Source organism: Sphaeramia orbicularis, chromosome 16, assembly GCF_902148855.1.
Source record: "Sphaeramia orbicularis chromosome 16, fSphaOr1.1, whole genome shotgun sequence".
In the NCBI taxonomy this organism is placed as follows: domain Eukaryota; kingdom Metazoa; phylum Chordata; class Actinopteri; order Kurtiformes; family Apogonidae; genus Sphaeramia; species Sphaeramia orbicularis.
This window is the reverse complement of record NC_043972.1, coordinates 49,947,595-50,069,490: the sequence shown is the minus strand read 5'-3', so window position 1 is coordinate 50,069,490 and position 121,896 is coordinate 49,947,595. Positions and strand designations below refer to the sequence as shown.

The 121,896-nt window shown below is 37.5% G+C and overlaps 3 protein-coding genes across 4 annotated transcripts; all 3 read right to left on the bottom strand.

The window, feature by feature from the left end:
* Positions 1-1,785: 1,785 nt before the first annotated feature.
* On the bottom strand, positions 1,786-8,827 carry nr1d2a (nuclear receptor subfamily 1, group D, member 2a). The gene is made up of 8 exons (XM_030157762.1): positions 8,457-8,827; positions 5,789-6,019; positions 5,596-5,684; positions 5,334-5,478; positions 4,168-4,847; positions 3,898-4,083; positions 3,099-3,309; positions 1,786-3,015 (listed from the first exon to the last, which is right to left on the bottom strand). Exons 1-8 carry the CDS (start codon positions 8,485-8,487, stop codon positions 2,816-2,818), a joined length of 1,773 nt encoding a protein of 590 aa, XP_030013622.1. The 5' UTR covers positions 8,488-8,827; the 3' UTR covers positions 1,786-2,815.
* A 13,287-nt stretch (positions 8,828-22,114) lies between these two features.
* LOC115436101 (ubiquitin-conjugating enzyme E2 E1-like) lies at positions 22,115-45,068 on the bottom strand. Its single transcript, XM_030158830.1, has 6 exons — positions 44,945-45,068; positions 40,859-41,042; positions 38,297-38,347; positions 28,026-28,158; positions 24,731-24,878; positions 22,115-22,401 (listed from the first exon to the last, which is right to left on the bottom strand). Exons 2-6 carry the CDS (start codon positions 41,011-41,013, stop codon positions 22,304-22,306), a joined length of 585 nt encoding a protein of 194 aa, XP_030014690.1. The 5' UTR covers positions 41,014-41,042; positions 44,945-45,068; the 3' UTR covers positions 22,115-22,303.
* Positions 45,069-53,683: 8,615 nt separating this feature from the next.
* On the bottom strand, positions 53,684-108,857 carry ube2e2 (ubiquitin-conjugating enzyme E2E 2). Of its 2 annotated transcripts, none has more exons than XM_030158783.1 (6): positions 108,719-108,857; positions 106,135-106,318; positions 103,517-103,567; positions 68,021-68,153; positions 56,793-56,940; positions 53,684-54,508 (listed from the first exon to the last, which is right to left on the bottom strand). In XM_030158783.1, the coding sequence occupies exons 2-6, from the start codon at positions 106,308-106,310 to the stop codon at positions 54,411-54,413; spliced, it is 606 nt and encodes a 201-aa protein (XP_030014643.1). In that variant the 5' UTR covers positions 106,311-106,318; positions 108,719-108,857; the 3' UTR covers positions 53,684-54,410. The 2 variants fall into 2 exon arrangements, with proteins under 2 accessions (XP_030014643.1, XP_030014645.1); XM_030158785.1 differs by having other exon boundaries at positions 108,672-108,847.
* Positions 108,858-121,896: the final 13,039 nt, after the last annotated feature.

Here is a 121,896-nt window from a genome sequence, read left to right as displayed (position 1 = left end):
TGGCCTTGCACTAGTGATGTGGGGCTTTTTGAGTTTTTTTTTTTTTTTTCAACCTACGTTTGTGGAATTATTTGACCCACCCTGCAAATAAAGTGACATTTTATGGACCCCCACCAACGTGACCGGGGTCCACTGATCCACGCATCACTACCTTGCGCTCCATGTTTTCATGCAGAAAGATGAGAGTATCGACATGCGCTGAATGAAAGCTCACATGCTGTCATGTGATGGAAGGGAGAGAGAGAATAACACACGACTAGTCGACTTTTCCAAAGTAATGTCGACTTGTGCCACAGACATCGACATGTCTGTTAATGCCATAGTACACAGGGAGGTCACACTAAATACATTCATAGAAGCTGTTTTTAAACTGAAACTGCAGTTTTTCCTGCTGTTCATACTTCACATAAATGTGTGGACGTTAGAACTTTAATAAACCAATAAACCTAATGTTTTCCTAGTAACTCTGCACAGTGCTCTGTGTGTGTGTGTGTGTGTGTGTGTGTGTGTGTGTGTGTGTGTGTCTGTCTGTCTGTCTGTCTGTACTGTAGCCTCTTGTGTTTGGTCCTGATATAGCATTAGTGTGTCTGGACAATGATTGGCCTAGAGCCTCCCACCCATATACCCATCCCATCTTTGCAGACACCCGATTGGTCAGTCAGTGTGTGGAAGTGTACAATTGGTTGTTCCCTTGCTCTTATCTTTTCCATGTTTTTTTGTTTTAATACATCTGGTTCTGTATTGTCTGACAACCCTGATGAAATACATTGGTCTAGCTTTAAAACAACTGCTCCATACAAGAAGTGTTGTCAGAGTTCTTGGCTGCAACAATTTGCACCAATAAATATCTCTGAAATGTATATAAAATAAATAATGCAATAACGACGCCTTTAATTACTCCTTTTTTACTGACAATACTGATGTGGTTTTGTTAACCCATAAAGACCCTGTGCTACTTTTGTGGCAGTTCCCAGATGATTTTTTCTCTCTATTTAACCTTTCTTGTGTGATTTATCATCATTTATTGTAATATTATTTTCTGTATTTTGTGTTGTTTCAGTGAAAATCTGGTATTTAGAAATATTTAATTTACTGTTCATGTAGATGTTCATAAAAACTCAGATTAAATCAGATTAAAATTGAGGGTTATTATATGAGAAACAGAGAAGATTGAGAAAAATGTGACTTTTTCACCAAAGATATCATTAACTGAACATAAACCAATTGTATCCATTCACTGTCATTGATCCAACTCCATGGGTTTTACTGGTGAATCAAAGTTGTAGAAGATGACAGTGTTTCCACGTTCACTACGAAGCCTCTGAACGTCCAAATGAGTTGTATCTGATGACCATGCAAAGATGACAAACTGCATTTTACACCAATTATTTACATGGATTGATAGGATTAGTGGATCAACAGGTATTAAATGTTTACATCAGTAGATGGTTTTGGTCAGTGGTGGATGTTTGGGTCTGTATGGCTTAATAACAGTAATGCTCAAAGCTGATTCAGACTGCACTGAAACCATGACTCGGAAAGATAAACGGTACCATCTAGTGGTAGGACTCAGTCAGTACAACTGACATTACTCAGCAGCTTCATTCAAAAAATACTGAAAATACATCATATAGTAAAAAACACACAAACACGGGATTATTCTTCACTTGCATTTATTCATACTATATCATTCATATTTCTATATATTTATATATATATATGTATATATTTATATAGTATTTACATATGGCAGTGTTGCCAGTAAAAGAAAGATATTTCAAAAAAAAAAAAAAAAGACAAAACCAAGTTTCAAATTCAGTGCTATGCAGAAAGCACAAAAAGTTGGATTTTTTTTTTTTTTTTTTTTAAGAGCGAGTATCCCACTGTGTCATGAAAACCGTAAAGTAGCCAAGACAGCAAAAATACTTGTGACAAGTGCGATTACATTTCACATGTAGCCTATACATGAAGTTGTGTCACACTTATTTGTGAATCGTGTGTTACTTGGGTTTTTATACTACGGCTCCAGAGCTTGTGCAAATGTAGTGTTGCTGAAAATGTCATAAACTTCCTGGAAATATCACCAGGCAGTGTACAGGCAGTTGACAATAACAGGTAAAAAACATTTTAAATTAAAAGAGGAGAACAGATCACTTTACACACAAATGACAATGAACTGATGCTCTCAGAGGCAAATGGGGATTAGATCCACGTAATAGTTGTTCGCATTAAGTACAGCCATGCATTAGCAGCGATCGTCACACATTCCTCTATTACATTTTTCTGATAGCTTGCCTTTCTCACATGTCTCTGTCAAAATATTGGACCAAATGAACATGTGGTATGTAAGGTATACATTGTCTCTCACATTCACCTGCTCATCAGAGAATACACTTTGGAATTAAATGGCTTTTGGAGGAAACATAAATGCAACATAAAATCAAAACTAATAGACTTCTGTCCTCTGTTATGTCATAAAGCCAGAAACTAGAAAACAGATAGGTGCCTCCAACTCTGCAAAACTAGAAACCTCTAACACATGTGTACTCACATGTGTTTGTGTGCAACGAAGCGTAAGCCATCTCTTCTATAAATACAGTACATCTCATATTTTTCTTTCTCGTCAGACCTAACACAGTCTTCTTAACAAAAATAGAATAAAAAATAGCATTTAATACATTCTACAAACACACAACAGGGTTGTTGGTCAAATACAGAGAGTGATGGGGGACAGAGGCAGGTTCTGGTACAGAGGTGGAGGTGTGTGTGGTGGAGGAGTCGGAGAGTGTATCCCCACAGGAAGCTTTTTGATGTCTTAAGGGTGCACTTTGAATGAGAGCAGTTCCTCTGAGTGCATGTTGTTGAGTGAACGCAACTCGGGGAGTTTGAGCAGGAGTTTGGTGAAGGTGGTGGCTGCCTCTTCGCCGTGGTTCTGCATGACCAGGTTTCGCAGAGCACGGATCAGTTTGTCCTGCAAGGCCTCCACTGAGTTTAAGTCTTGGATGCCGGAGCGATCTGAGCAAAACAAAACCAGACACAATTAGACGTGTGCTTGTAGGTGAGTATCAACAGTAAAACTCTTTCTACCCATCTCTTACCGGCTGAAACCAGCACCACAGCGGTGAAGAGGCTCATTTCGTCTGAGTCCAGACGTAACGCCGCCAGCTTCTCGCTGAATTCACACATGGAGTTGAGCAGTTCTCCGGCGCCGAGTGACCGTAGTGTGTCCAGGCTATAACGCTTTCCGCTCAGGAATGTCACTGTGCGTTCGGCCACATTGAACAGAGAAGCAAATCTAACCATCAGCACCTACGAATGAAGAAAGAGAGGATATTAGGTTTTGGTGTTTCAGTTTAAAGGTTTGTTCTGCTTTATCTTCTTTTTAACTTTCAAGGTTCTAAGATTCTAATTTTGTATCAGTATCAGCAGATGCTTGGTCTTATGGTTAATTTTGGGCTGCTCATATGGAATTTCTAAGTAATAGTTAAAAAATTATAACTTACTCTTAACTAGACTGGTGACTATGATGGCCACTGATCTAGATTTATTCAACTAACACTTTCTACCTGCTCCGAACTACCAGCCTTTAAAAATTCGCAATCAATTGACTTCTATCAGCACAAACATGCCAACCTGCAAATTTTCCTAAAAACTATGTACAGTTGCTCTCTATGAAAGCAGACCCATAGAGACTTTGTGAAGTCTCTTTCACTTGAATCTCAACTGTTATCAGAGCAAATATTAGTCAGCACACAGCTGACGGTCTGTTCTGTTTGGGAAAAGTCACAGTGGATCCTGTATTCTCAGCATTTGTAGGGTCTGTCTGTTTCACTTCAAAGTGAGCACAAAATAACATGGCAGTGTTTACTGTGTTTTCTTTTTTGCTCCCCCCCTTACCTCGAAAGTTCCAGCTTTCAGCAGGCTGACTTGGTCACGCTCAGAGAGCTCGCGGAAGCCTGGGATCCGCTTGGCGAACTCCACGACTTCCCGCACAGCAGGGGTGAAGCTCATGGAGAACTCCTCCCAGATCTCCTGGCTTGGCTTGCTGGGGTCCACATAGGGCGAAGTGTTCATGGGACAGACCTGGAAACACAAAAACAGAAAAGGGTTAGGATGGCTGACCAAAACCCAGCTACTGCAGAAAATATGAAAAAAAGTAATACTCACCAAGTGTGCTCTGCTGCTTGGTCCAGTTTGAGCGTATAGCTGGTGCTGTCTTTGGCTGTCTACTGAAGCTTCACAGCGGGGGGCGCTGTTGTGCTGCTGCTGGTACACTGCCTGCTCCTCCCTGTATGCAGTGTTGGCGACATGTTGGCTGTTACTGTAAGCGCTCTGCTGGTATCCCGCCCTGACCACGTTATTCCAGCAGTTCCAGCTCTCCTGCTGCTCCTCCATGCGGCTGTCACATCCAGTCTCCAAGGCAACGTCCAGTGACGTCTGGCCCTGTCTCGGCGACCTCTGCTGGCTGTACGTAAAGGCATCTTGGTGCTGCCTGTTCACGGAGACGACTTCGTCCTCGCCACTGTCTGAACCGCAGGAAGACGCAGAGCTGGAGTTGGTGTCCATGGAAACCACAGATTCTGAGTCAGGAGGGCACTGTGGGGAGGAGGGGTTGGAGCAGGACGGGGACTCGGAAGCAGAGGAGGAAGAAGAAGAAGAAGAGGAGGTGGAGGAGGGTGAGGGGCTACTGTCACTGGTCATGGCCTCCATGGGCAGTGGCGGGCTCTGGTGGCCATGCAGCATGCTATGCAGCTGGCTGTTGTTGTTCATCATGTTATTCATGGCATTCTGCATCTCCAGCAGCATCCTCTGCTTCTCCCGTTTTGGGATGCGGCCAAATCGCACAGCTGAGAGAGAAAAAGGATAGCCTTTAGCCTAAAAATTTACACTGCACTGCACTATATTTACAGGAAACAACCACTGTGGAAATATCCTACAGATGCAATCCCACTGACGGCCACTAGATGCTGACACCCAATCACAAACCAGCTCTAGGAAACTCATACTCATAGTACATGATGTTTTTTCCAGGAATTATGATGGTATTATGATGGTTTGTCTGAACCCTGCAATAAGTGCAATTCTTCTGGATACCAGGCCTAATTAGGGACAGAGATTTGACTGACCTGTTTAGTTGGGCTGTCTGAGGTTCTTTTTATTAAAAACAAGCTGAACAACTACTTTGCTTCTTTCAGTTGGTTTAAAGTCTTACGGTAAATTACTCATCATGAAACTCCTGAGTAAGTCACTCTACTTCCCTGAGTTGTCAATTCAGGTTTTAAGATTAACTGTACCAATAGTTTTTGTGTGTGTTGTGTTTAATATCTACTCACCATCTCTAGACATGCCCACCGCCAGACACTTCTTGAAGCGGCACTGCTGGCACCGATTTCTGTTGATCCTCATGATGGTGCAGTTTTCCATCTTAAGACACTTCTTGTATTGGATATTCTGCTGGATGCTTCTTCTGAAGAAGCCCTAGAAAGGATTTCCAAGAAAAAGTCCATGAGCCAGCAGTCAACATTGTACAGAGTGAGACTATGGATTAGACTAGAAGAGATGAACTCCATTATTTGATCATTTAGCATTTCTCACCTTGCAGCCCTCACAAGCGTGGACTCCATAGTGGAAGCCTGAGGCCACATCACCGCATACTTTGCACAGCAGTACCATACCATTGATTTCTGCAAAGACAAATGTATGTTATAACTCATGTGCATCATGTGCGATTTGTAATTCATTTTAGTCTCCTAGTAGGTTAAATTCTTCCAAATGTTTATGTTCTTACTAGTGATGCTGCTCTTTGTAGATATAGAGGAGCGGCCAGTCTTCTCCATGCTACGTGGGTGCCCGTTCTTGACTGGTGGGGCAACGTCCACCACCATACCAACAGCCCTGCTAGGTAGTGAGGGCCGAGACAGGGTGGGCGACGTTGACAGGAAGCCGCTGGTGGGGCTGGTGCTCAAACAGGACTCTGGGCTGGAAGCGGAGCCGGAGGAGATGTAGGCTATGACTCCTCCTGTGGAAAATAACACCAACATCATATTAAAACAAGTACATGTATTCAAGCTCATCTAGATATTGTTTGGTTATGTGCATGTTGTCTGACATACAAATGTCCAGAAATGGTCATCTAAGACATTCATTGTGGAAAGAGGTAGACTCAACTATTAGGGCTGAAACATTGATGAATAGTAAATTATTTGCCAATTTAAGCTTCTAAAAAAAATTGCTTCAAATAATGAAAGTGCATAATGTGTAGGCTTAGTGTCTCATGAAGCATCCAATATAAGTAAAAATAATCATTCTCTACTATTACAAAACTTTGTGGAAAAAGAGCTAATTCTGTTTTTTTCCCCCAAGTAAAAACAAAAATGTTAAAGGGCTGTTGGATTTAAGAACTGTCAGATTCACCTGTATTGACTATAGTTATTGTACTTTTTCCTACTGTTGTTCTGCTATAAAATATAATGAATGCATGGAGCAAAAACACAATGCAACCTTTGTTACTTCAAATCAAGGCACCTTGTTTGCATTTATTTGCTTCTGAGCAAAACACTTAGAGCCCTGCCTCCAATAAACTCGCAAAATTAAATGTTTTTATTAGGTCTACTATACATCAAGCCTGCCAAGGTTGAGTGGAAGTCAGGTATGATAACAGAGGTTAAATTGTAACCTGCATTAATGAGAGAGAGAGAAAAAAAAAAAAAAAAACACTTGTATGCCAAATATACAAGTGTCAGGTGGCGCAGTAAGCACATACTGGTATGCCTGTGACACACCTAAACAGTAGAGCTTTACTATGTATGTGTGTTTCCTGGTTGGTCTGTTCACTGCTGCTGTAATTGACCTGCTTTATCACCTCCAGTGCTTGCTGGTTGGATAACACCGTTACATAACATGCCTCAGTGTGTATGGTATGGGAGCGTGCTCTGCTGATGTGATATAGGCAGACTGAGAGCCTTGCAGACAGGTCAGTGAAGCACTGGAGCAGCAGAGCATTCGTGGGATAAAGTAAGCCACAGTGAAAAGATTTGGCAGGAGGTTATGTAATGACAGGGACCTCATTTCCAGTTGCAAACTTGTAACTGGTCTGCATTACAAGTTTGACTGGAGATTAGTATTCTGCAATTTACAGTTAATAAGTATTCAACATATAAATTGTGAATGACTTCCAATCAATGAACATAAATGAACCAGCCTCAACCTGAGTGTTTGTCCATAAAACTCAATTGACATATATTTTGCTTATTATCCCTGAGAGCAGGAGGTAACCCATTTAAAGTGACACCCACAAATATTTTTGGCTTCTGCATGTTAAATGAAAACAGTGGTTGTTTATCATCCACTCTATCAGCTGAAGTTGAATAAAGTGCTCCAGTGACTGAATTAAAGCCCGTTTGTTAAAGTAGGCCAGTGAGATTTAAATAGCAAACCTGCTGAGTCGAAGGCTGCTCTAAAAATTGAGGTTCTGTGTGCGATTATTGGAATATTTGTGAAAAGAAAAACTTTAAAGTGTTTTTCTTCCTTAACACCTAAATTTAGGGACTAGAGCAGATGATTACCTAACCTCAACCGTGACTGTTCCCTTTCACGTCCCACCCACACGTGGACTTGTCATGAATTTCTGTGAAAAGCGAACAGGGAGGAAGAGGCTGTGAATCTAGGTCAGCCGCTGCCGTCTCTCCCGTCTCACGTGTATCTTGCAGTCCAGCCTCGCGCCGGGAATGCTGTGTGCGGAGTGAATTATGCAACGTCCTGCGTCACGGGCTCCGCTGCGGCCAATCAGGGCGTGCTTTCTCTAAAACGTGTCTGCAAACGGGAACGCCCCTCGACCAATCAGAGGAGTGTTCCCGAAAGCGTGTACACAGAGGCACATGGCTAGGCTACGATGTCCATGTGAGCACGGCCGGGGAAGTGGAACACTGTTGTTGTGTCAAACGTAACCGATGCAGCGCCGCACTGGCACTCCTAACCCCGTTGTAAAACACAGAAAAACGTCCTCTAAGAATGTCCACTTCACATTTAGACATCAAAATATGACTAATTGTATGTGTTCTAACCGGGCTTTAGCACTTTAAATCCTCCTGTTTATTATTCTGATGACTGTTAGCAAGAAATATGTCTGGAAGCTGGAAAACGTCATTCCTCTCAAAACAGAAGTATGACATTGTAGTTTAGCTCCGTTTGGTTTTTATTCATTTAAGTCACTATTATTATACTTTGTTACATATGGTTGTCGAACTCTCGGTACTAAATCAATGTCACAGGGGTTCCCTTCAGTTTACGTGCCAAATGACTCTTATATTTTAGTATCTTCGGAGTTAGCATTAAGGACATATGAGAGCTCCACAGAGGACACACCATCTTCTTTACAACTAAGTTCTTGCGCTGTGCATGCAATGAAAACATTCCAGTCTCACTTCCTACATGCCAGTAATAAATGTTGCTCTTACCAGGCTTGGCTGTTCCGATGTCCTCAGGCATCTCGGATAGAGGAAAAGCAAAAAAGCGACTAAAATAAACTCGACTTTCGTATCGACTTCTGCTGCTGTCACGGAAAACGACCAGACTACACTCAGCGTTGTGTTGCAAATAGTACGCCTGCAGAGATTCTACTGAAGTTCATTCTATTTTTGGGAGAATAATCTGCAGTTCCAACTCGGTGACTCATGAAAGGGAGAGAGAGAAGCAACCCGTCCGGCGTTCACCTCCGACAACTGACGACTAAGTGCGAGTAATGTAGCGGTCTGAACACAACCGGATCAGAGGAACTCCCCCCGCGTCTTGTTGTGTGTGAGACTGACTGAGAACTAAATGTTCTCACTAGTGGTGGTCGCCCATGTGACCCTTTTTTCGGCCACGCCCCTCCCTCTTTAACCCAGTGACACACTTTTAGGACAAGGGAAGGGGCGGAGCCAAGCGTCCTGGCGACGTAAGAGAGGAATGGTAACAAGGCGGTCACGTTGCAGAGCACAACGTGAAGAGAGTGGCCTGTACAGTAGACTCGTGTTGTGGACATGCCCCACGCCTCTGCAGGCTGTGAAATCAGTCGAGTTTTACCTCGAAAGGACCTCATTCGCCCTCGGTAGTCACATTTAAACAACAGGCAACAGCACGCTGTACTTTGTGTTCTGAAGAACACATGTGTGCAAGTATTTTAACCACATGCAACTTTCTACTTCCTGCAAACATTAGTTATTTTTTGTGTTGAAATACATTTTGCATTCAAATGTCTACCCTAAACGTGTGATTTATTCTAAAATTGCAAGACTACAGTATGAAACTGCACATTAACAACACCAGTAGTACAATATAACATAAAACATCATTTAATGTTATATATAATCATGTAAACAGTTAGATCTGTAACCCTTTCATGAATGACATTACTGTAGTCGGTGGTAATGCAGTCTTTAATTAAAGCTACTTCATTTGCAGAAAGGATTCCAACTTTGAATTGTGCCATTGCATTTTCTAATATTTCTTAGGTTCACTTTACTGTAAATGCTGCTGTGACACTTGAATTTCCCCACTGTGGGATAGTCTTGTCCTTATAGACTGTTTAATGAATCCAAAAGATGTGGTTACAAAGAAATTATCTGATAATCTATAGTTAAGGCAATATTTTGGTCACAGATTAATCCTCATGTTTTTTTTTTTTTTTGTCATTTTGTGTCAGTGACTGGTTTGCCAGGATATAATCACTGATTCATTTTACACTGAAATAATGTTTTCTTGAATATGGGATATATTCTCTGTGTGGGAAGAGCTTCACGGATGTGTGTATGCTCCACAAATAAACACTGTTGATGCATGGAATGGATGTTTTATGTCAAAAATGCCACTAGTTTATACAAAATTCATGCATGAAAGGGGTATTGTCGGACTCAAATGAATATAACAGTGGAGAGAAGGATCTAAATGCAAAGTATTGTGTTTTCTTCAACTAAAGCACAGAACTTTCTCCAGTTTTTCTGTAAACCAAGAAGCTTTGACTATTCTGTAGATGTGAAGACGTGGCAGATTGACCTTTGGGATTAGATAGAGGGTGATGAAATTTAAGCCTGTCAAATGCACTTATTCTCATCAGTTATCTTGTATTTATAACTTGTTACTACACACAGATTCCACAAAACTGCTGCAACAAAGACCTCTAGGGTTTGGATGAATGAACCATACCACTACCTGATCTGTACTGGAAAACAATTTAATACACATCAGTGCAAATGAACAGTCACAGGTATTTCTATATAAAAACAATGTCACGTACTTAAATGGAAGTATGTTATATTTTGTTTAACTGAACTACACCATCTGCATGAGTTATGATTAAACAAATAGATCTGCCAGTTTTCTTGTTTTATAATTACTAATACACATATGGTGCTGATGAAATATAAGATAAACATTAACTTAGTGTCATTTCATTTCAGTCTCAGCCATGTTTAGACCTGGTATTAACATCTGTCCATACAGCATTAGACAACACTGCCACATCAGTCTCATCTGATTAGTTGTAACTTCTCCCCTATATGCAAATGAACTGGCTCATCTTTAATCTTAAAACAGTGTGTTTATGTCAAGTTGAATGGGGTGCATTTTCTTGCAGCTTCACTCTGCTGCTCACTCTGAGCCCTTTAAGGTGGACTGTTTTCTGCCTGTTACTCACTTCTTATGGTGACACTGTTAATCAGTCATTACACCTTAAATATAGATAAGCCAACTTTTTATTGGTGTTTATCGACTTCATGACATACACTTCAGTGATGATTGAAGTGTTTTAAAGGCATTCATACATTTCTCCTGGATTGTGTAAGATATGACATTCAGTTTGCTAATGGACAAATAAATTGGTGGAGGTGGAGCATCATTCACCTGACATCATGTTATACCGTACATATTTGGCATTTGTCATACATCTTTATGAGCTTTTTTGAGAATTCAAAATATTTTTAAAACACTTTAAAATGACATCTGTGATGTGCATCTCTGGATGTGTTCTGGTCAGATTACTAGGAGAACGTGGACAAATGTGTCCCAGACCCCCTCAGTCCAGAGTGATGGGATAGGAATACATTAGAAATACAGCCATCAATTATTTTTTTAATTGATTAATCTATTAGTTATTTTATTTCTATTTAGCTTAATTTAATGATTATTTGAATGGGCAAAATAGCTAAATTGTGAAACAGACATGTCTGGAAATGACAAACAATTTGTCCTTTCTTCCAGAACCAGCTGAAACAACAACCACAAAAAGTATAAAAGTAAAAGGATATATAAAGAATATCTATATAGAAATAACAACAATAACAACAACAATTCACATTTACAATAGTGTTTCATGGTAATCCTCTTTGTAAATTGGATGTAAATTATCTGTTGGACCTATTTTATTTTCAGTCTAGTTTACAAGTTAGGAGTAAGTGAGAAGACTTGGATTTGCCTTTGCTTCTGACAAGAACCAAAAAACAAATCCAACAAACAAGTATTTTTGAGCTGCAGCTATCATTTATTTTGTAATCAATTAAGCTATTGATTATTTTCTTTGATTTGATTAAACATTTGTTTGAATAGGCCAAATGACAAACAAATTGCCCTTTGATTCCGAATGAGATGAAACAACCACAAAAAGTGTAAAAGGATATATAAAAAAATATCCATATAGACATAACAACAACAGTAACAACAGAATAGAAGTACATATAAAAATATCTATAGATAGAAAACAACAAACAAGTCAAATGACATCTACAAACAATATGTGCACTGCAGTCTACAACACATTTGGATCCAACTTAGTAACAACTTAAGATGGAACTAACATACAACTGTGTGTTGATCCTGGTGTCATGTGCACCACAATAAATGTCTCTGTGAAACACAACAATGAAACCAATGTTTAGCAGCAGCAAATTTAAGGAAACGCAGCTTTGATTCAGGGAAATTGTTATCAAATAAGTTTTTTTTTTTTTTTTTTTTTTTATTGGAGTCAATTAATCGATTAATAGTTTCAGCTCTAGAATACATCCTAAGTCTGTTTAGACCTTGAATTAGAGGTGAACACATTTGATTTAATTTACTGGAATGCACACTTATAATAGTTCAGTCCTTAATATTAGCTGCTGTTATTTCACTCAATTTCCTGTTTTGCAAAAAAATATATATATAAAAAAAAGATGAATCCTCTATTTTGCATTAACTTTCTTTTTCTTAAATAGTAAATCAAAATATAGCATTGTTTGATTTAAATCTCTGAAACTGCGGTAAACTGTGTCAGAAAGCAGCTGCATTTTCATGTGTAGTGACAGCCCATTTCAGAGCTCATCAAACACTGTCAGCTGTTCCACAAACTAGCCAGAACTTGTTTTGGGGGTGGGGGTGGGGGGTTACATGGGGTTCTGATTTTTCCAGATTTAAAATGCACTGAATCCTGTAAATCCTTTAACCCAACACACATTATGCATCTTTAGCACTAAATGAATTATATATGTGTGTGTGTGTGTATATATATATATATATGTGTGTGTGTGTGTGTGTGTGTGAGAGAGAGAGAGAGAGCGATGAACCAGCCTTTACACCTGAAAACACACAGAGATACTGAAGTGGGTCAGGAGGTCTGAATGCTCAAAGCAGAATGTTGTTCTGGAGCCAAGACTGAAGAAACTGGCACCAGCTGAGTGTCTATGATATGACAAAACATGCAAGATATACAAAAATAGACAAGGTTATAATGGAGGGTGACTGGAAAAACTGCAAAAATGCAATGCTGAGGTCAGTGACCTTTAAAGGTCTCCAGAGGTCAGACAGTAATTGCCCCATGTTTGAAATAGAACCTTGAAGTATGTAAATTATATGGTGAAACGTGAATGTTTCAGTCATAAAACGAAGCCCTAAGAGGGTTAGAGCAGGTCTTACTGGGATTTTACAACAGCTCAGGGGTGTTGTTAAACACAGCACAGAGCTCAGTGCATAAAGCCCCTCATTCTGAACCTGCAGAGGAAACAAACTGAAAGGGATCTGGGTTAATGTAAGGGTTTTCATGGAAGGGTCTGCTAAACGTACAGGCTGGTATCATGGTTGTAGACATCTGAGACAGGTGGGTAACGAATCTCACCACAAAACACCCCAACACAAACTTCACAAAAGCAAACATGCATCTTCCATCCTGAATTTGTAATGTATGGATGAAGGTGGAAACGTCTCAATAAGTCAATAATAAGAGGAAATAAGATTCTGTTTGTATGGGTGACTGGGATATCACTAATACTGAAACCTAAACTAATATCACTGATCAAAGCCACAAGTACGTTTTGTCATCACAGATCTACTTCACAACATTATTTTCCAGCAAATTTTCCTTCAGTTGCTGAAAATGGAAACAATAAGTAAGTTGAATAAGACCTCAGATGAACTTAATGTTGTCCATCTGGATTTAATGTTCAGAGCAGACAACATAAGCCTTTAGCCAACAAAATGAGGACACATGATGAAAGCTGTACAAAATAACTAACAAAATCAACAAAATAAGCATGTTATCAATTGTAAATGCTTTGTTTTACTTAAAATTCATGTTCATTGATGTCAGATAGATTCATTATACAGGAGTAAGTGACATTATGTTGACTACATTGAAGGGTCCAATCAAGTGAAAGTGAACATCATCAAGAAAAAGTACATTTGCACACATCATTTATCAATTGGGCTCATTTTTTAGCAAAAGATATTTATTTTATGAAACTGTTATCCTTTTTAAAATACCACTTGTAGAAAAAAGTTACAACCAATTTTATTGATTGTACTTTTTACACCATAGCCATAGCTCGAATTTGACGCTAAAAATTACATCTAAAATATTTGAAAATTTATTAAATCTGTTGATTATATAGATGATTGTTAGGTTTCAAGTATTAGATTTATTTATTTATTTTTTTTCAAAAGTCCATTGAAATTTGCAATTGTATTCATGTCAAAATGAAAGTGTATGTGGTCACATTGGGTCCATATGTGGGTCCAGATACTGGGCAGACCCTCACTCTAACACCAATGTATGACTAGAATTAAGAACAGTGTGATAGATAAAACATGTCTTTAGATTTGGATATGTATCTTTGTCAGTTCAAGACAAAGGCTTTGCTTTGTCCTGTGTACAGCTGCAGCCATTGATTATTTTTGTAATCGATTAATCTATCGATAATGGTCTTTGATTCGATTAAATGATTGATTAAATGAATGATTGAAAACATAAAAGTATATATAAAATGTCTATCTGTCTCTTTGGCCCAACCCCTCCCCCAGCCCTCCCCCTTAACCCTACCCCTTGGCCCTTGCACTTGACACTACCCCTTGAAATGGAGCTGCAAAGGGTAGGGGTTGAAACATTCTCCTATGAAGTGGGACAACCCTTCGCGACCTGTTACGTCGTCAGCAGTCATTGATTTAAATATTTTTTTTAATCATTTAAAAAAATAAATAAAACTGGAGACATGGTGCTAATTCTAAAACACCACCCTACCAAGGCCCCTGGACTCGATCTGGTACCGTCGTACATGTGGTTGTGTTGTATAGTTGTGTACTTTCACTGTCAAGCAGAACTCTAAAATGCAAAGCTTGTACTGAAATTTGTTCTGTGCTGTTTTATTGCTATTTTTACTGAGCTTAACTCACTGTTAAGTTATATTGCACTAATGTTTCCTCTTATGTTCTGTGTTTTTCCAAATGGCCTACATAAACATGACTCAAACTCAGCATGAGTGAGTGATACAATGATCCAACTTTCAGCTCCGTGCATCTTAAATTCAGCTGCTAAGTTTAGATTCAGATTACTCACCTTTTACGAGCACTCATTTATTCCGCTGACGTGACTTGAGAGGACGACAACACAGTTAGTGGATGTCCACTGATATACTGAACCCGAAAGAGCTAAATCAGAGTGAAATGAAGTCTGCAAAACCCCCAGGTGTGCACAGATCTGTGGAGGTCTACTGCAGATATGAACAAACATACGTGAGTTAAGGTTTTTACAGCCTCAGTGTTTCAGAGTTTTCAGGTTTTTGTACTTGAAATATCCCATTTTAACACAAGTATGTGTGCTTTCTACTATTTAACCTTTTAAACTGGATTAATACTTTAGCGTTAATGCATTTGAGGGAGATTTTGCATTATTATGATTTTGCACCTCCGTACCCCTTCCTAACTGAACTCACTCTGGCGTCGTTCATTCATTCATGAGGAATATCACACCATGCAATATTCAATCAGTGTTATGTTTACATTCCAGTCATTTCTCCTCTTCCTCCATGTTCATCTACAGTCACAGAAAAAATTACTAGACCATCAAAAGTCATCAAAAACAATGGTTATGCAACTAACGCCTGTGTGTATCATGTGACTAAAAGAGAAGGAAAAGAAAACATGGAATGCCTAAAAGCACTGTTTTTGTCAGTACAATGCCATAGCTATTGATGTAAGAACTGAGGTGATTTTGGTTATTATCAAGAAAACCATGGAAAATGGATAGATATCAGCTCTGAAATTAAACTCTTATGAGCTATTTTTGTTGTTATCATTATATTTGTCCAAACAGATGTACCTTTAGTTGTACCAGGCATTAAAATGAACAAGAAATAGAAGAAAACAAGTGGCGATCTAATAACTTTTTCTGCAACTGTATATTATAAAATCTAAGTGGCCTGTGTGTGTGTGTGTCTCAGAAATCACACAAAATCTGACATGAGGTGACTGCTGCAGTTTGACATACTTACAAATGTTTGGTCAAGTAAAACAGCAGCGAAAACGGCAAGTTGATAGGACCAGTATTTTGGGAGATATTAGTAATTTTGGAATACAATAGCCTTTCAATCATGTTGGTATACCCAGAATGCTTTGGTGGTGACTGCTGGACAAAAGCGGTACAGCATGCACAAATATACAACAGCATAAAAACTACCACATCTAGAACCCGTGGATCCCCGTGGGTCAATGCGCTAGTTATTTATAAATATAGTATCTGCACGTTACTTTTATTGTTTTTCCATTTTAAATGTGTAGGGTTTTTTTGTTTTTTGTTTGTTTTTACATTTTAGCTTCACTGTCGATCCTATGGGTCATAATTGCGTTCTTCATGTCACATGTTGAATGACAATAAAGGATCTTGAATCTTAACATTAACACTGATTTCAACCTAAAAGGATGGGAAAAGACTATTTGTTAATATAGATAGATTCTCATGTACAAAAGTAATGGGTTCTAATTGTAATGGGTAAAAATATAACATGACGAAGTCATGAAAAAGATGAAAATTAATAAAAATAAAAAATGAAGTAAAATACACAATATGGAAATGAAATAAAAAGGTAACAATAAAATAAAATAAAAAAAACTGCTTGAAAGACATAAAACATTAAAGATTAAAATGACCCATAAGATTTGACAAAAGTCACATAGGTAAAACACCACATTAAATGAAAATAGCATAAAACAGAAGACAAAAGCAGTGTAAGACAGTTGGAGATAAAATAGACATGAAAGGGTGAAAAGAACCTTAGACATAAAAACAAAATGTACTCATTACACATCCCTTGTAATTCTTATACTAAAGCTGAGGTGACTTTTATAGCAACGACTGCATCATGTGTAAAAGTGCACATTTACAGCTGTAACGCTTAAATAAAGCTGGCAGGAAAAAAGTGATATAAAATGGGGGAAACGTTTAAGTACAGTGTTTATAATGGTAGCCTTTTAAATGATCACTATGAATATGTTTTTACACATAATAAGCCTCCAGAAACTAACACAAGAACACATTCATGTTCCTGCAATAAAGAGCACATTTAATACTGAGAATCTCATTATGGCATTGGAGCAAAGGGTCAATGAATCAACTGTGATGTGTGAATTAAAGCAGCATGAAGCTCAGACATGGAAAAAAAAGCCTTCAGAGCATTTGTCAGTTCATAAATGGAGCAGATTTCGTAAATAATAAGTAAATAATAATAAATACAATGCATAAGAACTAATTAAGATAGAAGAAGTATTAAATAAATGTTGGCCTTCACAAAGCTGTGCGTTTGTTAAAAGACAAAACAGTTGTAAGATAAAAGTTACAGAAAAGGTGCAGCAATATGAAAACAGCAAAAAAGACAAAAAAAAAAAAAGTCATAAAAGATGTGATTAAAAACTAACATTATGTGAAACGTGCAACACTCCAGAACCCAATAAAAAGCACCATAACGATGTAAAAATGCAGAAGCAAAGGGCGTACAGTTCTGTGTAAAAGTCTTATTCCACCTTCATCTGTGTTGTTTTTTCAGGGTTGAAATGAACATACATGTTTATCTTGCATTCTTTTTCCTTCAGATACAAAAAAAAACCCCCAACAACAACAACAACAACAACAACAACAACAACAACAACAACAAAACACAGGAAAAAGGTGCACAGCCTTAAAAGATACACAAAGAAATGTAAAAAATGAACTAAATGTGTTGTAAAGGTTAAAGTCATGATTTAGCATGACCTCTGACCCCATGAGAAGAAGCAGCAGAAAAAATTAGAAACATCTGATGTGTTGAATGAAACATAAAACACCAGAAAATGAATGCTGTGAATGTCATATTGTCTGAACCAAAAGGGTGAAAATGCAAACAGACCTCACACTAAATACGACCTTTTTAGTTTATAGAATCTGTTTTAACCTGAAACTGTGGTTTTTACTGCATTCACTACCTCTGCACAGTGCACTAGATTTATCCACTTGTGTCCTGAGGAGACACATTTATCTTTTGTGTCTCAAGCAAAAAAAAAAAAAAAAAAGGCGTCCTCTGCTCTGTGGAATATGGTCAGTTTCATTCTTTCACTGAAACACCGCAGTCAGTCCTTTATAAACTCATTCATTTTTAGTCTGAGAGGTTAAAGGGACTAATACCACAATGGACTTCTACCAAATCAGACCAATTGGACGTATTGTATTCCACCTCATCTATTTTGAGTGTCGGGGCAGATAGAACACAGTGTCCCTGACATTTACCGTCTTGATTACTGGTAATAAACTCAAGCCTGTTGTATTTAAAAGACCGTAAATGTCTCCAGCTCCAGGATATCACTGATCTAAAGTGGACGCTGTACATTAAATATACATGATTGATATAAACGTCAATGATTAACATTTACAACTGCTGACTGTGGAAGGATTTAGGGTTTGTTATTCCACGTGTAAAATATCAGCAGGTGTGTCCTGAGAAAATTAGTAAACCTTTAACGTGAGCTGCTGGTTGAGTTCTAAAAAGTACGTCGGGTCCTTGGCAAAGAGCCACTCTTTCATGGATGGACACCGTTAAAGGGACAGAGGGCTGCTTAAAACCCCACTACTGTCCACTGTCCTCTGTCCATTGTCCACTGTCAACTATCCTCTGTCCATTGTCCTCTGTCCACTATCATCTGTCTACTGTCCTCTGTGCACTATATCTGTCCACTATCCTCTGTCCAGTATCCTCTGTTCATTGTCCTCTGTCCAGTATCCTCTGTCCAGTATCCTCTGTCCATTGTCCTCTGTCCAGTATCCTCTGTCCACTGTCCTCTGTCCAGTATCCTCTGTCCATTGTCCTCTGTCCAGTATCCTCTGTCCATTGTCCTCTGTCCACTATCCTCTGTCCATTGTCCTCTGTCCAGTATCCTCTGTCCAGTATCCTCTGTCCACTATCCTCTGTCCAGTATCATCTGTCCACTGTCCTCTGTCCAGTATCCTCTGTCCACTATCCTCTGTCCAGTATCATCTGTCCATTGTCCTCTGTCCAGTATCCTCTGTCCACTATCCTCTGTCCATTGTCCTCTGTCCACTATCCTCTGTCCACTATCCTCTGTCCAGTATCATCTGTCCACTGTCCTCTGTCCACTATCCTCTGTCCAGTATCCTCTGTCCACTATCCTCTGTCCATTGTCCTCTGTCCAGTATCCTCTGTCCACTATCCTCTGTCCAGTATCCTCTGTCCATTGTCCTCTGTCCAGTATCCTCTGTCCACTATCCTCTGTCCAGTATCCTCTGTCCATTGTCCTCTGTCCACAACACATGAAATAAAGAATGCAGACCTGTGTCAATATTTACAGATTCAACATTAGATTTTATGATTTAGATTTTTCACATAAATTAAGCTTATAATAATAATAATAATAATAATAATAATAATAATAATGATAATAATAATAATAATAATAATAATAATAATAATAATAATAATATACCTTTACACATCAGGAAAGTCGACTCAGATTCCGTTTTTAAATCCGCTCTTAAAAAGTATTTTTTCTCTCTGGCTTTCAACTCAGTGTGAGAGGTTGGCTTTTACTGTTTTAATGTATAATTACTTTCATTGTTTTTATTCATTCTTTTATGTGTTTTATTTGTTTTTATGTCTGTGTACAGCACTTTGGCCAACTGTGTTGCTTTTAAAGTGCTTTACAAATAAAGTTGACTTAACTTTATTTATACAGTACTTTTGTGTCTAAAACATACAAATCAAACCAACTCAGTGCAGAGTCCTTACTGCTGATCCAGGTTTGAATTAAAATGACATGGTAATTTGTGTCGAGGGCTGAACTTAAGTCTTAATGAATTAAAACCACACAGACCCCATCAGCTTCCAAAAGGTCAGTAGTCACCTTCAGATATTTAAGAAGCAGTTTCTGTACAGTATAAAGATCTAAAAACCAAATTTCTCAAATATATAATTTTGACATAAAAGCTGGACAGAAACCACTTACTCTAAAACCTTTGATAAATATGTGAGTTTAGAGATTGGTCTACAATGGCTAAGAACTGATGGATCAAGACGGGGTTTCTTTAAAGAGGATGGACTGACAGAGCAACTAAGAACTAATAAAATACTGTCCTAATGTAAGAAAGAAGATGGTACATGGCTGGTTTCATGTGAACAATAACATCAGATAAAAACCCAGTGAATCCAGGATTGAAGAACAGTTTTTTAATAGTTCGTCTTTACATTTTTGCAAATTTCAAGAAACATCTGCAAACCTATCTTGTTCCATTTTCACTCCTTTCTTCTGCAGTGTCATTTTTGTGTTTATCTTGTTTTTTTTATTTGTACCGTGCCGTATCTGGTAAATAAATCAACCACTGAATACAGTGTGTGTTTCTGTTCAAACATTCCACTCTGATCTTCATTGATGTTCGATCAAAGGACTTCAGTGATCATTGGTGAGCGTTATGAGGTTTACACTGCCTGGTTTACTTATTCTCTTTATGAATGCTCAGCTCTACTCGCCAATTTAACACATTTTATTATAAGTCAAAAGAGTAATCAAAAAGTAACAGTTAATTTATGAATTAGAGCTTAAATGAATAATCAGTAAAAAAAAAAAAAAAAAAAATTTGAATACAATTTTACTGAATTGAAGCTTTGTTTCCATAATTTAGCTGCTGCTAAACATTGGTTCCACTGTTGTGTTTCACGTGGACGCTTATTGTGATGCACATGACGCCAGGATCAACAAAAGTTGTATGTTAGTTCCATCTTAAGTTGTTACTAAGTTGGATCCAAATGTGTTGATGACTGAAGTGACATAGTGTTTGTAGATGTCATTGGACTTGTTTGTTGTTGTTTATATCTATAGATAATTTTATATAAACCTTTATACTGTTATTTCTGTAGAGCTTCCATTCACATAAATAACATGAGGCCTATTTTAACAGTCCAACAGCCTCATGGTTATTATGCTGAACCAGTCTGAACTATATCTTAATCCAGCTAATGTTACATTACCTACCATATCCATTATTTCTATAAAGATATTTTTATATATACTTTTATATTATTACCATTTCTATACATATTTTTATATACACTTTATTACTTCTATATACACATTTTTAGATATACTTTTATATTGTTGTCACTTCTCAACAGATATTATATATATACACACACATACACTTTTATACTGTTACTGTTATTGCTATATACATATTTTTAGACATACTTTTATATTGTGGTCATTTCTCTATAGGTATTTTACATATGCACTTTTATACTGCTATTGTTATTTCTATATACATAATTTTAGATATACTTTTATATTGTTGTCATTTCTCTCTATATTCTTTATATATACTTTTATACTGTTTCTGTATGAATTAAAAAAAAAATATACATCCTTTACTTTTATACTTTTTGTGATTGTTTCAGCTGGCTCTGGAACAAATGACAAGTATTTGTCATTTTCAGACACGTCTGTTTCACATTGTTACTATTTATTTTACCCATTTAAATAATTATTTAATCAAATTGAAGAAAATTATCAATAAAACCTACTAATTACAAAAATAATCGGTAGTTCTAGTACCTAGTAATGTGGAGCCTTGCCAACTCCATGTGCATATGGTTTTATCTGATCCAAGTGTGAAGTATTGAACACTGATGATAAACGTCTTGTGTTTTCCTCTCGTTTCCTCTGAACATCAGCAGCTGTTGCTTTGGTTTTACGGTGTCGGTGCAGATGTTCCAGTCCATTGGTTCCAACAGCAGCGTCTGCTCAGGTGACTGTTTAACTAGTCATTAACAGACCTGACATGACCTGCACAGACTTCATCCTCTGACCCTGATAAACCACTGGAGTATCTCGGACGTTGACGATCACCGGTAGCTTTATGGTCTGTACGGCTTAAATAAATACAAATACATGTTTGTACTGACTGCTGTTAATAATAACCTGCTGGTGTCTGTGCTGTTAAAACCGTCTGTACTGACTAAAACATTCCATTGGTGAATGTGACAGTTTTCTGCTGATCACTGGTCCTGCTTTCAGTTTCATTTTCTACTTCGGTTCGTGAGACGTAAATAATCAGTGTGAGGATGTCTATGAACACATATCTAAAAGGCTACAAGGTGGTAATAACTGATGTTTACACAAACAGATGTCGCAAGTGAAGCTACAACTTCAATAAAAAAAACTGTTTCAACTCTGTTTATTCTGTTTCTAAAATGCAGGTTCTGTTTTCCACGTTTACCCACAGTTCACTCAGCATGAGCTTCATTCATTCATCGCGGGCGCGGATCTGAAACCCACTCTTAAATTTAAATAGTGACGCAGACCACACTTCCTTTCCATTGTGTTCCTTTATTACCATATTTGCGCAGATAACTTAATCAGGAAGCAAAAAATATACCAGACAATAAAGTACTAAAAATCTGAGATAGAAATAACCCCCCGACACAAACCACCGGGGCCCCCACCCCTCCTCCTCCCACTGCTGCTGCTGTTCGTCCCACAGACGTCCTCTGTGGGTTTATGTGGCGTATCGCTTCGTCCACTGTTTGGCTGTTCGGTCATGTTCAGCTCTGTTGGTCGTGTACTGGGTGGCGATGCTTCCCACCAGTGGATCCGCTGAAGGAAACCAACAACACCAGACACATTTAAGTTCTGAACAAACGTCTTTTCCCCCACGGAGACAGAGTGGGGGCTGGACTATGTAAAACACAACCTAATCAGGCCATTAACATCCACAAACTGGACACATGAGTTCAACATTTCAATATTAAGACGGTCTGTAGCAAAATTACATGACAATTATAAAATGCATGAGCAAGAATTTTAAAAATGTCCTAATCACTCAATGGGACTTAATTGATGTGGGGGTTGTGTGGGTGTGGAATGCATTCCACTCATTTTCACATAATCTTACATTAATAAACTTTTACTACTTGACATGTAGTTATAACATGCATATTTATTCATTTTGTATATACTTGTTTTATTTGCATCAGAATCTCGTTTTGATGTACACTGTAAATCTGACAAATGAAGCCTGTTCATGTCCATGTCTCTACAAAGTGGTTTCCTTAAGTTTGTAGAAGACTCAAGTACATGAGTGGAGGAGCAGGGGGGTGTTCATGAAACAAAAATTAATGTTTCTGGACCATTATTGTTACTATATGTGTCCAAAACGTTTGGAAAGCTGGAGTGGTAACTAAATAAAACACCTCCTGAAATGGCTTAAAAGTACAAAAGGATTAGATCAGGACAGAGTCATGCAGTCAGACTGGCTGATCTCCATATGATTCATGTTTCATGGTACTGAAGAAATGGCCTGGGGTTTGCCTTTCCCAAAAGGTACAGAAATCCCTGAATTTGTCGACTAGTATCTGCTCTTATGAATGTCCACAACTAAAGGCAGAAGTTAATGATGAATGATACAGTAACACATTGTTGTAATATCATAAAATATTATTACTGAACTCTTAGTTTTTTGTCATAAATTTGTTAACTACATACACACATTTAGCGGAAGTAACTTTCAACACGATACCACAATACAACACACAAACAATGGACCAATAAGGAATAAACAGGAGTGGATTTAGTCCCTGGTCTTGTGGAGTTCAATGAAAAACACAGATGACTATGTGAACCATGTGGCATTCGGCCCCACACTTTCATACAAGCGGTGATATGTAGCAGTAGTACAATAGAATATACTATAAATACTGTAGAATGCAATATAAAACGAGGCTTATGCTGTCAGGGGCTGACAGAAAGGGTATAGCCCTGAAATCCCCCCCGTCCTCTGCTCCCCCAACCATTTGGAAAAAACACACCACCAGGTGTCAAAATATGACATTGTCTAAACTCAAGGTAGTGACATGAAGAAAGATAATTGACAGACAATCAATATGAACTCAGTTTAAGCTACAGCAACCTGATAGCAGCAGAATAATGATCAGAAAACCAAGTTTTCCCACAAAACTCCACCTAGTGAATGAAAATAACACCATATGAACTCTGGATGGTAGACAGAAAATGGACATTTGTAAGACGATCAATATGAACCAAATTTTATCTCAGTTGGCCTATTATTGCTTGATTAATGGCCAAAAAAACAGATTTTCAATAAAGCACCCCCATTTGGATGACGTGTAATACTCATAGAGAAGCTGAAATCGATAGGGTTCTTCCACTAGGGGTTCCCCATGTTGGTTATCAAGGGAGAAGAAATCCAACTAAATCTGTAATAGTTATCACCGGAACACAAAGGATATCCGGCAGCAGCATTCAGGGTAAAACCATTATATCTCCAAAACTCATTTCAGAGAAATAATATTAATATTTTGTCCCACTTATAATGTTTATTGTGTAAATGTGAAAGAATTAGGCAGGAACACATAAACTGTTTTCTGTCGTCCCAAGAGGAAAAAACAAAACAGCAACCAAACCAAAGCTGTGTTTTCTCTCTTAACTGTGTCGTAGATGCCATTTGACTTGTTTGCTGTCATTTATGCCTATAGATGTTATATTTCTATATAGATATGTTTAATATATCCTTTTATTTTTCTACTTTACGTGGTTGTTGTTTCATCTAGTTCTGGAATAAAGGACGAGTTGTCATCTTCAGACATGTCTGTTTCACATTTTTAGTACTTTTATTCACCTGTTCAAATAATCACTTAATTGAGTCAAAGAAAATAATTGATAGATTAATCGATTACAAAAATAATCGATAGCTGCAACTCTTAACAGAACCATATGATTGAGGATGTGCACTTTCTTGTGTCCCAATAACAGGAGGGGAATGCTGAACTCTTCTGTCACATTTCCACAGTCAGCTGTGGTGAACACAAACACTGACTGTTCTACTATGTCCAGGCTCTCGGGTAGTTTCATTGAACACTTGTTTGTGAATAAACCATACTGAGGATGTGTTGTGCAATGGCGTTACCTGGGTTACAGTCTGTGAGCAGGGAGCAGATGGACAGCAGGACCTTGGAGATGGTGAGTGCAGGGCTCCAGTTGTCTTTCAGGATGTCCAGGCAGATCACACCCTGACTGTTAATGTTGCAGTGATAGATCCTTGTACGGAACGTTACCTGCAAACACACACACATTCATTGTAGTCGGGTACATCGTGTTGCTTGTCGGCCACGTGATGTTTCCTGTTACATTGTGTGGTGGTATTTAGAAACTGGCTTGGCCTGGATTAAACATGGTGCACATGTTTTGGCTGCATGGCTCAGTGATACTGAAACTGAAAACATGCGGTTGCTGCTTGAGCTGCATTCAGCTCTGTGGTTCTTTATGATGGAGAGCCCTCTGGTGGTCACACAGAGGAACTACATATGCACAACAACCAACGGAGGACAATCAGCTCTGGGACGGTTTATCAGTAGATAAACAGAAAGACGAGGTGCATTTATTTTTATTCGCCTTTTACTAAAATATGTGTTGTAGGAAGGGGAATGAAAACAAAATACTTAAAAACTTGAGAGTACACCTGCAGAATCTGTTTTTATTAGACATTATGATCCTCCTTTGCAATGCAGAAAAAAGAAGCTGCTTTAACCTGGAAATACAGTGTAAATGTAAAATAAAATGTTTCTGGTTTTAATATGTATTTTCCATATGACATCCTATTTGTACACGGTGGCAAAAAACACAGAAACATATTCACTGTGAAAATACTACAAACACTAAATTTTACATTGTACTTGTGCAAGGTCTTTGTGGCAGCAAGTCAACTTACCATTACATTCACTGACCTGGGTATCTGCAGGTTTAGGGAAGACATGTTTGTGACTTTTGAAGACATTTTTTAAGGTGTCTTTGGTCAAATTCCTTCCATTCACATTAACATGAGGCCTATTTTAACAGTTCAACAGCCTCATGGTTATAGTGTTGAACCAGTCTGAACTATATCTTAATCCAGCTAATGTTACAATTCCATTTCTAGAAGACTAATGTTTCTGCTTCTGCTGTTCAAGCTGCTAAAGCTCCTACCTATTTCTATATAGAAATTTCTATATATACTTTTACTTTTGTACTTTCTGTGGTTGTTGTTCTGGAATAAAGGACAAGCTGTCTGTCATTTTCAGACATGTCTGTTTCACATTTTTACTTTTTCTTTCGCCTGTTTCAAGTAATAATTCAATTGAAGCAAAGAAAATAATTGATAGATTAACTGATTGCAAGAAATAATTGATAGCTGTAGCTGTAATTACAATAAAGCACTTTTCAAATAAATTACAAAGAAAAAAAAAAAACTTTAAAAAAACTTCAGTGAATTAATTTGCTACGATGTTTACTGAGACTGAGCAGAGACTTGACAACAGTGTTCAACTTCATCACCTGAGGATCATGTTTATATAATTAACTTCAACAGGTTCATCACACAAAAGCAAATATCTTCTTTAAAAATGCATTATCTTCTCTTTTGTGTTGTTAATGCCTGTGCTTGGATATGCCTTTTAATGCCCGAGGCCTATGCACATGTTTTTTTTTTTTTTTTTATATCTCAGTCAGGTCAGGGATAGTGGGGGCTGCCAGTCCCTGGCACTGTTATTTTGGGGTCACGAGTTTAAAAGTTTGCAAACCCATGACTTAGGCAATGATGCTATGAGGCTAATGATGTATGTATTTGTGTTGTTTTTAGGTTTCTTCTTAGGTTTTTTCATCCAATCATTTGAACAAAGTATGTTAAAGTCACCGTTTTCCCACTGTCATTAAGTCACCACTGGAAATAATCCTGAATGACTGTATTAAAACTTTTTTTTTTTTTTTTTTATTGTGCCATAATGATCATATCTATGTAAAGTGTCAAGTGTAAATGATTCACTGAACAAATGTAAAGAATAGAAGCACAATCCAATGGAAAAAACCTGACTCATCAGTAGTTTAAAAAAAAAAAAAAAAATAGAAAAGATAAAGATGTTGACATAATGAGTTGCTTTTTGGCAGAGTGGGTTGTGTAATGTTCCCTCATCTATGTGTAAATTCTAGATCTAGGTGAGCTTTTCTAGGAAGTGGTGTTTTTTTTTTTGCTTTGTTTTGTTTTAAGTGACATTACTGCTGTTTGTAGAGCAGTGTAATCGGACGGCTAGTGTAGCGGAGCAGGGGACACCGTGCCTCCAAAAGCTTTCTCTGAATTATTGATGCAGCTACAAGTGAATGTAACAGTTTGTTTGATTATATTCAGTGCCTCGTGTTTCTAAATGACTATGATGAACCCTTACCTGTCAACACAACTCACCCCCAAGGAGTCATAAATCTATAGTTTATTGCGAGGCTGAGCTGCTGAATTAGATTACAGTAGATTAGATAAGTGTACTTTAATAAAGCCACAGCGTGTCACACTAACAAACTGCATTTTTACAGGACATATTCACTGGCAATAAATCATATCAGTACGAGTCTGCAGCTGAGAGCAGTCAGCTAGAACGGGATGAAAACAATGTAAAAGAAAAAAGCAAGATGAAAGTAAACTTAGTAATAAAATGTAGACCAGGGGTGTCAAACTCATTTTAGTTCAGGGGCCACATTCAGCCCAATATGATCTGAAGTGGGCTGGACTAGTAAAATAATAACAGCGAAAAAAGTTAAATTACATCATGAAAATGTTTACATCTACAAAGTTTCTTTAAAAATCTGAATAACATTAACGACCTAAAATTTCTTAAGAAAAATAAGTGCCATTTTAACAATATTACACCTCATCTTACCATTTATACATACGCATTACAACGAACAGATGACAGTGGATCTACAAATCCACAAAACATTCAACAGGCAGAATACTGGTAAAATTGTGCTTATTTCTCTTAAGACATTTCAGGTTGTTCATATTTGTTCAGATTATTCACATTTTATGGAAAAGGATCATTTATAAATGTAAACATTTTCATGAGATGTTTTTTGTTTTTCACCAAATCAAAGAAAATTTGCGGTTTTCATTATTTATAGGTTATTGTGATGGTATATTTACTCGTCTTACCCACTTCAGATTGAATTGGTCTCAATTGTTAATATCTTCAGAGGAATTTTTGCATTTCACATATTCATCTCATGGCCTGGATTGGACCCTTTGGCGGGCTGGTTTTGGCTCACAAGCCATATGTTTGACACAGGATGAAAGCGATCTAAAAGCTGGACCACAGCCTGGTTTTGGCTGGAGCTATTTCCAGTCTACGCAGGTGTGTGATGGTGTGTGAACTGAACACGTGGTGTAAACTGGCCGTCCATACCTTGGGGGGTTTGAAGGGGTAGTCAGGTGTGAAGGCGATGTCCAGGAAGAAGACCCCTCCCTCATACACGGAGCCTGGTGGTCCCAGGATGGTCGACCTCCACTCATAGATATTGTCTCCTTTTGGGCCGGCACTGTACAAAAAGACAAAACAAAAAAACATATGTACACTTAGCAACTGTTTCTCGTCAACTAAATGTCAGTTTAGGAGCAACACAGAACCCAAATCCAACCAATCAGGTCAGAATAAGTTGTGGACGTTACAAAGTCAGCACAACACTATTTGATTTTCCTCAAATGCTAAAAACACTTCAATTGGTTAATATTCAACTTGGTTAATATTTGACAAAACCCATGTTGATACTTGTCCCTGTTACATAACTCTAGTATTTACAACTGTCTTATCTATAATGTGAGGTTAAATAAATAGGGATAGGGTTCAATGGGATTATTACCAACAATATTCCCAGATTGTTTTCAACATTTTAATTCCATTTTTGTACATTTACTACCTTTGTTAATAACCGTCAGTAGGTCTGTTCTATCTAGATCTATATCAACAGTGTGCAATAGAAAAACTACTTGGCTCATAGTTGTTTTTTTCCTGACACAAATCCACAAGTTTCAATGTTAATATTTGTTGCATCAAAGGTTAAACTGACATGATTTAATCAATGGATCATTTGAAGGGAAATGACCCTAAAACAGCTGAGCAGAGAGAACTAGGTCACAGGAAGAATCACAAACACATGATCTGTTGAGGTTTGTTTAGATCAGTGGTTCTCAAGTCTTTTGCTCTTGGGCCCCCTTTGGAGGATGAAAAACATCCAGGCCCTCCTCAACCCCAACAACATTGTAACAGTAGCGCAATTACAACTTTTATTGAAAGAAACATCAATATTGTAACAATACTTTTTGCATTTCCTTGAATCATTTTTTGTTCAAATTAAAAATAACTCAGATGTTTGCTTGAACAATACAAGTAACCCAACCAAACTGCTCCCTGAGACAATATTTTTCCAAATAAAAATAGGAAATGCACAATTATCTTACAACTATAAACAATAGTTACTTTTTTTCAGAACAACAAACATTTTGGTAACAAAGATGAACATTTTAACAATATTAGTGGTTGCAATGAGCCTGTTTATGTTGCACATCTCAGAACATTAAAGTGCAAACTGTGCAAAAACAGAAAAATGCACATTTTTCTTTTCCAGTAAAATACTTGTCCATTCTCCAAACTTAAACTCTTTGTATAGTCTAGTGACAGATCAACACTAAAACATTAGTTCCACCTGCTACATGTTCTAACCTGAAAAAAACAAAACAAACAAACAAAAAAACCACCCAGGAGTGATCCATGTCCCCCATGGCAAGCCTTCACGCCTCCCCTAGGAAACCTGCCCCACAGTTTTAGAAACACTGGTTTAGAGGCACAGTTATAGTTAATAAAACTTAAAATGAGCAGTACAGAGTTCATTCCAGTGTTTAATTTCAACTAAAAAGGTGAGTAGAATTGCAGGTAAAGTCAGCTTCATTTTCCCCCCAGTGTTACTGTCTTTGCACAATAGGAGACATTTAATAAATAATGACTTTATAAAATCATATTAAATACATTCTTTCATCCAACCTTTTACTATGTACTAGTACTACACAGCCTGTTAATTGCTTTTAATTCTATTTAATTCAATTACTCATTGTCAATAAGCAGAGCATATAGGTCATATACTGTAGGTGAAAACTTGTTTGACATTTTCTACTGCTTTTCATCTGTCATGTTAAACTGCTCTAATGTACAACTGTAAAATCTGGTGAAAACATGGAATAAAGGGCTGTTTTGCCCCTTGTTGTAGACAGGGTTCCTACAGGTTTCTACAAGTTAACCTCTTACTTAGACTTTTTAAGACTACTTACAACAGAATTTAATGCCCATTTCACAGCTATACTAGCAAAAATTTGATTCCTAGAATTTAGGAAAATGCATTTATTTACTCCTACGCCTAGATTCCCATTGTTCTGAGTTCAATTGATTTCTTGCACAAGGTGCAACGAGCTTCAAACACGTTCTCCTCCACTCCTGTCAACCAGGTCGAGAATGATATTTTCCCCAACCAGGCATTATTAAATGTGCATTTTCTCATGTTTACTTTTTGCTTGCGAGCCATCCCTTAAAGTTCCCAAAGTCAGCTTTCTCGGGGCGACATGCACCTGACTAATGGCTATACGTGTCTTGGGCTGAATATTCTGTGATCATTTCTCACCAGGGGCTGCAAAGTCAGCCATAACTGGTTCCTAATTTGAATATAAATGGTTGGGTTGGAATGGGTGGAACTAAGTCGACTAACATCACGTTCTTTGCAGCTTGGACATTTAACAGACACATTTAAACACAACACAGGGAACAAGTTTATGGCAACATAATGTAACACCTACTATATCAAGTTTAATACTTTTTTTTTTTTTTTTTTTAAAGGTAATACATGCAGATTTGTTAATTAAAGACTTCTAAGACTTTTTAAGACCCTGCAGAAATGCCGTCTAGGAAACATTTTTGAAACAGTGGAGATAAAGGAAAAAGCAAGACAGAGAAAACAGGATCTGAAAAGCATTCAATGACTCAAAGGCTGCAACAGAAATAATGCGATGTTTAATCTGCATTGCTTTTACATTGAAATGATTTCCCTGCTTGTTTTTGTTCTCTTCACTCATCCTCAGAGTTTGTTTTAGTGTCAATTACGTACCGAGCTTAGATTAGATGAAACTTTATTGATCCCACCACAGGGAAATTCACTGATCAAAGCAGTAACAGGAGAAAGTGCAAGAAAAATGCGCAGCATAAAGATAGCCCAAAAAGAAACAATGCAAAAATAATAATAATAGTACTAAGTAGTAAAACTAAATACGTAACTAAATGATTAAACTCTTAGTGTATCAAGATGTGACCAGTGTGAAAGAAATTCACATTCTGGAAAAATTTCCTGCAAGTTAAATTCTATTCTATCTTAAAAATAGTGAAATGATACTGTCCTGAAACACAGATTTTCAGTATGTTGATTTATTTAACAAGCAGTCTAAATGTTTTCAGTCTGCTATTATCACAAGAAAAAGAAAAGGAAAGTTTCAAGACAAACCAGGCAATGTTTATTGTTTCAACTGCAAATATAATTTGATCCATTAGTTTCTGACCACAAAAATTAATTTCTGTTTACCCATTGTCTTTAGACATGCGAGATTAAAAAAAACCCAGCAACATCATTTTTGTAGCTAAACATAATTTCTGCTACTTTCACTCATAAAATACAATGAAAATTTCATTAAATTCTGTAAAACAAACACACTTTAGCATACAACCAATTAAAGAGACAGGTTGAGTAGTTCCTCTTTTAAATGTGCAGCGATGACATGTGTTTTCCCTGGTGCATCATTCAGAAGACGCCTTGTCCTCTGTGATGTGTCTGTGCATCACTATCTGTAATCTCTATTGATTTTTCCTCAAAGCGGCGTAGCCTTGATCCCTCTTACATGCCGAACATGTGGTCGTGGACCCCTCAGGGATCGTCAGTACAAGACATAATAGTATTGATCCTCGACTCTTGTCGGGGGATGGGGGTGGGGTGCTCTGCTTTTTTTGATCGCCGTCGATGTAGCGTTTGGCAGATATTCAGTGCCAACTTGAACATTTGAAGTTGGAAAATTGATCCAGAGAGCAGAGTCTGGGCTAATTATCAGGGCGTTAAAAAAACATGGCTGGAAATTTGACTGAAGGAAAATTTCACCTGATCAAAGGATCTGACTTTTAAGAGGCTGATTTGAATGATAAGACCATGATCCTAACAAACATTATTTGCAGCTTCCCTAAAAGGATGGAAAAGCTGACAAAAAATAAATGAACGCTGACATCACATTGTGTGGAAGCAGTTTGATCTACTTCACAGAAAGACGACTCAAAAGAAAAACCAATATGAAGCGTCTATTCTACAAGTCTGAACTCCACCGGTGGGATGGAACCAGTCTTGCAGAAGACAAAGTGGTAGAGGGCGCTGTCTGGGTCGACATCTGGAGCCTCATTTATAAAACAGTTTTATATGTGAACATGACATAGGTGTACAAAAGCCATGAAGAAAAAATATGCAGTGAAAGCGAAAATGCTTTGTTTGACATCAGACTAGCTGACAAGCTAAAATGATTAATCAATAAATCGACTCAAATCAATAATAATAAGAAAAAGATTTGATTACAATTTTCCTGAATTGAAGCTTCGTTTCCTTAATTTCGCTGCCGCTAAACATTGGTTCCACTATTTTGTTTCACACGGACACTTATTGTGATGCACATGACGCCAGGATCAACACAAACAACATAAAGCGTAGATAGACGAGACAGGGACAAAAATACAGAAAATTTCTATATGTTCATTTTTCTACATCAGAACCATCACTTAATCCTTAAAACTTTGAAGCTTTCACACAAAAATTACAAATATCTGTCTGTCCTTAATTCAGTTGTTTGTTAGTTTCATCATAAGTTGGATCCAAATGTGCAGTGCACATATTATTTTTAGATGTCATTGGACTTGTTTGTTGTTTATATCTATAGATATTTTTATATATACTTTTATACTATTTTTGTTATTGTTGTTATTTCTATATAGTTATTTTTTTTTATACATCCTTTGGCTATTATACTTTTTGTGGTTGTTGTTTCAGCTGGCTCTGGAATAAAGGACAAGTTGTATGTCATTTCCAGACATGTCTGTTTCACATTCTTACTATTTTTTCACTTATTCAAATAATTATTTAATCAAATCGAAGAAAATAATCGAGAGATTATTTGACTACAAAAATAATCAATAGCTGCAGCCCTAGGTCAGACTGATCTGAGCTGACAGGAAGGCAACAGTAGCTGAAATAACCACTCACTACTTTGGGATGCGTGACATGGGACAATCACATCATGGAACATGGTCGACAACCCTATTGTGTCAATATGGACCAAAACCTCTGTGGAATGTTTCCAGCACATTATTGATTCTATGCCATGTAGAATTTTGGCACCTCTGAAGGCAAAATGAGGTCCAAGTGAGTAATAGCCAGTGTACCTAATAAAGTGGCCAGTGAGTGGTCAGTCTCTACACATATATTCAGCTTTTGCAGTGTCTCTACTGACTGACTCCTGTCTTAATGATGATTAGTAGAACTGGCAACAAAGGATTGTGAAATAAGTCTCTGCACACCTGAATGAATTACATGCACAGAAACAAGACTGTTGAACAGTGGTTCTTTGCATAAAATCATGTGTCACCAGTCTATGTTTTAAAGAAATTGGCACAAATAAGTACCGTTCACATGTTAAAGCAGAGTACAGTACAGCAGAGTAAAACCTGAATGGGAGGGTGATAGAGCTGATAAGGTCACCTCCGGCAATTATCTCAAACATAGAACTAGTATTATAAAGTTACAAATGTAAAATAGAGTAAATAAATAAAATTGACAGGCCATGTCAATTTATATGACTAATACGTTAACATTATGACACAAGAAATAAAAAACATGTTGAGCTACTGACTTTGTAGTTGGTAAATGTATAGCTATGCTTCCATCTGCTGGAAGAAGAGATCAGCATATGTGTACCATACATTTACAGCATAAGAAATTCCACCCACTAGGAACAACATTATGCTTTGTGACCGATACAGACACAGATGCACCAGCCTGAATGCATATCATGTTTTCAATCGATACAACCACTATGAGGGAAATTGGAATCAGTTTTCTCATCTGAAATGACACCATTACTTAAACATTTCAAAAATCGATATCTGTTCTATGTTACAGTAAAACATGTCACATGTCCCTGTATGACTCTCCTGGTTTCTGTGCAGTGAATAAACTGAAGCAGCAGCTTTCCTTCCGGTTACTGTTCTGAGAAAACCTGAAAACACAGTGGTTTTGTGTATAAACTGCGTGTTTTCTTCTTCAATCTGCAGCTAACATTTGTAGGATGGCCTGAGGTTAAATGACAGGGCAACATCCACTTCAGTTCCACAGACACGTCTATGTGGACAAATAATCATATGTGTAATGATGGAACCAGGGGTTTTTCTAGAAAAAATTAGTAAGAGGGAGCACAGGTAGGCGAGAGAGTGAAGTGACCAAGCGGGGGGTTCCCTTTTGAAAAACTGAGGTAAAAATGGAACATTCTGAGGCTATCTGAGACGGATATTGTAACTCTAGTGGCCCTCCTGCAATTTTTTAAAGCAACTAGGGCTGCAGCTATCGAATATTTTAGTATTCGAGTATTCTAAAGAAAATTCCTTCGATTAATCGAGTAATCGGATAAAACTTATTTTTCCTTGGTTAAAGAGCAATTATAAATACACAAGAGGAAATAAGGTATTTCACTTAATAATGAAGGACCAATTGGTTTCCTTTTTTTTATAATTAACAGTTTTATTTGTTACATTCATATTGTGCATATGCAACAAAATGTATTTTCTTGACTAGAAACATTTTCAAAGAGGCAATTGCAAATACAAATAAAAAAAATTATTTACTTTCAACCTAGTATTTCTTGTAAGTATCAAACATATAACGCATGATTAAATTGAAAAAAAGGCATAAACATTGCCTTTTTGATGTGCAACTTAGCTTTGGCAGCTGTAAGTTTCAGAATTTACAGTTTAGACAAAACAGGAATGTGTTGTGGCATAAGAGGCAAGAACATTTGAACGGGAACTTGGAGCGAGTCCATGCATGAACACTTTTACACATTTCTGCTATATTCAGGAGAATTTAAGGCAATGGCCCCCCCACCTTATCTGTCTGTCTCATAACCTATACAACACACACACACACACACACACACACACATATACACACACACACATGTGTCCAATTAATGGATGATTTGCTTCATTTTAGCAAAAAGTAGTTGGATTTTGCCAAAATTCGGCCGTGACAAGGTAAGAGAAAGCTTTCAGCAACCCGTGTACCATGTTGGCTGTGCTTTGGGAAATTAACCGTGCAAATCATGGCTTGCTGCTTAAATCTATGCTTGTGAAAATCGTAATAAATTATCCACACATTCAACAGTAGCCATAATTAATACAAACCTAGCCCTCCGCAGGGCTAACGTTATGTTAGTAAGGTATATTAACGTTAATCTCACTGATTTGCGCTATGTTAGTTTTATTTTTATCTCGGGTCCTCCGCTCCATTCTGGGTGTTTTATGAAAAGATGCTGTTGTGGTATGGAAGGGCCGTGTTACAACGGATACATGTCACAGTGTTCACCTTGCTATTCAGTCTGAAATGCTTCCACACTTTTGACATCTTCTGTCTTTTTTGTTTTGTTTTTTTTTTGTCTTTCGTCATCATTGCTGTATTCACTCGCCTGTCAATGCTTGTCTCTTCCATCTTCCCGCTGCTTCATCCAAACACTTCCGCATCCTCTGTCATCTTTCTTTGCATGAGTAACGTAGGCGTGTTGTGACACATTAAATAGTTCGTTCGAAATGACATACTTTGAGCTTTACAATTAAATAAGTGATTCCTTGAGGCAGAGAATATTCCTCGATCATTTCTTGTAATTCAAGGTACTCAAATTACTTGAGGAATTGTTTCTCCCCTAAAAGCAACCAATCGGGGAAAAAAAAAAAAAAATTCGGAATTTCGGTAAAGGGGCGCTAGCCGAAAGTATGAGGGTGCAGCGCCCCTGTTCCCCGGTTAAGAAAAACCCTTGATGGAACCATAGGCAACTGTTCATCAATGAATGTCTCAGACTGGACTAATTCAAAGATTAGTAAGAGTGTAAGAGTCAATTTTCTGAAGCATTACAGGATTGATGTTTACGATGGAGTTTAACGATTAATTAGTCAAACTGACTAAATAGAACCAGGCCCCAGACAGAAAACAGCCACCAGAGAAGAGAAGAGCAGCTGAAAGGATGATTGTGAGAAGAACCCAGGACAGAGACCTGATCTCTAATGCAGTAGAAAGTACTTAACACATCCAAGCTTTAGTTTATACAAAAACATGATCAATGAATATGTGATGTGCAACACTTGGCCTTGCACTAACCCTTCTGCTTCCAGACCTGTACGTACACTGCAATCAAGGCGGGAAAACCACCGCCATTTTCAACCAATGAAAAACCTGCATGCCCCATGTCTTAGCCCCTCCCACCTAAGACCTAGGAGCCGAGGAAACAGGCATTTACCATAATGGAACGTCCTGCTCTCAAACATGTCACTAAACTCTGCACAGACAGCCACAACAATGGAACTAGGACCATGTGCAACAATATTTATTCATTTACTTTTAAATTATCAACTCAGATATGCAAGGTTTTGTTGGTTTTTTTTCTTTTTTTTTTTACAATTTTTTAACTAACCAACTCTTAAAATCAATTGTGTTTTGTGTGTTATATGTTGTGTTATATGAATTGTTCTTAGAGTATGTTTTTGAAGATGTACCCAAATTTTGTTGTATGGAAGCCTCTTATCTTATCTAATAAATGTCAGTTAAATATGAGGGGTGGAACAGCTGCATTGTGAGTTTCTTATTTACTTAGAGTTAACGCTGTACTTGATGATCTCTCATGTGCATCTTTTATGCTACATTGTGGCATAATAGACCTGTATGCAATGTAGGGATGTGATGCTTTGTTGTTTTTATTCAACATACAACTTCGATCCTACATTTGATCATTTTATTAAATACTTAACTCCAGATTGAGGAGTCCTGTTGCTCGGTTTGGATAATCCAGACATGTGTTACATTTCTTTTACATGTCACAAGTCCGATAGATAAAAAGACAGATCCACCTGAGTATCCTCAGTCTTAGCTCAAGCTCCTCAATCCTCAAAGTGCATTTTAGGGAATTGTGACATCCTTCCAGATGGTGTACTGTAATAGATTTTTCAAGTCACGATTGAATAACAGGGGATAGAGGGGGTGATAGATAGGGAACTAAGAGGAACTGAGAAGTGCATACTGTCTCCTTTTATGACAAACTGAGAAAAATCAGGTGAGACTCAGAGGTAGAACAGGATGTATCTGTAATTGATCATCTCAAAGAGGGGATGCATGTTCTCTTTCCCTCACCAGTAAAATAAACCCAATTGATAATAAACCCAGCTATTTGTTTTAGATTCAGTGCTGAATATTACTACCACAACAACACAACCATCAACAACATGTCTATTGTTGAGAAATTTCTCAAATGTTTCAAATGTGTTCATTTTTGTAGAAATCGAAGTAAAGTCTCCAGTGAGTCACTTGTGAATCACAAGCCAGTGTTTGAGAATGAATGAGCTATATACAGGCCTTGTACTTCAGTCATTCACGGTACAGTCACTCATTTGTACAGTATTTAGACTTGATGGCTGTTTCATTACCTTATAGACGTGTGTGTGTGTATGTATAATATCAATGACAGTAGATGGCAAACTGCATATGAATAAATGAAAAAAAAACCCAAAAACATGGCTATAATAATCATCCACTTACAGTGATTAATTTCAAGGTTCTACTGTGCTATTTAAGTTGAAAAAAGTAATATGTATAGTAGAGTTATTTTTTAATCGATTAATCTATTTATTTTCTTCGATTTGATTAAATGATCATGTGAATAAGTGATATAAAACATAAAAATTTGAAAGACATGTCTGAAAATAGCAACGTGTCCTTCATTACAGAACCAGCTGAAACAACAACCACAAAAAGTCTGAAAGTAAAAGAATATATAAACAAGTGAAAAAGTAAACAGAGCTTACTAGAATCCCCCAGCCTAATCGCACAACTAACTTGCCATGTTTTCAAAAACTTGTAAAAAATTGAGAAACTGAGAGAAAGGCACATGAAAAGAACATGTGTGTGGCAATCACAATAAGCCTCCACGTGAAACACAACAGTGGAACCAATGTTTAGGTGTAGAAAAATTAAGGAAATAAAGCTTCAATTCGGGAAAATGTTAAAAAAAAATTTAATCGATTTAGTTGATTAATCGTTTATTCGTTTCAGCTCTAATGTCTAGTTACTGTCTAATGCTGCAAATGTAGGCATCTGGCATAACAGCAGTGGTGAGAATCATTGTAAACCTATAAATACACATGATGAGATTAGCTTTTGAGTACAACAAAAGGATTCTAAAACAAACTAAAAAAAAAAGCAAATGTTTGAGCCATAGGTTTCTTTAAACACGTCTGTTGTACCATTCCTGATGATTCGAGTGGATAAAAGCAGAAACTGTGAGCAGAGACTAACCCACCTGCAGTTTGGCGGAGGGTCCAGTGTGATGTCAGCCAGCTCTTTCTGAATCCTGCCAACAGAATGAGTCATAAATTATTCAATGATCAACACAGAAATGTCACAGTGTTGTTCACCCCTCTGACCCACATTTACTACCATCATCATATATATGGAACCGTTTTATTTTCCACTCTCTCCAACTCCAGTCACTGATTACATGAACCCCATTTGATTTCTAGTGTAAACACAGAGCAGTGATTGTGAAAGTCAGCTAAAATAGGACCGAGAGAGTGAGGTGTTTTGTTTTCATTCTCCAGATGAGAAAAAGAGAAGCTTTGTGCTTTTTACTCAAAACAACCTCAAAGCACATCTTGTGACTCTGTATGATGTGGTCGACTGAAACTACAGTTAGAGCGGAAATCAACGTCTCGTTGTTTCTCCCATGGGTGTTTTCTTCCAGACAAACTGTTGAATGATGAACACAGATGAAGCTGGTGCTTCTGCTATCGTTAAAATCTGACATTTGTTGTTCATTTCAACAGTAATTTTCTTTGAACCATCAACCCTCACTTTCACAGCAGGGTTATTACAGCCGACAAAAACTACAACTAAACCTTTAGGCTTGGGAAATTTAGGCTGACTGAAATGTGTTTAATGGGTCGTGGTGTAAATGTGGTGTAAGAATAAAACTGGTTTTGCATAATATGGGGCCTTTAATAAATACAACTAAACCTACTCCACAACTCAAAATGGAAATGAGAATGCTTATTAAACCAAAGAGAAAGACTGGATGAAAATAAAAAATTAATGAACATTAACAAATACAGCAACATGACTACACAGTATCGAGGTGTGAAGACTAGTTTCTTTAGTATTATTAGAAAGACAATGGGATCATTTCTGATTTACAAGTTACTTCATGTTCACATTTGGGAAAACCCAAATGACTGTGGATAAGAAAGACAGATTAAGACAGGTCCTCCTTAACCATGATCACAAATGAAAAACAAACAAACAAAAAAACAGGATAAATGGGTAAAATTTGCTTCCTTGGAAAGGAAATAAAATTATACCTGAAGATCTGTAAATAAGGAGAGGAAGGTCCATTTATATGAAATATTTGCACAACTGGTTTAGAGGGCCTTTATGGGCCTGTACTGACACTACTATCCTGATGTACTGTAAGGAAGAGAAAAAGGACTGAATCCAAAGCCAAGAGATACTGCATTATTAAAAAATACACACAAGTTTCTCATTTGAGGTGTTTGCTCTTTATCCAAATAAAAATTCCAGACTTTTTCAAAACTGCTATTTTTTTTCAGAGACCTTGACTTTATGTTCTTTTATACTTGTATTCCTACTTTTCTGGTTGACATGGTACCTGTTGTGTGTAGTAAAATAGTTCATTTTAATAAATGTATGAATGAATGAATGCATAATTCACAGTAAATTACGTTTTACTGACAAATGTTTTCAAAACATATGAAAACCACAAAGGTGCATGGATATCACACAAACAAGTATCACTAGAATCATTCCAGCACCAACTGGTTAGTGAAATCATACATTTTTTTTATACCTTTTCCTTATGTATTTCTTATCTTAAAAGACTATGTGCCTTTGGACATACTCTAAAATTCGACAATAAGACAAACTTTTTTCCTTACTTTATTAACACTTTCACACAAAATTCCAGACTTTTCACCGTATCAAAATTCTATACTTTTTAAGACCTGCACAAGCACCCTGTCAATAATTAGAGACTTGATCTTAGTAGTGTGTGGTATTTTCTCAAGGCGATTTTAAAACAATCTTTGATTCAGAATGTCTTCATTTGACTGATCCCATATATATGTGTGTGTGTGTCTGTGTATGTATGTATGCATTTTCTGCATCGCTCAATCAAAAATACAGTAGATACTGTTAGTTATCGCAAATTGCAGATCCACTACTTCTGTTGTTACCTGGTAGAAATAAAAGTTGTTCAGAGGCTCCATAGTGAACATGGAAGCACCGTCATCTTCTACAACACTGATTCACCAGTAAAACCCATGCAGTTTAATAAATGACAGTGAATGGAGACACTTGTTTTTATGCTCACCTAATGATATATTTTATTGAAAAGTCATGTTTTCTTCAGTTTTCTGTTTTGATATAATAACCTTTGCATGTACTCTGAGCTTGTATGAATGTCTACATGATCAGTGAATTAAATATAGAAAAATACATGATCTACACCAAAAATGAAAAATACGGAGGATAATAATATGATAAATGGTGATAACTCACTTGAGAGAGGCTAAATAAAGAGAAATTTTCATTTGGGAACTGCCACAACAGTATAAAAGTCAAAGGTTGACATCAGATATTTAAATAGGTTGTTGTTACTACCCTATAGGAAAATGACAAACTAGTTAAACTTAGTGACTTCTGGTATTTTTCATAACAAACTGCAACTCATCAAACTAGTTAAACACTTTTTATTCACCTCATCTGCTAATCCCTGGTTTTCATTGACCACAGTACAATATAATTACTGATTCCTTCCAGTACAGTCTGTGTGTCTGCTTGTTATTTTTACCGTTTGGCGCTGGTGGAAAGCAGCTTGGAGGTCTTGCTCATGCTGGCTTTGCTCTCCCGTTTCTTCTTGCAAGGCGTGTCCCACTGTCTGCTTTGGCTGGAGGAAGGTGGCGACGAGGAAGAGCTGGTGCTGGCACGGGAATCCTCATCCGACATACCGGTTTGGATAAGAGAAGAGCCGAACCCTGAGGCAGCAAACGGTACGACAAAAAGAACAAAAAAAAGTCACAGAAAAAACATGGTTGAATGAGGTGGAGCCGTTTCATTTCTAACCAAAGCAGATGCTAATTTGGCTGCAGTATCTGGTAATGACAAAATGCAACACACTGCTTTTTCTATTCATAAATATTCATTTGCATTTCATTTTATTTAACGCTTGTGTTGCACTGCATGTTCACAGAAAAAACCTTTTTTAAACTTCTGGTGTCTGGGTGAGCATATTATCCATACTTTGCACTTCATGTTGCAAAAAGTCATTATTTTTCACAATTAGGTTATAATTCAAAAATCGTTCATTTTTGCCTGATTTTTGAAACTCTGACCCAGCCACTAAAACCAACCCACCGTAAATAATGGAAAATCACTTCACTAGCACCCTTCTCTGAAGTAAGTAAAAAAAATGCACATTGACACATTTTAGCATTTAACATTTGACCAAGCACAAAAAGTAGGCGTTAATCAATGACATATGTCAGGCTGCCAAAAAAAAAACAAACAAAAAAAACAAAAAGAACTAATCCAAAATTTATGTAGTATTTTGAAAAAAAAAAGTTTGTGTTTTTGCATCAGAAAATATAGTTTGTTTACAAAACAAACCTGGCATTTAAAGGGTTAAAAATATGACAACTATGCTATTTGGAATTTTTGTTTATGGCTCAAGTTGATGAAACACAAAAAAATGTAGAAAGTTAAAAACAAACTGTATGAAAACCATTCTGGCATTACTAGGACGGTGCACAGATTATGCTCTTTCTGTGATTAGGAAGGGCCTCTATCTGATGGTGTCATTAACCCTCTGGTGTCCTGCCCATAGAGTGGACTTCACCGCTATAGCTCAATTTACACTGGATTTTAAAGACAGAAATGGTGCTGATTATTTTGTTTTTATTGCTCTTTGTGATCAAGATGTGTCATAATGCAGCCTCAAACATTTCTGCACATGTGAATACATGATAGATGATTCTATAAAACACACATAACCAGACATTTTGTCAGACAATATTTTAGTCTTGGTATAGACAAGAATAATAATAGTAATAGTTCACAACATGATACTGCGTAATTGTCTGTGAAGATACCCCTGTGCCTGTACAACTCATTCAGGCTTGTCAACTTCAATAAAAATATAAAAGATGGCGATAATGTGGCAACATAAGGATCAACAAATATGTATAAAATGCATTTTATGGGTAAAACAGCCCTAGTTAACACTTTCTGGTTAAAAATTTTCTTGATCCTTGAAGGAGCTGAACGCTACTCTTAACTGTACATCATGAAATGTCATAAATGAAACTGTCACCAAGTGTTTGCTCCTGGAAGATTCTGTTGGGTTTGTGTAAATTGACCTAAGAGTCTAGTTAAGATCAGCTCTAATTGTAAAGTGTCATAGGATAACTTTTGTTATAATGTGACGCTTTACAAATAAATTTGATTTGATTGAGTGACTGATTGAAATATGCAGAAAAATTGCTGCACTTTGAAGGTGAAAACCGTTCAACTTTCTGGTTAAAAATCTTTTTGAACCTTATCTAGTTGTTATTTTAGTATGGCTCTACATCATGAAATTTGCATAAAATAATCAATTTATCATCAGCCATCAGTCAGATTCTATGAAACTACATTCATTCTCCATTGAGTTGGATGGAAGCTGTTGTATTGCTCTAATCTGAACCTTCACACTGACTGACAGTGATTTTGTCTCATAAACCTGTCTTGTTTATGGGTCTGAATCTGGAATAATGTATGTACAGCAGCACGACAATGTAAGTTAGTAGAATTGCTGTTCTGTTTCTGTCACTGAAATCACTGTCATTGAAATGAGGAAAAGTGGCAAAAATATTATGAATGTAGTGTTCCAACCCTTTCAGAGCCTCACTTGGTGATTCTGTTATCCAGATGTCCCTGAACTATTCCTGTTCCACATTCAAACACCGATTCCCTCCGTCTCAACCTGTTTCAGACTTTATAGTAATTTTCAAAATATGTAGAACAGAGGTGAAATTACAATTTAAAGTGCAAATGCAGTCAGTTTTCAGTCTGTAGACTGACACAACTGCGTTTGTCATTTTGCATGCACTGAACAATAAACTGATTGACTTGATTAATGGTAATAAAAGAATAATTGAGTCGACGCTGGGAGCAATATTTCTGTAATAAATAAAGATTAAAAGAGACAAAGATAAACCTTATTAATCCTCTGGGAAATTTTAATAGCACAGCAGCACAATACACAGTAAATTAAAACATTATTTCATTTATTAATTGAGTGATAATACAAGCAGTGGGTCACGGTAGTGGGAGTAATAAGTACCATTAGGGTTACTTTCTGTGCTCTCACTGAATACAGCACAATACATCAAATAAAAACTAGGGCTGCAACGACTAGCTGACGGCAAAATTAATCGACTTGTAATTTACTAGTCGACAGGTTGTTAGTGAAGTCATGCACTTCTGTTTAAGGAAAAGTGTCCTTTTTATTGCTGATTGCAACTCTGGAGTATTTAGTTGAAAAAACATTGTTAGGTACTGGAATTGTTATGCACGTTTGTTTAAGGGGAAAAAGTATTTTATTGCTGCTGAAATATCTGTTTAATACTGAATTGAATGTTTAACACATTTTGTTCTGCATTCTGTTTTGCACCAAATGTTCTTGTTTAAGGAAAGAAAATGTAATTAGTTGCTGCTGTAACTATAAATAAGAGCCTTTTTTGCTGTTCATACTAGGACTATTCGACTAGTCTTTACAGTAGTAGATGACAAGTCGACAACTGAAACAGTCAATAGTTACAGCTCTAGTAAAAACCACAGACTGCGTCCAAAGTTGGAATTTCCGGGATTAAGTATTTAGATGCTAAAATGAATCGAAAAATCCTTTTGACTGGTGACACTTCTTAATACGCAGTAATGTGACAGAACTGTGGTCATTTGTTATTTTTATGTTGCTGTTCTAATCCCTGTTGGTGTAAAACCCACATATATCTGCGGAATAAACCTCCGACTTCAGGATCATTGAACTGCATAGATGCTGTTATACTGTGAAGTGCAGGAGGATATAATAAAGCAGGCTTATATTAACCTAACGTAGTGTCAGAGTGAACCTGTTTGTTGTTCTTCAGGGCGGTAAAGTGAGGAGGGGGCTTTTAACAAAGCTGTTAGCCCCTGTGCCGGAGCGTTTCCACGCTAGCTCCCGTTTCCGTGATGGTGAACGTAGTGAAGGAGCTGCCGTTAGCCGACAAGCTAGTGCAGTTCACACCCGCACAACTTAACCATTCCACCATGGCAGCCCACTCCAGGCACTGTTGGTACGCAACTATTAAATATCTTAACATTTAAATACCTTAACTCCATCGTGGTTCTGACCATACACATCCTGAGTTCAAGTGATCCTGCTAGCTAACACTGCAGCTCTGAACTCTCAACGCAATCAACACTCAGGCCCAACGTCTACTCCTTGGAACGGAGTCAGAGAAACCTGCTTGCTAAGCATCCTATACAACTTCACCGACAACCGGGGAACCTCAATTAATATAAAGACGTCGGCAGCCTTTTCAGTCGTACGTTCCACAGAGGGTATGCGTTTTGAAAAGGACAGCAAATCGGCGGTGTTGTTCGTCTAAACGCAAAACACACATATTAAAACGCGTCAAGGAACCTTCCCGTTCCAGCAAATAGTCGGAGCCCCTTTTCCGTGCGACCAACTAACCACGACCGTGTTGTTTGTTTGCGGGTCTTTTCTGGGGTTGAAGCCGAAAACTGACCTTCGACTTCACCTGAAAACACACCTAGACGACACGGCGACACGTCTGCTATAACCAGTGACCGAAATATTTGGCTAACCCGGGCTATTTGTGTCGCTAATGAAACTTACCCAGTCTATTGTGTCTGGACCTCCGCCACGGTCTAGGCTGGCTGGTGCCTGTCGCCCTCTGCGGAACGGAAGTAGCCTACCGCGGCTGCGATGGGCTGGACGGCACCGGTCCTACTCTGGAGACAGGACAGCCTACACCATGACACCATCCACTGTCCAGCAGCCTCCTCATTTGACTTTAGTTTTACATTTAAAGACGAGCTTCGAATGACACTTAACCTACATGGGACCCATCAAAATCAAACTTCGAGAACTTCATTTACTTAAAACCTCAAAGACCCAAAAGCATCCACTGATCTAAAATAACTCTAATCATATCAACTTTAAATAATTCAGGTAAAATGCAGTTTCTCAGCTTTTCCACAGCATCAAATGTCTTCTTCAGACGCATCCATAGTCTGTAGTGAACATGGAAACTCCATTATTTTCTGTAACATTGATTCAACAATAAAATCCATGTAGTGGGACAAATGACAGTGGTTGTAGACGCTTGTTTTTATGTAGAATTTTAGATGCATGTTGCTGAAAATGTCACATTTTCTTCAGTTTTATCTGTTTTGATCTACATTGACCATCATTAAAAACTTTAAAGTATCAAATTTGATATATTTGGATAAGTGGGGAGGATGGGTTAATACAATCTGTTTTGTTTGATCACTTGTTGTGTGACTGCTTGAGAAACTGATGAGTTGTCTCTTGGTCATGTTTCATCGCACATCTGAGGGCCTCTTTTGGAAAAGTGGACCAAATGTATTTTGAGCACTAAACAATATGAATCTGTACAGTTTGAGGAGTGGCTTGGGAGAGTCTTTATATAGGGTCTAAAAAGGCCAGCAGTGTTATTCCAGTGCATGTGTGTCATGTGAAGAACGTCTGAAGGCCTTGGAGATGGTGCAGGCTGGTCTGACCTACAGCGAGGTGGCCAGGAATATGTGCTAACACCTGAGGTGGACCCATCAGCACTGGGCTGCTGTGCTGTTCTCAGGATGATCGAGCACCTGTGCGCTCATCTTGGCAGGCAGGTTGGTGATTGGGTCCCCCTGCCTCAGAATAGGCAACAATTGGTCCAGGTACTGCAGAAGGAGTAGAGTACACGCCAGCAGATCACTGCATTAACTCTAATGGAGGTCACACTCAATACTGACTGGTGTGAAACATTTTTTTAGCAGTCACCATTTTCTTTATTTCTTTTTGTTAAGATTAAGTTATATATGTCAGTGTAATTGTCTGTTACACAAAATGTACATTTTAGATAAAATAAGAATAATTCCACCAAATGTTGCCTCAAACTTTTTAATGACTGTCAGTGTAATAACCATTGAGTTTTCTTTGCGCTCTTATGAACATCTACATGGTCAGTAAATTTAAAATGGGAAAATGCCTGATTTTCACTGCAAACATGCAAAAGATTATATTCTAACATATGGAGAAAAATTTATTTGCAAGTCACCACAAAAAATAGCTTTGGGTTTTTGTGGGTCAATAGCACTTATAAAACTGTTGTTAAATATGGACAGAAGGTAATAATACCAATCCATTACTGTGTTGTTTACTTTGCTATATTTAGAGTTGTTATTTCACTTCAGCTATGACTAAGATGCTTCACCGAAACTTAAAACCCACTTAAACTGACCACATGTTTGTGGACATGTCTCAGAATTACTCATGACTAAGGCTGTATTATTAGAAAGCAGGAGAATGCAGTTGTTTGTATGGTTTTGTTTAAAACTGCCCAGTTTTAAAGCGATAAAGTGGGAGCTACCTCCTGCATTTCCTCCAATACCTGGTATGACAACAAGATGCAGACATGCAGGGCCTGTGTTGGGCTGTAAGTTCCAGAAGTTTCTAATCTTTATGAGTTTTTCCTCTGTTTGTTTGTTGACACAAGCATTTGATTTGTTTGTGTAAATGGAAACTTATGAACTTCCACTTAAAAAAATCTCTTAACCAAGTGTTTTTAACTCATAAAGACCCAAACATCCACCACCAACCAAAACCATCTACTGAAGTAAACTGTTTAATACTTGTTGATCCACCATTACTATTAATATATGGATAAATAATTGGTGTAAAATACAGTTTGTCATCTTTTCATGGTCATCAGATATGACCTATTTGGACATTCAGCAGCTCCGTAGTGTATGTGGAAACACCGTCATCTTCTACAACATTGATTCACCAGTGAAACCCATGGAGTTTGATCAGTGACAGTGGATGGAGACACTTGTTTTTATGTTCACTTAACCCATAAAGACCCAGTGCTAGTTTGTGGCAGTTCCCAAATGAATCTTTCTCTCTATTTAACCTTTCATAAGTGATTTATCACCATTTATTATAACATTATCCTATATATTTTTCACTTTTCACTGTAAATCATGTATTTAATTTCCTATACTTAATTGAGATGCTCATTAAAACTCAGAGTAAACTTATAGGTTATTAGATCAAAACAGAGAAAAATTAAGAAAAGTGACTTTTTCAGCAAAATCCATCTTTAACTGAACATAAACCCAGTGTCCATCCACTGTCGTTGATCAAACTCCATGGGTTTTATTGGTGAATCAACGTTGTAGGAGACGTCTGTGTTTTATTGTTCACTACGGAGCCTCTGAACGTCTAAATGGGTCATATCTGATGACCATGAAAGGATGACAAACTGCATTTTACACCAATTATTTCCATGTATTTATAAGATTAGTGGACCAACAGGTATTAAACATTTTAGATCAGTAGATGGTTTGGTCTACGGTGGCTGTTTGGGTGTTTATGGGTTAATGATGTATTTTGTTGAAAAAGTCACTTTTTCCTAATTTTTAAAAAAATTTGGTCCTTTGAATTTACTCTGAGCTTTTATGAACACCTACATGATCGGTAAATTAACTATCGAAAAATACATGATTTTCACTGAAGAATGCAAAATGCAGAGGATAATATTGCAATAGTGATAAATCACTTGAGAAAAAACAAAAAGTAATTTGAAAGTTGCAAGTTTTGGGGTTAAACAGCAGATGCTCTTATATTTTCTTGTTTCACTCTTCTATGTTTCTGCCTGTCTTTGTGCACTTTGTTTTCTGTATTTTACTGCGGTAAACACTACAGTTTCTCCATAATGGGATAAAATAAGTCTTGTCTTATCTTATCTTATCTTATCTTATCTTATCTTATCTTATCTTATCTTATCTTATCTTATCTTATCTTATCTTATCTCAAACACCACTGGCTGTACTTGTCTAAGGGTGATTAACATTTACGAGACTTCGCAGAGATTAGTTTAATATTCATAATTATGTTTTCGTTAGTGCAGAACAACAGTGACTTTGCTCCCTGGAGAAAAATACCAGATTTTACAAAAGTCCACCTAAATCAGGTCCATTAATTCTAAATCTAAATAAGTATTTCTCCCACATGTCCGGACTTTGAGTTATGCACAAGTCAGTGTATAACCAGTATCAGCACACCTCATCAGCGTTTTAAGTCTGTAAATTCTAACTGATCAATATTCAGATGGCTCAAAGAAAAATGCAGTTCAGTCCAGAATGATACAAAGTTGAAAGCTGGTTGGGACAGGTTGGGATTTATTGATGCAAGTGGTGCAGAGTTTTTTGGGCACAAAAACCAAACACATCTTGATGCACTGGACCAGAACCAGCAGTTCAGCAACAACAGTCGTCCTGTCTCTGAACCCATGATGTGTTTGTGAAGAGCATATCTGTACCTCATGGCCTTTCTGTTCTGAGTAGAACCTGTCTCCATTTTTCTTGATGTTAATTCAGTTAACTGTTTGTTAATTAGTCAGAAACAGCCTGCTTTGGTTGGTAAAACCATTTGCGACTGGGCTGTAGTTGTCATATACAGCTGTGTTACGGTTTATAAAGGGTCAAAAATATGTTCTTAGGATTCTGTTGCATTTCATGTGGTCAAAATAATCTCTGAAACTTTTGCAAATGGATTTTGTGACAACCAGGTAAGAAAAAACAAGAATCATAGGTTCAGTTACACATCTACATTATTTAAGCATCACAACATGTTCATGCAGTTCTGCTGTTTAAAGGAAGTTAAGGCACAAATGGGGTTTTGTCTCAAAAACCTTGACTTCTGGCCACCATAATACACTGCCCCGCCCAAAAAAATAGTCGCACATGCAATATTTGACTACACCACCTTTGGTTTTGAATACAGGTGACATTCACTGTGACATCTTTTTTTGCCACATAATGTTTATGCAGTGTCACAATAAAGTTCATAATATTTTTTCCATCCATAGTTGCATTCATTTTTGATTATTGATGATGGGGAATTGGAACACTGCTTCAAGCCTTCATCACATCCCAAATTAGAGTCTGGACTTTATGGATGCTAATCCATGTGTGAAAATGATGTCTCATTCTCCCTGGGCAAAAAAAGTAACTGCCTGGATTTAACTAAGCAAATAGTTCAGTTCCTTCCATGGGTCAGTACTGCAGTGGTTAATAATGTTTCAGCTGGAACAGGTTATTTAACTCTAACTGAACCATATAAACCTTATTGTGACATTACATAAGCATTATGTGGCAAAAAAATATGTCACAGTGAATGTCTCCTGTAATCCAAACCAAAGGTGGTGCAGTCAAATACTGTATGTGCAACTTTTTTTTTTTTTTTGCTGGGCAGTGTATAATCATTTCATCCTTCAATTACAATTGACAATTAGTGCCAAATTTGAAGAAATTTCCTGAAAAAATAGATAAGGACACAGTAATCTTAACCCTTAACCTTTGACCTTTAACATCTTTTCAGTTCATCCTTTCGTCCCTGTGAACATTAGAGCCAAACAATTACAAAACTTTGTCCATGTGTTTGTAATTTATTGTGTTTTAAATGCAGTTTGTCATCTTTTCATGGTCATCAGATATGACCCAGCAAAAATATCATTAGGAACTGTTTTCTTGTACCATTTAACTGGAATTATGCGAGTGTAAATTCACTACAAAAGAATTCCTCTTAAAGGCACTCATGTCACTGGTTTTAAATTACATTTTTCTATTCAAATGTTAAACACTGTTGGTAACTTAAGCCATAAAGACTCAAACATTCACTGTCAACCAAAAGCATCAACTAATACTAATGCTAATAACATATTTAATCCTATCCATACATGTCAATAATTGGTGTAAAATGCAGTTTGTCATCTTTTCATGGTCATCAAGTATGATCCATTTGGACGTTCAGAGGCTCCGTAGTGAACGTTAAACCACAGACGTCTTCTACAACATTGATTCACCAGTAAAACCATAGACTTTGAAAAATGACAGTGAATGGAGACACTGGGTTTATGTTCAGTTAATGATAGATTTAGCTGAGAACTCACTTTTTCTTCAGTGTTCTTTGTTTTACCATAATAACCTCTAAATTTACTCTGAGCTTTTATCAACATCTACATGATCAGTGAATTAAATATAGGAAAAGACATACTTTATTGACTGATTGATTGATTTTTAAATCAGAATTGTACGTCTTTGTTCTTCTTACATTCACTTTTTCTCAAACATTTACTACTTTACCTTCATAATATTTTGAATTTTTCATTGAAATATTAAAATCTTACTCTGAAAGCCAATACTATGACACCATGTTAATATGGAATATATTTGGTTATGAATCTGACACTGAAAGTAAAGAAGGGGCAAGACTAGATAAGCCTTTGCTTCTTTCTGTCCCTTCTCAAACTGTGCTTATGAGTTGATTCAAGTTGTTAAATTGAAGGCATTTTGTTACTTTTTCTGTGATTAATGACCATTAATGATGGGTGCATATGTAATTAACTTCTTGCTTTTACTGTTTTTTTTTTCTCTGTTTATTTATTTATTTTTTTACTTCTAAGTTTGAGACAAATAAACGAAACGAGACGAAACGAAACAAAACTAAACTAAACTAAACTAAAGTAAATTAATGTTATATTTTCTTTCCACATTGTAACCTTTTTTTTCTTTCTGAATGTTAAGACTAAATTCTTCAAATAACAGATTTTATGTCCAAACTCTTGTGTTTATTTCACATGAACAGAAGTCAATGTCATAAGAAAAACACTGACATATTATCAGTTAATATTACAATGAAATGACAATCACTGGTGCCCTTGTGTCACATTGTCCAAAGACATAATCACAGTATTTGTAATATTTGTATTTGCTTTGCAAGTAAAAAGGCCTTTTCTGACCATCTTGGGTATAAATACCTTAACAGACATGCACAAAGATGTTCTTCATTCCCCCAGACACCAAATTAAATGCAATATACCACACAGTAGAGGGAGTGTGCACGTCTTAGCCTCTAAAATCCATGAAGCTGCTATCACACTGTAGGTTGTACAGCTGTGAGATAAAAACCAAGACCTGACCTCTATCATACAGACAATAAAACATACGTAACAGAGCAGGAGCAGTAATGTGTCTCTGCCAAAGGGGAAGTCATATCTGGACACGACCACATGACCTGAGATTACAAACACAGATGTTTCCTCCATTCAGTAAGGCAAACATCTGTGTGAAGGTTAACGACAACATGACACAGGATAGAACAACTTATACACAGCCTTCAAACTGCTGTGTTTACAGCCGCAAAAATACAAAAACTGCATCTTTTACATCAGTGGTTCACCAACTTTTCAAATCAAGACACAAAAGAGAAATATGACGACTCCTCAGGACCCAAGCCAGTCTCCTACTGTTAAAATACTGTCTTCTAAAGTCTCTTAATGTCATTTTTTAACTCAGTGTGATTTTTAAAAAAAAATCATATTATTGCTGTCCTTGCGATTCTTGTGAAATTTTAGCTTTATTCTATGATTAATGTATTTTATAATTAATTAATCAATCGCAAACACTAAGGTCTCACTTACTTCATGTGGCTACTATTTGGCAAAGGTGACTTTTTAACACCACAACATCTTAATGGTATATGATGATTAAATCCTAGTTATCAGCAAATGATTTAGAAATATTTTACAAGTAGAGTCTTACCGCTTTTTTTTTTAACCCTTAAAGACCCAAAATTATTTTTTATCACAACTTCCAAGTGATTTTTTTGTCTTTCCCAAGGGATTTATCACCATATGCCATATAATCCTCTGCATTTTTTCACTGAAAAACTGGTATTTTCCTATATTTAATTAACTGATCATGTTGATGTTCATAAAAGCTCAGAATAAACTTAAAGGTTATTAGATCAAATCAGAAAACATGAGGTACAGTGTTCTTATGACACTGACTTCTGCTCATGTAAGATACACACAAGAGTTTGGACATTACAATGAAGTATTACAGTTAAAAAAATCTGATATTTGAAGAATTTAGTCAAACATTTAGAGAAAAAAAAATGTTACATTGGAAATAAAATATGAGTGGATAATAATATTAGCTTTGAGAGTAAAATTTTAATAGTTCAATGAAAAAGTCAATGTTTTGAGGGTAAAGTAGTAAATGTTTGAGAAAAGGCAAATATAACAAGAATGAAGAAGTAGAATTGGGATCTAAAGACAAATAATTAAATAAATGTATTTTCCAATATTTAATTCACTGGTTATGTAGATGTTGATAAAAGCTCAGATTAAATTTGAAGGTTACTATAACAAAACAGAGAAAACTAAAGAAAATGACTTTTTCAGTAATATATATCATAAACTGAACATAAACCAACTGTCTCCATCCACTGTCATTTTTCAAACTCCATGGGTTTTACTGGTGAATCAATGTTGTAGAAGATGACAGTGTTTTATCATTCACTACGGAGCCTCTGGACGTCTAAATGGGTCATATCTGATGACAAACTGCATTTTATACCAATCATTGACATGTATTGATAGGATTAGATATGTTATGAGCATTAGCATTAGTTGATGCATTTGGTTTGGGTCTTAATGGGTTAAGTTACCAACGTGTTCAACATTTTAATACATAAATGTAATTTAAAACCAGTGACTCAAATGTCTTTAACCCTATAACATCAAACGTATCACATTTGATACACGAGTTCTGAAGCCCTCTACATGATCAGATATATTTTATATATAAATATATTAAAAAAAACCAAAAACCCTTATCTATACAATTAAATACATGCAATACACGGATAATCCACCAGGGGGGAGGGATTCGTTCACAGAGGCCTTTCCAGTGACACGACAAGATTGCCATCAATGAGGAAGGAGGCAGAAATTTGCCAATTTGAAAAGGAATTATCATTTTGTTAGACATGTTTGTGTTATATTGTTTTTTGTTAGTTCAGAAATAATAATATTTGAGCATTGAGACCTGATGCATCAAACATGATACAAAATTGAAACTCATACATGGAAATTGATATTTGAAAAAACGTTTTTTTGTTGTGTAGAAGGACCAATAAAGGTTCCAGTTTTAAAGAACTGGAATTTTCTGTCAATGATTTAATAGTTTAGGCTTTACAGGGTTAAGAGCAGTTCCTTTGTAATAAATTTACACTTGCATAATTCCAGCTAAATGGTACATTTCCTAATGTTATTTCTGCTTTTGAGGTTTACGCTGTATGATGACTGTGATTCATGCTTTCAGTCTGAGACATCACAGCGAGTATAAGATAAAAATCCTGGCGTCCTTCTCACAGGTAATAAATACAATCATCTGAGAGTCTAAACGCAGCTCGTATCTGATAAGAGCTTTATTTGGGCCGATGTTACTCAGTCAGGGTTGTGTGTATGTGTAGGACTGAATAAAGACGAGAGCCGTGTCACAAGCCAACCACAGTGTGTTTTATTGGGTGCTTCAGTAATACAAGTGCACAACAAAACCACTCTGCAATTGCAGAGGTGGCGGGTAGCCAGTAATTATACAAGTCCTGCCTCTTTCACAGGCAGACCTATACTTTTGTGGTCTGCCTCAAAAGCCTTTGAAAAAATACATACAGTACAAACAAAAAAAAAAAGAAGAAAAACAAAAGAAAAAAGAAAAAGAGGAAGCTTGGAAAAGCATGAAGAATCCATCGATGCAAACCTTCCTGTTCCATGCAGATAACATACTGATGACAAATACAAAACAAAAGGAGAAACTCTAAAAGCATAGAGTCTGCATGTTTGTTCCAAATGAGAATACATACTGTAGAAGCTGAAGGACAAAGCGTATGATAATTATAATATTCTGTACTTTTTTTCCAATACAATACTTCCAACATTCAGATATTGGAAAATAAAAATCCCAAATCTACTCTTTGTATAAAAAAGAAGCTTTCAAGTCAACAAGGAACAAAAAGACATTTTTGTTGGATTTTTGTTTATTTTTTTCTTTTTACACAGAAAAGGTAGATAAAATGTTAGGGAGGAGGAGGAAGAGGAGGAAGATGATGACGGAGGAGGGGGTGGCGTTGCACTTAGTGAGTGTGCTTTGACAGACTAAGGGTGACAGAGGTAGAGAGAGGTACAGTGGGGGGGTTGAGGGGGGCAGGGTCCCGGTCCTCGCGTCTATGTGGCGTATCTCTTTGTCCATTGTTTGGCTATTCTGTCATGCTCTGTTCTGTTGGTCAGGTACTGTGTGGCGATGCTTCCCACCAGAGGGTCGGCTATGGAACACAGACACACAACGTGGACACAGTTACTGAACAGAATCAGATATGAAACAATCTGGTAACTGCTTTAAAACAGCACCAACAACTGCAGTGTCCCAACATCTGCTGCAAATGTTCACTAGATATAAAGACCAACACTGTGTCCTCCCACTGTCTGTACAAATGACACCAGATTAGGCTTGGATCCTAATCTGGAATGTCACATGGAATCTTGTGATTGAAAATAGTTTTTAGAGGAGTCAATCACCCACTTTTATAACAAAAATATTACAGCTGAAACAATTAATCAACTCGCATTGATGAAAAAAATTATTCAACTACAATTTTCCTAAAGCGAAGCTTCGTTTCCTTAATTTCGCTGCTAAACACTGGTTCCACTGTTGTGTGTCACACACAACACACACACACACACACACACACATCTACACACACGCACACACTAACCCTAACACAAGTTGTATGTTAGTTCCATGTTAAGTCGATGAAACGTTAGATCCAAATGTGTTGTAGACTGCAGTGCACATATTGGTTGCAGATGTCAATTGACTTCTTTGTTGTTTATATCTATGGATATTTTTATATATACTTTTATACTGTTGCTATTGTTATTTCTATATAGATATTTTTTATATATCCTTTTACATTTATACTTTTTGTGGTTGTTTTTCAGCTGGCTCTGGAATAAAGGATTTTTTCAGACATGTCTGTAGTTTTTGGCCTATTCAAATGAGTTTATATCTATACATATTTTTATATATACTTTTATTACTGTAGTTATTTCTGTATAGATATTTTGTATATATTGTAATGAAAAATTTATATTAGTCTACATGTTAGTACCTCAACTTAGTGTTTTAGAAGTTCAACACCTTTTTGTGGTGGTTGTTTCAGCTGTTATGTCATTTTTAGAGCAGTGTTTCACATTTTTACTATTTTTTTACCTATTCAAATAATTGTTTAATCAACTATAATAAAAAATAGTCCAGTCTTTTTACATTTTTCATTATTTTACATTTTCATTGTGTATTTAAGTCAAGTCAGGACCTAAACTGGCATTTTAATGAAATCCCGCTACAGGATTTGACTTGTTGTTTATATCTCTAGATATTTTCATATATACTTTTATACTGTGGATATTGTTGTTATTTCTATACTAAGCAACTTTAAAAACGCACCTTTAAAAATTTGCTAGAATTGTCATGAGATGTACTCAGACGCTCCATACGGCTTCTCAGACACACAGTATAGTGTTGCACTGTCTGACTGTGCTTTTTCTCAAACACAGACCAGTTTATGAAAGTTGTACTCAAGCGTACAAACTGGGTAGAGGAATGAAATACTAGGATGGGCTAAAGTATTAACCAAAAATGTGTAGGCTTTGTACACATATGACCCTCCCTATAAAAACCCTGAAGTAAAAATGGGGAAAATGTCTATAGCAAAAATGCTACGCTTGAGTGCAGCCTTGTAAGAATGAATGGTATTGTTAAATTTGTACAGCCTGATTGAATAAACCACTTTCTTGATTTAAAATCTTGTGTGTGCATTTCCCAGAACGTGTGCAATAAGGATAAGAACTATAATTGGAAATATAGTTAATGAATTAAAAATAAAACATTCATGAATTTCATTGTGCATTTTTATAGTTACTTAGTGTATATAGATGTTTTTTATATACTGGTGGCATTATACCCATGGTGTCATTGTGCGACAGCACCCTCCCGTGGTGCAACAGCGGCATTGCACCCGTACGCCCTCCCAGCTGCAACATTGGGACACGCGTCGGACAAAGGGACATGCGTCGGACAAAGACAAGCCAGACACAGAACATCCATTATAGTAGGATCCTTTTACTTTTATACTTTTTGTGGTTGTTTCAGCTGGTTCTGGAATTAAGGACAAGTTATGTAATTTTTTAGACATGTCTTTTTCATGTATTTACTATTTTTTCACCTATTCGAATAATCATTTAATTGAATTGAATAAAATAATCAATAGATTAATCAATTACAAAATAATCGATAGCTGCAGCTCTAAATAGAACCCAAATGATTGAGGATCTGCATTTTCTTGTGTCCCGATAACAGGAGGGGAACGTTGAACTGAACACCTCTGTCACGTTTCCACTCCAGATAAACTGGAACAGCTGGATTTACTGCAGTCAGCTGTGGTGAACACAAACACTGACTGTTCTACTATGTCCAGGCTCTTGGGTAGTTTCACTGAACACTCATTTGTGAATAAATCAGACTGAGGATGTGTTGTGCAATGGCGTTACCTGGGTTACAGTCTGTGAGCAGGGAGCAGATGGACAGCAGGACCTTGGAGATGGTGAGTGCAGGGCTCCAGTTGTCTTTCAGGATGTCCAGGCAGATCACACCCTGACTGTTAATGTTGCAGTGATAGATCCTTGTACGGAACGTTACCTGCAAACACACACACACACATTCACTGTAGTCGGGTACAACATCACCACAGATGCAGTCAAAGTAGCAATAATGGAGGCACATAGTGTGAAGAAACTAGCTCAAACTGGGGCGGCCGTGGCTCAGGTGGCCAACCCTTCAGTAACCGAAGGGTTGGCGGTTCGAAACCTGTTCCATCCTAGTCAGTCCGTTGTGTCCTTGGGCAAGACACTTCACCCTCCTTGCCTCCAGTGCCACTCACGCTGGTGTATAAATGCGTATGAATGTTTGGTGGTGGTCTGAGGAGCCGTAGGCGCGAATTGGCAGCCACGCTTCTGTCAGTTTGCCCCAGGGCAACTGTGGCTACAGATGTAGTTTACCACCACCAGAGGGAGAATGTGAGAGCGAATGAATAAGGGATCAATAATGCAAAGCGCTTTGGGTGTCTAGAAAAGCGCTGTATAAAATCCAATCCATTATTATTATTCAATACATATTAGAGTGTTTTTTTTTTTTTCCTCACAAATGATGCACATTTTTCATGGTAGTCCATCACGAGCAGTAACTTAAAGAGCTAAACCTACAAGAACAGGGAGGAGGAAAGGAGATACACCTCATATGTTAAAGAAGTCCCCTTCAGACACACTGTGTATAGGGTTGTGTATCTCATCTACATTGTGGCAGCAGTTTTACATGTAGACACAATATACACAGGTATCTTCATTTTTATTTCTGAACTGATTAGTCCTCGAAAAGATCACACTGGACATGTCACCAGTTCATCACAGAGCTGACATACACAAACAATCATCCATTCACTCATTCATACCTACAGACCATTTAGATCGACCAATTAACCTATTAGGTGCATGCCTTTGGACAGTGGGAGGAAGCTGGAGACAATGCACACAGATACGGAAAAAACATGCACAATCCACACAGAAAAGTAAACACCGTTCAGCGCTGGGATCAAACTAATGACCGTTTTGCATCAGATAAAGTCATATATGTGGATAAGTCAGTGTATGATCTGAAGCAGATCAATCAGCACCAGCATTTACACACAGACACATGTACTGTTGTGGCAAAAATCAACATAATATAGAGCTGAAATGATTAATCAATTAATCAACTCGAGTAGATTAAAAAAAATTACTTGATTACAATTTTCATGAATCAAAGCTTTGTTTCCTTAATTTTGTTGACACTAAATATTGGTTCCACTGTTCCAGGATCAACACAAACAACATGAAGTGTAGATAGAAGAGACAAGGACAAAAAGGCAGAAATGTCTATATGTTCAATTTTCTACACTGGAAACATCGCTTACTCCTTTAAACTTTGAAGCTTTTACACAAACATTACAAGTATTTGTTTTTATTTTTTTCAGTTGTATGTTAGTTCCATCATAAGTTGTTAGCAAGTTGAATCCAAATGTGTTGAAGACTGCAGTGCACGTATTGTTTGTAGATGTCACTGGACTCTGTTGTTGTTTATATCTATAGATATAAGATATATCGAAAGATATTTTTATATATATTTTTATACTGTTGTTATTGTTATTTCTATATAGATATTTTTTATATATGCTTTTACTTTTATACTTTTTATGGGTTTTTTTCAGCTGGTTCTGGAATAAAGGACACATTGTTTGTCATTTTGAGACGTCTGTATTTTTTCACCAATCTAAATAATAATTTAACATTTAACATCATTGGACAGATTGATCAATTATTATTATTATTATCATTATTATTATTATTTGAAAGAGTACACATAAGGAAACTTGACGTGCTGTTGCTGCTCAGACTGAAGCCTCTGTGTCTGCTGTATCCAACTGTCCACAGTTTAAAGTCCAACACAAATAATGCTTTTAGAGCATTATTTGTGTTGGACTTTAAATGCTTTTAGAGCATTTGGACTTTAAACTGGGCTGGACTCATTTTTGTAATGTAGGCTGGACAGAAATATTTTGTAAAACACAAGTTGTATAAACAGAGTTTTTCTTCCTCTTCATCTGTATTAGAAAGGACAGGGTGTACCTCTTCTGATTTGGACTGAGATGAGAGAGCTGCATATGAAAGGTGTATATTTGTGTGTTCGACTCCTGCAGCTTTAATACGCCTTTAAGAGATGTAGAAGATGTATGAGCACAGAAAGCAGAGTGCTGCGAGGGAACTAAAGAGTGAATTAAGTGTAGATATACTTGGTTACAACAACAGACAGAAGTGTGATGGAGGTAGATGAGGAGGACACTAAGGCAGGAGTGGTTATGAACTGGGATGGCGGTGCTGCGTTCATGCCTCACACTGATGAGTATTCCACTTAGATTGAAGGCAGTTTGCTGTATTGACACCACCAGGTTGAGAAGCTTGTTAAAAAATGGGAGTAATAATAGGTGAGACACAGAGGACAGGTTTAAAAGCTGCTGTGGGCCTTTCACCTCCCTGTTCTCTTTTATCCACATTACACTGATGTATCAGCATCAGTAGCCGTATAATGGCCATGTCTGATGGCTCCGCCGAGGCCTGTTTAACACCATTTGTCACTGCTGTCAGATGTACTTGTGCCCATAATGCCACTAAAAGGGACTCATTTTACCAAGTCAGTCAACTGAACACATTTGGTTTTTGGTGTTATTTTACAAAGGATCAAACGCTGCATCATTTCATCCTGTGAAATGTGACTGAGTAAAACCTACCAGCAGGGGGCAGTGTGGTGTAAACCCACAGCCACACATGCAACAACAGCTTTGTTGTCACTTTGGATATTGGACGGATTCTATGACGCCCACATGTAAATTAATTCTTTTTACTTGTCACAGATGCTGAGCCAATAAACAGCCTCCTCTAAACACACACATACACATTCCCACCACCACTGAGCACATTCATATTCTTGTTTTATCTGGACGTGTAGTTCACCTTAAACAAGCAAACAACCCACTGCTGGGCTGATTATGGAGGTCACTGGACCCCAAACATTTTTTTCCTTAGGCATCAACCTACTTGTAGTGAAAGAATTTGAGACCCACGAGCCCACACACCCACAAAAACACACCAAAACAATTAAGTGATTCCAAATCTTCAATAGGGCTGTAACTAATAACTTGTCAAATTACAAACAGCAAAAAAACAAAAACAAAAAAAACAATGGCTCTTATTTATGATTATTGCAGCAATAAAATACATTTTCTTTCCTTCAACAAAAACATTTAGTAACTAGAAGCACTCGGAGAGCGCAGACCTCCGCCAAGGCTGATCAGTGGGCCCCCCCGTGGGCCCCCCCACCCCCAAAAGTTAATCATTTCTTCCTTATCCCATTTCCAACAAACCCTGAAAATTTCATCAAAATCTGTCCATAACTTTTTGAGTTATGTTGCACACTAACGGACAGACAAACAAACAAACAGACAGAAAGACAAACAAACCCTGGCAAAAACATAACCTCCTTGGCGGAGGTAACAACAGGAATGCATAACAAAGTTTGTTAAACAAATTTTAATTTCAATATTCAACAGATATTGCAGCAGCAACAATAAAATACTTTTCTCCCCTTAAATAATAGTGCATTTTGTGCAGAACAATTCCAGTGCCAGCCAACAAAGTTTGTTAAACAACTAAATAATAGGAGTTGCAATCAGCAACATTTACATTTCTCCTTAAACAAAAGTACATGACATCACTTCCGACTAATTTTACTGTCAACTATGTCATTTGGTCGACTGATTGTTGTAGCTCTAATCTTTAATTGCAAAATCAAACATAAATAGTAGTATTCTGTTTCTCTTTGGTTTGTCAAAGTTACTACTATTACACCGACTCACTGCTACAACCTTTTCCAAGTAAATGTGGAATTAATTAGGTATGTGTGTTGGACTTGAGCCACTGATCAATTGAATTTACCCTGAAAGCATTAATAAAGTCAATGAGATTCTAAATAAAGGGTAAAAAACAGTTTTAGTAACATTTGTATATGGAGAGGCATGTATATTGTATATGCATTTATGGACTACTGTCTTTACATTAATCTAGGTTTTCTCTGGGTTTCTAGGACCTGCACATGTAGTTGGGGTCATGGGGTTTGAGGGCTTTGATGCTGTTTGACTAAAAACTGCATTTTCAGGCCATATTCAGCTGTTGCTGAAATATTTATTTCAAGCTGCAGTGCTTCACAGTTAGTTTTTTTTTTTTTTTTTCATCATTCTGCAAGTAATCCATAATCGCCTTTCAACATGTTGTTGATTGGCCTCTTGTCTGAACACTACAGGTAACACATGCATCTGTTTTGCTGCAGAGGCAGTGAATGCTGCTGGATTTCCTCCTGTTATAACCCATTTTCAGAGAGTCCTGTCGACTTCTGATCACTTCTGTCTGTGAAATGTTCTCTGACTCCAAAACTCTGAAATGATGCTGGTAATTCTGTTCCCCTAGTGTGGCAGTGAGAGCAGATTCACAACAAAATTACTGAGGAATCATCTCTCAAAAGCAAAGAAATAAACCCAAATGGATATCACCTAATAGTCTAGTTCTGTCAAAACACATATTTCATATTTACCTGTTTAGACTCATTGAACACAGTGTTTTAATGTTTCTCCACTATCACTGCCGGGGAAACAGTCACTCATCTGCTTTTTGTGGTATTGTGGACATGAACAATGATGGCATGGTAATGTCTCTGGCCATGTTTTCTCTCCATACCATTAAAACCATAATCTGCATGTTATTTTGGACATGAATGCTATTGAAGTCCAGTGATTTAAGAGGGTTAAGAGGATTTAAAAGCAAAATGGAATATTCATAATTACGTTAAATTAGATACATTAGTGTATAATCACATAAAAAAAGAGCAGTTGTGTTTTCATTAGTTTGTTGATTTATGACTTCTCCTTTTTCCCGTTTTACAGCAGCTGTTATCTAGTGTTAAAGGTTGTTTAGAAGACAAAAGACTAATATAATTTGGTCTGGGTCTGGACTGGTCTTACCATCTCTCTTTGACCCATCATAACATAGTTGGGGTTTAAGACGTTTGTATTTGGTCTCAGACAAAAAACTAAAATTTTTATTTATTTATTTATTTATTTTTTTATCAAGACCAAACAAGACACAACTCCTGTAGAGGGATTTCATTAAAATGCCATTTTAGGTTCTGACTTGACTTAAATACACAATGGAAATGTAAAATAATGAAAAATTTAAAGAGACTGGACTGGATTATTTTGTATTATATTTTATCAAATTATTATTTGAATAGACAAAAAAAGGTAAAAGTGTGAAACACAAGACTAAAAATCACATAACTTAACAGCTGAAACAACAAAAAAGTGTAGTAGTTCTACAACACTGATGAAGTACTAATGGAGTATATGGAGTAATATAAATTTTCCATTACAATATAAAAAATATCCATATAGAAACAACAACAATAACAACAGTATAAAAGTATATATAAAAAATTCTAGACATATAAACTGATTTGAAAAGATGAAAAAATACAGATATGTCTGAAAAAATCCTTTATTCCAGAACCAGCTGAAAAACCACAAAAAGTATAAATGTAAAAGGATAAAGAAGACATATCTATATAAAAATAACAAAAATAGCAACAGTGTAAAAGTATATATAAAAATATCTATTGATATAAACAACAAAGAAGTCAAATAACATCTGCAAACAACATGCATGTGCACTGCAGTCTTCAACACATTTGGATCCAACTTACTAACAGCTTAAGATGGAACTAACATACAACTGTGCGTTGATCCTGGTGTCATGTGCGTCACACTACACGTCCGTGTGAAACACAACAGTGGAACCAATGTTTAGCAGCAGCGAAATTAAGGAAAAAAAGCTTTGATTTAGGAAAATTGTAATCAAATACTTATTTTAATCGATTCTTCAGCTGTAGCCTTTACTCTTTAAACTCTTGTTCTTTTCTTAATCTCAGGCGTCAGATACAGCAATAGTAGCAAACTTTTTTAAGTGATGACATTTACAGTTTTGAATAGTTTTAAATACAGACTTATGATTTGTTACTCTGCTTTTATTTAAAGTGTGTAAATCTAATTTTGACAGTCTCCTAGCTGCCTGTCAAAGACCCTTCCCCTAGTGGTCTTAGGGGACCCACTGAGGTGGTCCTGAACTCCATGTTGGGAACCATGGATGTGGGCCATCACAGCTTGGATTTGATCTTGACATGTGTTTGGTCCTGAAAGGCAACACCACTGTTTGCCTCACCAACATCTGGCCCTGCTGACCCCGACCCCCTAGAGGAAACCTCTAATGAGCCTTGGCATTCCCTAAAATCACACAGAGCAGGATGTAATAAATAACCATCCTCTTCGCTCCTACCCACCCCTACCCCTACCCCTCCGGCATTTCTGCAGACCTCCCCTGACCCGGGTACTCAAACAGAAACAGCATCCACCTGGCCAACATGTCAGATCGAGTGAGACGCTTCTTGTTCCTCTTTCAGAGACTTGGAGATTCTAAAAGCAAAGTTGGGAATGTGGATCCAAAATTCCCAACGGTGAGGTCTGAGTGCATTCAGCAACAGAGCGTTTCTATAGAGGGGGAGTGGATGGCAGGTTTTGGAGCTTGTATGTGTGTGTGCAGGGGTCTTTGGCTGCAGATCATTCAGTGTGTGTGTGTTGGTTGAGGGATGGGAGGGGGCATCGGAGGGGGGCGGAAACACTCGAGCCCCTCTGGCTACAGAAAGCTGGGCTGCAGCCTGTGGATTTGTTTGAGTCTGCTGTCAAACACCGAGCTGGTGGTTACACAGCACAAAGAGTGAGAAAAGAGGGAGAGCAAGCTTGTTAGAGAGAGAGAGAGAGTGGAGAGAGGTGGGTGGTGGGGGTGGGGGTTGGGGGGGGTGAAGGCCAAGTGAAAGGGTAATAAAGGGAGATTGGCCCTGACATACTGTGCATGTTCAATAATGACATCCACTCTTTAAAGGTGCTCTGCAGATGCAGCACATAAAAGAAAAGAGCCCTGCAGAAGCTGAGCATTGAACAGGTCAGGGTTTGGCGTTTGGCACGACTGTGCAAACCAGGGGGTAAAACAGCTGTGTCAAAAAGCACTGAAAGGACTAGGTGTGATAAAATGTGTTACGCTGTGTGTTTATTAGAGCTGCAGTGATTATCTGACTGAACTAGACTCATACTCGGACACTACAACAGTTCTAACACTCAAAATAACACATTTACTTTAACAAAACATCTGAGAAAACCAGGCTTTCCAGCATACTCAGGCAAATGCAGCAGATTTCAGATTATATTCAGGTACCAACATTTTTTACATATCTAGTCTTTGAACTTTATAGTGACAAACTCCTTCAGGTTAAGGTGCATGAACTGAACCCTAACAGCGCTGTCCAAGAATCACTACACACAGACCTCCAATATTAGGCTTGCGCTAGCCTATCGCCACATGGCCATTGGCGATGCATTTTCCTGATTGGTGAAGTTGTTTTCAACCCGTGTAACCACAGTGGCTAAGGTATTTTTCAGTAAAATCAACCAACTTACATGTCTGATTGAAAATGTCCGAGTGATAACCAAGGAAAACAACAAATGCGGTCTCCACTACTGAAGAGCGCTGCTGAGAGCGATCGTACTCACCTGAACGTTTCCGATTATTTACAAATTCACATTGCACACGTCACTTGTGGGAAGTTACCGCTCGTTCGTTTCATCATGTACAACATCTATTGAAACCAAAGGAGCTGGTGAAGCAAAGGTAAGCGAGAAGGTAAATTTATTAAAAAAAAAAAAAAATGACATTATAAAGACAGGATGTATGGTAGGGATGCACCGATTCCGATACGAGTATCGGGCATCAACTCCGATACTCAGTGTGTGTACTTGTACTCGTAAAAGTAATCCGATACAAATGCACCAATACCACTTACGGCCGTGCGACATTCACAGTTCAGTGCAGCAGGTATAAGGAGGAGGAATAATGTGTGGGGAGTGTGAAGAGTGTGGAGATTTTTTAAAATAAATGACGGTGATTAAAGTAACGCTGACAGATATGGACGAAGCGTTCTGTCTGTCCTCTGCGTACATTTCATCCGTTTTCCAGGTGATGGCGGATGCGTACCCAGACAGAGAGGGGTATGGAGCGGTGCAGACCGCCACCAGCAGAAGTGAAAACGAAACTTATGGCTCATTTCTCTTTTCTCTACCTGCTGAAGCTAAGCTTTTAAACCTTAACAGCGAAAACGCTGCAATATTAGTATCATATTAGTGTTGCCTCTGTCGTCTCCATGTTTGTTATTACTGACTTTCTTCTTCTTCTTCTCAAAAAACTTTACTCTTCTTTGTGGAATTTGTCCAGTATGGTTAATTAAGAGCGGCGCCCCCTGGTGGATTAATTGAGAAACGCTCATTCCAACACATTAAATGTCAGTAGCAGCACTTTTTTTTAGTCTACATAAAATAATTTCAAGAGTCCATATCTGTCCATATTTAATTACCAAATGACTTTATGATAAATCCTGTCTCACTGGTAAATTTATTTTATATTGAATCTCATATTGAATCTCATGAACAGTGGTCAGAATAATTGTATTTAGAAGTCTATCATTTATTGTTCATTTATTTACTGTGATAAAACTGACTACAGCCCCTTTTACACAGCACTTCTGTTACGGGAATATTTCACCTTTGTTCCGGAACAATGTCTGTGTAAACCAAATGGTAGGATGATGTGGTGCCATCTTTTTCACGGCTTTGTAATGGCTCTGGAGGTGGTAACAGAGCCATGATAAAAGTGGAATCATCATTCTGGAATGCTATGTAAAAGGAACACCTCTTGTTCCGCAACCAAGGTGTGATGTTATGATGATGTATTGCATGTCTGTGTCATTGATGCCAATTTACCACTGTTGTTGCTAGATTTAGCAACTTTTCAGAATAGTCTAGCAACTTTTTTTTTCTTTAAAAAGTACCAAGTAACAAATTTAGCTACTTCTGAAATTTGTGTGGAAATTTTTTAACAACTTTTGAAAAGTGACTCAAAAGCTAAGACACACACATTTTTCCTCTAAATGATATGAACTGACTTTCTCTGTAACTGTCACTGTCCCATGGTCTGTCTGCAGCTGTAAAAGTCAGTGTTTTCAACTTAGACACTGTTGGTATATTTAGTGATTTTTCAGACCCCTCTAAAGACTCTATCAAAAAAGCGACTACTAGTGACAAATCTATCAACTTTTTCTGGTGTTATTGGAGACTTCTGAAGAATCTGACATGAAAAAAAGTATTGTTCTTTTTCTAAAATAAATCACTGCACTGAATATAAATCAGTCCTATTGACATTGACAGTTTTCTCTATTGTCTCTTTTTGATCCATTTAGTTTGTTAATGTAGGCTGACAATGAAAAATGTTATGGTTAAAAATGTTCATGTTTTACCGTGACTTGTTGTAGGCTCCTAATGTGGGCCGTAAGGTTAAAAACCAAACCAAACTGAAGAAAACGAAAATAAAACCTAAACAAACTAATAAATAACTAACCTAAGTAACTGCTCCAGAGTGTCTCTTTTAGGTCACTTTAGTCGGTCCCCAAGCCCAGATAAAAGATAAAAAAAAAAAAAAACAAGATTTGACAGTATAGTTCATTTGTAGTTCTAAACATATTTAGGGTATTTTTAAACTCACTTTTTGTCTGTAACACAATGTTATTCCTCTCTCCTTCATCATTCATTACAATAACATTAATATTTATAATTATGCAAATTAGGTGGTGACGCCATTCAACAACTTCAAGTGACTTTTAGGACAGACAGTAGATACATTCATTATTGAGGAGCTGGAAACACGGCTCTGTGTATCCAAGACCCCTTTAATAGTAGGAAATCATGTTCTATCAGCCCAAGCTCTCTCATGGATTACTGATAGAGAGTAAATAACTCGACTTATTGCAGATTTACTGCAGATACATCACACTTTGACTGCGAAGCACAAAGAAAGTAAAAAATTTTCATGAAATTTGTGGGTTTTCCTACCATCTACTCGTTACATATCTAGTCTTAGTTTAGTTTAGTTTTATTTCGAGCACATACAATCATCAGATAACAAAGAAGCATACAACATGGTCAGACTAAATTTTTCAGTACTCGAAAAGGAGTGGGAAGAAGTATAATTTATAGACTCCTACTCCCTTTTTACAAACTAATAATTCAATTAATTCTGCTTCCTTTGCTTTGTTAACACACTTTTTACCTCCACCAAGGAACGGCGGGGGTTAAGTTTTCATCAGGGTTTGTCTGTTTGTCTGTCTGACTGTTAGCAAGATAGCTCAAAAAATTATGGATGGATTTGGATGAAATTTTCAGGAAATGTTGATGCTATCACAAGGAACAAATGATTAAATTTTGGTAGTGATTGGGTGGGGGGACTGATCTGCCTTGGTGGAGGTCTGCGCTCTCCCGAGTGCTTTTCTAGTTTCTGTATATTTTTACAATAACACAAAGCATCCACACAAACCATTCACATACACTTTTTTTTTCGTCACCTCACACACAATCAGATTTGCACAATCAACCGTTTTTTATATAAACTATAATATTTATATGCACTTTAAATATTTACTCCAAATACAATCATTAATAAATGTGATAATATCTCCTAATCATGATAGTCTGTATTAATTAATTACAACTGTATCTTATTTTATGCATTCTTCTACATTATAACTAGATCTTTGCTTATTCAGATAATGTTCTATATTTTGTTATAGTGGATTTGGACATTCTTTTAAATGTACAAATTGAAGAAGACATTCTAAAGTTCTGGTCCAGATTATCCCACAGATGTACCCTCTAACATAAATACACTGGCTTTTTAATGTTTTAATTTTCTTTGTCAAATACTTATTTCAGTCCAGCCAAAACACCCAGTATACTCTGACTATATTCAGCACACAGATGAAAGCCCAATATTTGTTCAGCATTTTTTTTTGCCTCCCCCCACTCATAACCTCACCAGATTAAGAAATGGCCCAGAAACATTTAAAGGCTGACATTCAGGCCAGTGTGGGAAGTGGAAACTTGGTCAGCTATCCAAACATGTTTCAACAGTTCTGTCTCTTGCATGCCTACCTTGGGGGGTTTGAAGGGGTAGTCTGGTGTGAAGGCAATGTCTAGGAAGAAGACCCCTCCCTCATAGACGGAGCCCGGTGGTCCTAAGATGGTCGACCTCCACTCGTAGATGTTGTCTCCCTTAGGGCCAGCGCTACAAAATGAAAAAAAAAAAAAAGACTGTGTTAATATGTTAATCAGTGTGCTGCATTGAAATTGACAGCCTGGTGTTCAAAGTGCCAGAGGGACTGATGGGAGACTTAAGGAGGGGAGAAGGCAGCTGAGGCGGTAAATGGTACGTCCTGACAACTTAATGGTGGAGATTTGGGTAAAGCTCAAGTTGTGGAGTTTTCTGGGTTTGCAGTCCAAGGCCATTTTAGAAGGAATTTAAACCGTCTATGTGAAGTCAGACTGCATTAGCGGCTACAGGGACATGACACCCACTAATAAAACAGTCCATTCAACCTGGGACTAAACCACTAACACTCTTTTTAACTGACAGCTGATGGATGTAACTGTGTTGTCGATCGATTCAGGTCCAAATCTCATCATTTTAGCTCAAAGTTTTTTTGTTCTGCATTAAGGCTGCAACGACCATCTGACAAGATGACAGTCAACAGCAAAATTAGTTGAAGAATCCTTTTTTTTTTCCTCAAAGTGGCTATTGACACAGTACTATGGCACAAAATATCAGTTTGTCTATTTCCACAGCGTCAATCAGCGCCCTCGTTATATCATGTCTAGACTGGTAACTTACATCCCGAAAAAAGTACCAAGGCATATAGCGAATAGGTCGACCTTAGACGCAGCAGACATTTAGTTCACTCGGTAACGTATCGGACTGCAAAGCGGAAGACTTGGGTTCAATTCCTGGTCAAAGTAGCATTTCTTTTTTTTCAAAAGATTTTCAAATGGAGGGGGGGGGGGGGTGTAAATCTGACATTGATATAAATCAGCCACCGGGCCAATGTTCAGAGTGGAGAATTCCACAGGACCACAGCACTGAACTGACACAGAACCGAGAAGTCACACAGCACACTGCACACATCTAACATGCAGCTCCGCCCACCTTCTCCAGCCTCCAGAGCAAAGCGCACCATAAAAACATACTGAGTATTTAGAACAATAATTCCTGTTCTATACTATATACGACCACCAATTTGTCATTTCTTCTAAGTTCATGTAACAGTATCCACGACTGGCTCTAGTACAAACGCTAACATTTGATTGGTCTGTGGAAATAGACAAACTGATATTTTGTGCCACAGTACTGTGACAGTAGCCATTGGCTTTTTTTTTTGTCTGGGAACCCCCACCAGTGACAGAAATATGAACATAAAAATCTGGGAATTGGTACCTCATACACACACCCACACAAAGTCCCTAACACTCAACATAATTGTGAACATTTACATAAATAAATACATAAACATCTACATCAGGGGTCTCAAACTCATGTTCTTTCAGGGGCCGCGTTCAGCCTGATTTGATCTCCAGTGGGCCGGACCAGTAACATAATAACAGAATAACCTATACATAATGACAACTACAAATTTTTGTCTGTGTTTTAGTGAAAAAAAACCCCCATTAAATTATGAAATACTTACTTTTATAAACTATCCAAACAAAAAAGATCTAAATAACCTGAAAAAAAAAAGAAATTTCTAAAGAAAAATAAGTGCAATTTTAACAATATTCTGCCTCAACTTATCTGTTCTACATGTGCGTTATGGATCAGATCTACAAAGACACTAAACACTGAGGAACAGGCAGAAAATAGTTAAAATTGTGCTTAATTTTCTTTAGACATTCCAGGTTGTTCATATTTGTTCAGGTTGTTCACATCTTATTGTAGCAGGACAGTTTGTAAATGTAAATATTTTCATATTTTAATGTTATTTTTAGCACTAAAACAAAGACAAAAATTGAAGTTGTTAATTCTAAATTTTTTGCTTAATTCAAGATTTTTTGCTAAATTTGAGATTTTTTTGGGCTTAATTCAAGATTTTTTTTACTTAATTGAAGATTTTTGTTGGCTTAATTCAAGATTTTTTAACTTAATTGAAGATTTTTATGGGGCTTAATTCAAGATTTTTTTTTTACTTAATTGAAGATTTTTGTTGGCTTGATTCAAAATTTTTTTACTTAATTGAAGATTTTTGTTGGCTTGATTCAAAATTTTTTTACTTAATTGAAGATTTTTGTTGGCTTAATTCAACATTTTTTTTACTTAATTGAAGATTTTTTGGGGGCTTAAGTCAAGATTTTTTTTACTTAATCGAAGATTTTTGTTGGCTTAATTCAAGATTTTTTTTACTTAATTGAAGATTTTTTGGGGGCTTAATTTAAGATTTTTTTTCATAATTTAATGCTATTTTTTGCATTAAAACAAAAACAAAAATTTGAAGTTGTCATTATTTGTAGGCATAGTGTAATATTATTTTTCTCACATCAAAGCAAGAAGAAAATATGGGGTCATTATTTTTTGTAGGTTAATCTGCTGTTATTATTTTACTGTAGATCATATTGGTCTCCATGTGGAACCCGAACTAAAATGAGTTCCACAACACTTTGTAAATTCATCCCACGGGCCGCATTGGAACCTTTGGTGGGCCGCATTTGGCCCCCGGGCCGCATGTTTGAGACCCCTGATCTACATAAACATCTCTCCATACCAACATACCGATTCAGTCTCTGTTTGTTCTTTCCTTGTCTGTCTCAAATGCACCATTGTATAATTATTTTCTCTCATCATAATCAGCCTGCCCTGTCCTGTCTACCCTTCCTTTTTCTGTTCTCCTCTACATTCTCTTAACCCCCTCTCCACCCTGTCACATGTGTACATTATATAGAAATTCAGGACACTAGGTTATGTACTACTTTTGTGTTATGTCTGTCTACTATGTTTGTGTTATGTTATGTCTGTACTCTATGTATGTCTTTGCATATCAAAAAAAAAAAAGACTAAGACAAAGACTAATTTAGTAGTCAATAGGTCGTTAGTGATGTCATGCACTTTTGTTTAAGGAAAATGTTTATTTAATTGCTGATTGCAACTCGTGAGTATTTAGGCTATGTTTACATGTAGCTGGGTATTCTGGAAAACAGATATTTCCTCCTCTCCATTTAAAAAAAAAAAACCTCGTGCACATGTGATGGTTTTCAGAAAAATCTTCATTTACATGTCCTCGTATATCTACACCATCAAGAGTATACCAAGCCTGTAGATGGCAGTATAATTAGATTATAGAGTACCATTAACCAATCAGAATCCTGAAAAAAAAAAAATCACTACAAAACATTACCGTTACTTTCGTTAGTCGCACATGTGACACATATGTATTTTCCATCGAAAACTGTGACGTCCGTTCAAGATATCAGTTTCCCTTCATTTACACACAAACGCGAAAATGGAGATTTGCCAAAATCTCCACTTTAGGATGAGTTGTTAGAAACCATCGTTTTTGGTGGGTGTGGCCATTGTTGTCAAATAAATGATAGGCACAAACACAGAGAAAAATCTCCATTTGCCAGACACCCAGCAACATGTAAACGTATCCTTAGTTGTTTAACAAACTTTTTAGGCACTGGAATTGTTTAAAAAAATGCACTTTCCCAGCAGCAGTGGCCACACAATGCAGAAATAAACACCTGATGTGTAATAGCTTTTAAGGGATCAGTGAAATGATAGAATGTATGCTTGTATGAGTGAATGGCTTCCGTTTGTTTTCTACTGCTTGATTTTAGCTATTTACCCATTTATTTGAGCTGCTACAGCAGAGCAGCCACCTCATGGTAAATTGTAGATGGGTTTAAATATTTCATCGTGGCTACAGACTGATTTCTTTCTACTTTTTGAGTGAAAATTGGTTCTTTAGATTATAAACTTGTCGAGCCCTGGCCTAGAGTGCTGTGCAAAATGAGGGGATACCTGTTAGAAATGTTCACCGTCTTCCTGAGCCATTAACTCAAACTATTTCCACATTAGCATCTGTTCCCCCCAGCCCTGCCACTGATCAGACTGTAAAGTAAATGGAACCGGTTTGTTGTGTTTGTATGTATTAATTAACTCTGAATCACAACCTCCAAATCTGAGGCCATGTTTCTTATTTGGTAAAAGGTGGAGTGGGGATGATACGCTGCCTCAAGTCATGTTCGACTGTCTAAAAGGTCGGGAAGGGCTGGAACGGAGACCAATAAGCAGATCAGTGCAGTGGCAACTGTAATTTGTTTGTTGTGGTGAAGGGAGCAGTACTGAAAGGTGGAACTCTCCATTACCATCTCTGTTCCTATCCTCACCTACAGTCAAACGCTGAGGAAAAGTGACCAAAAAGATGAGGTTTTGGATAGAAGCAGTGGAAATAAGTGTCCTTCATTGGGTGTTTGGGCTCTATCTTATAGGTAGAGAATGGAAGGAAGATGGAAGGATGCAAGAAACTGCTGTTATTTCTGTCATTAAATAGTGTAAGAAAAAAATGAGTGTTGGTTTCAATTCAGTCGGGGGGAGACAACACAACACTGGCAGCCTGAGCCAATGGTTCAAACTGGTTTAGTTCTGAACAACATTTTTTTCACGTAAGTGTTTGTGCTTGTACTTGAGTTGCTGCTCATAGCAAACCTATTTGAAGTTACAGATGGGATACTAAACAGGTTTGGGCAAAATACCTAAAGACCAGAGTATCGATAAGTTTGAAATAGAGCTGCAGCAATCTATTGTTATTGTAATTGATTAATCTAGCGATTCCTTTCTTCAATTGAATTCAATTAAATGACTATTTGAATTGGTGAAAAAAAGTAGTAAAAAAGGGAAACAGACATGTCTGAAAATGACAAACAACTTGTCCTTCATTCCAGAACTAGTTGAAACAACAACCACAAAAACTATAAAGGTAAAAGGATACACAAAAAATATCTATATAGAAATAACAGCAATAACAACAACAGAATAAAATTAAATACAAAAAAAATCTATAAATATAAACAACAACAAACAATATGTATGTTCAATTTAGGAAAATTTTAATTGAACAATTTTTCATAATTTTTAAAATTGATTCCACAGTGTATGAATGAACAACTGCTGGACAAAGGCTTTAACAAACTGGTTGAGTAGAAACAATCTTAAATGATCCACACCAGTGATTTGGTTTGGGGGCAAAAGCTGAAGCATAAAATACCACAAAATACCACTTATGTCAAAAAGATTCTCAACAGCTTAAGTGAATCAGATGTAGATGTATATACCATAGAGTAAGTGGTGATGATGATCCAACCCTAAATATTCACATTACAGTAAGATGAAGACACAAGTAAATCAAATTTATGATGAATTTGCATGGAAACCTGAGTGTAGAGTGAATTTCCAGGGCAAAAGCACTGACGCCAAAACTCTCGGGGACAGTTACTCTTTAATGTTCAGTAAAACTACACATTTTATATGACAAGAGCTACTGAAAAAATGTTTAATAGGTCATCCAATGAGACCATTTTTCTTCTTTTTCCAGATGAGTATTTAGAGGGAATAGTGGTGAAGGTCAGATCTGTTATATAGGCGCAGTAATTAAAGCCATTTCCATATTATGAGCCCCCCTCCCCCACTGTTGTTGGTGGTATGACCCTGTGCTGGCACAGCGCCAGACAGTGCTGGGACAATGTCCAGATCGCAAAGCCCAGGACAATGAACAATCGCTCTGATTTCATGTAATTACTGGGACCGGTGTTAAACACCAACCCTCGGCTGCCGGCAGATGCGTGTATGAACAATGTGTGTGTGTGTGGACTGTGCAACACACACACACACACACACACACACACAGGGCTCGGTTTTCCTCACGGCTCTGCTATCGCTGTTCATTTTCATTTCGATGGAAACCAATAGTCTGAGATAGAGATTTCTGAAAGTGACTGCTGTGTAACAACCTCCAACAGCAAACTATTAAAGCATCTGCATCTGGCTCCGAGCATGCTTTTAACAAAAGATCATTCTCCACAAATAGAAATACAGACATTTCCTTCCTTCTTCCATGAAAACACATGCAAATTTCCACTAATCTACTTCACCACTCATTGACACTGTCCCCTTCTTAAGCCTCCTTTAATTAGCTAATTATGATGACTTTTTCCTCTGGGGAATATGTACGAATACATTGTCGATAAGGGATTTGCCAATGTGAATTGCTTTAAAAAAAAAAAAAAAAAACAAAGTAAATGGTAAAACAATGAGAAACATGAGGAAGAAAGGCATCAGTGAGCCTTAAAACGACGTCATTTAATTTATTAACTGACACACTATACATAAAGAGAATAAAGAAGAATCCTGTCCTGTCCTCAGAGAATTACCACAAACATGAACATAGGTCTCATCTGGAATATTAAACCAGGGTTTGGGGTTCTTTCCCAGGAATTTCTGAATGTCAAACTTTTTTCAGCCACTCTGGTGAATTTTTTATGTAATTTGTATTTTTTCTGTAGGCTCTCAACTTACATGGGAAATGTACTAATGTGCATGAAAATGCAAAATTCAGTTTAACCCTTTCATTTAAATGGCACATTAACCATTAATAACAACCATTTTTGTCACAACTCCCAAATGATTTTTTTTTTCTTTCCCAAGTAATTTATCATCATTTATTATAATATTTTCCTCTGCATTTTTTCCAGTGAAAATCAGGTATTTTCCTATATTTCCTTTACTGATCATGTAGATGATCATTAAAGCTAAGAGTAAATTCAAAGGCTATTATATCAAAACAGTGAAAATCGAAGAAAAAATGACTTTCTCAACAAAATATATCATTAAAGCTGTGTAAGAGTTTTGTCACCAATTTTCCATCAAATCTGTAAAACCCAAGTAGCCTAAGTATCATGAATCCATAGGCCTTTCCGTGATCACGCACCTGAATCTCTTCCCTCACAGTGAATAATTTCAAAGTGTACTCCACCATGAACAATCCACTTGTTTACAAACAGAGCCCATAGGTCACTCGGGCATTTTCGCAAATTTGTCGTGACATGCTTTGTGGGAAGCAAAGCTCCATTCAGCTGCAGTAGCAAGAGACAATGAAGCTGTTTCTGTGTTTGATGCTGCTGCGGCCATAATGTGACTGCGTGGAGTTCCAAATGTAATGAAAAATTGGTGATGAAAGTCATACGCAGCTAAAACTGAACATAAAAACAAGTGTCTCTATCCACAGTCATTTATTCAACTCCATGGGTTTTACTGGGGAATCAATGTTGTAGAAGATGACGGTGTTTCCACGTTCACTATGGAGAATCTGAACATCCAAATGGGTCATATCTGTTGACCATGACAAGATGACAAACTGCATTTTACAGCAATTATTTACACGTATTGATAGGATAAGTGGATCAATAGGCATTAAACATTTTAGATCAGTAGATGCTTTTGGTCGATGGTGGATGTTTGGGTCTTTATGGGTTAAAAATATTTTAAATAACATAAACGTACTCCATAGTTCATGCGTGTTTCATCTGTACATCACATACAGGGGTTGGACAAAATAATGGAAACACCTTAAAAAAATCAACAAAATATAATTTAATATGGTGTAGGTCCGCCTTTTGCGGCAATTACAGCCTCAATTCTCCGAGGTATTGATTCATACAACTTGTGAATTGTTTCCAAAGGAATTTTAAGCCATTCTTCAGTTAGAATACCCTCCAACTCTTTTAGAGACGATGGCGGTGGAAATCGACGTCTTACTTGAATCTCTAAAACTGACCATAAATGCTCAATAATGTTGAGGTCTGGGGACTGTGCCGGCCATACGAGATGCTCAACTTCATTAGAATGTTCTTCATGCCATTCTTTAACAATTCTAGCTGTGTGGATTGGGGCATTATCATCTTTGAGGTGAAGGTGTTTCCATTATTTTGTCCAACCCCTGTATGTGGCACTGAGATGATTTTAGATCTACTGAAACCCAATGAAAACCAGAACAGCCCCTCAGCACCTTTTGACTAACACTTACAACACTGATCAAATCATTCAGGGAATGGGTGATTCATTGGTTGTATGAGCTAATAACTCATATTCCTATTTTACAAGTTAAAATATGAATAGATAGCATAGCATCTTGTCACAATAAAATTCTACATTTTCACATTTTTACTGAGAGAAAAAATGCACATGTAAATAGGAAGGTTTATGTTTAAAAAAAATAAATAAATAAATACAGTGTACTATAGCTGGAGAGAATGATTGTACACGTCTGGCACCAGAACACATCAACACCTCAGTGCCTCGAACAAACCATCCTACGTTTCTTTCAGACAGTGAACAAAATGGGAACCAGTTACAGGAAATGACCTCAAAATACAACCATTTACAGTCCAGGAGGCAGATGTTACATCTGATTGCCAGCAGTTTGGAGCTTGGAAAGCCTGTCATAACAAAATAAACTTGGGGAATACTATGGTCTGGACACGTGTTATGAATACACATTAAACTGACTGGACCGGTATGAGTATGAGCTCTAACACTTAACTGATCATTACTCAAGTAAACAATAATTTGCCAAAATTCTGTGGTCTAGTCTCTCTTCAGGCAAAATGATAAAGAGTGAGGCTTTGATGATCGTCATTGTGTTGTGTGACAGTAATTGAAAGTTAATGGCCTTTGAGGAAATCGAATTACATTGCCTTGGACTGAAGAGGATTGGGTGGTGCATTTTCTACTATTGTTTAACACATCATAATCCAAGCTGTGTGTGGAATTACTTCAGACCTTTTCACACTTGAATCTCTGAACAAAGGCTGTGCAAGTCAAACCATCCCAGAAATGTTTTCACACTAGAAGTAGCTAAAGCAAACCATGGTTCAATTTGATCCAGACCAAGACCATGTTTTCTTCAGATGGACCATGTCAAACCTGGACATTTGGTCAAATTTCATCAAACTGAAAAGTCAGACTATCTACAACAAACACACTGAAATTAACAGAACAAACAAGATGCTAGTTCCTATAAAGTCTGACCAAAAAGAGCTCTACATTAACCTTGATTAAAAAAGATCTGTTCTGAACAGGAGTCATAAGACTATATGATAAATTTAGATCCATTTAAAAAGTTATTATAGTCATGCAAAAGTAGGTTTTAAGACCTGGTAGTTATTCAGAACTAGGGCTGCAACTAAGTATAAAATTCCATTATTTAGTTGAATAATCAAATTGTTGTTTAGTCAAAATAAAATGTCTTTCAATGCTTCCCAATGTCTGACCTTGTTTGATTTACATCCCAAACATATTCACTTTACTATTAACAGAAAAGAAACCGGAAATATTGACATTTAAGTGGATGGAATCAGAGAATTTGACATTTCCTTCTTTAACCCTCAGCAACTGCTAACTAAAAATCACCTACTGATCTAAAATACCTATTGATCCACTAATCCTATCTATATATTTGGGATGGGCGATAAAACGATAACTATTGTGAAATAACTTTTCATCGATAGAAATACGAGACACACTCGATACAATTTCAATAGAATTCATTCGTCCATGTTTTGGCAGGCATAAGAACAGCCAATCATAATTAAGTAGTGCCGCACTGAACCAATCACGCTAGAGCCATGTCAAGTTAGGTTGACGCACACAGCACAGGTGTAAAAGCCAGATGCAGCACACACGCTAATGTCTGGGCTGCAGCAGCAGATAATGACTGTTCCCTGAGCAGAAAATGTGACAGAGAAATCGGGCAACCGGGTTACTGAAAAGTAGGGTGCAAACCATTTCGGTTTGGGGCCTTCAATACAATACGGAGGTGTACCGGACGAATACATGTAGCCTAGGGGAAGAATGCAAACACTCACCTTTCCTTAAGTAGCACTTTCGGTTTAACACCAGTTAAGGAACGCACCCCCACGTATATATACCGCAGCATTGTTTGGTGAAGATTATGTGTTTTGTTTGTGTTCTCTTTAAAAACTTGAAAGCTTTTGCCTGCTGGTCAGACTTTTAGTTTAGTTTTAAATATATGTACCTGTTTTATTTATCTTAAACAGTTGTATAATGTTCTTCAGCACATCTGTCATGTTCAACCTCTAACAGAAAATAAATCATATTTAAATCAAAAATAGCCTTCTGATGTCTTCACAACTAACTTATGGGTAATGGACAATTTAAGCTGGACAAAAATAGTGATTTGATTTATATCGTGATATATAACAATATCGTCTGATATGAAAAAAATCATCATGATATGATTTTTTCCCATATTTCCAGCCCTACTATATATGTAAATAATAGATGTAAAATGCAGTTTGTCATTTTTTCATGGTCATCAGATATGACCCATTTAGACATTAAGAGGCTACGTAGTGAACGCAAAAACACTGTCATCTTCTACAACAGTAAAACCCATGGAGTTTGATCAATGATAGTGGATGGAGACACTTTTTTTATATTGAGTTATTGATAACTGTGCTGAAAAAGTTGCTTTTTCTAATAGGCCTATTCCTTAACTTTACTCTGAGCTTTTCTGAACGTCTACAGGATCAGTTAATTAAATTTAGGAAAATGCAAAATTTACACTGAATATGGAAAATACAGAGGATAATATTATAAAAATAGGACCAATGGCCCTGTAGCTTAGTGGCCAAATGAAAAGCTGTGGTAAATGTATCCAGATGCCATTTATTCTCACCCAGTTCTGCGTATTTATTATATTACAGAATTGCCCATGTTTTGGTCATATTCCAATCAGATGTGTAAAAAATTCAAATTCCAACTTGATATCATTGATACTTACTGATTTATTGGATCAATCCACTTCCTGTCTGTTATAATGGGAAAATGTTTCAAAGTCGCACCAAATCAAGAATCAGATCCGGATCGAAATAATTTCAATACCTTGTGTTGACATCATCATATAGAAGCTGTATGCTAAGTTTGAAGTCAATCAGAACTGTAGTTTCGGAGAAAAAGACGATTGAAATTTTTTCTCCATAAGAGCCCATGTTAAATTTTCTGTAAGTTCCTGGATCCAGAAGAAGATCCTGATCAGCATGTGGCCATTAAGTTTTGGTCATCTCCCCATCAGGGCTGGACTGTAGAAGTTTACACTGGATATCATTTATATTTACTGAGTTATTGCATCCATCCACTTCCTATCGCTTATAATGGGAAAATGTTTCAAAGTCGCACCAAATCCAGAATCAGATCTGGATCCAAATAATTTCACTAACTTTTGTTGAAATCATCATAAAGAAGCTGTATACCAAGTTTGAAGTCAATCGGAATTGTAGTTTTGGAGAAAAAGACGATTGAAATTTTTGTAATGGACGACGACGACGGACGCTGCATGACGACAATACTTTACAGCCTGTCGACCGGTAAGCTAAAAAGTGATGATAAATCATTTAACAAAGGTTAAATAGAGAGACAATTCATTTGGGAGCTGCCAATAAAGCAGCACTGGGCTGTAATGGGTTAAAAAAGTATTATATTAATTGCCAACTATTTTGCCAATCCATCAATCTGAATAAGTGACAACTAAGTAATTGATCATTTTATTTCTGAACCTCAATTTGGAACCAGTACATAATGTATTGGTAATAATCTCAACGTCTTTTGTAATGACTAGTAACTGGTTCAACGTAAAATGATTCCAATATGAATCATGAACTAAATTCCTATGTTGGCCAGGTCACCCCAACCCCCTACAAGCAGACCTGCAGACATTACTCTGCTCTTCTTGCTGGTGACAGATACTTAAAGACAGCTTATTTTTCTTTTCACACCAATGTTCCATTTACAAAATGTTTGCTTACATTTCTGCGCTGCACACACCACAATGTAACACATCCATTAGTGCCACACTAATCAAAAGCTTCTCTGACACCACAGTGAAAGAGCGAGCCAGCGTTTCCATTTCCAAGCTTCCCCTGTAGAAGCTCCACTTCCTTTGAGACTGACGAGTTCGCAGTGGCGATAATAACTTGGTTACGATGAAAGATAGAGATGAGCGGCCATAGCAGCAGAAGTCCTCGCTCTGCACCCGGTTTGCTGTAGGGGACGTGGCAGCCACATAAGGGCTGTGGATAAAAGCTAAGTCAATAGCTGAATGTGCATGCCACCGCTGGTGGTTGCTTGGAGACCTCCCCCCCCCGCTGGTTCCGCCGTTCATGCAGCGCTTTGTTACAGCTGGTTCAGAGCCAGATTATTCAGTATCTTCCATTAGTTTTGGGAGAGGTGTGACGCTGGGTGGCTGTCACGAGACGCTTGAGTTGAGTCACGTCAAGCTGTTGTGGAATCATAGCATCAGTGAGTCTGTGCATGAGGTCCTATTCAGCAGAGTTCTTTTAATGCACCCTTAATGCCAAGAGTTTAATGGCTCATGATCTCCGATAATAGCTATGTAGAGTACAATGCTCTGCAACTGCCAAATGTAAATCACAGTAATTAAAGGGTAAGCTACACATTATATGGATTACAATTATACAAGTGTGACTTGAAACCTGTAGGATAATTTTGTCAACATATGTCAAGGCTGTATTTTATGACACACAGCTGAAAACCTATCACTGGTGCTTTAAAAAAAAGGACCAGATAATTGAATCTCAAACACTGAGTCACTGACACCAGATAAATGTACTCTACAGAAAACATTTTTCAAACAAAGTGAAGGCTGACCAATTAACCCACAAAGACCCAGAAGTATTTTTGTGGTGACTTCCAAATGAATTTTTCTCTACATTTACCCATTACCAAGTAATGTATCACCATATATTATAACATTATCCTTTACATTTATACAGTGAAAATCAGGTACTTATATACTACTATATACTATACAGGTACTATATTTAATTCACTGACCATGTAGATGTTCATAAAAGCCCCAAAAAATCACTAGTTATTAAATCAAAACAGAGAAAAATGAAGAAAACATGCCATTTTCAGCAAAATATATATAATTAATTCTACCTAAAAACAAACGTCTACAACCAACCATTTGTCCATCTCCATGAGTTTTATTGTTGAACCAATGTTGCAAAAGATGATGGTGTTTCCAAGTTCACTGAAAAAGCTGAGAAACTGTATTTTACCTGATTTATTTCACTGTATTGATAGGTATAGTGGTCCAAAGGTTATTAATCATTTTAGACCAGCAGCTGCTTTTGAGTCTTTGAGGGTTAAACTAAATATTACTGAAATCAAATGCAATACACCCAAATAATAAGAGCAGTATGATATGGAAAAAAATATTTTTTTAATGATGACCTGAACATGCCTATTATCCTTCGAATATGGTGGGAGACTGACATAATGTTTTGGTTTGTATGGCAGCCAGATCAGGCTTTGCACTTGTCATACAGTGCTCTGTGGTGGAGACGGTAATTGCAAACAAATACCTGTTTTCCTTTAATGCTTTCTGCAGCTAAATTTTTCCATATAGCTGAATGTCTTCTTTCTTTTTAAAACCTCATCTTCCTGTTTGGTGTTATACCGCGGGGTTATTCTCATTTTCCGATTGAGATCGAAGACTAGCAGGGAAACGACCTGCTTTGGCCACTTTTATACACCCACAGAGAATGACTGTGATTCATAGTTGAATTGGAAATAATAAAGTCTGTGTATTCAGGAATTCTTAAGGCTTGATGCAACTGTGAAAGTTTTGCAACAAACCGGAAAAAAAGTTGCAGCCTGATATATTCTCATTAGATTTCCTTACATGACTGTGATGCGAGACTGCAACGATGATGCTGAAATGATACAATGAGCAGCCCCACAACATCCCATTATAAATGAAGTATTGTGGTTGTGCAGAGATTTCTCCGCCTAAAAAGAAAAGTCATATACTCCAGAAATAGAGGAATATGCTTGTTTGCTGCAGGCCACCTAAAAAAACATTCATGTCACTATTTTCATCACAACTGAGCAGAGTCATCAAAATCACAACATCTGTGTTAATAACTGCGATCTGTTCAGCCTGTGCACAGACAACGCAGTTCAGCACAAAGACATGATGTTAACCAGTGGACCAGTGCTGTTTATGGGCTTTGTTGAAGACTGTAATAATAATAATAATGATAATAATAAGAACCTCTGTGCAAGTAACACTCCATCTGCAGTGCACTGTCAGCTCAATGCCTTGATTCACTGAGTATTTGGGTCATTTGTTTCAAGAGTCTGGGATACATTAGTGTGCGGGTGTCCGTGAGAATCTTGCCACTGCCCTGTCCTCTGAGATTATGCTCATAGAAAAAGCCAGTCTGACAGCTGGGCTGCTTCCTCCACAACACAGCACCAAATTACAACATTAAACCACAACTTCCCAGTGCTTTGCATCTGAAAGGCCTGGCCTTTAGTCTTATGGTCAGGCTTCCTTTGTCAGATTTCTTACCCTCAAAGTCAGAAAAAAGGATATTTGTAAAATCACAAATTTGTTTCACATTATACATGTTAGAAAACAGTGGCTCAAAACATGTGAACTGACTGAACTATGCAAGACTGAATTGTGGTTAGATCATGTTCAGGATTTGCTGGGTGGGTCAGAAATTGTGGTTCATGATAAACTTGAGCCATTATTAACATTACCCCTCCCACACTGTAACAATAGAAATTAGAGCTGAAACAATTAATTGACTCGATTCAATTAAAACATTATTCGATTACAATTTTCCTGAGTTGAAGCTTTGTTTCCTTAATTTCACTGCTGCTGAACATTGGTTCCACTGTTGTGTTTCACATGGATGCTTATTGTGATGCACATGACACCAGGATCAACACAAAGTTTTATGTTAGTTACATCTATAGATATTTTTAAATATACATTTATATTGTTGTTATTTCTATAGATCCATCCATCCATCCATTCTCTTCCGCTTCTTTTCTTCGATTTCTATAGATATATTTTTATATATCCTTTTACTTTTAGACTTTTTGTGGTTGTTGTTTCAGCTGGTTCTAAAATAAAGAACAAGTTATTTGTCATCTTCAGACATGTTTTTTGCCTCTTCAAATAATCGTTTAATTGAATTGAAGAAAATAATCGATAGATGGGCTCTAATATAAATATTGGATGTTAGCATCCAACTCAATCACAGCTAGGTTATGCTAGTCATCACTGCTAACTTGTATACTTGGCTGTAGTGGTACTTGTACACGTTAAGGAGACAGGAGCACAGACACAGAAGCTAATGAATGCAGCCTGTAATATGAAACATTAAAAGGATTTTATCCACCTAAAAAACCCATATCTGGTTATTTATAAAATACTGTATATAGAATATTTTCACTCCTTATTGTCACCGTCGCACTTCTCTACAACTGAGCTGAACCTGTTACATTGCTGTTATTTTGTTTCCTCAAAGCCACTGGATTCCTTAGACAAAAAGAGGATTATGGGTGGTGTAGAAACACTTTACGTACTACATTTAATACATTATTTGCTGGTAGGAATAGAATATAACAGAAATGCTGACATTGTTTTCTCTCTCTTGTATTTTACATTAATTTCATCAACTTTAAGACCAGAAACCAAAACTCAACCTTTAAACTTGACAGAAATAATGAGTTGACATTTATCGTGATAATCATTATAGATATTGACTTCATACATGTGAATATTTTCTGGTTTCTTTCCCCTTCTTTGACAAACTGAATAAGTTGAAGGTTTTGGACCAAACATCTGAGGACAACATCATGGGGAACTCTAGAAAACACTAAGCAGCATTTTCTACCATCATAGACAAATAAAGTAACCGATTAATCCAGAAGACAATCAGCAATGAAAACCCGATTAGCTCCAGTCCTGGTATGAACCAGTTTCATCACCAGACTGTGTGGTCACCATGTTTGAGTCATAAACCAGTGTTTGTGAGGGAGCAGGTCAACCTACACTGACACTGTTCAGTGTTTCACCTGAACACAGTGATCATCATTGCTCACAAAGCTGTGAAGGATTCAACAATTTGGAACCGAGGCGATCCGCTGAGACAGAACTCAGCTGTACTATTAAGAAAACAGTTTCCTGGTGGATCATAGAGGGTCTGTTTTGACTCTACCGCAAGCCTGCTTTCCCAGTTCCAGAAAACTAACCAGCCTGTGCCCATAATCACACACAGCAGTAATGATTTCCATATATATTGAATGACCTTTTCCTTCCCATGATACTATGCAATATGTGAGACCAGGCTGTCCTCTGGCCATTTAATCATCCACACTGACTTATTTCTTATACAGGGCAATCTGCAGATCGGCACCGATGCAAAAAGATAACCTTTATCTTGCGGCATGAGAGCTAGGCTAATTTGTGCCAAAGAGCTAACCTGTCTTTGCAGTTATTGTCACTGAAAGCCAATTCCCACACACATCAGGGCTCAGGTTAAGATGATGAAAGAGATTTAGTCATGAGATAGGCCTGTGCTCACTTATCCTCTTCATAGACATCGGATCAATTCACATGCTCCAATTACGTTTACATACAAAAAGACAGCTCGCTTCCCGGTTAACGTACTCCAACACTGTTTACCTATGACCAAGAATAAGAAAGTCATTTTGGCATCACACCATAGTCTACAGTGAAAATGAAGCACACATTCCTACATCAAAGACATCACTGGGAAACGAAACCACCACAGCCAAAACTAATGGAGTTAAAGTAAACAAACTTTAACACACACACAAATAGAACTGACACAACATATGATTAAAGACAAGTCAAAATAAACAAATTCAGATACATTAAGATGGGATATGCAAATCAGTCATCAAAGGCAACACTGGGAACACTCCACAGTAGTCCGACGTGCAGAACATGAAGACTCACTGCTCAGCTACTTGTCAAGTAAGCAACAGTTATTTGCCAAAAATAATCAGCATTTTAATCACTGATAGAAATGACCTTCAGTCTTCAGCATGACCCTTTTCATTAGTCTCAAAGGGAAGCCTGGAAGCATTAGGCTTATAACAGAGCAAGTGTGAGGTTGAAATACACATATCAGAATTCATCTGAAAGGGAACATCTTCTAGTTTTTATCAGAGACGTAGCTACAACATGACCTTCACTACATCAGATCAAACATGGCTCAAATGTAGCCCTATTGCTGGTGACCTGGTGTAAGGTGGAGTAAATCATCTGGCCTTATCAAGCTTTACCATCCAAAAAATACAAGTGTTGGTCATCTAAGAAAATGATTCCCTGTCAGAGAAACATACAGTACAGTGTTCAATATGTTTAGCTGAAGTACTCTGTGAGAATGCTGAAATACAGGTTTTCCCCAACGTTTACAGTGCTTAGGTGAAGCTCTGAAGCCATTCTGAGCATCAAAATGAGTGAATGTATGAATGAATGGACAAAGCTTTTCCCATGTTACATGGCTGCAAATGGACTTAAGTTTTGTTTTTATTTTTTTGTGTGGTGTTGCTACCTAAACATTCCCAATTTTTTGTGCCATTATATGACAGTAATAATGGACAAAAATTATGTAATGGACAAAATTATGAGAATCTCCTCCTTTTTCCCCCTTGAAATATATAACATTTTCTTGCCTCACCCGTGTCTTCCACAAATGTAAGGAACATTTTGGAACCCAGTATCTTAGTCCCCTAAAAACACAGGGAAAACCCTGCAGGTAAAGCCCTGCAGGTAAAGCCCTGTTTAATGGTTCTTGAATTTGTTCTGTTTAGGATTGGACTTGGTGCCATTTGGAGGATTGGTCCTTCAGTCTTGAGTGGAATCAATGTAATACAACATGCATCATCAATGGAATGCTTTGAACAATGAATAATATGAGAACTAGAAGCACTCGGAGACCGCAGACGTCCGCCAAGGCTGATCAGTGGCCCCCCCCGTGGGCCCCCCCACCCCCGATCACCACCAAAATTTAATCATTTCTTCCTTATCCCATTTCCAACAAACCCTGAAAATTTCATCAAAATCTGTCCATAACTTTTTGAGTTATGTTGCACACTAACGGACAGACAGACAAACAAACCCTGGCAAAAACATAACCTCCTTGGCGGAGGTAATAAGCCCTTTTGGCAGAATTGCATTCATTTTTAGAAGGTAGTTTTTTTTTTTTTTTTTTTTTTTTTTAATTGAATTTGAGAAACAAGCCTTGACCAAATCTTAAACTAGTCTTGTGTTACTTCATAGCTTTTCACAAGATTTAACGAACCAAACATCCATCAAGAGCTTTTCATGTCTGTCTCCTCTGTCCTTTCTGTAGAATATGACAAGCCACATCAAGTCACATCAGGTCTATTATCTTTGGTTCAGCTGGGAACCAATTAATCAAGTTTTGAACAAATGTATTTTTCTTCTATCTAAAATAAATACATCAAAATTAGATGCACAAACTAGAATGGCATAGGTTCCATGTTGGTAGAAAAGTGGCAACAGTGGCAGGTTTGTTATTGAGCTGTGTACTGAATCCTGCGATGGCTTATGTATGACTCTTTGGAAAATAGTGAACATATGAATGGACAATGCAAAAGCACTGCTCAGAGTTCCATTTTTCCCTTCCACTGTGAAAAAGCTGTCACTGGTACATCTGCTGTCAATGACATGGAAAGAAGACTCCATTAAGAAACTATGGGTGTATTCACACCTGGAAAGTCCTTTGGTCTGCTTATTTGGTTTGGATTGTATGCTGACTTCATTTTTTTCATTTGGGTCGGATCACATTCTCATTGCACTTTTTGCTAGTGGACCAAAATTTGTAAACAGAAGCATGTATGGGACGAACTGCACTGGTATTGGACAGAAAAGTCGGGGGCGGGGTGAATCAGAGACAGCGGGTGTTGATGACAACAAACATGGAGGTCCTATGTGCAATTATTGTTTTCAGAATATGTATTCTATTTTTACAGACACAAATTTACGAAAATAATGTTAACTGTCAAGAACAGCTCATTCAGAGCCAGTTTGTCAATGTTTTGCATGTCATTCTGCAAAGGCATGCTGCTTGATGGCTTCTTGTAGTCAGATGTGCCCTGTGTGCCCTAAACCACAAAATGCTAGCAGTAAGAAGACAACATATCAGGTATAAGGCACAACATTACGAGTTAAAAACAAGTATAACATTAAATTATTACATTTAAATGAAATTATTTAATTGTTTCACTAGTTTTCACGTGGCTACAGTGGCTCATCAAGCACAAAAAGGTGCATGGTTCCTTGGTTTGTTTTGGCTTGAGGCTGGTAATATTCACACCAGAAGTAAACTGGCCCAGAGTCCATTTGGAAATGGACTGAGACCACCTAGAAGAGGTGGTCTTGCTTGTTTGGTTCGAATCAGAGTTTGCATGTTTGTATTCACACCTAAAAAAAAACGTCCAGACTTTCCAGGGAAACAAACTCTGGTCCATTTTAAAAGGACCAAACGAAGCAGGTCTGAATACACCCCATGAACCCTTTACAACCATATTTGAAATCTATCAGTTTCAAATAGACTGAAAAGACTAGACAGACATATGTGTAATATACCAACATTTAAGGTCAGAAAACAAAATAAACTGCTGTCACAACTGCCATCAGCCATTTCAGAGGTACAACAGAGCATAAAACAGTGTGGTCCCGGAGCAGCCTGTCAGATGGTGAGCTGTTTACTTGAGCCCAATGCTGCACCTAGAGACTGATAAATAAAACAGGAAAGTAAACAAATAACTGAATGTGAATGTGTTTGATTTGGAGCTTGTGAACACCGCAGTGTGCAAATAAAGTCATTACCTGCATTATTTGCCATTCTACTTTAGTGCCCACAGACGTTTTTTCCCCTAATAGCACAGTCATTCAGTTAAAATCTTCTTTTCTATCTGTGCTGGCTGCTGCTGCGATTATCAGACGAGGAACTTTAATGAAGCAATCTTCTCTTCCCCCTGACCGTGAATAGAGCCCCAAGACCAATTACTGTGTATCTCAACAGTCGAGGTGACACCTCCTTCCTCTGTTGTCTTCTCTGTACTGCCTCAAATGACATGGTTTGTTTTTTTTTAATCAAGCCTTTTAATGTTCATCTGCACAATGAATACTGCAATTACTGACCGGATGGTTTTATCCAGTAACAAGGGAAATGGTTGAGTAGGTGTATGCACGCTTTCCAAGTCGAGGGGAATAACATGATTTCATTCCCACAGAAAGGCAGTTTCGCATGCTGGGCAATCTACAACATTGTGTGTACTGAACCGTATATGCTTCAAAAGAGAGGTTTCAAGCACTGCACTATAACTCTAGACGCTTTCTCCTCACTGGGGTTTAAAGTCATGTTAACAAAGCTGCAAATAAAACAGGGGATCTGTTTATTATCCTCTGCCTTGCTCTCTAATTCACCATGATACTTCCAAGGTACAACAGAGGGCTTTTTTTTTGGTGTGGTAAGCAGTTTTCTTTTTCTCTGCATCTGAGCTGCGGCATGCAGCCGGCATTTTATGCTGTGCAAATGTTTGCCTCAGGCTAAAAATGTATAATGCAGAGCATACTATAATACACAGACTATGCATAAAGGAAACAGCACAACATCATGAGTCACAGGAATATCACTTAGCTGTGTGTACGCTGGAGGATGACACAATGACAGAAAAAAAAATGATCTAGTTGCATAAGTGCACACATGTGCCGGTCAAAGCAGACTTGGCAGAAATTAAAAACATAATGTCTGAAATATCAATCTTAAGTTAATTATGAGGTAGCTTTTTAACTCCTTTTAGGACAAACTTAGGAGGAGTTACTGAGGAAGTGTGTGTGTATGTATGTGTGTGTGTGTGTGTGTGTGTGTGTGTGTGTGTGTGTGCAAAGCAAGGGGGATGGGGTGACTTATAAACATTTGCATGGCCTGAATAAAACAAGTTCTAATTTGTGCTGACATGCAAATAGGTTTGAAGGTCAGAGATTCACCACTATGACTGGGAGCTAAAGCCAGTGCACAAGTATCTTAAAGTGTATCTCTACTGATGCTTGATTCACACAGGCTCCAAATAACTTCCATTTACAAATCATCAACTTTTTTCAAGAAATACACAGCAGAGCCAAAACAGTCCTACACTCAGATATTTCACTGACCACCTTTTGGACACAATGAGGCTGAACCTAGACCTGATCAACTGAAACAACCTCAGATCATAGTACTGCCCCCCACAGGCCTGTGCTGTAGGCACTAGGTATGTTGGGTAATCACTTCATCCACCTCTCTTCTCACGCTGATGGACCATCATTCTGGATCAGGGTCAGGCTGGACTCAGACCCCATGACCTTCACAGCCTATTTTACTGTGTTGTGTTGTGGAATGGTGAAAAACAGGCCGACTCTGGAAAGGTTAACAACACCGCTACACTTGGGGTATTTCTGACACACAAGTTATACGTCACACTATACGATGTACTGCGTCACCGCCTCTTTGATTCTGGAATGCAGATTCGCTGTGTACAAGTCCAGCCTGTCTCACTTCTGTAACTCCTTTGGCTTGGCTGTGTAAATCGGTCAAAGGTGGAAAGATGGTGGGATCACCATCTCGCCTTTTTTCTGGGATCCCTGTGTAAAAGTGGCTATTGACTAGTCGACTACTGAAATAGTCATTAGTTACAGCCCTAATAAAGAGATGAATGTTTGTTTTCATTTCAGTACTGAGAGACCACTAAGGTAGTGGCTTGCTCAAGACCAAAGAGACCATTTACGTTTGGATATTGCATCAACAGAAACAAAAACAAAACTCTGATTGTGGTAGGAATGTGAATACCAGCTTTGATGATCATTCTATTAATTCAAAGGAATGTGGCTTTATGAGAGGGAACTGCAGAAAAATGAGATTCATCTCAGAGACAAACTTGTGCAGTTTATAAACTAAATCAATCGAGAGTATGAGACGGTAATATATGTAATGCCAAAGCTCTGCTCCAAAGTCTATTGAGTGTTAATGAGAGTGAGTCTGTGTGGGCCCTTCTCTCTGGGCAGTCATTTGGCTTTGTGGCCAAGGGAAAGGACTTATTGCCAAAAGGTCAGTGATCAGAATGGGATGAGCTGCAGGTCTGCTGTGCAGCCTCATACTCTACTGCCCTGTTCCCTCAACACCATATTACCACTCTGAGGCCTGTAGGTACCACACAATTTTGAAGCAAACAAATCAGCTCTGAGAAAAGGCCATTCCTGTGGGATGTTAATCACCAGTTATTATTCATTTTACTCTCTATAATAGAATGTTCAGGGCGGTTACATTTTATCCCCTCAACTGCAAATATGTCAGTAAGACACTTTAAATCGTCTTGGCAGGAGCTGTAATTTATGACCTCAGAGGGAAATCTATTAGGTTTTCAGATTGCAGTGCACTCATAGAGGTAATAGGATCTCAGAGCGATTGTTTAGTTGTAAGTTATTGTGTTTGTTCGCTTGCCAAAGATTCTTCTGTTTGCTTTCATGTCAGCCTCAGATTACCATTCAGTCACTCTCAATGACCTCAACAGCTTCTGTGAAACTGGTGCTATAATGGCAACACTCCACCACCAAATGTCCACACGCCATGCTCGATACTCCGTTTCCCCCACGAACCCATTAATAACATCCTGGACAAATGTTTTGCCAGAAAAACTACCCTCACACAAATGAGGACATTGAGAATTCAATGATACACATGAATCAAGACAGGGCCACGTTTGCTGTCAAACAAAGTGCTGCACTGGAAAACATTAAGGATAAATTAAAGTCAGGCCCATGTCAGAGGGAAAGCAAATATTACCTTCTGTCTATAAGAGCAAACACAGTTTTCCTCCCACTTAAAACTTTGTGTGAACAGAAAAAATAATGGCAGACTGGTTTCCTTGGGTAGAAATGATTTTCAGCAGATGGACATACAATTAAAATGGCAGTCCTATGTGTCACTGTCAAGCCGTTAGCCACAACATTGTGTTCTTGTACGAGGTTGAAATATCTTCATTTAACTTCAAATCATCTCAGGCATTTTTTCAAATCATGATCTACTGAAGACAAATTTGCTCACCTGTTTGATTATTTTGCTAACTTAGTATACTAAATTAAAAAAACTAGTATTTTCATATCTGCCAAAGAGTTACGCAGTAAAGCTGCATGCCATAGCTGAATGCCATCCAAAGTTGTTTCAATTCTCGCATCATGACTTTAAGAAGGAAAGAAAGAACCATAATTATTTTTGCCACAATTTCTGAATGATGTTTTTGTCTTTCCCAAGTGATTTCTCAACTTTTATTAAAATATTATCCTCTGCATTTTGCATTTTTCAGTGAAAAACAGGTATTTTCCTTTATTTAATTGAATGATCATGTACAGTAGATGCTCATAAAAGAGTAAATTCATACGTAGGTCACTGTGTCAGAACAGAGAAAACTGAAAAAGTGAGTTTTTCAACAAACTACATCATTAACTGAATATAAAACAAGTGTCTCATCCACCAAACTACAAGATTTTCACTGGTGTATCAGTGTTATAGAAGATTAGGGTGTTTCCATGTTCACTATGAAGCCTCTGAACGTCCAAATGGGTCATATCTGAAGACCATGAAAAGATGACAAACTGCATTTTACAGCAATTATTTACATATATTTATAGGATTAGTGGATTGATAGGTATTAAACATTTTAGATCAGTAGATGCTTTGGGTTGATGGTGGATGTTCGGATCTTTGAAGGTTAAAGTGTCAGAAAAACACATTACAAACTCTTGCTAAAGCGAAAACTAGTGCTCACAGACCTGGCGCGAATGACCCACGATGATGCAGTTCACTCTGTACAACACCCCCATCATCGTCATTTGCATGTGTAGAACAAATAAACATCTGCAGCGCTGTTTGTAATTTCAGTGGTCATTTTCCATTTGGCAGAATAGTTTGTGCAGGAATTTACATACGTACAGGGTTATATTTGTTGCGTTTTGCCAAGCACAATATTTTGCCTACTGTCACCACGTCCCATGAAAAGACAAAAACCAACACTGGCCTGATTCTTCCATTGTAGCCAAAGCATGACATAACTTCCCCCATGTCATCACCACAGAGCTCCATTGTTGCCTAACACCATTAAACACACATCGGTGAGCCACACAGCCTCACTTGGTGACGTGTTCCTCCATTACCTTGAAAATGCGTTACATTACTCTGAGTCAGTTCCACATAAACCATCCTGCTGCATACAAGAGTACAGAAGTAGAATAAAATTAAGGTATATTAATCTGCAATAACATGTACCATCTCTCAAATGCTGTCTTGAAACTATTTTTGAAAACCATACCTAAAACATTAACAGTGGAATTTAAAGAACCCTGTTAAACAGAAGAACATGACACTATTTAGCCTTTTCACATGGAACAATATACCCACTAACATCTGGCCTTTGTCTTCATTGTGTAAAGGCACAATCAAGTACAATCAGCATTCATTACTAAGTCCAATGTCTCTGCAGTCATGGGTGTTTATTGGCTACAGCTCTGACTGGCATTGATGGAAACATGACAGCAGGCAATTTCATTGCCATTTTTAACCCTTTTCCCAGCGAAAGCTATGATGTGTCATCAACATTATTATTACTCAAAAACTGCTCAGTCAGCACCAAGTATTACAGAGACAGATATAAAAGACATAAAATTGAAGTCATTGCAACACCGTCATGGTATTTACAAGTCCCTGTTTTCCAAAGCATTCGTTACTCAAACAAAACCCATATGTTCACTAAATTCTGCTTATTTTCTTTGGGTTGATATACAGTACAGCAGGGCTGTCCAATCGTGGTCCTCGAGAGCTACTATCCTGCATGTTTTAGATATTTCCCTCTTCCAGCACACCTGACAGTTATTATCAGGCTTCTGCAGAGCTTGATGATAGGCTTATCATTTGAATCAGGTGTGTTGGAAGAGGGATACATCTAAAACATGCAGGATAGTAAATCTCGAGGACCAGGATTGGACACCCCAGCAGTACAGTATATGTTGTGTTTTGGTGTAAAAGAGTACTAGGCATGACAAAGAAGTGGATCATTTAACTGAAAATGGTAAGACCATAGACCACGTACAAGTGGACAGAGCTACAATGATGTCATTGGTTTTAGAAGCTAGGAGTCTTTTTGGCTGTCAGCAGCTTGGATTTTTGGAGAAATTACTATACTTGGACAACTGGGTGGAGCTGGGGGAATAATGAGTGGTGATAGGTAAGATAATGATAAAAGTTAGCTCACAGACATCAAACATTTGAGTACCAAAATCATGTGGTGGTCTTATGTGTATATCTAATTAAAACCACTCATAGAGCTGAGCTGTTTTATGTAACCAACAGAGGCTCCTGACTCAGCAGGCAGGCAAACTGAGTCTTAATAAAATGATTTGGTGTTTTAGAGAAAACTTCAATACATTCAATGGGAGACCTTTCTGGATTAAGCATCTGGTGGCCATCAGTGGCATTACAACTTTAAGGTACACTTCATTCCTTGAATTGGTGGCCAATTTGTTACCAATCAGCATGCATCCCCCTTCGCCTGAAAATTTCTTTAAGCTTACTGTACTCTAGAAACACTTACTCTTTTATTCTCCTCATTGATAGAGATTCTGATTCCAAAGAGCTGCTACCATTAAGGTTAGATGTGTCACGTTGACCTACTACTGTGGGTCACAGATAATGGGACGGAAAGATGAAACAGTTTAAAACTGCTGAAACTACTTTGTAAATAAAATTCAGCTCCAATTTATCCGACTACTTTAATTAATTAATGAAAAGGTAGTGCTATAGAAAACTCAGGATGCAATAAATTGAAATGCTCCAATGAATCATTGTGTAATCAAATAATTAACCTGAGAAATTTAATCAAATCTAGTTGCAAAGCTAGTGGAGATTCCAACCTTTAATGAAGCTTTTATGCAGAGGACCATCACTCAAAGGTCAGATGCAGATGGGTAATGACAATTCATCAATACTTATAAAGGCAGTGACGATGGAACAAGACATCGATTAGGGCTGACTCACCCAAGGTCAAGTGTAGCCGTCATTGCAGAGCGTTCAGTTACGTACTTGCTAAAATCTGACATCACGTCCCAGATCCAACCTAATAATTCACTGCTGTTGTCATGCACAATACAGTGATCAACCTGAACACCCAAGAGACCATCTGAGAGGATCATCCCCCTTTCCTTCTGTCCCCTTCCCTCTGTCCCCCACCTCCTCATGAATATTAATACCCCTTCCTGCTGTGCTTAATGGTAATGCCCTGAAAAATTATACTGTGTGTATCTCCTGCACCTAATCCCCTACAGGCATGGAACAAAACATATATGCAACCATCACAGATGTGAAGATGAACCCATCAGCAAGGACAGAATTAGAGGTCTGAATCCACAATGAACATGGCCTTGTTACTTGGAGACAAGTGATAATGATGGAGATCCATATTCATGTTAAAGCTGTAAAGCAATAAACACAGGACAGAGGAAACAGCTGCTTGTCCTGTGAAAGACTGATCTGCAGTTTGCATGACGTCATCAGGGATTGACAGATCTGTTTTGGGTGCATACCTATTGAATTCAGAGCTAGAAGGGGAGACTACAGTCATTTCATGGCTCACAAATGTAATAATGAAGTACTTCATGAGGATCAACTAACTGACTATTCATTACAACCACGGCTTCAAAGTGTCTTCAATGCTTAAATGCTGACAGTCACAACGTGCCGACTCCAGAAAAAACCTGGATCCGACTGACTTCCATTAAACTTTCCATTAAACTTGAAATACCAACATTTCTTTCACGGATGCATTCTCTGGTCACTTTATTGGAGCCCCTTGATGAGTCTACTGGTGGTTCTTTTGTCATTTATTGCTCTTGTAAAACCATTTTTCTTGATGTCTGCTGTGTGGACATTGACAGAAAGTTGCATGAGATGCATCCACTGTCCTTGCATTATAATCTGTTCATGCAGTTTTCTCAGTTACTAGCAGCTATGGTTAAAGATGTGTGTTCTGGAGGTCACAGTGACCTTGCCCTTTGACCCCAAAAATCTAATTAGTTCATCCTGAGTCCAAGTAAACATTTGTTTTGAATTTGAGAAATTCTTTGAAGGCTGTCCTTAGAGTCTGCATTTATTAAAATAGACAAATATAAAGTCGAGGTGACCTTTGGCTGCCAAAGTCATTTCTCCTCATCTTCAAGTCCAAATGAACATGTGAGGACAAATTTTGGGACATACTGTCAAGCCCCTCCTGAGATATTGTATTTAAACATAATAGGACTCAACTGAAAAACTTAAAAAATGAAATTTTAATATTTTTTTCCCCATCAGTCCTACTATAAATGTGGTTATGTTTTAGTGTGTGGCAGTGCTATGTTTGTGTTAGTGTTAGCTTGGTGAGCTTTCACCCTTCACATTCCCCCAGCTCCACCCTTTTATTTAAATATGGTCATCTCTAGTTCCCAAATGCAAAGATGGCACTAGCCAAAACACACATGAAGCCCCAAAAGCCAACTGGTGGTGTCATGTTATACAGTACATTCAAAGTCCTTGATTAATCTAACCCACAGACCAAAGATTCACAAAGGAAAACACTAAATCTGAACAACTGTATAGGTGAAATTAGAGGCATTAGCATGAAAAATGACTGATACATGCTACTCATGAATTACAAAAACAGCTGACATTTTTAAACATATCAGTTATTTCATGCCATTCGGTATTTGATTCTGTCATCTTCACCAAAATAAAGGGAAGCAGTTCAATAAAGGAAGTGTCTTAAATGAACCAAAAAGATCTTATTCCACTGCTATCAGTTTGTAATGTTCAAGGATTGAGTGTAAATGCCTTTTGTGCGAACCAGCTCTCAACCCTTATCTTCTTGTACCTCAGTTAGTGCTTTCTTGTATTTCCCAAAATATCTCCTGACAACCTGATGGAAAAAGTAGGTGGACTTGATAGTTAATATACAGCCTTTATTTAAAACCAGTTGCTTTAGTAGAAGTAATTGGTTTGTCTACTTCTTCTGTGATGGACTGTTCTGCTGAATGTCACCGGTAACATTAAAAGCATCCCCCTGTTCTGTGATTCAAAAGGCTTGACACAGAACCACACTCAGGGGTTTGTTTTTATGGAATTTTATGTTTTTCCTCCACTGTGGTCATTTGACATCCACCAGGTCAAACCCAGGTTTAAAGCTACGGTGAATGCTGAATGTTGCTGTAAATATGTTTTTTGCGCTGCTGAAAAAAACATTTAAAAAAGACACCATTAGATAAATAAAGATAAAAATTCCAGATATTTAGATATGGTGAAGAAAATTAAGATGTAAAAGGGGGGCATCCTAACTTTTTCCACATAACTGTATATCCACACACAATATAGTATTCATCCACGGTGGACATGCCACAGTGTAACCGTGGAGCTCATACTCTAGTGTGCAGTGTACACATCCGCTGAACCGTGGCACACACTAACTGGGGTCTTCAGAAGAGAAAAACTTTACACAAATAAATAGTAAAACTTTTAAATGCAAGTAAAAATATATTCTGTTGAATGAATCAGATTTTATCGATACAAACATTCAATAACCGATGCATCTTGATATCATTCCAAAATTTTCATTCACTCACAACTTCTCTACCGGTGCAATTGGATCATGCACATGCGTGTCAGTGTTTCAGGACATATTGGATAATCTTCCCATCCCTAACTTCCATAAAACCAAAGGATCAGCATTACAGGCAAGGAAAAGCAGTAAGTCTACCAGTCACAAACACACTATCTGGATAATAAATACAGCTTAATCGGTTCCTGTAATTCAATGACCAAGGAACTGTACAACAGAGAAGTGATAGGTAAGAAAATATAAACCAAGAAAACAGGGTGGAAAGGCTTGTTTTGACAGGAGAGGAATCACTGAGAAGATAAAGTATGATTCAGGTGGGAATGTGACACACTGTAGAATAATTCTGTTGTATCTGTGTTGTAAGATTTGGTGCAATGTCATGCATTAACTGTAGAGAGGAACACATGATGCATAGATACAGAGAAAAAGGACAAAAAAAAGCACAAAACACGTTCTCTGACTCCACACATTCTGTCATTGTATTCATTATCTTAACAGCAAGACAACAGGATATAGAAGACGACAGCCCCTATATAAACGGCTCTGGCTTCCCAAACTCATTTTATTCAGACATCTTTCTTCCTTTGCTATGTTTCTCTTTAAAGTTCATCGTATCAAAGATTTCCATGCCTGTAAAAATCATTGCAATATTTGTGCAACTCGAAGGGAGGAAAACAATGCTCCTTTCAAACACAGCTTCATTTCCATCAATAGGTGCAACAGCACGAGATGTCTGTACAATATACTTGAAGTGTATGACAGTGAGAATAATTGCCGTGTCAAATCCTCGTGGGCTTCAACATGTTTCTGTTTGTCTGATGCATGACGACTGCCAAGGTGACGAGCAAGCTGTCACAATACAGAGGGGGAGATAAAGCTCAGAGACACATTAAAATACTTGGTTGCATTTTACCGTTTAGTGATATAGCACTAAAGTACTGTTTGTTTGCACCACATAGGAGTTTTTAAAACGCCCACTGCTGATACATTTACAGCCAGTTTTAAGTCATTGACATCTGAAAGACAGAGAGCATTACTCATACAGCTGAGAATCAACACTGATTTGGAAATCCATACAAACAATTCCCATTTGGAATTACCTCTGTTTGGCATCACACTCTCTTCTCAATGCTTGTCGGTTGATTTCATACAAATTTCCTACCTGCACAGAAACTTTTATCCAACTGATAACAAATACTGTTGTAAAGAGTGTGACTTGTGACAGAGCAGTATTAATGAGATAAGGTTTTTTCTCCCATTAGCTTGGGTGCAACACACACTAAACCAAACTAATGTAAAAATCAATGGGGAGAGCATCCAAAAATTACTTTTCCCTGATCTAATCACTACAGGTAGCCCTTAGTGCATTTCAGCGAGTGGTGTGATAAAAATGGTGCTAAATTCTACACTGGTATTGAAAAAGATAACTGTCCTGTAAATGGACCTTTAACAGCACCTAAGCCTCTGAAACCCAAGGAAAAACCAGGAAGATACAGCAGCCCATCACATGCTAGACATCGTCACATTACAACATATATAACACAATAATATATATATCATAACATAAGATACCATAACATCATAAGGCATAGCCTAGATCTGCTAAAAGGCATTTTCTTTAGTGTAGAGGCGACCAACTGGCTCAAGCTTTATGAATCCACAGAAAAGTCAGTAAAACAATCTCTCTGAGTTGTATAAAACAACAGCAGATCATTTGAGTAAAATGTTTTCTTAAACACGACCCGAACAGAGATAAAACGACTGGAATCAGATGGAAAAATTATTCAATTACAAATTTTCTGAGTCAAAGCTTTGTTCATTTCACTGCCGCTAAAGATTGGTTCCACTGTTGTGTTTCCCACAGACACTTATTGTGATACACATGACGCCAGGATCACCACAAACAAGAGTGTAGCTCAGAAGACACAAGGACAAAAAGGCAGAACATGCCTATATGTTCACTTTTCTACAACAGAACCATCACTTACCCCTTTAAACTTTTAATCTTTTACACAAACATTAAAAATATTCGTCTTTATTTTTCCAGTTGTATGTTAGTTCCATCTTAAGTTGGATCCAAATATGTTGAAGACTGCAGTGCACATATTGTTGGTAGATCTCATTAGTTTGTCGATGTTTATATCAATAGATTTTTCATGTATACTTTTATATTGTCATGACACATTTCACTATTTTTTCTCCTATTCAAATAATCATGTAAATTAATCGAATCTGAGGAAAATAATAGATTCATCTATTGCAAAAATAACCAATAACAGCAGCTCTAAATCAAAGTGAAAGCTCAAACTACATATTATAATATGGGACTTTTTTGGAGGGGGGTCAGGCTGACGGCATTTTAAGACAAAACTCAAGAAGTCCCACTACAAACATAAGAGGTGGGAAAAGTCATCCTGTTCATATTGATGCATTGACTTTTTAGTTGAATGTGGCTTAAATCTTACCCCAATCAACTGAGGCTTACAATGGTAAGGAAAACCCTGGTCCTTTACACAAAAATCACAATCAGGTTAGAATGTAAAAAAAAAATCTGAAATGGGCCAAGAAAACTAAATGTCTAGTTAACGTAACTTCAGGTTGTACTATTAAATAAGGCATTAAATAAATAAATAATTAACACAGCAGCCTTGGAGGGATTTTAATAGAAAGAGCGGATTGCTTTCTTAAACGGACACCTCCTGTCACAGATGTGTTATTAAATTAGATCCTTCACACTTCCACTGATTCATTCTGGCTCTCAGCTTTCATCTGGAACACAACAAGCAGGACTCTCCATGTTGCAGTGGAGGGGACAACTGCAGAGTCTTTAGTCGCCTCGAAGATGATACAGAGGAGGAGACAGTAGGTGTGGATTTTAACCACATGATCAGGACGGCCTGGACAAAGTGGCGAGGAGGAGGTGGTGGGGGTCCTCAGACAGCTGAGCATCATCACCCAGCCCTGGGGGGTGCGGCGTTCACCAAATGTACTGGAGTGACTCTTTTTAACACAACTCTCTGCTTGGCTCCTGAACAAGGAGGGTGGGGTGGGGGCTGGGGTGGAACAGTCTGTGACTCCATTTGTCTCAGGAGGGCGGGGGGGGGGGTTGAAATGAATAACCTTTCAGGCTAACCTGGCCGGGAGCGACGAGCGTGCGGCATACAAATGATGACACTCGCTCCGCCGCCGTGCACATCCATTCGACTATGTAAATGATTGCTTGCATGAGAAATTTCCTTTGACACGTCTGACCCCCTCTGCCATTGTTAACACAGGGCTAATCTATTTGGATGCATCGCACAAAACACATTATTCGATTTTCGTATCATTTTGACTGTACAGAAAGGGAACACACACACACAGAAAGGATTATCTTGAAGAAGCTTAATTGTTTCCCAGGCAACTAGTTCCCCACTAAGACGATGACTGTGAAATTTCCGCTAGCGATTATTTTACTTTCAAATGACTTACTCGTGTCCTCCAGCTAAATCCTTCGTGTGAGCCAACCTAGTTTTTTGGTGGAAGGGAGGGATGGGGGTGGGGGGGAGTGTGTGTGTGTGTGTGTGTGTGTGTGTGTGTGTGTGGGGGGTTTGAAATAGATTAGAGTCCTCGAGGAAAAACAACATCTCTGTTAGCCTTCAGTACAATAACAGAACTGGGCTGTGAGCTGGAATGAAAAGGTTAGCTCAATGTTTATCGTTAATGATGCCGGGGTTCTGATGAGACCCAGCGGGGGGGGATTAATTCATGCAATAAACAAGGCTGTCTGGGGTGTAGTCGCTCCAAATCGCCAGATGAGTCACACCGAGCTATTTTCTTTAATCATTTTAATCAGGCGCCTATAAAACAATTCAACCAATTTCAAAATGGACGGTGAGCACCAGCATCCCAGAATTCTCCTTAACTGTCCTCACCGGTCGTACCACATCCACATTCCATTTACTTTCTTCATTTGCACTCAAGAGCTGAATCAGCAGGTCATTACTGCACTGTAATGAACACAGGTATAATCCATGATGGTGTCACTGTGTGTTATTTAAGTTAACTTTCAAAGACAGAAGTCGCTGCCCCTCGCAACAACTGTACTAAATGCTTAATAAGTGTCAAACTACTGATCTGTATGAGTCTGATTTTCCTTCAGCAGTGGATAAAGACTTTTGTGTACCTGATGGTCTGCACATGCACAGATCTTTTCTATTATTAAAAAAAAAAAAAAAATCTAAAATAGTTTACATTTTAATAAAATATCTAAAAATATTTTCAAAAATATCAGTAATAATAACATATTTGCTATTTTTGTATGTTGGATTAAACCGAATCTAAATACGCACTGATTAGAGAACAACCGCATCTTTACAGCCAACCTCTGCTACTTATTGTGGTCTTTGACTTGAAGATTAGCTGTTACTTCAAGACCAAAATGAGAGAATTTAATAAACATCACATAAGCAGTGATAATGGGCATATTTTATACTGCAACATCTCTTGTTTTCAGATCATGTACTTGAAGGACACAAGTATTTTGCTAGATGTTCTGATCGGATTTATATACTTTTTGTCAACTCAGAAAAAAAAGTAACGAAAGAAAAAAATATCAGAGACAGCAAAGCCAAGCTGAAAACTCTGCAACTGTTACAGAGAAAGACCTAAACAAGGTGAAACCGCTTGTTTTACAGAAAGAGGCTGAAACAATGAAATGTCATCTTTTTGCTGGTTTCCTTGATGTGGCATTTAGCATTAAGGTGTAGGCCTAATATTGACACCCATGACGGAGCCAAAGATCACAGTGGAAAAAAAAGCCAGTTTGACACATCTTCCCTCTGTAGATTCCTTCCTTCAGTCCAAAGACAAATGCTGCCTTCACATTCTATGGGAATTAACACAAGTTACAAACCAGAAAACTGCACATGAACGCCTCACGTCGTATCTTCCACTGGAAAACTGGGAAAAATGTTTTCTACAGGAGCTGCGGAGATGAAATAACTTTTGACCTTTTCAACATGGCAGCGAGCAACGAGGGATTCATCACGAATGATAAACAATACTTTTCTTAACGTTCTACTGCACATTTATAGTGTACACAATTTGCAAAAAAAAATGTCCAAAACAAATATGCTGTAGCAGAACCAAATTTAAAAAACGGATTGATTTTTGTTTTCTCTTTCTAATAACAAAAAAGAAAGTTACTACCTGACCAAAATGGAAAATCGGACCAAAAACGGCAGTTTTTTTTCATTTTCTGCTGTCATTTTTAAGGAAAGAGCCCTAATGCCTAGGTCACAAAGATTCTTAGATGGGTTTGTACTAATCTTCCAGTTCGTATGAAATCTGGAGTTTGTTGATATTAGTGGAGGGAGCATGTCTACGATGTCCAGATTTCGTGCAACCATTATTCATAAGAATCTTTGTGACCTAGGCATTAGCGCCCTTTCCTTGAAAGTGATAACATCTGGTCTCAGAAATTGAAAAAAAGAAAAAAAAAAAAAAAAAGGCATTTTTGGTCCGTTTTTCTATTTCTGTCAGGTAGTAACTTTCTTTTTTGTTATTAGAAAGAAAAAACAAAAATCAAACAATTTTTTAAAAATTGGTTTGTCTGTTTTGACATTGAAAAAGAAAAACACCTTGAAATTCAATTTTAACTCATGTATTTTAAAGCGTAAATCAAATTAACCACTAGTTTTTCTTTTGTTTCTGAAGAGAAAATCCAATTACCAAAAGATACACTGACCCAGAAGAATAAACATGTCCACAACTGTTTTACCCAAGTAGCAGGTCATGGTAAATTGTGTGTCAGCCATTTTTCATTTCACTACGACAACAGAAGCACTTGAACATAATGCACTTATAATTTCGACTTCACAAGTGAAAAGGATCATCTTCCCGATGGCACGCAACAGCAATGTAAGTATGAATATACATGACATGATGTTGTTTCATGCTGTTTAATGCTGACTGAATCTGATTGGTAGTTATAGCTGTCTGCACGTATTAAATCCTCCTACCTGTCTGAATATGCCAGCATTAGCCAAAAACTTGCATCACACAGTTGATTTTCTATAGCCCTCAGTCTCTCAGACCACTTGAATTACAACATGCTGAAAGATAACTGGATTTTCTTGCCCCGTTACGCTAAATACGCATCAAACACAAATAAATAAATAAACACAACAGACATAAAGTCTCTAACAAAGGTTTCCCATGCTTTTCAGTGGCCAGTGTATGATGCAGTGTATTCTGCAACATCACTGCTGGACGTCACAGTAAAACCCACATTTTCAATTGTATCAGTAAATTCATCTGTTCACAAAGAGAAGGTAAAATCAGGATGTTGAAATAACCACACTTAAATTGGAGGTTCTCCAGAATCAAATCAAGTCCGGACCCCCATACTGAATGATGCAAAATATTACATAGATTGGTCGTTGAGGGCTGCGCTACATAACCCAAGCCTTTTTTCACGTCAGGAGAGACTGATGTACATGCGGTGCGCCACTCGCTCGTGACCATATCTCTTCCTCAAAGAGCTGAGAGCCGCGGCAGCAGCACACAATAACCATTGTCTGTGGTAAATCCCCAACAGAGAGAGGGGGAACCACAAGAGAATCGAAACAGGGGTTTAAAGTCACACTGCCGCTTATTCTCCACCATTTGAGTGAAAACATAATACACAAAAAAGCTGCTCTTTCAACCGAGGTTGCGGCATGCTTTTTGCAGAACTACATCTGAATGGTCCAGATTTACTCTAAATACACCTGAGATTACCATCACAAACACACAGACACGCACACACACACACACACACACACACACAGACACACACACAGCATCAGCGTTACAGGAACAGACAAAAAGCAGGTGCGTTACAGTGTGGCCTTTCTATTGCAGGAGCCTTGAAAAAAACACATTTTTCAACTTCATCACAGCTCGAGGCTTATGACTCATTAAAGAAATACTCAGAAAAGATAAAATCTTCTTACCTGCAGTTTGGAGGTGGGTCTAGTGTTATTTCTGCAAGTTCCTTCTGAATCCTGGAAAACAAACAGGTTCATGTTCAAATCTTTGCCTGGGGTGTAAATCTCTACAGTGTGAGAGCCAAAGTCATTTGTGTACAACAAGAGGTTCATGTTGTTTCAAGATTATGAAGACATTAAATGAGCTTTTAATCACATTTTTCACCATGAGGAACTACAGTTTATATTAACAACACAATGTTCAATTGTGATCTAGCTGCTGCAGGACACGGAGTATATTCTAAAAATGGTGTAAGGCATAAATAGGGAACATGATGCAGATACACACAGGGTTGTTGTCTGTATCAGAGGCTATAAAACTGCAACAGTCAATAAATGATTCCAGGAGAGTCAGGAGTTACGGTCCAAAAATTCAATCTGATCGACTGAAATAATTCAAGACAAAACATGATTCAAAACTAAAACAAAGCCGTGATAGTGAAACAATGACTGGACAAGCTGAGGTTCCATTCACTCTGTCAGCTTTTGTGCACAATTCACATATTGCTCAGAGTGGATTTTTGTGTCTTTTTCTTGTTGTAAATGTGGCCAATAACTGACTCCAGTGGGAACAGGTCACGGTCCTGAACTGACTTGAAATGCTCAAAAGGGTATGACATAATCGTGTCACAGTGTCACCTGCGGCCACGCTGTTGAAGTAAACATGGAGGCCACTGAAGTCAGCGCTTTTACCGTTTCATTTACAAGATGATGTGCAGTGAAAGAGGAAGCTTTGAGAGCAGACAACAGAGATGTGGTTGAGGATAAAGCAAAACTTATCCCAACTGTCAGGCTGGAGTGAAGTCAGAGGTGATAATTTAGGCTGAGGTCACACTACAAAAACAAACCTCAGCTATATGTGATATTTGGCCAAATATGGATGTGGCCCAAATCAGAATGGAAATCATCTGATTAAATGCAATTTGTCTGTTCATATTGTTAGAGGACAAAAACATCTGCATCACATACTGTAACTCATAAAGACCCAAATATCCACCAGTGACCAAAAGCACCTACTGATATGACTCATCTGCCGTCAGTGGATAAATCAGTGAAACTACACTAACAGGAATAAGTGCTACTAATATTTGACAGGGATGGGGATGATATGCAGTCGTATGGTGCTGCTTGCTTAGTTAAGGGCATATTAACACTGGTCCACCCTCAAACAAAGGAAGTGATGGTAATGTACTTTAACATTGGATGTAACCAGCTTTAAAAGCCTTGTTCTAACCCATAACAACCCAAACATCTGTCATAAACCAAAACCATCTACTGATCTAAAATGTTTAATACCTGATGATCCACTAATTCTATCAATACATGTAAATAATTGGTGTAAAACGCTATTTGTCATCTTTTCATGGTCATCAGATATGACCCATTTGGATGTTCAGAGGCTCCTTAGTGAACATGGAAACCCCGTCATCTTCTACAAGTGGATGAAAACACTTGTTTTATGTTCAGTTATTGATATATCTGCTGAAAAAGTCACCTTTTTCTTCAGTTTTCTCTGTTTCTGATAGAATAACCATCAACTTTAATCTGAGCTTTTATGAACACCTATATGATCAGTGAATTAAATATAGGAAAATACATGATTTTCAGTGAAAAAAAAGACAATACAGCAGACAATACTATAATAACTGGTGATAAATCACTTAAGAAAGTTTAAATAGGGAGAATAATTCATTTGAGATCTGCCACAAAAGCACTGGGTCTTTAAGGGTTAAACTGGAGAGAAATAACTACATGTTGACATTTGTTTTAATAATCACTGTCAAATCAGATGAAAATGTGTATCTAAATGACATTTTTTTTAAATATATCACCCACAACCTAATTAAAAGGTTTTCATTCATTTAGTCTTTTCTATTATAGTCATGTGTCTGTGCCATGAAAACAAAACTAAAAGGCAGATGAGGCATGGGGCTAAATATGACTGTTGTAAGAATCTGCAGCAGTTAAGCGTGCAAACCGATGATTCAGACTGTGTAGGGTGACTGAATCCAAACGCTGCTGCTACTGCTGCTAAAGTCAAGTTAACATAAGCACATACTTCAGACAACAGTGCAGCCTCTCCTTTTGTTGTCTTTTGTTGTGCTTAAGGCCCTCACAGAGGCTGCTTTTAACTGAATCATACACATACAAAAAGGGGAGATGTTCATAACATCAGTGGTGGTTATAAAAAGAACTCAGCGGCCTCAGCCAACCTTTGCTGGGTGCGTTGCATAATCCCGTCATTGCGCTTTTTTTTTTTAGAATAACTGCAAAAACTGGTGGATTGTAAGTAGTGTTGGTGGAGCCATTTAAACAAACACGGTGGGAAAGGAATACCTCTTCCAAATGACAGCACTGACACCTCAGTGCAGTGCAGTGAATGTGAGAGTTTCCTCGTTCTGTGGGTTTAATGTCACACTGAACAGCGTGGATGTTTGAAGTGACAATGCCAGGGGGGACTATCATCTTTTTATATAACTTCACACCACTGAGGGCACGAGTGGAGAGGCCCTTAGTTTAACAAACAAGCATTGTGTAAAACACTCCCAAGTCACATATTCAGGTTTTTTTTATCCCGCTTTTACCTCTTGGCACTAGTTGAAAGTTTAGCAGCAGTTTTACTCGAGATCTTAGTCTCCTTCTTTTTGGGCTGTGCTTGCTCTCGCTCCTGTTCCGGTGGTACTGTTTCTCTTTGTTCGATATCCGAGCTGCCCCCGCTGGTGCTGGGGCTGTCGTCCGGTCTCTGCACTTCGCTGGACATCGTGGGCCCTAAAAGAAAAAGAAAAGAAAAAATAACTTCCATGAACAGTCACAACTCCACTCCTACCATCTGAGATGTGAAAGGAGGTAATTTTTTTTTTCCACTCTAGTGAGCAAATAAACACATGATAATGTCAAATTGCTTGCCTGTGTCACCTCAGACAATTGGGTTGATTTCATGAAAGCCAAAGGGTTTAATTGAATGACTGTGTAACTGGACATGGATAAGACAGATGTGTGGTGTGAGCTGATGAATGAACACACTTTACTGTGAATTAAAGCTTCATAAAGCTGAAAGTAAGACAATAAGCCATTTCTGTAATGATCTATAGTCACTAGGGTGAATTGTTTGAAGACTCAAGGATGTATGGGGTTCTGCTGCCTACCAATTAACCCCTTAATCCCTGAATTTAAATACAAGTATATATTAAAAAATGTGTTACTGCTTTCAAGCAAAGAAATGGAGATTGTTAAATTGACTGTAGCACATAAAATAGACACTTTGGTAGGATGCAAATTTGTGACAACAACCAATAATGGTCCAAAAACACATTGGAGATTGTTTTCAGTGTCCTGACTGCAACACTAACTATTATAATCCAAAGTCAAACAGAGCTCAAGCTTTTCATTGAGAACAAGGGAGTCAAACTCAGATTAGTTCAGGGGCTACACACTGTCTAATATGATCTGAAGCAGGCCGGACCAGTAAAATAGTAGCACAATAACATCTACCTCTACTCTAATAACCTTTTCTCTTTGTTTTAGTGCAAACAAAGTAAAATTACATTGTGTTGATTTTAACGTTTACAACTATCCCATCACAAAAAATTGTGAGTAACATGAACATCCATGAACGACCTGAAATTTCTTAATAAATGAATGAAATAGAGATAAGAGCTTGCCAGGGTTTAAACAAATACAGAATAATACGAAGGTATGGGGTTAATGTTATCATAAATGGGCGGGATAGAATGATCAAATTAGCACATTAAGATGACGGGGCTGCAATGACTAGTCGACCAGTTGACAGCAAAATTAGTCAGCTCATTAGTGACGTCATCCACCCCTGTTTAAGGAAAAATGTTTATTTGATTGCTGATTGCAACTCTTGAGTATTTAGTGCTTTGTTTAACAAAGTTTGGCAGGCACTGGAATTGTTCTGCACAAAATGCACTTTTGTCTAATGGGGGGGTGTTATTGTCACTGCAATGTTTGTTGAATACTGAATATCTGTTTAACAAACTTTGTTATGCATCTTAACTGTTGTGCACCTAATGTTGTTAAAGGATGGATGATGTATTTTATTGCTGCAGTACACTGAATTAAGATCCATTGTTTTCTTTCTTTTTTTTGCAGTCCATAATCTGACTAGTCGACTAGTCGTTACAGTAGTCCATGAAATAGTCATTAGTTGCAGCTCTAAAATCTGAATTCCCGTTGAAGTACCACACACACACACACACACACACACACACACACACACACCCCGGTGACAGATCAGAGGAAACCATCTGCTTTGGCCTCGTTTATCTGAACATTATCCACAAACTAAATAAACGTGTTACACATATAATCTGGAATATGAGTCAAACAAAAACCTGTTCGTTAACAGATAAGTGAGCAGTGAAGTGGAGCGGACAAGTGTGGAAGTGGCGGAGAGCTCGGCTTTCCCGGTGATGATGGGGACGTCGGACCCGGTTCGACTGATGCCCGGGTCGGCGTGAAGACGCGTTAGCCCCAAGAGAACCGCGGACATAAGTTGAGATGTTCGGGAGATAAAACGGTACTTTATTGATTGGCAAGTCAACATTGGCGAGAATGAAAAACAATAGGGGTCGACTCTTGGGGGTGGGGGGGTGGAAGGGGAGGTGGGAGTGTGGGGGGGGGTGAAACCGAGCCGTCCTACAAAAGCAATCACAATCATTACAGAGCTAGCTAACGTTACAAGGCCGGGGGGAGGACGGAGGGAAGGCGGGGGGCGGAAAGTAGGACCCGCGGCTCGGTGCTGTGAGAGGAGGGGGGGGATTCAGAGATAGAAGAGAGGAAAAAACAAGCAAAATTAGGCCTCTGCGTTTTTAAACTCAATGAAAATACGCAGAGAAGGCGTCTGTGGCGGACTCGTCCTGGAGCAGCCCGACGGCGGGTGCTGATGGAGGACAGTCCCCCCCGGCGGAGGGCCGGGCGGCGGGGGGACAACGGCAGGACCCTCCGCCGTTTCTGTAGTGTCCACATTGTGCGGTGAAGAGCAGTGACCCTGGCTCGGCACAAAGGGAGGCTCGTCCCACACATCCACCCCCCTCTTTTTTCCTCCTCCTCCTCCTCCTTCACTGGAAAACGACACTTTCACGGGACATTTACTTACTTTTCGCGGATCTACGAGCGGCGGCAGAATGCGTGTGTCGATATTACCTGTCGGTTGGCCGTCGATGCTGCAATTCCGCGTCGTAATCCCAAGGTACCGTAAAAAGTATATCCTCACACGGCCGTCTGCTCGCTCCCGTGTCCTTGCTATTTAACTGGAGGTAGCAGCAGCAGAAAAGCGATTACAGAAAACTGAGGCAGCCCCGGACCGCCTCCACGCGCGCTCCCTTGTCTGCGCGCGCTGCTCGTGCACGCGGGCTGCACTGGTGAGAGAAGTATCCTGAATAAGGCCGAGCAGTCTGCAGCCTGACGGATCAATCCAACATCTCCAATATCACACTCATGTCACGGCTTTTATTACACTTAACTCTACGATTCATTCGAGTCGCCAGTGTGTCTTTCTACGGAGCTGGGAACTTGTGTCGTTGTCTTTTTCCTGTAGAGAGAATTTACACATCACTTCAAATTAATTCAGGAGGATCACTTATTGATTCTGTAGATCAGTGGTGTCAAAGTCCTTCTAGTTCAGGTTCATCATTCAGCCCAGTATGATCTCAAATGGGCTAGACCAGTAACATAATAACATAATAACCTGTGAATAAACTTTTCTTTGTTTTAAAGTGAAAAAAGAAAAGTTACATTGTATGTATTGGATTGCATTGGATGTATGTTTGTCCCTTGGTTGTTTTTTTGTAAAGCGTCTTTGAGTACTTAGAAAAGCGCTATATAAAACTGATGTATTATTATTACTATTATTATTGTGAAAATGTTTACAGCCTTTAAAAATGTGAATAGCCTAACACAAACAACCATGAGCAACTTGAAATTTCTTAAAGAAAAACAAGTGCAATTTGAACAATATTATGCTTCAGTTACAATGTACAGATTACAGAAGATCTACAAATACACCAAACATTTAGTAACAGGCAGAACATTGTTGAAATTGCACTTATTCTAAAAGACATTTCAGTTTGAACATGGTTATTCATGCGTTTCCCATTTTTGGCGAAAGGATAGTATGTAAATGAAGACATTTTCATGGAATTTTACTATTTTACGCTAAAACAAAGACAAAAAATTTGGAGTTGTCATTAATTATAGGTTTTGTAATTATTTTACTGGTCTGATCCACCTGAAATGTCCTCAACCATCAGGATTTTAACTTGTGCACTAGTCCATTGTTAGTGTTTGCAGCATTTCACACCCGGCTTTTAGTTTTATAAATTCTACGTCACTAAAATTTAGATTTTGTCAATTCCTAAAAGAAAAATTTGGTGCAAGTGATGCAAAGCTGAAAGCTGGAATTTTCATTGGCACCCAGATAGGAGGTCTCATTGGTGATCCTTTATTCTAGAATTGTTGGTTCTATATTTTCTTGTCAAACATAGAGCCTCAAATTCTGATCAAGTAGTTGAGGGCACGCTAAAAGGGCTGCAGAATGTCCTTTGAAATTCTTTTTTTTCCACTTGCACATTGACATCAGAAATGGAACCCAGGAACCAAGGGGCTTCAACCCAGACATGATGGTGATGCTGTTACAACCCACAAGAACAACAGTGTCCAAAACATTTCAGAACAATTCTGAGCTAAGCTGATGGGCTCTGCTACTTAAACTTAGACAAACTGTAATGATCCACAGGGGAAATTACTTGGTCACGATAGCTCAGTTTCATACAAAGATACTCCTGAAAAAACACTAGCGAAAAGTAAACAAAGAAAAGGAAAGTAAGTGTGAAGAGATTAAAACAACAAATAATATATATAGAATACACTAATAAAGCAGGAAAAAAACTTAGGTACTTAGGTTTATCTGTAATTTGACCTATTTAGTACATATTATCTTTGGATTATGAAATACACAATAACAGCTAAATAAAAAAGTGTGTATTTGAGATAGGAAAATAAGTTATTTTTACATGTTCTTAAAACTGAAATCCTGATATGGTGGAGGAACGCTGATTTCAAATTTGAAGTCAACAAGACTGACTTAGTCAAGAGCAGATGGTTTTCGTCTGTTTTTTTTTTTTTTTTTTTTAAATCTTGCTCTAAATATTAGCACAGAGTTTGACACAGTGAGGCTGTTTTCACATTAATCCACAGAAGATATTGATCAAAAATCTCTTTGAAGGTGTTTCATGTTTTTGAACCAATTATGAAATCCATATTTTGAGTGTTATGTACAAACTTGATGCCATCACTGCACAGAGATTGAAAGTACTTTGACAAGAAATGGACATTTCCAATGATCAACAATTATTATTATTTTTTTTAAAATTAGAAATGTCTGTACTATATATCTTTATGGGGGGGGGTTCTATCTGCTGATGAAAGTTTTGTTTGTGAGATGATAAATTACATTCAAAATACAATATTTTCATCCAGGTATGACTGGAGGTTATGTGTAAGTGTGGGTCTGGGCCTACATGAGCATTGTATCTATGATGTGGTGGGTGGACCCTGATTGGTTCATCTCATCTTCATACTGACAGCATAGGTTATACATTTAGGTTTGGATGTACTGGTTAAATATAACAATAATAGGTTTTGGCACAAAAACAACATGGCTGGGGTTCAGACAAGGAAAAAAATAAGAAAATTACAGAACAATTTTGGTGATGGTTACAGTCACAAATACATGGTTATGGTTAAGATTAGGTATGAAAATTCCTTGGTTTGGGTTGTGACGAAGTCAGGGAAGGGGCTAAAATAAAAAGAAAGACTAAAACAAAACACAGCATTTGTATCAGTGTTGAAATTGGACATAAAAAGTGGCTTCTTGTGTGACAGTCTATGAAGTTTGTTGTTCCATTAAATCTATCCCCAACTACGTCCTTCTAAAGACTGTCCCTATTCACCAGCCTGTATCACTTTTTCTTTCTTCCTGCACTTACTCATGCAATCTCAGGAGATCGCAAAATAACAGCAAGGTATGTAAAACATTCATTCCAAATCCTACATTTGGAATGAAGGCAGGAACCAATCTTCTGTGGGCTTATGGACCCTCCCATCCCCCCAACTCTACTGTGCAGAGTCTACCTCCAAATTAAGTCGGAACATGCATCTCCAGTGACTGCCTGGCATGTTTTACACAGCGTGATGACACATCTATCATTTCTCCAGTCTAGGAGGTAAATACACAGATGAAAGCTGCAGCCTTGTCATCTTACAACATCTTGGATCAACACATGTGAGGGTACTGAGTAGATGCTAAATTAAAAAAAAAAAAAAAAATCCAAACATGATGAAAACACAACGCTAAAGGGAGCTTGAGAGAAGCTCAAACTCCACACTTGACTAGTTGAATGACTGTTGATGTATGTGATTAGCAAGAGGCAAAAACTTTTGAATGCAGCCAGTTCCTAATTTACTGCCACAGTAGGGGGTTTTAGACGTGATCCAGAAAGCCTCACATGCATACTGACTTATTTAAAGACCCACCGTGAAGAGAAATCAGAAGCAGATGCAAACAAACTGAAGTAGAGATGCACATGCACATTGCTGCGATTCGGTGATAATTCAGGTATAGATCGGTTGAGCTGAAAATGCCTTAAAAGCATTGAAAACTTATCCCAGGGAGTATACAGTAGCTCCACTTCACAAGAACAGCAGGAGCAAAAAGAAGACGACGGCCTGAAGGAAAACGACTGGTGTTGATAACAGCCAGAGCTGTCACACAAACACACACTCATGCTGTTGGAAGCTGCTTTCAGTAACATTATACCACCGCTGTCGTATCAACTTGTGGTTCGCAAAAAAAACAAACAGTTATTGTAAATAAAGAAGAATCAGAGAGGAAGAGAATTGGCTTGGTGGTATGATCTCATTGTGCTTGAAGAAGCACCGCACAAAAGCTGGTCCTTGACTCATTCATGCAGAAACAAGTGTGCATATAGGGAGAATTAGTGCAACTGTGCACATTTGAGCTGCATTCAAAGCTGGGTGCCCCAACAGATTTGTAAACGGCAGTGCCACAACAAAGAGGAAGTCAAACTTGTGGCTTATTGATGTAATTTTGCTTTCTCTTTTAAATATGTATGGTGAACTGAGTTTCCCCGCTGTGCTTTTAAAATGCTGCAGCTGTATGCAGATGAGCATATTGTGCACACTTTGCGCTTCATGTTATAAAAGGTCATATGATTGTTCACAGTTTATTTTAGGTTAGAATTGCGTAGTGTTAATTTTTGCATGATTTTTAAAACTCTGACCCAGCCTCTAAAATCAGCACAGTGTAATAAAGTAATAATGCATATTAACCAATCTTGTTGTTAATCATTGGCATATGCAAGGCTGCAAAAAAAAAAAAAAAAAAATCCAATTTTTATGTAGTATATTCAAAAATGATTGAAAACTGTTGAAAAAATGATGGTTTGTCTACATTACAAACATGGCATTTAAAGGGTTAAAATATGCCAGTTATTGAGTTTTTGGTATTTTTGTTTACGGCTCAAGTTGATCAAATCAAAAAAAAAAAAAAAGTTGAAAACAAACAGTATGAAGAAAATGTTGACACTACGGCACTGCTCAGATTACACACTTTCAGTGGTTAGAAAGGAGCTCTAAGGGCCGGATACCAGGGGGTTAAACAAAATGCAACATGAAGATACAATAATCACACATTAAGCAGTATTTATGACATTAATAAACTTCTTCTGCACTCAATCTACCAATCTAAAAGTCAGCGGATTCTATGAGGTTGCATGTAATGTGTGTGTTCTTGTGTACAGACAGTAAATACAGCCTGAGGTTAAGGCCACACCAAGCAGAACCATGTCATTCATGGACTGCAGGCTGCTACACTCAACACTTGATGATTTTCTAGCTACAGCGGAAAAGTCAATGCATGAATTAAACACTTTGTTCAACGATTCTCTCAGTTTGAACAGTACTGCTGCTGCTGCTGCTGCTGCTGCTGCTGCACACTCATGGGATATTTAAAGGAAGGGTATTTTTACCCATTTCCAACTGTGCACACATTCTCAGTGCAAGACCACAAAGCACTTAAACACTTTTCACATCCCTCTCAAAAATCCACTGCCTGCTGGTTGAATTAAAACAAGTGAAACAGATTCAGGTGTTCCTCCTGCTGTTGCTGACTTTTAATAGCTTTGAACAAATGTATAATAACGTGTGCATAATTACAGTCTTTCAAAAATTTTGTCTGCCTGGTCTCAACTTAAACACACCTTCACACATCAATTTACGTTGAAATTACCAAACACATCTTTCATGGAAAATGATGGCTTTGGGTGGCTATATTCACAGCGCTAACTGCTTGTCATGACCTAAGAGTACAATCTTGTTAGCAGTGCAGGAAAAAAATAGATCCAATTTTATAAAAACATGTAGTCAATAAACAGGAAGATTAACGTCAGGTTAGTTCAAAACATGAGCTGTAATGTATGTTTAGATGCTGATGCATATTTTTATGAAAGCTGCCAGTGTAAAATGTATTGCCAAATGCCAGTGTCACATGTGTTATTGACTGGATGGTTCTTACTTTATGAGGTGCAATGGACTGTGAAACTGTGCCCAAAATAACTGAATCTCAGGAACAATAAATCTACCTTTACTTTGCACCCAAATGAAAGTGTAAAACTGCTAAATACCACATAATAGAGACATACATACTGAGAACTATTCAGGCTCCCAAAATATCATGTATATAACAAAATTTGCGGACACAAATAACATTGGTAACATTACATTACAAAACTTGCTGAATTTTCACTTTGACAGGGTTCATTAGTTTTAGGTAAAAACAGCTTAATCAGGGATAAAATTTGAAAATAACTACCTGCTGGAAGGGTCCTGGGGACACAGAGGCAAACCACGCCCACATTTTTTGGTCCTGTATGAAAATTACAACTTTTTGGAAAGAAGTTGGAATAAAAATAGAACAGATTTTGGGTTTTAAATTACAGCAACCTACTTTACTACTTTTGTTAGGAGATCTTCCTGTTGATTTGACAATGAATGACAAATACCTTCTAAAAATTTTTCGTGCTGCAGCAAAAAAACAAACAAACAAAAACAATCACTTGTAAATGGTTTCAACTTGATCCACCAGTGCAGGACTGGTTGAAAATTGTTGATGAAATTCACAGAATGGAGAGATTAACATTTATGCTGAGGCTGCAAGGTGAACATTACATGATAAGGTGGGTCAAATGGATTAGTTTTTTAATAATGTGTGGTTTGTCTCATAGTCCTGTGAAATCTTATATAAACTGCTGCTCTAAAATTTTAATTGTGTAACTTGATTGCTATTTCATAACTGTAACCTAAATTATCTTTACTCTCAGATAATGACTATTATCTATTGCCAATTGTTGTTTGTTGTTTGTTATGTTCTGTGTAACAAAATGATAAATAACTAATAAAAACTAAGTGTAAAAAAAAATGTAGAAAATAACATGGCTATTGTTGTCGTGATTAGAGGTGATTATGGTTGGGTTTAGATGCAAAGATATTTGGTTAGGGCTGAAATAAAAACATGACAAATATTACAAATATTAACACAGTTGATTGCCTGTTCTGCCATTCCCGCCTTCTATGGATTGTCCCTGTTAAATAATGGAACACTTGTGTGCGTCTTCACGCAACCCATAGAGGTAATCACAGGTATTCATTCATTCATTCATTTTCTGAACCCGCTTTACCCTCACTAGGGTCACAGGAGTTGCTGGAGCCTGCCTCAGCTATGCATGGACAAAGGCAGGGTACACCCTGGACATGTCACCAGTTCATCGCTGGGCATCACAGGTATTGTTTCACAGTATTTTTTTCTTATTTTTATTAAAGCTTCATTGAACCAGATAGAATCCCATTGAGATCGACAGCTCTTTTCCAAGGTTGACCTGGCCAAGAGGTCAGCAGCACATGCCATGAAAGAATACAGGCTTTAAAGACAAGTAGTGACAATAAATTAAAACAAACAGTAATTTATTAATAACAGAAAAGTTTGACAGTTTTTAAAGTGTAGTTTTTTTTAAAGTGAAAATTTAGTTGAGGTCACAGCAATTTAAAAACACAGACACTGTCCAGTTAACTCTTGCTGTCTTTCCGTAAGACAGAACAAAAAGCTCAGATTGACATGAGTTCTGGTATTTTCAGCTCTTATTGCAGTGTGTTCCAGGCAGAGGGGGTGGCAAAGCTGAGGGCTCGCTTCCCCGGTACGGTCCGAAGTTTGGGTACATTCAAATAATACAGTTCACAAGGCCATAAGGAATATTGACTTATTGTTCTTTGGAGAAATGAGGGTAGGTATGATGGAACCATACCTAGAAGAGCTTTGTAGATTAAGGTCAACCAGTGGGTGAACCTTTGTGAGCTCAAAGACAGTCACTCAATGTTAGCAGATAGTCACTTTAGCAGATAGTTCACAATAAGGGGTGCCAGGCATAACAAACCCCGCCCCTCGCACATATTTCGCCCATTATAAGTAAATGGGAAGCTTTTTAAAATTCATTAAAATTTTAACTTTGACCTGCTGTTTCAAAAATTTAATGAGATCCATTCTGGGTAAAACCCTAGCTACGCTCTCAGTTCATGAACCAGATTGCTGATGTGGTTTTGGAAAGAAAGTTCCTGATCTACCAGAAAACCAAGGTATTTATTACTGGAGACTAGTTCCATTGGAGTGCAGTTACTATTGGCAGTTCCTGTTATGTTATTATTATTAGTTACTATTATTATATGGCAGTTACTGTTGACTGAGTAATCACTGGTATGTGTCGTCTGTGTGCAAAAACCACGAGTTTGGTTTTGTCAGCATTTAAAGCCAATTTCAACTAGTGTGCTGACCCGTGGGGATTCCCCGGTTCGAGATGTGGTAGATTTTATGCTTTTGTGTATTTGTGCATGCTGTACCACATTTGTCCAGCAGTCACCGCCATAGCAATGTGATTGTAAGGCTATTGTATTCCAAAATTACAAAAATCTCCCATAAATATTGGTCCTATCAACTTGCTGTTTTCGCTAATCTGTTCCTTGACCAAAAATACATAAGTATATCAAACTGCAGCAGTCAGCTCTGTCCGGACTTTGTGTGAATCCCAAGACACACCTACACATACACATACACACACAGAGGCCACTTGGCTTTTATAATATACATGTATTATATATGATATATAATATAGACGTACGCAAACACTGGTCATCTCGATGTCCTTCAATGATGGACTAGTGCTGGTTTTTCTGGTGTGGTTTGTTTGCTTACAGGATGTCATGTTTATACAAAAGCTGTGCCCTCTGTCCCATGTACAATAATGTGTTCACTCACTAAATCTTAGTCACTGTTTTCAGTTTTTTTTTCTCTACTGGTAATCATGCTTGTTGATGAACATGACCTTTAGCCTAAATTTGATGTTTTAAATATTGAATGCAGTGACTTACAAGCCAGTATTGTAATCACCTCTTGCAAATCTCTTGGTTGTGACTTGTGTATTATAATTTTCCTTGAGATCTGATCCTTTTAAGCCTGTGGTGCAACACTTTAAGATTCCCATCTGGCAAAGCTGGCATGCTCCATCTCCATGCTGTCAACTCTAGAATGCATTACCAACTCATATCAAATTTATTACACAATATAAAACCCTGTACAACATAAGTAAAGGGCCAGCTAATGTACCAATTAGAGCTATAGTCAGTTGATTATATCAAGTGTTCTCTCATATTTTCTTTGTCCTTTACTCTGTACTGTAGTTCAATGGATGAAGACTATATTTTCATTAAGTATAATCCTCACTATATGTGCTGTTATTCTACTCTGATGCAGATTTACACGCCAGTGTGCTTTTTATTTGCACACATTCACTTATTTTATTATATCTGATTGATTTATTTCACAGGAACAGTTAATAAATCTAAGCATTAGCAGAAAAAGGCACATGGCTTCAATATGAATCAGTGTGAACAGATAACAATGAACATTTCCACATCTGTTTCAGATTAGTGTTATTAACCTGCCATCAGACAGTCATCATTTATTTATCCGACACAGTATACAGAACATGTATTTCACTAGTGTTTGCTTGTTATATTTATCTTTTATGCTCGGCTCTGCTCTGCTGCTGAAGTGACATGAATCCCCCACAGGGATCCTTAAAGTTTCATTTGATCTAATCCTCTGCTCTGGAACTTTCACATTCCTACTAATCTGATTTACATGTAATTGTTAGCCTATCACGTACAGTATGAAGAGTCCTCCACGGAGGGTCTGCAAGCAATGCCTTGCATTTACCAGCATTTGATAGGCCTTATTATGTTTAATACAAAACAGCTCAAACAAGATAATTGTAACCATGTGGCTGTCAGTTCGCATAGCTGTCCTGTTGGAAGCCTATTATGTGTTTGTGCAGGACCAAATAAACGCATCTGATGCATTTGTTCAGGCTAAATGACACATTAAACAGAAAAGTCTTATGTTCTACAAAGTTGTCCATGCTCACGTTTACGTCACAAAGATGACTGAGCTCTGCAGAAAGTAAAATGTAAAGTGAATTAACATTTTGGACATCTGATTGTTTCATCTCAAATGCAGTGGGATATTAAATTAATCCTAAAATAACATCTGTGGTTAAAACAATGGTTCAATAGATAGCATTTGCCTGTGCATTTGTGTTGCAGGTTGGCTAACTCCATTTCTAATATGTGTCATTTACAAATCAGTGTTAACAGCCTACATGGCTATTCTTCTGCCCATGACAATGATGGTTTTTAATGAAAATCCTGTGTTCTTCAGTTCCCCGTAATACTAGCTAGAAAACATCAACCACCAATATCCATCACCTCATAAACTTCACTTAAAGTACACAATCACACACACACACACACACACACACACACACACACACACACACACACACACACACAAACACACACACAAATGTTACTGAATTGGTTGATTGTGGAGGCATTGGTCTCCATCAAGTTACAGCAATTACAGACAATTACTGCTGTTTGTTTTCAGTGAAACTGCCTGAGGAAAATAATTTTGGATTGAAGCACTTGTTATACAAAATAATCAACCAAACATTTAATTTAGAAAGGTATACTTGGCCCTGTTTGTGCACACTTTTGGTTTTTCTATGGATTTTATTTATTTATTTTTTTTATTTGGTGATGTACAATACTCAAGCATTTCTGGATTTTGATCCTTATAAATTATGTCTTAAAACAGGAGTTAGGTAACTGGTAGCTCCACATTTTGTTGAGGACATTACATGTCATCACAACAAATGTACAAACTCATATGCACTAGTCTGCCATTACAGCCTTGTTTTTTGAATTTTTGCTAACTGTTCTACTTCTTCACCAGGTTAAGTTGCACTGATAGACTGACAGATAGACAGACAGATAAATAGGTAGACAGATAGACAGATAGACAGATAGATAGATAGATAGATAGATAGATAGATAGATAGATAGATAGATAGAGACAGACAGACAGACAGACAGACAGACAGACTTTATTTCAAACATAAGTAGGTAAAATAAATTACCAATTTAAACAGGACACTCCAATATACTGAAGGAAATAAGTCAACCAAAAAAGAAAAAGAAATGTCACACAATATAAAGCTGTTTCATTGTGGCTCTTACTTTATATCTGAAAAGTAGTAGGAAGAAGCTGAGCTTATATTGTTCTACCCTAATTTTACATGACTTGGTTAATCAGCAAATGTATACAGTCCATAACAAAGTCATTAAATTACAGATACAGGTAGAGTGTTTGGAGAACAAATTACAGTGATGACAAAGTCAAATAATCTAATGTCAGCACTTTCCATTTGGAAATACATCAAAAATCATAATAGTTTCCATTTGTGTAAGTCATCATGCTGAGCAAAATGTGCACAGTAGGTTCAGTGGGAGAGCTTGTTTTTTGCAATAACCAAAAAGCTAATGGAAAAATGCCACTGGCTTTTACAGGAACTGGGGAGATGCTAACGTCTGAGTTAGGACATAAATACACATCATCCCTTTTCACTCTAGTTGTTTCGAAATGACAATTTAGCATGATTCATTTTAACCTGTATCATTTTTATGACTGTTTGAAATTTGAAGGTGCAATTTAATTCCTTGTTTTTCCTCAACGCATCCTTGTTTAAAAGTCTAAATGCCCTCTCTGTGAACCAGTCATAACTCTTGCCATAGGAGCGTCAGCTAAAAGCCCACACTGTAAATGTAAAACATGGCTTACTGAGAGCTAAAGCCTTTATTGTCTGGATTAATATCCCCCCAGTCAGAGGTAATGGGTTACTGGAAGCGCTGTTCTTTTCTGCAGGATTTCCTTTGGCCTACTCGAGAGTCAGTCCTCCGAGACATGAAGGGATGCCTGAGGAAAAACTTAGCCGAAAACTCTGAGGACTAAACTGTTCAAAGTCTGACTCTGAACCAAGCGCTCAGTCTGAGACGTACCCCTCTGAAAAGCAGGTAATTACAGCCAAGCATATTTAGTCTTAACTTTGTCAAATAAAGTCAATATAATTCATCAAAATCATCCGGCAGTTTTTCTTTGCTGTAGGAAGAATGCTCAATCAGTTGTGAGTTTTGTTTGATTTACTCATGTGATTGACTGAGAATGTTTATTTTCACTGATATTTTCAGCCCAAGAATTTGCTGCGTAGTTTGATAGAGTGCACCAACATAATACATAACAGACTTATTCCAGTAAACACTAAAGTCATAAAAGGTGACTTTACATTTCTCTAACTATTTTACATAATGTTTTAAGTTCTGAGTTCTTATTAGTTGGTTCTTTATGTAATTTTAAGTAGATTTAATGTGGAAGATTTACTTTAATTGAAGTTCTGGTGGGTGATTTAGATTTTAGTGTCACCAAAGACTCTGGAGTGAATGAACCTTAGAACTGCAGACACCAGAGCAACACTGATAATGGTAAGAAAAAAATGGGATGGGGTCAAAGGTCATCAATGACAGTTAGTGGGCATGGATAAAAATTTAAGTTTCTGTGCCCTATAATACAGTTTTCATCAGTTTTCACTACTTTTTGATTCATAACTTTTGAACCAGAGAAGTTTAAGACAAATATTACACATAATTGGAAAGGTCTAAATGCCATCTTAAACACACAAATTTAGTTTCAAATATTTTTAAATGAAAAATATCAAAAACTACTGCATCACGGATGGACAAAAAATTCACGTCTATTTTTTGCAAGAATTACAAAGTTCTCAAAAGTGAAGTTCCTGTGACATTTTCATCCTAAAGTTTATTCAGTGGATACCTTAAACCCCTCTATTTTACAACCTAATATTTGGTTGGAGAAAAAACAAAAAATATTATCAAACCTAAATAGCAAGAGTTTTGAAAAATGGCAGGGTCATGGATGGACAACAAAAGTAAATATCAAATTAAACATTTTTTAATTTCAATTATCAATATCATATACATGTTTTGTTTTGTTTTTTTACTATATTTACAACATACAAATAATATTAACATTATATTCAAATGCATTTTGCATAGATATATGCATTTATGAATTTTAAACAGTGTGTTTAGAATATGACATAATTAATGTAACAGTCAAATATAAATGTATTTGGAATACATTTTATTTATTTATGAGAGTTTATAAAAGGAACCCAGAATGACGGCAGAAAACTTTGTCACTTTCCAAACATTCACACTCATAAAACTCCTCACATTTTTTTTCACAAATTTTTTCTCATTTCAAAATACATTTTCCTGAAAATATGAGTAATTACTTACCCAAAAATATAAGTTAGGTGTAGATTATTGTAATTAAATTTTTTTGACCAGATGTTAACCTTCCCTTGACTTTGCCCTTAAATCTTACACGTTGGATCTTGCACAAATGAAAGTGTTGATAGAAGTACCTGGATCTCTTTACTGCAACATGGAATACGTATCATCTCATTCTTTGACAGCCGAAAATTATTATTTCCAACGTTAGAGCTGATCATTGACAATAAACAGTCCTAAACAAGTCATTTTGGGACTGATTCTGAGATTAACTTTAAGTTTGGCCTCATTTAAGTAAACTGAAACCTATGACGCTCTTTAATCCCTGATGTGTCTGTGGTGCTCGTTCTGAATGTACAATTTATTTTAAATATTCATAAAAATTCAACCATTTGCTCAATGAGAAAAAATTCAAAAGCTGTTGATAGAATAGATCTTGTGCTTTCCATAGACATCTGAGCATGCTCAGTGCACCCCTCGCCATCTGTGGA

What these genes read in the sequence shown, in the direction of transcription:
- nr1d2a (XM_030157762.1), bottom strand. Translation starts at nt 8,487, where the DNA reads ATGCCTGAGGACATCGGAACAGCCAAGCCTG. An exon ending in ACGCTTGTGAGGGCTGCAAG is followed by an intron (nt 5,479 to 5,595) that starts GTGAGAAATGCT and finishes AATCCTTTCTAG; the next exon opens with GGCTTCTTCAGAAGAAGCAT. An exon ending in TGTGGTGCTGGTTTCAGCCG is followed by an intron (nt 3,016 to 3,098) that starts GTAAGAGATGGG and finishes TGTTTTGCTCAG; the next exon opens with ATCGCTCCGGCATCCAAGAC.
- LOC115436101 (XM_030158830.1), bottom strand. Translation starts at nt 41,013, where the DNA reads ATGTCGGATGAGGATTCCCGTGCCAGCACCAGCTCTTCCTCGTCGCCA. An exon ending in GACCCTCCGCCAAACTGCAG is followed by an intron (nt 28,159 to 38,296) that starts GTGGGTTAGTCT and finishes CTTTTTGTACAG; the next exon opens with TGCCGGCCCAAAAGGAGACA. An exon ending in ACCCCTTCAAACCCCCCAAG is followed by an intron (nt 24,879 to 28,025) that starts GTATGGACGGCC and finishes GTGTGTTTGCAG; the next exon opens with GTAACGTTCCGTACAAGGAT.
- ube2e2 (XM_030158783.1), bottom strand. Translation starts at nt 106,310, where the DNA reads ATGTCCAGCGAAGTGCAGAGACCGGACGACAGCCCCAGCACCAGCGGG. An exon ending in CTTTCAACTAGTGCCAAGAG is followed by an intron (nt 103,568 to 106,134) that starts GTAAAAGCGGGA and finishes TTTGTTTTCCAG; the next exon opens with GATTCAGAAGGAACTTGCAG. An exon ending in ACCCCTTCAAACCCCCCAAG is followed by an intron (nt 56,941 to 68,020) that starts GTAGGCATGCAA and finishes GTGTGTTTGCAG; the next exon opens with GTAACGTTCCGTACAAGGAT.